Source organism: Lampetra planeri, chromosome 12 (genome assembly GCF_965212315.1).
Source record: "Lampetra planeri chromosome 12, kcLamPlan1.2.h2, whole genome shotgun sequence".
NCBI lineage: Eukaryota > Metazoa > Chordata > Hyperoartia > Petromyzontiformes > Petromyzontidae > Lampetra > Lampetra planeri.
The window spans coordinates 6942232-7074904 of record NC_136118.1 but is presented as its reverse complement, the minus strand read 5'-3'; the positions used below and the strand labels follow the sequence as shown (position 1 = coordinate 7074904).

The 132673-nt window shown below is 40.7% G+C and overlaps 4 protein-coding genes across 14 annotated transcripts; 3 read left to right on the top strand and 1 right to left on the bottom strand.

Annotated features, from left to right (window-relative positions):
* Window positions 1-39049: 39049 nt before the first annotated feature.
* DCTN1 (dynactin subunit 1) lies at window positions 39050-63028 on the top strand. 7 transcript variants are annotated; one of them, XM_078599369.1, is made up of 31 exons: window positions 40661-40951; window positions 41618-41857; window positions 42505-42586; window positions 42902-42933; window positions 44242-44262; window positions 46229-46258; window positions 47221-47241; window positions 51406-51612; window positions 51910-52107; window positions 52754-52958; window positions 53773-53851; window positions 54328-54487; window positions 54594-54698; window positions 54940-55131; window positions 55659-55778; window positions 56202-56354; window positions 56472-56632; window positions 56754-56922; window positions 57123-57191; window positions 57359-57421; window positions 57539-57688; window positions 58098-58259; window positions 58378-58509; window positions 58604-58732; window positions 58903-59045; window positions 59219-59385; window positions 60138-60271; window positions 60462-60660; window positions 61041-61138; window positions 61373-61462; window positions 61992-63028. In XM_078599369.1, the coding sequence occupies exons 1-31, from the start codon at window positions 40901-40903 to the stop codon at window positions 62127-62129; spliced, it is 3900 nt and encodes a 1299-aa protein (XP_078455495.1). In that variant the 5' UTR covers window positions 40661-40900; the 3' UTR covers window positions 62130-63028. The 7 variants fall into 7 exon arrangements, with proteins under 7 accessions (XP_078455490.1, XP_078455493.1, XP_078455491.1 ...); XM_078599364.1 differs by lacking the exons at window positions 40661-40951; window positions 44242-44262; window positions 46229-46258 and adding an exon at window positions 39050-39152 and having other exon boundaries at window positions 47224-47241; XM_078599365.1 differs by lacking the exons at window positions 40661-40951; window positions 44242-44262; window positions 46229-46258 and adding an exon at window positions 39087-39405 and having other exon boundaries at window positions 47224-47241.
* Window positions 63029-64250: 1222 nt separating this feature from the next.
* On the top strand, window positions 64251-80719 carry HELQ (helicase, POLQ like). Of its 4 annotated transcripts, none has more exons than XR_013585931.1 (19): window positions 64251-64502; window positions 66372-66600; window positions 66932-67901; window positions 68352-68530; window positions 69095-69295; window positions 69586-69661; window positions 69781-69878; window positions 70446-70553; window positions 71029-71174; window positions 73526-73759; window positions 74226-74367; window positions 74533-74637; window positions 75455-75683; window positions 77295-77452; window positions 77794-77892; window positions 78405-78578; window positions 78690-78803; window positions 78898-79027; window positions 80042-80719. XR_013585931.1 is itself a non-coding variant. In XM_078599370.1 (19 exons), exons 1-19 carry the CDS (start codon window positions 64438-64440, stop codon window positions 80126-80128), a joined length of 3549 nt encoding a protein of 1182 aa, XP_078455496.1. In that variant the 5' UTR covers window positions 64252-64437; the 3' UTR covers window positions 80129-80719. The 4 variants fall into 4 exon arrangements, 3 of the variants coding, with proteins under 3 accessions (XP_078455496.1, XP_078455497.1, XP_078455498.1); XM_078599370.1 differs by having other exon boundaries at window positions 64252-64502; window positions 78893-79027; XM_078599371.1 differs by having other exon boundaries at window positions 64253-64502; window positions 66298-66600; window positions 78893-79027.
* Window positions 80720-82118: 1399 nt separating this feature from the next.
* SHOC2 (SHOC2 leucine rich repeat scaffold protein) lies at window positions 82119-94860 on the bottom strand. The gene is made up of 11 exons (XM_078599361.1): window positions 94708-94860; window positions 92457-92928; window positions 91704-91961; window positions 91325-91409; window positions 90205-90342; window positions 87444-87574; window positions 87135-87323; window positions 86898-87020; window positions 86619-86756; window positions 84753-84870; window positions 82119-84216 (listed from the first exon to the last, which is right to left on the bottom strand). Exons 2-11 carry the CDS (start codon window positions 92688-92690, stop codon window positions 84008-84010), a joined length of 1623 nt encoding a protein of 540 aa, XP_078455487.1. The 5' UTR covers window positions 92691-92928; window positions 94708-94860; the 3' UTR covers window positions 82119-84007.
* Window positions 94861-98531: 3671 nt separating this feature from the next.
* CCDC186 (coiled-coil domain containing 186) lies at window positions 98532-129462 on the top strand. 2 transcript variants are annotated; one of them, XM_078599360.1, is made up of 16 exons: window positions 98532-98675; window positions 101870-102615; window positions 103445-103571; window positions 104170-104298; window positions 104935-105147; window positions 105800-105919; window positions 107595-107699; window positions 109256-109354; window positions 110418-110504; window positions 113061-113203; window positions 116503-116758; window positions 118031-118220; window positions 120177-120257; window positions 121019-121238; window positions 122796-123015; window positions 128498-129462. In XM_078599360.1, exons 1-16 carry the CDS (start codon window positions 98667-98669, stop codon window positions 128576-128578), a joined length of 2826 nt encoding a protein of 941 aa, XP_078455486.1. In that variant the 5' UTR covers window positions 98532-98666; the 3' UTR covers window positions 128579-129462. The 2 variants fall into 2 exon arrangements, with proteins under 2 accessions (XP_078455486.1, XP_078455485.1); XM_078599359.1 differs by having other exon boundaries at window positions 120989-121238.
* The last annotated feature ends 3211 nt before the right edge of the window (window positions 129463-132673 follow it).

Genomic DNA, 132673 nt, shown 5'->3' with positions numbered 1-132673 from the left:
GGTTTCACATTTTTTTGTTTCATATAAGTTTCAGGTAAGACATTTCTTAGATGAATTGTGTAGAGCCTCGAGCTATAATACCCAAAAAACGCAGGTAACATTTCGCCGCGGTGGCGAGGTGTTATTTCAAATACTGCAAGCACGAACTATCTCTCCTGATATACAGCGGGTCGTGGGTTCGATCCCGACCCTGACGCCTGTATATTTAGAGTTTGCAAGCTCTCTCCATGACTGCGTGGATTTATTTCCACGATATTGTTCCACGCGACCTGCGTTTAGAAAATGTAGCTTCTGTGAATTTCCACGTGATAAGCCACTTCATTGGATTGTCATTTACGGCCAAATCGCTTCTGGAAAAAAAGAGCTATCGATATAGCTCAGTGGGCTTTCCCTGGAGAAAAAAAATAGTTTATTCATGTAACAGACTGTGAACATTGCGTACCACCCGTCTCTGAATATTACCCAAGCGACAGTTGCTGAGTAAACAAGGCACGCGTGTTTGTCTTGCGGCGCCTGGGAGTCTTCGGGACGACTTATGATGTTGGCACTGACACCGCGCCGCGTGCGGGTGCCTCACACGTGCTGTCACTTTTGGATCTTCAGGGTCGGCGAATCAAAGACTGGAAGGAGGACTGGCCGGCTGGGTGGGTGGGTTAGAGGTCGCAAACGGGTTTTGATTCCTTACCCGTACCCGGCCGCACCAGGGTCGCAAACGGCTACCCGTACCCAGCCGGGTACGGGTAGCCGGGTATCGGGTAGGGTACGGGTATCTGGTACCCGGTTGCGACTTCTGGGGTGGGTGCATGGAGGGTGAGTGTGGGGTGAAGGACACGCGTTGTTAATTTGTCGTTAATAAAGTAACATTGACGGCTCCGCCGTGTTGTTCGCACATTCACAATCACACATATCGTGTCGGTAATGGGGATTGTTTGACCATACTTCACTGCACTGGTCAGTGCAAGTTGGTGAAGTTGGAAGGCCCATATCCGGATCAGACATCACTCACCACTGATGTTAACCGTTGATTGGAATCGAACTCTTTTGCCGGGGTTCATGCATTGCGCATGTGACTCAATGCATGCGTTCTGAGCTTAAGAATCTAAGTTAATCGTTGAATCGATATATTTATTCCTTGGTTCTTTCGGTGAAGTCCCGTAGAAAGAAAAAATAAAGTAAATAATAGATCACGACGTTTCGATTGCAACACAAGCAACCGTCATCGGGTGAGTATGTAAAAGCAAGCTCAGAGAGAGAGACAAACACAGACACGGAGAGAGACATACACAGAGAGAGACACAGAGAGAGAGAGAGAGACACACACACATAAAGAAAGACACGCAGAGAGAAAGACATACACAGACACGGAGGGAGACACATATACAGAGAGAGAGAGACAAACACAGACACAGAGAGAGACATACACAGAGAGAGAGACACACAGAGAGAGACAAACAACACAGAGAGAGACACACAGAAAGGAGAGACAAACCACACACAGAGAGAGAGAGACACACATAGAGAGACACACACGCAGAGAGACACACACGCAGAGAGAGAGAGACACACACAGCGACACACAGAGAAACAACGCCTCTGTGACGAGGTATTATATAGATCCCAGAGGGGGAGGGAGGGGGAGAAGGGGCTGCAGTCACAGGAGAGATGGGCGGTGTGGGGGAGAGAGGGGGGAGGGGAACTGTTGGTTCAAGATGCACTCCTGTTTATATGTCACTCAGATTTGTGTCTGTGGCCAAATCACGCGGAATACGCCCGATCCAGTCCAGACCTCGCATAATAAGCACGGTTGAGCCTTGATAGTGTTTGGGTTGGGCGACCACCATGCAAGCAACAGGTGCTATAGGCTGCTGTGGGCAGTAGAGGGCAGCGCAGCAAAAACACGTTCCTTCGGAGTGGGCAGGTAGGAACTTGGTTGGACAGCGCAATTCGTGCACGACAGAAAGCTCGCGGTCACGTGACGCACTTCAACCAATCCGAGAGCGTACATGTTTGGGAGGGTATATGCACGATAGACAAATAATCCCTGGTGGGCAGTGTGGAACTGTTGTTCCTACCTGTATAAATTGTGTACTCCCCCCACCTTCACTAACCCACACTGACCAGCGTGGCGAAGTATGGCCAAATAACCATCATGACCCCCATGGTGAGGGGCAAGCCCTGATCCAGCAGCGGTGGTTGACAATCACACTCGCTGCCTTGTAGGCTCAGAAGCCTACAAAGGCAAATCAGCCGGCAACAGCGAGCAGTCGTCATCATCAGGCAGGATCTATCCACTGCTGTCTCTCACGGTCCTGATACGATGCAATACTGAGGTCAATCAAGCACAAGAGCTGATTTCATCGTTTGATCTCCATGGTGGATAACATCCTTTCGGGAACGTTTCATCCTTTGGGTGCCACATCATCACATTGTTGTTGTTAGCCTGTAACTTTCCAATGATGGGTAAAGGCCTTCACCCTAATTTTCTTCCATTTCTTCTGTTATTTTATTTGCTCCTGCCCAGTAGTGGTCTCCCAACTCCTGAGCTCATCTCGCTGCTGCCATTTCTTCCGCTGTCTTCCTCTGCTTCTCTTCACCTTCTCTCGGTCTCCACACGAGCAGCTAAGTATTGTGCAAGAGTTTACATATACAGTGTGTGTATATATATAGGGCTTAATTTATCATTCGACATTTTCTGGAACTGCTGCAATTCTGGCAATTGCCTGATGAATCTGGTTCTAATCACCAGGGAAACGTTGTACTCAATTATAAAAGTTGTGGGTTTACTCTCCAACACACCGATGTGCTAAAGTAGTAACTAATTGGCACGTTTTGTTCACGTGACAACCCTTACTAATTGGTTGTGTCGGGTGGTGGTGGGTTAACGACACATTTATATTTACATCAAATTGGGCCTTATGAAACAATTTGTCAGAGCTGTAGATAAGGAGTCAGCAGCCTTCAAGTACCTTCAAGACTTCTTCCCTAAGCTGTCTGAGGCAAAGGTCAAAGCCGGTATCTTCGTAAGACCACAGATAAAGAAGAACCTGGAGTGCAATGAGTTCCCCAAGAAGCTCATTAGTAAGGAGAAAGCGGCTTGGAACAGCTTTGTTGCAGTGGTTTGTGGCTTCCTGGGCAATCACAAGGTAGAAACTATGTGGAGCTGGTTGAGACTCTGGTGAAGAACTACGGCACAATGCGCTGTAGGATGTCCCTCAAAGTCCATATCCTTGATGCTCATCTTGATAAATTCAAGGAGAACATGGGAGCGTACTCGGAGGAGCAAGGCGAGCGCTTACACCAGTATATGATGGACTTTGAACGCCGCTACCAAGGACAGTATAACGAAAACATGATGGGAGACTACATGTGGGGGCTGATTCGGGAAGATGATTTACAGTATAATCGTAAATCTCGACAAACGACTCACTTCTAAATCTTTTGTAGTAATTTTTTATTACTTCAGTATAAATACATGCTAATTTTGATTAATATGTTGTTTTTTCTGACTTCATGTGAACAAATTAGTCCGTTTTCTGATTGAAAATAGGTACATTTCAAAATATCACTGTCCTGGTCACAAAAGCAACGTTTGTGGGGAATAATAGCTATTTTATATTCTTTTTAGGCATAAGCTATTACGAAATAACACTTACTATCCAGGAACAAAAAAAATTTACATAGTGTTATCTAGATATAGAAAAGAGAAATTTGTGAATATGTGTGTCTGTTCAAATTGTTTTGCATACTTTCCGACATGCAACAAACTTGAAATTTGCCATGTGGGTACTTTCCAGACTGTATAGCATGCAACATTTTTAAAAATAGAGTTTTGTATTTTGGGGGGGCGGGGGCGCAATTATGCATATATTTTGCATGGCAAGTGAGCTGTGACGTCACATCTGTCATGTGACTCGTATGCGGAAGTGTAACGGAGTGTGCCTGCTCATGTCACGCACTCCGCGCCCAACCCTCCGTGGGTAAAGTGCCATACAAATGTGTTGCAGGTCTAAGGCGTTCTTCGCGCAGCATTTGTTTATTATTTCAGTCGTTTACTGCTGTACGTACCCTGAAAGTTGTATGTGTCTGCTGCAAGCGCGTGTATATGTACCTATGGACGCGCGTGCGTGTGTGTGGGGGGAGCGGTAGTGTCGTGGTTAGCGCGCTACGAACCCGGCGACCCAAGTTCGAATCCCGCTCACGGCCACTACCGGTGACGATTATTTGAACTGGTCCTGGGCCTCCCCTAGGTCGACTCAGCCACAAACGAGTAACTGGTGTGTGAACATCGCCACTGGGGAGACAAATGCGGCCGGGCGTGGTGAATCCAAGTCCCGGGCGAAGCCGGGTAGTAAAGCTAGCATAACATATAGACAAATATATTCCACATACAGTGAGGGAAAAAAGTATTTGATCCCCTGCTGATTTTGTACGTTTGCCCACTGACAAAGAAATGATCAGTCTATAATTTTAATGGTAGGTTTATTTGAACAGTGAGAGACAGAATAACAACAACAAAATCCAGAAAAACGCATGTCAAAAATGTTATACATTTATTTGCATTTTAATGAGGGAAATAAGTATTTGACCCCTCTGCAAAACATGACTTAGTACTTGGTGGCAAAACCCTTGTTGGCAATCACAGAGGTCAGACGTTTCTTGTAGTTGGCCACCAGGTTTGCACACATCTCAGGAGGGATTTTGTCCCACTCCTCTTTGCAGATCTTCTCCAAGTCATTAAGGTTTCGAGGCTGACGTTTGGCAACTCGAACCTTCAGCTCCCTCCACAGATTTTCTATGGGATTAAGGTCTGGAGACAGGCTAGGCCACTCCAGGACCTTAATGTGCTTCTTCTTGAGCCACTCCTTTGTATTATCCGTTCTTTTTCCATTAAAAACGACAGCCCTATATAAGTGTTAACATTTTTTTTAACACCTTGTATATAACAACAAATATCACTGGTATAGCCTTAACAGACTGTTGGGGCAAGTATACCACACATACATGCACACACACACGATATACATTATATAACATTAAACTGTGACACTGAATGCAGTGTGGGTCATTGAGAGCAAACTGGACGTGTAATTGCGAGTCAGACTGAGCTCAAGCAGATGTGCCTTGCAAGCATCAGCTTTGCTCACTGCGTGTGCACATGCTTCGCATTAGCGCCTTCATTAGAGGTACACACGTTCCCAGGTGACGGCAGTTTTGTGGCAGGATGAGGTTATTTATCAATTATCTCTTGTAGCTTGTTTTTGTAATTAAAATGTAAATGTAGCAAATTGTTGTGGAGGATCATGGAAGCTTTGTTCAGTCATTTCATCCCATGTTTCCCTTGCAACTCCAGGGCAGTTCCACAGTTTCGCACATGCACATCAGATGCATATTTTACGTGTGTAACCATTAGTATAATCATCAAGTGGCTTTTTTACTTGGGCGCAGTGTTTCAACCAATTAGGGCTGTAATTCAAATAGGAATAATTTGTTCATCTTTCTTATTAAGGAAGAAATGCTCATAAAAATGTCAGTGTCGGACGCACTCATTTATGTCAGAGCAGTGACGTATTCCTTATATAAGCCATATGCTTTTTACTCTTTACCATTACCATCACAATGACACCCCGTAGGTATTATTTCTATGTTTATTTTTTAATTATGAGGTTGTCCAATTTGTGGAAATGCCCTCCAGTCTTCCTTGAAATAGAAATGCATTGCCTCAATCTATTCTCACCTTGTATGATGAAGGTTGCAGGCTGACATGTAATGTACAGAACCTCAAGTCTAATTGGGTCATTGGTGGTACTAGCCAAAGCAGCAGTTTCACAATGTTGATGCCCAGCACTCTACAGCATACTACCACGTGTGCCGTGATGTTGGCGTGATGTCCGACGTTTTACTCCATGTGCTGAGAGCTTTTTAAGTTCCTGAACACAGTACAACCCGATAACGCATTGGAAAGCTACAATACAGCGTGTTCCCTCGACGATAAATTGGTGGCTAGAGAAAGGACATGATTGAGATTACGTGTAGGTAGTTGTGAGACACCCAAGAGGCAGTGATTCTATGAGAAGCAACTGCATAGCACTGTCAATGGCTATAAATAGTGCTTTTGAAATGTGTGGAATGTGGCAAAAGACAGACAAGATGTTCATGTCATGGATAATATGGGTCGATATTAAACCATGATTTATTGAGGTCAAGATAATTAATTTTAAAAAATGTTGCAACAAGATTTTTTTTAAATTAGTTTTAAATATACAACAAACCCCTATTTTTATTGTTGAGGATGCAAATTGACTAATCTTTGCAAGTGAGAGAAGACTGGCCCTTTTCTTTGTCCGCAAGGTAAGGTCTTCATTTCACGTCACGGATCCACACCTTCATCCTAACTCTCTCCTGCAACGCCCCGAACTCCGCCTCCTGCTCCCTCTTTTAAACTCTTCCTGGCTCCGCTCCACGTCGCACTCCGTCTCCACCAATCATCCTCTCTTACCCTCACCTGGTCTAACAGTCCCACCTGACGCTCACCCAACCCTCCAGCTCTATTCCCTCTTGAATGATCTGGCCAATCCTCTTGCTCCCCATGCCCTAACCAATCAGAGCGTGGAGTGTTTGCTCCAGCCTTCTTGATTGCTCTGTCCCAGGGATCGTGTGGGACAATTACTACACTAGTATGAGACAGTTCTGGACTTTGGAACACACTGCATGTAATCATCAACAACTCCATGTGTGATGTTACCTTCGTGATAAATCGTCATACAAAACTCACCATATTATCCTCATTGTATTTCCAGAAGGATGTATATTCAACAATCGTGTTGTTGTTTCATTGCTTTACACGTTTCTGTTCACATCATTACATTGCAGCGTGTTTGTATCTCAATAATTGACCTTAATAATTCAAACGTGGAGCACAAGGTGAAGAATAAATTGATGCTATTACTTCCATTTCAAACCCGAATTGAGGTTAAGATTTTCCTACGTTTGCTCAAGGCTTTCAATGGGCCTGTTGCAGCCGTACATTCCAGGAGGTGATTCAGTCACGCACTCCTCCACTGGCATCCACCGATCATGGCCCGACTCGTCATAACCGCAAACGGGTTTTGATTCCTTACCCGTAGCCGTACCCGGCCGCGCCAGGGTCGCAAACGGGTACCCGTACCCGGCCGAGTACAGGTACCCGTACGCTATCTGTACCCGTACCCTACCCGAAATCAGTGACAAACGGTTACTCACCGGTGACTCACAGCCTACCCGTACCCGTACCCGGCCGCACCAGGGTCGCAAACGGGTACCCGTATCCGGCCGGGTACGGGTACCCGTACGCTACCTGTACCCGTACCCTACCCGAAATGAGTGACAAACGGTTACTCACCGGTGACTCACGGCCTACCCGTACCCGTACCCGGCCGCACCAGGGTCGCAAACGGGTACCCGTACCCATACCCGGCCGGGTACTGGTAGCCGGGTATCGGGTAGGGTATGGGTATCGGGTACCCGGTTGCGACCTCTGACCTGGGGTGCCCACGGGGCTGTTGTCTGCACAGCGCCCCATGCTCTGGAGGTCCCTGTCACTTGGTGGTGAGGAACTCGCAGTCGACAGAAACTCGTCCTGGTTGAAGACCCCACCAGCCTATCTTGATTTGAAGCTTTCGTCACTGAAGGAATCCATACTCTTTGGTTCTTTCGGTAAAGTCACGTGGGTATAAAATAAAATATATCGCGACGTTTCGGGCGCAACACAAGCGTCCGCTGCTTCTCTCTAGTTCCCTATCTTGTCTCTTTAGTCTTCACACTCATTATCCTCCTTTATATGCACGATGCTCTGAAATCCATTGTTTAAGAGCAGCATATACATCTACATCGTTCGTAATCATTTGTGGATACGATTAAAAGAAGGTAGCATAGAGGGACCGCAGTGATGCATTTGGGTGTAAGATATTACCTGTTAGATTTGTGCAAACGTGGAGAACATTCCAATATCATCTTGAACATCTCACACATTTACTCTCAGAGTTTAACTATGTGTAGCTGTCAAACCAATTCGTTTTAACAAAAGCGCAAAGTGTAGGATAATACACAGGGTGATTGTAAATTCCCTGTCTGCTTTTAAAATAATGCATCTTCGCAAGAATTCTGGAGATTTTAAATACTCGTCTGTAGGGCTTAATTTCCCATGGAAAATGTTTCTATCATTCCCCAACCATCCAACCTCAAGCCTCTCAGAACGTAGCCCCAGACAGCTTGTATCCCAGCCCTGATTGTATCCCATAAAACGTAGGAAATTTTAACACATTTGTAACTTTCATGCATTGCCGCATCCACACGCCAATCCCACATCCTTTGTTTGCTTCGCATTTTTGTCATGTTTTCTTGGAAATGTTGCTAAACAATTGATAACATTTCTATAGTCAATTTTTCAGCTGTGGCCCTTATAATTGTCTGTGTTGCTGCATACGTTTTTACTTAAGTTGGGACTTGGTTGAACGCCAGTTCAACACTGTCAATGTCACCTAACAACGTTGAATACCGACCAGTGTGCTTCGCACCATGAGCACGACTTGTTTCTTTAAACGTGGTCGCGCCTGTAATGTCTTCTTAGATCGTACCTCACTTTACAATAGTAAAAAAAAAATAACGGAAGTTACGGAATGTTTTGAACATTTGCAACGATACAACAGGGTGGAAAGGTGGAGGTGGTGCAGAGATTTTCGGACCGCGCTGTGATTGCCGATCTTGGCCTAACACCAGTGGCGAGTGATATCCGAAGAAGTCTCGGGCCTCCACCATCATCACTGAGCCGCACTGATCGACGTAGTGAAGTATGGCCAAACAAACCCCTATGACCGAAAGACATTGGGTGGAGGCCTGGTCCAGCTTGCTCCCCAAGGAATATCAACTATTTGCAAGTTACCAAACATTTGAATAAGCAGTGCTTACATTGCTTACAATGCTTATTGTAATGTCTTCGCTCACTGTACTACTATTACATAACTGTAGCTACTATTAGGTAACTATTCATATCCCTATTTCAAAACTAGGTAATCAGAAAACATTTTAAAACATGCAATTATCCTCAGGCCCCATGGGTATTAAGAGCTATAAAAAAAAGGGCCATTATCCAACACATCACGTTTTTTTTTTCTTTTAAGCCAATGCTATTGACCATAGTGTTGAAATATGTTTTGTTAATTTTGCTTGTACATCATTGCCAACGCAGCATCACCGCTTTACATAGCATTGTGTAATTTCTCATCTTATCCACTTCTACATGGTTTTACATAGTTACGTGTACTTGTATCTTCTGTTCGACATCATCAAAGGTTTTAATTTCTCTCCTTTAAACACGTTTTCACGGCTTCAGAAAACGTGTTTGCTTTTGTATTTCTATATGTTGAACTTCTTTGGCACCGTACATAGCCAGCCGCGCTAACCGTTCGTGACAATGTGCATTATTTAATTAGTTAGCGTTGCGACATTCGTTTCAACATTTAGATTTTCAAAGGATTTGAATTTGTTGCTCAGATAATACAGGGTGTTTTAAAAGATGGACCAGATTTGAAATCGCTATATCTCTGCAACCACGAATCGCCCATGAATGAAACTCTTACCACTTGAAATGGCGGGGCATAGAGTTTCAAATGGTTACAGCTCGATGCCTCTCGAAGCGCACAAACAGCCCCTTGCCTCAGTCATTCGCAAGATGGTGACCCCGTAACCCAAGGCGTTTTGCGTTCTGCAGTTCAGCAAGACTGAATCCGTAATTGCGGTGCAGCGTGCGTTTCATTACACCCTGCGACTTTTTCTTGTGGGGATACGTCAAAGACCGTTTTTTGTGCCATCATTAGTGACTAATCTGGAAGACCTCAAAAACACAATCACGGCAGCGATGACTTCAGTGGAAGAAGACACTTTGAGAGGCGTTTGGGACGAATTCAACTATCGTCTCGATGTTGTCCGTACAGCAGGTGTAGGGCACATAGCGCATTTATAAAATGGTTAGTAAAACTTAATAACTCATTAAACCGTTTGAAACTTTTTGTGTAATTGTAACATGTTGCCATCGTGAAATATACTGCTTTGAAATTGGGTTCGTTTATTTGGAACACCATGTAATTCCTCCTACCCCCTTGAACCAGACTTTAGATATCAGACGTCTTGGTTTTTTTTTCCTTGCACTGTAATTATCTTTGTCATCTCCTGGGCAACGTTGAATCTCGCCAGCCTGCGATCACAACCTGCTGAGCACAAACAAATATCTCTGACAATCTACGCTTTTGTCCCACAGATTGCAAATGATCATTGCGACGATAACTATCTGTTGCAACAACGTCGCGGCCATTTACGGGTGATATAAATTCAATGGATGCGGTGGATTGCTCGCTAGTTAAATCACTCCTTTGCTGAAAAGTGGCAAATATCGGGGGATTCACCGTAACACTTTGCTGCGGAGGAAAAGCAAAAGAACTTTATAATGTGCACAGTGGACACTGCAGACCCCATGTAATGGAGCAACCCCTTTCTCACCTGTCTTTACCCTTTGCCTATCCCATCTCCTGGCCACGGATGCCCCACCATGAGTGAATTACCCACTGTGGCACACACGCAACGCAGTAGAATTGCTTTGTTATCGGCAGGGTCAACGTCGCTTTTCTTTTTTTATTCGTGATAATGTGGCAGCAATCGTCTAAGGGGTTGAGATTGGTATTATTGCAGCACTTACTCAATTTGGCAGCTAATGGTTTGAACGACAACAAAAACATCTGCGAAGGAATTTGTCTAACACTTGCATTCCTAATAACTGCCATACCAAAACCGGTGCCATTAAAATACCAAGGAAACACACTGAAACAGGCATACCCATAAACAGAGCACTCGCCGTCCCACCCCCACTACCCATATGCTTACTGCATAGCAATTACGCTGTTAGGGACATTGGGGGAAGTTTCCAATAAGGGTGATGTACTATTCTACCTGGTCTTTACTACAATCATTCTGTAGAAGCACTGAAGAGAAACACAATATTTATTTAGATGCTAATGTATATTTACTACCACCAGCTGCCATGAAATAATAAACTGTTGAAAAATCCCGAATGTATATTGTTGTTGGCATTCACCGATTTTGGGGGATTTTTCTCAGCGAGTAAACGTTTCACACCCCATTGCATAATGCGAGAAAATGTTCATTGTACTTCGACACATTTGATAATTTGCAAATGCACTGGGGATAACAGCCGTAAAATGTGGTCTATCAGACCTTGACTCTGTGTGATTCTGTGACTGCTACAGAAATTAAAAAAAGTGGGCCACGTGCATCTAGAGGAATGGCTTCTTGACTTTGCTTTCGCTGAAATGGATTCAAACTCTGTTTGGCTCCCCCACCCACCCCCTCCTTTGACCTCCCACCCACTACTCATGCCAGCCACCTAATCCCAGGCACGTCTGTCTCCCTGCCAGAACCTGGCAACACCACGCAATGTGTCTAGCAGGCACACTGGCCACCACTGTTGAACACCGTCGTGGTATTGCCAGGGGCGTTGCCAGGCTGTCACATCAAGGTCCTGCCTGGTTTTCGCTCAATTTTTCATTATAACCCCAATTTAGGTTTGGGGTGAGGGGGGGACACCATGGGCGTGAAGGCATGGGGAGGAAAGGAGAGGTGTTGGTCCTAGACAGACATGGCCATAATACTCCGGATGAAAGTGACCCCTTCCCAGACACCTTCACACTTGCCACATACTCGCTTTGCAAAGCTCCCAGATGCACGCAAGCGTACGGGCGTTTGCCAGTGAGAACTATACGATGTGCAGGTTCTCCAGCAGAGTGAACGACAGCACGTCCCACAACGGGTCAAGTCAAGCTGCCTGTGCCGGACGTGAAATAATTTTCCGAGCACTTTAAAATATTGCGCGCTCGCGTGCGTTAGGGACAATTAAATAAATCCGGGGAAATCGCTGAAATGTCTTTGCCTCCTATTTAGCCGCACATTGAAATGCGGTCGTGCTCATCCGGGGCGCAAATGCCTGAATGCACTGCTATGATATGGCGATGGTATGTCGCACACCACGCCACGCATCGCAAGGATGACCACAAACCACTCTCCTGTCGCGCCCCTCCGCCGCCTCGGCGGCTTTCTCTCCCCTCTCTCTCTCCATCTTTTCCGCGGCTCGGCACGCATGAGTCATGACCAACAGCTCGCTAATACACTACTTCAGAACGCATTACCTCACCCCTTTGCATAACCTTGCAGCTTCAATCACTCGATCCTCCATCTTTCTGAATGCCACCGACTCTGCCTGCTGTAGTATTAGGTACAGTGCGTGCTCACGACGAGGTCAATGATGGCCCACGTACAACAGGAAAGTGCAAGCAAGCCACGTTTAGTTCATGCCCAGTCGCACGTTTTTATACACCGACATCGATAAATGAACTCTCTTTGAGCTGTCTTAGGACTGCGTGAAATACTTTTTTTTGCAAACGGAAACATTTTAGTTTTTTTTCTCTCTCTCCAAAAACCACACTGCGCACGTTTCGTTGTTTTCGTGGAAATGTTCGAGACAGGAATGTTTCTATGAATTGAAAGATTTGTGGATTTAGATTTACTTTTTTTTCGTGCCGCTACATGGGGTCACGCCGTTTCAGTTTTGTATTGTTTGATATTTATATTGTTAAAAAAGAAAGTGCAAAAAAAATTGTTGTGTATGACCACGCTCGCTGCGTTTGTGACAGCGGTGCTTAATGGATGCATTGCTGGTATTATCATCGACAATGCAACAGCCGGTTATATATCGAGTGTGCTTATCATCATACGAACAGCGATCCGTTAAGCTGACCATTTGTTCATGGTCGTTTTAATGATCCATTTCCTGCTGCAAAACCCCCATCCGTGAAGTGCATTGTTCCCACGGGGCTCCTGACACTTCATTTTATCAATGAAAAACATGCAACGAGAGACAATATGCGTTTAGCCTAAATCTTCTAAATATTTCTCCATATTTTGAAAGAGGTAACAGCATTTCATCGATTCGTTATGTTTTCTCGAATAAACATTTGTTGGAATAAGTGCTGTATATTTACATTTTAAATGTATTTAAAGTGAATTCAAAACATGTTTAATCTTTAACATCTATAAACATCGCAGTTCGACACGACATTCAATTATACGCTATCTTGCCCTGCAGAAGGTTTAACGCGTTACACTTGAAGCAGGAAACACGTCACCACAGTGACAGCATGTTGCTCTTCACAGCGGTACATTCTGGCGAGAATTTGTGTGCAGTCATGGTAAGAGTGAGTACACATGTGCAATGCATATTTAGCCCACCGTGTAGAAAGTGCCCCAATAGTACTGCCAGGATTTTTTTCCCTGCCCTTTGACCTCTCAAATAAATCTCTGCAAGTTCAGTATATACCACACCCAGTGCCCGAAGTCGATACTGATGCCAACGGTGTTGTGCCACCTGCTAATGTCTACGGGCAACTGAGGCGAGACAATTTAACTCACAGCACATGGGATTCGGCAGCAACTAGGAACAAATGTGTTTCAATCGGGAATCACTTTGAACTCGGGGCCCCCGAGATGCCAAGCACATCTTCTCCAATATGGGAGTAAATCCTACTGAGCCACCCTAAAGCTTTTCAAAATTGCATTTTGGTATAATTTACTAAATCCATAAGTTTAACACAGGGATTGTGAAATAGTTTCCACGAATTTGGCTTGTAATAATGACATTTGTATGCTACTGGGAAACAATTTCATGCAGCTGCTCGATGTTAAGAATCGCAAACTATTTTAGCAAAAAAATATTTCGTGTTTTGAGCAACTTCTCATTAATTTCTGCATTGCGACAAATGCAAGTGGAAACACACACTTGGCAAGGGTGCATTTCTTTTAGTAAAATAAATTCCTGATTTCAAAACTGACCACACTGGCATACAGACGGAATTCATGCCAACGTTTTTATTTCCAGGTTTCTTCAGGCATTCTGCACTGTAAATACCCTTGATATAGAAGCTCTATACTCTTTGGTTCTTTCGGTAAAGTCACGTAGGTATAAAATAAAATGAATCACGACGTTTCGGGCGCAACACAAGCGTCCGTCATCAAGTGAGAATGCATAATCTGCTGCTGAGGCAGACTGTTTTAAAGGTTTAAAATGGGTGTAGCCCAAGGGTCATAAAGAAGTGGGCGGGGCTAGTGATGTTAATGTGAGAAATTAGCATGTAAATGTAAGATCGGAGAGCGGCCTCCTCGACGAGGGCACGGAAGTGGCTATGATAATGTGAGAGATTAACATATTAATGTAAGATCGAAGAATGGCCTCCACGAGGCAAGAGTGTCAACGCAAGAGAACCACTGCAACAGTGGCCATGCCAGTGAGACACACAGCCCATAACACAGTAAGAACCAACGATATATCGAGGCTAAGGAAGCAGAAGTGGCCATGTTAGTGAGACCCCAGCCCGTTAATGCAAAGGCGTCCCACATACGTGACTTTACCGAAAGAACCAAAGAGTATGGATTCCTGCAGTCACGAAAGCTTCAAATGAAGATAAAAGCTCTGGTATGCATATTGGTGTTTGAGAAAAATCCACATCTGCTTTCAGAAACAAGTAAATCACAATCAACTGCAAATTCATCGTCGTCATTTTTACACGTGACAGCCCTGCAATTGCTTGCTCATGCCATTACTGGCCGAAGGGTATCCACTAGAGGAGGCTCTAGAAAACCCCTCTAATTTGGTGCACCAAAGTATATTCAGCATTACTATTCGATTTTCTTACATAAAGTAAGCTGATTTTCTTAAACAGAACTCCAGCCTTTGCACATTAAGAAAAATATGTTTTAGACCGTCAATGTATTGGCATTCCAATCCAATATTACAAAGCAGCATTTGTTTACGCAAGCAAACTCAATATCAGTTGCGATCCTCTTGGGATCATCAGCAGAGTAATTTTTCAAACGCTGTTCTCATGTATAGTGTGTTTATAATTACGAGAATTCGTTTCTTGTAATTACAAGTGGTCAGCAAAATGAAGCATACGGCGGATGCTAAAATGACCATAGGGATGAGGGCTCTGGAAATGCAGGCCATGAGCTGAAGAGGATTTTTTTTTATCGCGCACTTCACAATTGTGATTTATTGCCAATGGTAAGTGCATCATCTTCTACTAATATCCAGACTTACACATGCAGTTGTCTATTATACCTACACCAACATGGATTTTCTGCTGCAAATACCCCAGGTAGGGCACGACAGGCGATATTTATTACATCCCGTCACAAATTGTGCTGAAAAAGAGCAAGTTATTTGCTTTTTCCAGCTGTCAGTTAAAGCTTTATGAATTTACTGGCGACAAAGCCCAAGGGATCTTCTCAGGGCAGTTGCTAAAACTTGCGATTGTACAGTAGAAGAGACCCCTATAGTTACATATATATTAAAACAACTACAGCCTCGACAATCAATCCAACGATATTGTCCAATATGTATTTTAATGCACCTGATTAATAAATTTGTTTATTTTGGGTTAGATTGTGCACAATGTGTAATCTCGCAACATTTAAATGTACTGCGTGTTGCATAATACGCAGTACAACCGGAATACTCATTGGAGAAATATGTTTTTATAATTTAATGATGTACATGAAGTTGCACACTTTATTTTTGCCATTATTGTGGTGGATATGGTACTGTTCTTCTTAAACAGCACGGTTGACTACGTACGGTGCAACAGAAGTTCAACATACATACGAGCAAACGGCATAGCTTTTCGTTTAAAATAAACAGTCGCACTCTGTTTTGTATCAAGTCGAGCAGTTGTTGAATTTACCAACTGCCCTTGTGTACAGACACGGAGCCTTTCTAAGCCCTGACATGTCTGTAAATGTGAAGCCATGAACGCATGTGGTGTTCAGCAAAGAAATGTTATCGGAAAATTTAGGTTTCAGAAAAGGCCAACGGCAACTTTATCCTGGGCAGTAAATAGTAAAGCTCCCCATAAAACGTAACTGATCCACAGGCCTGAAATGGCAAGCCACAACAGCTCGGGAACGTGGGAAGAACAGATATGAGAATATCGTTTTGGTAAGGTTACAGAATCGGAATCTTAGTCATACCGAAGGAATCCGATGAGCTATGAATCTATTTTTCACATGTCCAGGAGGGGCGGATCAGCAAGTTACAACAATATACAGAGCAGTTATTGTTCGTCAACTAAGAAGAGTCATATTCTTAGGTTTTTTCGGTAAAGTCACGTAGGTAAAACATTAAAATTAATAAAAGTAAAATAAAATAAAAATCACGACGTTTCGGAGGCACCGAAACGTCGTGAGGCACCGAAACGTCGTGATTTTTATTTTATTTTACTTTTATTAATTTTAATGTTTTACCTACGTGACTTTACCGAAAAAACCTAAGAATATGAATCCTTGCAGTCACGAAAGCTTCAAGTCTAGAATTAACAAGAGTCATTTTTAAAAAGCCTCACTGATGTAAAAAAATATATAATAGGAATGTAATTTTAATTTCAAGGGGTTTGAAGGCCTTCCTCGTCATGTTTAAAAATTTACTGTAACCTCTATGCTGTCGAGAGTGAAGAGTGATAGATAACAAAGTTCCACCGCTCACTAAAATGTAAAACACCTTACATAGCGACATCTTACCACTTACACTCTGGTAAATGATATATTTCACTGCATACTGATGATATATTTCACTTCATTTTCGTAATAATAATACTTTCATTTTATATAGAGTCATTCATGCTAATAGCATCCCATAACGCTGTACATTAATTATATAAGCATCAAATTCCATATAGAGCCACTACCAAGCAAATGAAGACCCTACTACCAAGCAAAATAAAAAATGAATAAACAAATTCACAAGTGGCACCAATACAAAGATCAAAAACAACAACAAAAAGTTACCTGGGGCCTGTACCAGGCCAGGTGCACTTTGAGGCCACATGAAGTGTCCAAAGTTCTTTGACAGGAGGTCATGGGATAAACCCAGGTTCCATGGGTTGACTGACTGAGATGATGTACAGATGCACCAGCTGTGCCCCCTACTGTGCCAACTTGATGTATTTCAGGCGGCCGGCATTCTGCTCATTGTTGTGAGTGTCACTCCTCTGCCGATTTTGACACCGCTGGTACCAGTCTTTGGCAAGTCCACTCAGCTCCACATCCTCCTATACCCCATCAATCCAACTTTTCTCCAGCCCGTGTCGTGCCCGGTTAGCCTCCTCTATGCGGTCAAACAGAAGCTGCTTGGGTATGCGGTGACTGGGCATGTGGGCTACATGACCCAGCCATCGCAGCCTTACCTACAGTGGTCATCGCACTGTGCTATAAACCTGGCCAACTGGATTTGAATCCTGGCCACGGTAAACATAAGGAGAGTAACATGGCGAACCGGTCCTAAGCAGCTTTGCCAACACACACTGACCGGCATGGTGAAGTCTGGTTAAGCGAGCCTTATGATCGATGCAGCAGGATGAGGCCTTCAATCCTGGCTGTAAATTATTGCATAATTGTATCCATGTCTGGTAGGTTTCTGGAATTACTCAAATTATGTTTTATAACTTCATCAATTTAACACTTAGGCTTTCGCGACCGATAGTATCCATAATGGAGTTTTATTTTGGTTAGATCGAGTTAATATAAATGTGTCGTTAATCCCGCTATCACCCGACACAGCCAATTAGTAAGGGTTGTCACGTCAACAAAACATGCCTATTCGTTACTCGTAAATCCACAACATTTACAATTCGAGTAATTCCAACCAGCCTCATCAGGCGACAGACAGATTTGTTAGACTGCGCTCATACATTTATAAATTAAATCTTAGTTTTTTCTGGCCCATCCAAATAAAACGTACTTTCTGTTTCGCAAAGGAGACCAGACCAAGTGGCCCATAGGTGGCATCAGACAGATTGCTTTTCAAGGTCTCGCTATCTGAAATTATTTCCAATCATGTTGTCTTCTGCACGTGCTAAATAATAGCATGGCAGACATTCTTCAAATATTTTAGAACAACATAACATATATATCCTACAATGGTATGGTATGCAGGTATATGCGCAATCCAATTGGCAATCACCTGCTGAAATATGGAATCCCTATGCAGCGTGGTATGATGGGGGTTATTGACCATACTTCACCACACTGGTCAGTGCGGGGCGGAGGACAGGCATCGTACTACAATGATAATAACCTTGAAAGATTCATTGAGGGCTTAATCACTTGCATTGATTTAAATAGAAAAAGTCTGAAAAAAATGTTTGTGTATGCAATGCAATGTACAACTGCACAGGCAAGATAACAACCAGAAAACGTTGCCTTTGTAAATGCAAAGAGCTTCAATATATGACTACACTTTTGGCCATTAACCTTTGCGAGTCCACAATTCAGCAGATTACAAGCAGCAGCTAAGGGAAGGTAATATATATCTTACGAATGTAGAGTAGAGTTGTTCCAAAACTGTTGAGATGCTGCCTTCACATGTGGCAATAATTACTATTTTATTACCCAGTGGAATGCCTAATATACCAGAACATTTATGGTTACAGCATAATGATTCTACTTAAGAAGAAAAGGGCAGTGCTGGGGCTGCGGATTAGAATGGAATGTGCTGGTGTAATGTCTAACAGGACATAAATCTCACCAATGCAGGATTTTACATGTTTCATTTCTCCATAATCATTCTAAAAAACAAATTCGCAGATAAAGTATCAATGAGAAAATGAATGTTTTAAGGCTCGTTAACAAATGTGGTTTAAGTACAGCCTAAATGGTAAGGATTTATCTTTGTTGGGATTTTTGAAATACACAACTGGAGTTTATTAGTGGGCTAATCTTGCCAACTGCACAATTTACAAAAACTTTTATAGTGCGACTGGAGAAGCAGTAACCGAGTGGTGGGGGCAATGTGTTATGAACTCAGAAACCTGAATTCAATTTCCAGCTGCGGCTACCATCAGTGGCAATGGATATCTGAACTGGTCATGTTGACAACCATTCCCCAACCCGCACTCACCAGCATGGGAAAGTGTGGCCAAATTACTACCAAGACCGATAGGCCATAAAAATGCCTTCATCCAGCAGTGGAATAAACAAAGAATGTGGATATAAAAAATGTGCACGGTATATTTACTGCAACATTTAAAATTGTAAAAAAAGGTAAGTAAGCTTAGGTGGGATTTATGGGTCAAGAATAATGATGGAGTGTTAGCGAAGGAATGGAACTAATCCGCGAGAACATTCACCGGGGAGATGGAGTGATGAAATCAGCTCGTGTGCAGGTGCTCAGTGAATTATTATATTGCAGGATCACGAGAGTTGGCGACGGATTGTCGAGGCCTTCTCCCAGCATTGGGTTGACCATAGCTGACGATGGCGATAACGACCACGAAACATGGCTGTCGCCATGTTTTCAAGCTGTGCTCTTGAGGTCTGCATGCAGCTGCCGCTGCTGCTGATATGAAACGTGTAGCTACAAAGCTAAAGCCCTACAAGCGAAAGCATGGTTACAGCGGAGTGAACAACAAAGCCGCTTGTTAACCATGTAAGGAAATGTACTGTGCAGCTGTGTCGAGAGAAACAGAACGTTTATTGTTGTACAGTTGTCACTACGACCACTTCCGAAGCGACTAAACGCGGGCTGTCAACAAAGGGTCACTGTGCAATGGCGCTCTCCATCTGCAGGGATGTGAAAATAATCACTGCTTTATAAAAACCCCACAGGGATGTGAAGTCCAAATGTTACTGTAATGGAATGTTGCTATGCCAGCTGCAGATTTGCTGCAAAGAAACCAAACAAATAAAGTATTTCCCATCCTTATCAGCAACTTGTTTTTCACGTAAGGAATGTTTTACTGGCGTAAATATTAAACGAAGCACTTACGGTATTGTGCATGCTCGGAATGACCTTTTACATTGAGAGGCAGAAAGAGGAGCATATAGGTTAGAAAACAAACGCAGGTTAATGGCATAATTCCGTGAAGAAAAAAAAGTGGGTTTGGGCAGAAAACAATGCTATAAGGGCAGTTTAACACGTAGGCTTTCGCGACCAATATTATTCATAATCAACGTTTTTGGGTTAGATCGCGTTATTTATAAATGTGTCGTAACCCTCCACCACCCGACACGGCCAATCAGCAAAAAAGTGTCACGTTGACAAATGACTAATAGATCACTACTGCTAGAAGGGCACAATAGTAGAGACGAGTGATGGAGTTGCAGCCATAGGATTGAACACACCTGAAATTACATCGGTCACAGGGTTGGAGCAATGAAACATAAGTGCGTGTGCAGGAGCTATATGGACAGTTGCTTCGCAAGACAATGAGAGAGGGCGACAGCTTCAGGAAGCCTTCATCCAACAGCGGATTGATCACGGATGATGAAGATGATGACATTGTATTGGATAAAAAATAATAATGTGTTACCTAAGCGAAACATTGTTCTAACAGTTGTAAAATTCATCACTATTCGTGTAGCAAATGGAAGGTGTTATGTTACCATCATATTGATTTTCAGATTGATGTGGACTCTGTGCAGCATGCTCACAGATCAGAGGGCCATACTTCAAGCTTGGGTGTTGGAAAGGTCATACATTAGCCTTACATCAGCCACAAGGAATTGACTGTCTTGCTGAATAACATAGACGTAGTTACGAAGCCAAGTGGACGACAAGATATGCATTGAATTTCTCACAACAGGCATTTGCTTTGAATAGTGAAACATTTTTCTATTATTTACCACTAATTCTCATTAAAAAATGAAACGCACGATGAAACACGTAATTAATGTGTATGATAATAAGAATGCAAATTATTTTCCCAGGAGAGCTGCACTACGTCTTACCATTAGCATTTGGCAAGTGGGAGGAAAAGGAACACCTGGAGAAAACCCACATATACGAGGGGGTGACATTGAGCACTGCAACCTTTTGGCCACCTCACAGCGAAATGTCTACAACCCCTGGCAAGCTCGGGTGGTCACTCATCCAAGTGTCTAATCAGGTTCACATTTTATTAGGTTCCAAGATCCGAGAGATGTGGGTGCAATTCGAGTGATTTGGTCCCCAGCATCATGAATGAATAATTGGGACATTCTAAATAATATTTAAAAGTACTGTATAGCAATACGTAAATATGTATTAGGTTTTAGTCATCATCAATAGTTTTTTGTTAAATGCACCTAGAATCTGTACATTACATCATGATTTTTTCCCTACACACCTTTACTACAAACGTGTATTACATACGTATGTTTTTGTTGTATATTTTTTCTGTACTGGGCAAAGTCATCTATTTTCTTCCTTCCTCTCGTTTGTTGCTCCTATCCAGGAGTGGCCTCCAAATGTTTCCAGTTTTTCTCGCTGCTGTCATCTCTTCTTCCATCTTGCTTTGCTACTTTTGCCTTCTCTCGGTATCCGCTTATTAGTTTATTTTGGCGCCGTGGTGGCGAGATGTGTACTCCCTTGCCTGGTATACAGGAGGGCATGGGTTCGATCCCGACCCTGATGGATGTAAATTTGGGGTTTCCATGTTCTCCCCGTGGTCACCTGGATTTTTCTCTGGGTCCTCTGGTTTTTCCCGCCACGTTTAGAAACATGCGCTTCATAGTATTTGGCTGCTATAAATTCCCACGTGATAAGCCACTTCATTAGGCTATCATTTGTGGCTATGTCGCTTCTGGAAAAGAGCTACGCAACTGGTCAAATAAAAAGTTATCCTTCCCTTGTCTGTTGTTCTCATAGCGTGTCCTGCCCATTTGCAATTTATATTTTATTGTGTATGTGTCGTCATGCTGCTCCAGTTACCTATTACAATAAACACTCAAATGCTCCATATTCTCAGGTTTTTTCGGTAAAGTCACGTAGGTAAAACATTAAAAGTAATGAAAGTAAAATAAAACAAAACAAAAATAAAAAAATAAAAGTAAAATTCACGACGTTTCGGAGGCAACACAAGTCTCCGTCATCAGGTGGGACCGTCACAGCCAGATTTTTTTTTACTTTCATTACTTTTAATGTTTTACCTACGTGACTTTACCGAAAAAACCTGAGAATATGAATCATTGCAGTCACGAAAGCTTCAAATCTAGACTCAAATGCTCCTGAAATTTTGTTTTGAAACTTGGCAAATAAATGCTGAGATTTGCTACCCACTTTGTTGTATCGTCACAGGGCACAGACATGTTACGCATTTCTAGCACATATCATCGTGACAGGTGAAGAATTCACAGAGTAATCCTGTGCCCTTTCAGCTAAGAGTTACAAGTTCAATCCCAGGTCAAGAAGTTCCCAGCCCCTACAGTAGGGATGTGTCGAGTTGCACCATATATATGAAAACGGCAACATTGTGCCATCGCTGGAAGGTATTCGGTGTATTCAGTGTGCCTGAGAAAGAATCTGAAAGGAATGCTGAACAGCTACACTTAAAAGTATACCTAATTCCTATTTCTTGTTTGTAAGTGCTTAATTCTCATACACACACACATGTAATATTTTACTAAAATAATACACGGTTGGCTACGTACAGTGCGAAAGAATGTCACATATAAATTATCTAATTTTAGTAGTGAATAATATGAAATACATTTAGGCAATTTTCACTCCACCAATGGACGAGGGCCTTACCAGGTCATATGTCAGCTATGAGGGGTTGTGACCTTACTTCACCATGCTGGGATATCACTCGTCACAGATGTTAGCCGTGGCCAGGAATCGAACTCGGGTAAGCAAGTTCATAGCACAGCACATTCACCTGTAAGTAATGCTACACTATATCATTATTACAATTTAAAATGATATCTTTTTCTATGCTGTCGACAGGCTGTAAGTTGTATTTATTACTGTATAATGGCCAAGTTTTTCACTTAACATACTAAACTCATTAAATTACATCTGCCGTTGAGAAGTAAAGCCTAGCCATTGCGCTGACAAAAAGAAAGTAAGAAAACAAATATTAAATCAAACGATCCGCAAAAACGTTACAGCTCGAAAGACACTCAACAATGTGACAAGCCGCGCGTCACCCCATCAAAGTGAGGAGTAAAATTATTAAAATGCATTTTTATTTCAATTCCTTTGTCCTCTTTCAATCGGCAATGAAGCCCCCCCCCTCCCCCCTCAACTTCCCCTTGTCCACGCACCATTTGAGTTGTTTTCGCGCAGCTAGAATCTCATGGGATGTTGAATAGTTGAGAAAAAAAGCTGCACTTTTGCAACAACAAAGAAAAGCACAATCTCAGTGACATCACAAACAGGGCCCTCTGTGAGCCAACAGCCATACATACTGATTTTGTTCCTTCAAACCATTGAGTAGGGGGCACAATGGTTAGCGTGCTGCATTGGGAATCAAGCGACACCAGTTCGATTCCTGGTCATGCCTAACATCAGTGGCAAGGGGTATCAGAACCGATCCTTCATAATCAACGTTTTTGGGTTTAGATCGCGTTATTTATAAATGTGTCGTAACCCTCCACCACCCGACACGGCCAATCAGTAAAAAAGTGTCACGTTGACGAAAGACAAATAGTTCACTGCTTTAGCCCACCGGTGTGTTGAAGCGTGAAACCACAACATTTACAATTTGAGTACGACGTTTTGCTGGTAATTCCATCCAGCATCATCGGGCAATTCGCCAGAATGGTGAGGCTCTGCTCTGTCTCCCGTTCTTATATATAAAGAACGTTCTTATATATAAAGAATGTTCTTATATAGAATTACCAGCGAAACGTCGTACTCTAATTGTAAATGTTGTGGTTTCACGCTTCAACACACCGGTGGGCTAAAGCAGTGAATTATTTGTCTTTTGTCAACGTGACACTTTTTTACTGATTGGCCGTGTCGGGTGGTGGAGGGTTACGACACATTTATAAATAACGCGATCTAAACCCAAAAACGTTGATTATGAATAATATTAGTCGCGAAAGCCTACGTGTTAAACAGAACCGATCCTGCCCTCCCTTACACTTCACTAACATGCACTCACCAGCGTGGTGAAGTCTGATAAAAAATAAACCCTCCCATGACTGACATGGCGTGGGGAGGCCTTAATCCATTCGTGGATTGAGAATAGCTGGAATTTCATTTATTTTTCATAAACATAAGTGGGCATCATAAAATCTGGAACCAAATAGACAAACGGTAATCGTATACTATAATGCAAGCATTGTGAATATGAAAGATCACCATTAATTCGTTTATGTTTGTGAAATGTAATAAGATAAACATTCTTCGGTAATTTGTCTGTACGTTTTCTTAAATATGTTTATCTTTGTAAAAAACCTGTTTTTTTCGAAACTGTCAGGACTGAGTCGAATTCACAAAACATCTCTCCATTTTACACCGCTGCCTGTTTGTTGTATCCAGAAACATGTCCTGTTGGAATGCTACCAGTTGGCTTAATGCTTTTAAATGTCAAACCTGCTTAGCGTCATGTATATTTTAAGCCTCAGTGGAATTGTATTCGAACCGCTGTGCTTTATTTATCGTCCCATTGTCTTTTTTGTACTCTAATTCTGTTGATGTTGATATTTGTGGCACTATGTGTATGCCACAAAATGAGATTGATTCATACTTTTAACAATTCTGTAATTCATTTTAAAATGCTTTTCAAAGCCCCCCCCCAACCCATTCCCGACTGACTTCTCCCCTGCCCCCTAGGATATTTATTCCTTGCCTGTGCATGTGCTGGCTTACCGAACAGAAATTGGCTGGTATACCAATCTACCCTGGATCTACTCATCCATGAATTATATCTCTCAAAGCATGTCTCTTTTTACCGGCTCAGCAAAAAAAATCAGATTTCATAGCACTGCCAAGATAGGCTGCCTTTCCTGCTATTTCACAATATACCCCCAAGCATGTTCCATGCCACTGAAAGGCAATGTGCATTTCAGTCAAAGTACATTAGTTTACACACCGCCAATAAGACGTTTTCAGATGTAACAAAATGTATAATATTGTGATGTTTATTTATACAAGACATTCAAAATAGCAATATTAATATAATGGCGATGATGATTGTGATTAATAATGTTATGTTAACAATGATGGATTACATTGAACTTACCACAACAAAATAAATATATTTTACCTAAGTATCTGACAATGGTTAACATAACCATTGTTGATATTATTATTTAAGGAATGTCAGTATATTTTTCCCCCTTTGAAACATTTTATTGCATTTATCCACATTGTGTATTATGCATAGAATCTTGTCATGTGCAGGAGCCAGATGGATTGTTCCATCGTGAGACCACGATGGCTGGTGATGGCTTGGAGGGAAAGCCTTCCTCCAGCAGTGGAGAGATCATGGCTTTTACTGATGATGTGTATTATTAAAGTAGCATTGTAAATTTTCAACGAACTGCTTTTTAGGTTGAGGTTGTTGTCCTTCCCCGCACCTCCGATTAGCATGGGTGGCTACATACGGTGCTTAAGAAGTTAAACATACTGTACATATATGCATATGTACACAGGTGTGATGCAGAAACACGCTTTAATGAAGCAACCTTGACATATATCCTCGTCTCTTTACATATTGGCACTATAGTCACCCAATATCTGTTTCATGTTTCTGTAACTACATTTTGTAATTGTGCTACGATCAGTAAAAAAAAGTAATATGCTTGAGCCGATTTGCACTGCAGGGATTTTTTAATTCTACTTTTGTTTTACATTGATTTGTGTTCATAGAAAAAAATTACGCGATGCAATTTTTATATTTAGTTTTTGTTCTGCTTTCTATTTGCTTCATTGTTGCACTTTATTAAATTTTGTTTTGTCATTTTGGTGACCCATGTCCCTCTTGCAAACGAGACTCTTATCCTGGTATCTCGTGAATTCTCATGAGGTTAAACTAAATAAACTGAACCCTGAGTATTAAAAGGGAATGATTGATTTTTGGATTTTTTAGAATTTGAAAAAATACCCAAATGTAGCTTTTGCGCTGCAGCTCAAATAACACATATACCATCAAAGACTAATGTGTCAGGCTGTGAACAGTGACAAACATGGTGAGTGATGAGTTTACAGGATACTGCAACCTGGATACGTTTCAGTTGATCCTCTCTGCAATATCTCACTGTTTGCTAAGAACTAAGTAAGGCAGCATGCTTTAAAAAAAAAAGACATAAAATGCTTTCTTGGAACTTGCTGCTTTGCTCAAAAATGAATTCCTCTCATTCCTATTATAATTATATATGGCCGCAACATTTTTCCAAGACATGAGTAAATTCCCATCACTTTTCCAAAAGTACTTTTTTTACGTTCAATTTGTCAAGCGAATATTTTTACACAATATGAACACGAAAATTGGCATGTGCCTTTGTGTGTTCAATATTGTATGAAACGATGTTTATTTACTATTTTCTGCACAAAGCGACGTAGAAAGGGGTTTAGGCGATGTGCCCAACCAGTACAGTATAGAAACGTCAGGTTGCATTTTCTACTCAATTCATCAGTTTCTGGGCCAATTAAGTCACTGCTGAACCGTACATTTATTGGGCCATGGAGCTGCCACGATTGTGTATATTTAAGCTCAGTGAGCAAGACCAAACCTGAATCTCCACGTGAGCCACAGCGTGGTCGTTATATAAAGCGGCTCAAGCACAGGACAAATGGTCTTGCAATGGCCATCTCCTAAAGCAGACAATTCATTTCACTTCGATTTTTATCAGTGCGATCATACACAGTAGAATAATTCAGCTGGAAAGAGGAAAATTACAGCATTAGAAAACTATTTCGCCAGTGGGAGGCGGTGACATTAATTTGACCTTTTCAGCTGGATCACACACAGAATGTGCATGCGTATGCATGCGTGCATGTGTATAATGCAGAAAATAGATAATTAAACACATCAGAAAATCAAGGGTTACCATTCATTCCACATATAACAATAAAACAATGAACGTACAAATAATATGCTCTTAAAATGTAAATAAGTGTTCATTTGAATTAATGACATACAATTTGCAATCACTTATTGTAGCTTCAACGGCGAGCATCTTAAATCCACCCAACTCTTTTCAGGTTGTAATTATATAAATGGACACACCACAGTTGATTGACAGGTCACGTGTGGTGGGGTAAAGTGTGGGCATTCCCATCTTATCCAAGACCTCTGGCCAATGTCTCAGAGTAGGCCAAAGTAACTTCTAGAAGGAGCTCTTCAAGGAGCTCTATAGAGATCCTTCTCGTGGAGGCCATTCTACCAGCATTGGCAGGGTTGGCTATGTACGGGGCGAAAGAAGTTCAACATATATACCAGAGGTGTGGACTCGAGTCATGTGACTTGGACTCGAGTCAGACTCGAGTCATGAATTTGATGACTTGCGACTCGACTTGGACTTGCATAACAATGACTTTGTCCCACCTATGAGATGTGGACTCGAGTCATGTGACTTGGACTCGAGTCAGACTCGAGTCATGAATTTGATGACTTGCGACTCGACTTGGACTTGCATAACAATGACTTTGTCCCACCTCTGATATATACATACAGGAAATAACTGTAAGGCTGCACGTTTACCTTTATCATCAATCGTCATTATCACGTGTCATCCCCAATCTGGGGGTTAACAGACTATGATCTGTTTCTTCCAGTCCCTTGTTTCTTGTAACATGCTGCACTTCGTTTGTCCCTGTGAACCAGATATACTTCGTTGTAGAATGTATTAACGGTTCTATATTTAACCCTGCAATACATGAATCATGACTGACACTTTGTGTGCAGCGTTTGTTAGCCCAGGACTTTCAAAAAATGCCTGGCTTAACTGATAAGAACTGACGGACATAATCCTCGCGTTAAGCACGCCACTCTAATGCAGACACATTTCTACAATAAGCTAATTTAACTGTTATCATTTACACCACATTTGTAAGTCCCATGAACTGTAATAATGAGGGTCTTTAAAAAGCAGGATAAGCATTTACAAACATTCACTTTACATCGTTTTAAGTTAGATTAGAACGAAAAAATATCCTCCATCAGCGGAACATTTGCATTCAATCTCATAGGATTTTGTACGATGAAAATAATTATCACCCATAACTGATGAGATATAATGAAATTAGAATGAATTGCTTTTCAACGTGTTGCCGTGGTGTCATGGTTAAGCACAATCGACTTGCAATGTAGACATTGCCAGTTCGTTTCCATCTGTCAGAGGGGCCAATGAAATAACGTGCAAGCTCCTTAAATCCACTCCCTTCTACCAACTCCGTACCTTGGACCACCCAGCAGTTTAAATAGTTAACTACAGTTTGTCGATCAGGAGGTCATGTATGGTATGGTGAGCACCTCGAGACATCTGTCCAGCCCAATATCCTCTCGTTTCTCTCTAAAGCTTCCTCTGGTGGAAGCCCTTCCGTCAACAGTGTTTCTGTAACTTGCTGACCGATGAGGAAGAGCTTCATCGCTCATCAGATAAAGTTTATGTACAAATTGAGTTTATGATTCTGGCATATGAAAGCAATTGCAGGGCTGCACATTTGCCTTAACATGTATAATATGTGATACGTGAATAAAACATAAAAAAATACACGTGCTATGTATACCTTTGTGTACATGTGACATTACATACTACAGTGCTGCAAATTCAAATACGAGGTATTTCTGTACCAAAGTCTGTACAAGTGTTAATGCCAAATGTCTTTTACCATCAACATTTCCTGTTTCTAAAATTGCCCCTAGTCCTGCATGTATGTTATTCTGGGCCATTGCTCTTATTTGTATTATAATTATGCAACCACATTAGTGTTTTATCCATTCAGTTATTGACGCATTCCCGTTGTTTTGATTAACATTTCTAGTTTGCCACTATGAACAGTAAGGGGTGCAACAATGCATCAATTCACAAATTAACGTCCATTCATAAGCTAATTCTATCAGCCAAACCTCCACAGTACATCTCCATCTCTCAATGTATTATGATGCAACAGTCCGTGCAAACGACGAAAAAATATCATCGGCTATTTTCTTTGTAGTCGATTACTTCTGGGCGCGTTAACGTGGTGGCCACACCCGCAAACCAAGCAGAGCGCGAAAGGCCGCGGCCGATACCCAAGTGGGAACAAAGGTGAGACTAACTCCGATTCGTCGAGTTATCGATTACTAGAATAGATGGATAGCCCAACTTTGAGCGAGTAACATAACAGACACGTGTAAATTTAATTTTTAACAATATTGCTCTCGAAAAATAGGCAAATAACTTAACATACAGCAGCAGCTCATGAGTTTTAATAGGCAAATAATTATTAAACAAAATTAAAATGGACAACAAAGCATTACAAACCACTACTATAAACACTGAGTAAACATGTGTGCAATTATTGGCCTCAATTGAACCTTTATTTCTGCACTAATACATAAATTATACACTGTGCAACATTTTTTTTGTTCCTGTGTAGTAAGTGTTATTTCCTAATTGCTTATGCCTCAAAAGTACAAAAAATGGCTATTATTCCCCACAAACTTTGCTTTTGTGACCAGGACAGTGATATTTAGAAATGTACCTATTTTCCAGAACATTCCAGGTAGATTCAGTACTGAGTAAACTTGGAGTAACTTCTAGAACATTCTAGAACTTTCCAGTAATATAAATAGTTGTATAAATACTTAAGCCCACCAGTCCAGTTTAGTTCCAGCTGCCTAAGTGGATACATATCTGCATTTTTCTGAGATGGCATCAAGAGGCTGCAATCATCCGGCAGACGCATTTTGCTATGTCTGCGGCCAATTTATCAAGACAAGAGCGAAAAAGTACTCTGTGGAAGCATCTGCTAAGATGTGTGAGGCCTACAAGGCATATTTCGGCATGCCTGTCGAGGATCAAGACAAACCCTGGGCACCTCATTTCACCTGCGAGCAATGCAAAACAACTCTGGAAGATAAGATGGACAATAATTTAACGTTGTAAAATTTGTTCAAAATTTGTTTATACTAAAAGTTTTTAATTCTAAAATGTTTTACAATTTTCAATGTTATTTATTTCACCCATTAGTTATGGGTGAAATAAATGTATTTTTGTAGGATGGTACAGAGGGGAAAATAGAGCCATTAATTTCGCTGTCCCAATAATTTGGCGGGAAGCCACTGACCACTCAAGCAACTGCTACTTTTGCATGGTGGACCCTTCCAAACGTCGGACTGGCAAGAATGCACCTGCTATAACGTATCTGGACCTTTCTTCATCGATCGCCCCGGTACCACACTGCCATGAGCTCCCCGTACCCACTCCTCCGGAGATAGAGCAGCCGTCTTTAGAAGAGAGCAGCAAGTCAAAGAGCGAGAAATACGTTGTAGATCCAGATGACAATTACAATATATATGGTTATATATATTGTAACAGCTCTCTCGCTGGTTCAGCAGTTCCACTGCTGGATTATTTTTTCTGCCTGAGGACGACCGCTTGTGTTGCGATCGAAACGTCGTGATATATTATTTTTATTTTATTTTTCTACCTACGTGACTTTACCGAAAGAACAAAAGAGTATGGATTCCTGCAGTCACGAAAGCCTAAAATCAAGATTTTCTCTGCTAAATTTGCCTTTGGGACAGCAGGGACACCAAGGCGCACTACCACAGGCAGGACTGGCCACAGCGGAACGAGTTCTCTGTAGGGAGGAACAACGTAAGTGGGAGCCACTGGTGGACTACCAGACGGTGCTGATGCCACCACTACACATCAAATTGGGCCTTATGAAACAATTTGTCAGAGCTGTCGAAAAGGAGTCGGCAGCCTTCAAGTACCTTCAAGACTTCTTCCCTAAGCTGTCTGAGGCAAAGGTCAAAGCCGGTGCCTTCGTCGGACTACAGATAAAGAAGATCCTGGAGTGCAATGAATTCCCCAAGAAGCTCACTAGTAAGGAGAAAGCGGCTTGGAACAGCTTTGTCGCAGTGGTTCACGGCTTCCTGGGTAATCACAAGGTCGAAAACTATGTGGAGCTGGTTGAGACTGGTGAAGAACTACAGCAATGGACTGTAGGATGTCCCTCAAAGTCGATATCCTTGATGCTCATCTTGATAAATTCAAGGAGAACATGGGAGCGTACTCGGAGGAGCTAGGCGAGCGCTTCCACCAGGCTATACTGGACTTTGAACGCCTCTACCAAGGACAGTATAACGAGAACATGATGGGAGACTACATTTGGGGGCTGATTCGTGAAAGTGTTTTACAGTATAATCGTAAATATCGAAAAACTACTCACTTCTAAATCTTTTGTAGTAATTTTTGTATTACTTTAGTTTCAATACAAGTAAATTTGGATTCATAGGTTGTTTTTTTCTGACTTTATGTGAACGAAAAGACACAAATTAGTCCGTTTTCTGATTGAAAATAGGTACATTTTAAAATATCACTGTCCTGGTCACAAAAGCAAAGTTTGTGGGGAATAATATACATTTTCTATACTTTTTAGGCATAAGCAATTACGAAATAACACTTACTACCCAGGAACATAATTGTGTTACATAGCGTAATCAACCGCCTCAAACATACCTATAAAGTTAAATGTTCAATGTTTCTTGGACCAAAGAGGATAGTTTTACGGAAGCCTTTCGTTTTTTTACGATTTAATTAAAAGTGATATTACAGTAAATTTGAAAAATAATTGAAAAGTGAAAATAACAATTTAAACTTAATGAGGCAAGGGGATGTGACAGTCTCCAAGCAAACGGCTCTATAAATGTATAATGAATTTGTACATTCTCAGAAGCTTAAATATGCATTATAAAAATATGATAGCCCTGCACTTTTATCAAGGAGCCAGAATTGTATGATTACATTTCTATCGTCAATATTTACGTGTATGGTTTATGTAAACTTAATTTAACCAGATGAGTATCTGCCGAGATATGTACACACGTGTGTGAACATACCTTCGTCAATCCACTGGTGGATGAAAGCACCCCCACGTCGTGTCGTTAGTGGATTGGCTTGACCATATTTCACCATACACGTTGATAAAATATTGGGAAAAACAATGATCATCGCACAATGTATGTCTGTATCTCATCCTTGTTACTTCTCCTTATCCTGTCGGTCATATTATTATTTCTCTCCGTAATACAGTATCAACATTTAAATGTCAACATTAAATAATATACAGTTCACTTTATGTAATTAATAAACCATTACAACACACATTCTTGGTTCTTTCGGTAAAGTCATGTAGAAGGGAAACAATAAAATAATAAAAATATATTTTTTATAATTGATAAAATTATATATTTTTTTAATAAAATTCTTTTCTTAATAATAATACAATATTTTTATTATAAATAAAAATATAATTTTATAAAAAAAAAATATATCATTTTATAAATTATAACAATTATTATATTATTTTATTGTTTCCCTTCTATGTGACTTTACCGAAAGAACCAAGAATATGAATCCCTACAGTCACGAAAGCTTCAAATCAAAACCATTACAACACAGTCCACATAGTAAATATTCAATCCACTGCTGTATGAGGGTCTCCCAATGCTGTGTGGGTCAGGAGGGTTGTCACCATACCTTACAACACTGCTCAGTGTGAACTAGTGAAGCGGGGTATCCAGAACCAATTCAGCTATGATCACCCTGCACAGTTTCAGAGAACTGACAAGATCAGGTGCATTCTGGGTGATTAGGTTATAGACAATAACAGTACATATTGTGTGGACATACATTGAAAGCAATCATACCCTGAATTATGACACATCGGCAGTTCTGTAAATGTTACTTTATAATATAGTTGCTGATTGCATTACCTTTGAAGCATGCTTGGCTTGAGATGTACTGTATGCCCTTCATGTGCAATCCAATTTATATACTCAGGGCTTTTCACCCATCCATGAGCTCAGGACATATGGACCACAGGAGGGCCCAGATGGACATCAAAGGTGGCATGTGCCGCTGTATTACCAAATAAAATTTCTATCACCATACCTTAGGAGCAGACTGCTTTTGCAGAAAAGCTCCCCTTAAAGATGAATGTTTTGGCCTGGGTGTTCTCCGTAAGATAAGCAAAAATAAAATGCTAATATTTGATTGTAAAATTCACAATCATGCACCAAGGTATAAGTGAAAGGGCTGGTTTTGCTTCAGCGTAGGTCTTAAAAGCATTTGCAAAAAAATATGTATTTCTAATGAATTTCATTATGTTATCATGTTATTTCCTGAGGAGTCAGCCATTTACTTGTAAAAGGTCCTGTACATTTCGTGTATTGCAGTCTACATTTTAGGTATAAATTATTTCTAATTGAAAGTCAAGGATTGAAAATACATTTGGTGTTTAATTTAAATTACAGTTTCTTAATTTTCCAGGAATATTCACGTGGGCCAGCTGTCAGCATTCCGGCAGCAGGTTCTCTATTGTGGTTTCCTGCCGCATGTTGTGTGGGTGACTGATGCCGCCACACGGGTTCCCATGACTAATAGGAAGTAAAAAAGATAAAAGTCACAAAATCAATGCCATATGTTGCACAGGATTTTTCCATTAATTTAAGGTACACATTTTCAAAACAAAATCACGATTTATTAAACAGTTGGAGAGGTGACATAATGGTTAATGCACCGCACTATGAAACCAGCAATCACAGATACCTGCCCAGGGCTAACATCAGTGACGAGTTATATCTGAACTGGTCCTATGCATACCCATTCACCAACCCATACTGACCACTATGGTGAATTATAGTCAATCAACTCCCATGACTGACATGGTGTGGGGAGGCCTTCATCCAAAAATGCATTGACAAAGGTCTGTATGTACTTTGTTTTATCTATCAACTTTACTAAACTATATTATCATCATTCCAAATATATGGGTTTTAAAGTAAAATTTACAATAAGTAACAATTTAGATGTGTTCATTATTACGTGTACTGTAAGTGTATTTTTGGCTACTTTTATAAATGTTTTTTTGTCTTGGTACCAAGTAACACCAAATCGTAATTGAGATCAAACTAGAAAATACCCATTAGATATGTAAAGTCTTAACTGTTTATCCATTTTAATTATCAGAAAAAAACCATGTTGACATAACCTGTAATCAGTAAAAAAAAGGCTTTCAGTCATTTATTTTAATTGACACATGCCTTCAATTGTTGAGGGTATGGACACACCACATGGCTTCTATTAGAATTTAAAAAGGAGAGCTTCAGGTACCTCCTGTCTGGCAAAGTAGACGTATGTGACTTCATTTATGCTTGAACAAAACGGGCCCTATACCAATACATACTTACCAAACCTACCAATGTATGTGGTAGACTGACGATGTATAAACCCCTTACCGCATACTGATTTTAAAAGCTAAAATTGCATGAATGTTTTCAACGTTTTTTAGCTTGGAAATGTTATATGCCGTACACCAATTTAAGCCGATGGCTTAAATCGGTAGGGTTAGCAAATACGCCGATATCGAAATCAAGCTCTTGGAGCGACGTTTCTCTTTTGCAAAAATGGGTTTAGCGCAAGTTATCTGGCACCTCCGGCAATGTTTTACCCTCCCTGGTTGATTATATACTGCCCTCTAATGGACGTACTTTTATTAAACTCCCATAGTGTCGTTTTAAACATGGACTAGTGTGTGTGTGTCCTTTGAATGATTATAAACAAATACGTAATTTAGCGATGTATATTAGGATACATATTTTATGGATTATTCACATTTACTGAAAAGTAAATATTGTCAGTTATAAACAATAAGTTTAAGAATCCTCATGTTTTGTTTATATCTTGCTCGTGTCCCAATCTCACGCGAATGTAGTTAACTGGCGAAAATGTGGTTAATGAAAATGGTATACATCTTGGAAGCCAGTTCCTAACATCTTGTTGTAACTCAATGTGAGACCCACAAATGCTGGTTAAAGGCCGTATGAGTAAATGTGATAAACAGGCATGGCCAGCAAAATAGGCCATGGTGAGTTTAAAGGATTCTGAAGGAGAGGTTTCTTATTCAAGAATGAATCGGTACAGTCATGATTAATGTGAACCAGATGGAGAGCAGAGGTGAATGGCACAAATTTAAACATAAAAAGAGAGGTTTGAGCTATATAAATGATTTCAGGGCAGGCTGTTAAAAAAAAGTAAACGGGTTTTTTTAGTCTTGGAAGTCATTGTTTCATGGAATTTGCCGAGGCTTGAGGCTATATGATTATCCACACATTTTGGCCACGTGCATGTCTTTGCCAAGGGATCCTAGCAGATGCATTTTTCACAATGTGGGACACATCACACTGTGCCAGAGACAATCTGTGTGGGAGATAACACAGTGTGTGGGAAACTGGGAGATGAGCTCGCTGTATTTGACAAATCACGTGGCTGGAGATGATCCACGTGGGAGACCATCTCGATGTGTGGGAGACGAATGGCCTACTGTGGTTGGCACGAGTCCTTCTTAGCCCATGGGCCCTTCTGGCTCATGGATGCATTTGCACCACCTGCACACAAGATATCTATTCCACTGTGGCAGGCTTATTGTGCAGTTCCACAGCCACTGGGAGGAAAGCTGCTTTGGTTTGTGACCTGGGCAACTTGGGCTCTGATCAGATTCCCATGGCAGCTTTGCGGGATTGACCCGACTCAGGTTTGGGGCCAGCTTGCGCACACTCCGAAGGCACTCCCTCTCATGCTTACATCCATGCTGCTTGCTCTTGGCTGACCCCGTAATGTCACGAGGTCAGCACAGAGTGGTGTCGTTCACTAACATCAATTCAATGGGTTGTGTACGTATTTTTCGAATTCATTTAATTTTTTTGCTGTCAATTACCCAAAAAAATACAAAAAATAATGTGAACTTAAAGTAGTCCGAATCTCGTCAAGACTGCATTAAACATTAAAAAAAACATTTACAATCACTTATATTTGGCCATGAATGATAGTGAGGTATGTATACTTTATTTTCATTAAAGTGAATAAATAAAAAATAAATCAATATTATTCTTTTTTTCTTTGTTCTATCTACGTGACTTTACCGAAAGACCCAAAGAATATGTGTATATATATGTCTTTATGCTTTCCAAATGAGGTTGAAAGTTGCAGTTGTCGCTCGCTTTACGGCAACTCACTCTCCGGAATTTCGCTGCAATGTAAACTTATACATTGTGGGTAACGAATTCGATGAACGTTACGTTAAATCATCATTTACGGTGAATGCGTGTGTCTCTAAGAATGCACGGTCTGTCGTCGTTTGTGCGAGCGCACATTCTGCATACCTTATTACAGACTAATTCAGACCTTATTGGTCACCCCGTGGACCTTACAAATCTCAACGTTCATCCTCCAAAGTCCCATCACAAGGGGGAAACACAAACAATTAGACAATCACCACTAGGACACTCACCTCTAAAAAAACCTGTCAACCCCTTATCAGTGCCCTACCTTATTACAGACCAATTCAGACCTTATCGGTCACCCCGTGGACCATATACATCTCAACGTTCAGCCTACAAAGTCCCATCGCGAGGGAGAAACACAAACAAATAGACAAAACATTTTTTTTCATGATAAAGGTTTTTGGGTTAGATCGTGTAAGTATAAATGCGTCGTAACCCTCCACCACCCGGCACAGCCAACCAGTTCGGGATTTGTCACGTAAACAAAACGCGTCAATTACTACTTCAGCTCACAGGTGCGTTGGAGAGTAAATACACAACACTGACAATTTGAGTAGTACGACGTTTCGCTGGTAATTACATCCAGCATCATCGGGCGATTTGCCAAAATAGTGAAGCAATCCACCCGCTTCCAGTCTTAAATAGAGTAAGACGACTTCATCACTGAACCCACAAGGTGCAGAAATTAGAAGGGGGGGGGGGGGTATTGTAATTATATAAAAGATTAGTAATTCTTGAATTAGTATGTGTTTCCTCTATGAAGGTATTGTAATTGTAAGATCCCTTCTTCTTCCACGCGTTTGCCCCACTCATGTAGGATCCGCTGTGCTCGCCTTCTTCTGCCTTTCTATTGATCTCCTCATCTTACAATTACTTCATAATAACGTTTCCAGGCCGCACTCAGCCTGTAGCTGTCAGAGCGGTTAAAATTATTTGTACTTCTCTCAAAATAGATTAGTAATCATTCAGTTAGTATTGAAACGGATGTACGCCGTATGGACCTGAAAACTCAATTTCCCTATACAAGAACACGGAGGAAACCGTGTGGGTTGACAGCTGTGATGGTTCTGTGTGCTGCTCCACGTGCTTTGCGCGACGCTCTTCGTGTCGGTCCTGTGCAAGATGTTTCAAGGTTCATATTCTTAGGTTTTTTCGGTAAAGTCACGTAGGTAAAACATTAAAATTAATAAAAGTAAAATAAAATAAAAATCACGACGTTTCGGAGGCAACACAAGCTTCCGTCTTCAGGTGGAACCGTCACAGCCACGACAGCTGTATCAAGTAAATTACTTGCTGTCGTGGCTGTGACGGTTCCACCTGAAGATGGAAGCTTGTGTTGCCTCCGAAACGTCGTGATTTTTATTTTATTTTACATTTATTAATTTTAATGTTTTACCTACGTGACTTTACCGAAAAAAACTAAGAATATGAATCCTTGCAGTCACGAAAGCTTCAAATCTAGAATGTTTCAAGGTTACTTGGAAGAAGAAGAGTTCTTCATACTCTTTGGTTCTTTCGGTAAAGTCACGTAGGTATACAATAAAATAAATTATACCTACGTGACTTTACCGAAAGAACCAAAGAGTATGGATCCCTGCAGTCACGAAAACTTCAAATCTAAAGAGTTCTTCAGTTAAAGTCAAGGTGTCTGGAAAGAGGCATGTCAAGTGCAAGTGATAGCAGAAGTGCCAAAAAAAGGGGAAAAAGAGATCTGCACAGGTTGGTCCAGATGTATCGTGACCCTCCAATGAATTGACCTCTAACCTTTTTTTACCTTTGCATATTCTTTTCGCTTATAAATACACCTTAGTTTAAAATATGACGTTTTATAAGATTTAATGGGGGTTCCAAGTTCATCTGGACCACCCTGCAGAGTTTTTTTCGCGACATGTTTTAAAATGTCCAATATACAAATGATCGATTTTCGATTACATGTGCTTTAAGGTTTGCTGCATTGATTTTACTAAGTATTGGGGCTGAATAGTTGTTTTTCCTCCCATAGGAACGCACCTCCAATAATTTTTAAATAGGCTTTCGATAAACGGAATTTCGCTTAACGGACAACGTATCTGTCCCTATATCGAGTGGCGCCCGTATTTGAAAATCCGATATGGCCCTCAGTAAGGAAAACTTTCCCATCCGTGATATAACGCACGTATTGAAATGTTATATCAATCGCGCAGTCAATCTCGTTGTTACCAAGATAACGAATATAAACAAGTAAATTACCAGTTTACAGATCACTGGAATATAATCGACACAATTACACAGCAATCAGCTGATAATGTATTTAACAAAACTAACACAACCCAAATGAACAAATTTGCTAGACTAACAAACAACTCCCAACTAAAAATGAACATTTAATTAACACCCCCCCCCCCCCTCTTTGCGCAAGAGCGCAGAAGTATAGTCATCACATCCACGCCTCTATATGAGAAACGAAACAGGAGGACTTCTCCACAAATCTGGCTGTCGCCTGATGAAGCTGGTTGTAATTACTGGCGAAACGTCGTACACAGATTGTAAATGTTGTGGCTTGGCTCTCCAACACACCGGTGTTGCTGTACTAGTGACGAATTGGCCACGTTCTGTTTACGTGACAACCCTTACTAGTTGGCTGTGTCGGTTGGTGGCGGATTTAACGACACATTCATATATTTACGCGATCTAACCCCAAAAAACTCTATTATGAAAGTAAATTATCCTCCCCACTCAACACATCATCATGTTACCCAATAGGTCTGCTGAGCCCATTTATACCGTGGCGAGGGGACCAATCCATCCACAGCACTACCAACCGTTAACTTCACGCAAAATAGTACCAATTTTATCCACCTCGAACGATGACCGTGGCTTTAAGTTGACCTCTGACGAGGATACGAAAAACATCGCCCCCACCTCCCCACCCTCCATTGCCCCCCCGTGGCCAAACGGCGCCGGTGAGAGAGCCGCTCCAACAGCGGCCTGTAGACGCGCGCCGCACGAATTCACTTGCTCACGTCGCGCCGTCTACGCGAGGTGAGTTTCGCGCGTTTATGTTTAATGCGCTTAAAGTCGAAAAGCGTCGAGGCTCTTTGAGACACGCGAGAGAACGCGGCGACCGCAATCGCCGCCGACGGTGTTTACGTTGCCGGCTTGGTGTTGGCCGAGGCGGTCTGTGGGCGTCGACCGTCCTTGCCTAGAATCTCTACCCGGTGAACGACGCCGGTAGCCGCGGGGTTTCTATCCCCAGCGCGCCGTTACTGACGCGGCCTTCGTGTAACGTGAGAGGGTGAGTGTGTTTGCGCATTAATTAAAGGTAGCGTTTTAAATGTGTATTTCTGTTATATTTGTTGCGTTGTCATGCTCGGGATTGTGCCGTGTTGTACATTTTCTTCTCCACACTTGGCTAAGTGTAAGAGATGAGTGATTGGAATGGCAGGGCCTCAAATGCCTCAGCTGACATATCTTAGGCAGTTACTCGCCTATACGGAACCGTTGATTTTATATACATTTAATGAGCTGTATTACTCTTTTTGTTTCTTTAAATTGTTATTTGTAACCACTGTTCATAATCGCATATTGTGGCCCCACTCATCGTGCTGTGTGGCTGCTATGAGACGTGCAATTCCGGTGGTATTATTTATAGCAGTGGCAATGCTCCTTACAGTGCAGTATTTAGCATTCTTGTTAGACCACATTGCAGTTGTTGTTATTTAAACGCCAATTCAACAATACAATGCATGCAGTATTCCATCACAGGTACTATATTCTTAACGTGTGTATATTCTAAATACGCTTTGAGGTTTGTTTATATCTACATTTAATGTCGCATTGATCAGAAGTGTTTTCAACCCTAAAACCAAAGTATAATTACTGTACAACTAATGCAATGTAAACTTAACGTTTTACTTTCTTTATTCCACGTGCGTTTAAGGATTTAATTGCATATAATGTGTGATTCTACATTAATCTACATAATTATGCCAGTCCGTGCAAGTATGAGATTCCGTCATATCACGTGTGCAAACTCTTTCTTAAATTTATTAATTCGGTATACTATGGTCGATATATACATTAACATTCTCTCTCTGTGGTTGTATGAAAAAAACTTGAGTATTTGTTTGCATCTTAATCCATTGTGGGTAAGGTGTATTATGCATGCATCCAGTGTGCATTAAACATAGGTAGGTTCGGCACATTTGTTCCATTCATCATCCATGATAAATCCACTGCTGGATAAAGGCCTGCAATCCTGCGATGCATACGTCTACCTAGCACTTGCACACCAGCTGATTTCATTGCTCTGTCGATGTAGATGTGCCTTCAGTTACATTCTGGATTGTAGATTATACGTAGAATCAAGACAGGAACCGTCTGCGTAATCCACCTACGTGACGTGGAGTGGGGTACGCCGTGCCATAGGTGCATTTTTTGCGCACACGTCACCCCCATTGCCTCCCGCCACCACTAGGCGGCAACACTGACCTTTCAGACCATGAAAATCAGGAACCTAATAATCACTTCTATGTAATATATTAGTGTCGGTTTCCAGCGTCTGTACAGAGACACCCCCCTGCCTCAAGCGCTAAATAGCAATGCTAGCTTTAGCCACAAGCTTCTTTCTGCTGAGACTGCAGTACTACACAGCACCATCCATTTGACAGTTCGCGAGATTGGGAATAGCCTCATAGTTTTGGACTTGTAAGGAAAGCGTCCAAGGTTACTACTGTTCGCTAGCATTTTGTGCCACTTATTTATCCGATCAATCAGTCGTAGAATAAGCAATGTCTCGGGTCAGTACTTCATCCAGTGATAGGAAGCACGTGTACTCCAAGGTAAGTGCTTAAAACATGTTCTTGTGGAGGTTTGTAAGTGTTAAGTTGTTGCTGTGTTTTAAACTATGGATACATTTATACTGTGTAATAAAGGCACAGTACTTTCAGCTGTGCTCGCACCTGTATTTAAATATAGTCCTGTAGGGTAATGGCGTTACATTTGTGATGATGCTTGCAAATGGTACGTTATACAAACGGTGAATATCATACATATGTAATCATCCAAAAGGCAATTTAGAATAAAATGGTTTTACGTGTTTAAATCACGAAGAAATGTCCATTTCACTGCAGCTTTGTAAATGCTTTGTAATCTGAAGCCTAAGTAGTAGATGATTTTGTTTATTTTCTTAAATCCATTTGTAGAAACTGACATTTAAAAATGTGTATTTTAACGTGGCATACTGCTCATATGAATTCATCTACAAATCATATTCAATGAACACAGCATACAGTAGTTCATTTCATCTTCATCATCAGTCATTGTCTATCCACTGCTGGATAAAGACCTCCCCATGCCATCACCATCCCTCACGGTCCAGTGCCGTTACCATCCAACTAATTCCTGCACATGAACTAAATAACCATCATCAGTTAAATAACCATCATCAGTTAATTTAATTTTAGCATTTGAAAACACGGTGTCTAATTGCAGTGTTTTGTATGCAGTCTACCCCTATTAGCAAGATGACATCAGAAGGGAAGCCACTGAAGGTGGGCTCGCGTGTGGAAGTAATCGGAAAGGGCCAGATCGGGACCGTGGCATATGTGGGGGCCACCATGTTTGCCACGGGCAAATGGGTTGGTGTCATCCTGGACGAGGCTAAAGGCAAGAATGACGGCACGGTTCAGGGCAAGCGTTACTTCACCTGCGAGGACAACCACGGCATCTTCGTGCGACAGTCGCAGGTTAAGTTTCCTTCGTTTTCACCGTACTAAAATGTTTAGATGCTGGTGTAGTTCAGGCATTTTTGCAACAGGGGAGATGGTTTGAGTTGCCTTATGAAGGCTTCTGTGTTGCCTGTCACACACTTTTCACGTGATGAGCAAAATTTCACAATGGACTGCTTTGTTATTTATTTTATGAATTCAATTTTTTATTTATATATAATAAATGAGTACTATGTCTAATGTGGAGCGTGAAGGTTATGTTGTATGCTTTCTATTGGTATTACAAAGCTTAATGCAATGCACATTTTATGGAATATTTGTACTTTACAGTCGCATTGATGCAGGGTGCAGAACTGTGGGTTTGTGGTTAAGTTGTCCAATGTGCAGTGTATTCGAGATAAGTAGCAAACAAAAAGCAAACTCTTTCCCAACTTTGATTGCTCCACAGTGAGTGTACAATTTATAACACCTGCACTGCATGTAGTGTTCGACAAGTCAACGATTAGCTCTTAAGCTTGGAAATTGTTATATTGTTCATTAATCATTGTACAAATATGGCTTTTAAAGTCCCCAAATATAAGTATGCAATCATAGTAGTATGTTTACATGTGGTGGTCGATGGAAATATTTTTGTGGATTGACAAACATTCTGTATTTTCTTCAAGATTCAACTGGTTGAGGATGGAGGAGACACTTCTTCCCCAGAAACCCCTGAACCAGTTGCTCCTGCTAAAATCCCAAAGAAAGGTAAGGGAACTGCAGAATATGGTTGTTTGCAGATGTGTAAGATGTGGATGATCGTGACTAGATCATCCTTGTGGTTTTAAAAAAAGTTATTTTATTTGCATGAAACAAACCACCTGCTTTTCAGGATAATTGGTTTGGGGATTTTTTTTATTGAGCATGAAAAAATTACACGTATAATTTTGCCTTTAAACAAATAAAAACGGGTTTATTTAAATTTATAAGTAGATCCAGAAAGTTTTAAAAGTTACAGTTTACCAAAAGATGTCAGCTTATAATGCAGTGTTTTAGTTGAGTGTTGTGTATATTGTTTTGCAGAAGTCTCTGAAACACCAAAATCAAGTAAATTGGTGAGTGACTTTTAATATTCGAATTAACACATCTATCATCCATTTCTAATGAGATGTTTTTGATTGTTTTTCTTTATTTTAATAGTACACTGCTGTTACTTTCGAAGTGTCAAATACTCAACACGTTTGTGTTTTTCATTTCCTTTTTCACCAATCTAATAAAGGGATTTATTGCACTTCATTATTTTATTGATTCCTGAGCACTTTATGCATTTTACTAATAACCGATGAACGTTTAACAAGACAACTTTCAAAAACATATTACTCTTATTCACATGTATCAGGCCATTGTCCATGACCGACCAGCTGGTTTAGTAAACACTCACGAAACCAAACTCTTTTGCTATGTATGTGTCCACTGTACACCCTGGACACATTTGCAAACGAGATGTTTCATCTCAACGTATTATCCAGGTGAATATTCAAATACAATACAATGCACGCATGCATGTTAAGTGAACATTCTTCCAATTCGTTTTGGAGAAAGGTTGGATTGTTGCTTTTCTTTTACAGGTAGGTTCAACAAACTTTGTGTAAACAATACAGCTGTTTTGTCACTGGAGGGATTTGCGCGCATTGGGAACTTCTTATTTTCTGATCCTTTTTCACCATTCATAAGGCTGGAGTACTATTAGTAAATAATTTGGTGATCCTGCGTTGGCAGTGATGCGCAAGCACAGATAACAAACAACACATTCGTTAATAACACTGCCTTCAACAGAAAAATGTATAGCAGGTAACGTTTTTGGCAATTGCCCTTCTTCATAGCACATGGAGACACCAGCGGGGGGTAGTGCATACTAGTTGTAGACTGCACGAGACACCATGGGCCTTGATTATATTTTTAAAATTCTCATCAGTTCCTATGGGGTATAGTGCAGTCTCCAACTATTATTCACTAAATTTTGGCCTCTCTATGTGCGATGATGAAGAGCCATCATTGCCTAAATCGCCACCTGTATTATATGTTTCTTTTAAGACCGCGCTCTTGACGAATGTTACGTTTTTTGCAGTACCATTAGTGTTCGCTTGGTGGTGCACGTGTGCAACTGCTGTATCTCTCAGCATATCTTAAATGAAAGGGGATGCTTGCCTTTGGAAAACGGAATATTTTGTATGTATTTCAGTAGAATTAATTGGGAAGTTTTACTTCATATAATTAAACGAAAGTGAGTAGTGAAGTGGATGTATTCAATATTTAAAATAGCATGTGTACATTAACTGTAACATTTTTTGCCAGGGATCTTTTATTCAAATTTGTCAATAATTTTTCTAACCCTTTGCTTTCATATACTATTTGACTTCAAGAGGGCAGCAAAACCCAAAAAGGTGGTTTTCCTAAATCGTTGTAATGCACTTATATATCTCGTGCTGCACTTTTATTTACTCCTGACAAATGTTTGTTTTTTAAGAGATTCATTGCCAAATCATTTTATTTACACCACTACCTCTGCTGACAGGCTGTTACTACCACCACTGCTTCTGTTCCCACCTTCGTTCAAGTGTATCCCTTGTATCTAATTTTTGATTAGATGTGGATTGCATTAAATATTTCAATTTGTTTTACATCAAATGTAAGGAGTCAGACCAATGATGAGATTTTCAAGTTATGCTTAGCAACTGAAATTCACTTTCTTTACCACGTTTCTCACAGAATAAAAGGTCAGTTTGAATTGTGCAACAGTAGTAGTGTGTATGTGCTGTTGGAGTGAAAAATATTGATGAATTACGTAAGAACACTTTTACTTGTCAATGCTGTGTAAGCAGTTTTAAATCTTTTAAAAATCTCTCTTCTAAAAATCTCAGTTTTAAATCGTCACATAAATGTATATTTCTCCTTCCTTGCTGGACAACTACGCAACAAAATTGTGTTTTTCAAAAGCACTGATTATTGGAAAGTTGTAGCTGCAAACAAAATATGTTGAAACACGAAAAATGTTTGCGGCCATTTGTTTTTGCCACTTTGCAAATAATGGTTAAATGTTACATCATAATTAATCATAACGGAAATTTTAATTTGGGATTTAAAAAAAGTAAAATTGCTATAAAGAATAAATAAAAATACCAAATTTACCAAATTTAATTATGCATAAAATTCATAGACTTTTCAAAAAAATCTTTAATTTTTTTTAAATCAGCAAGTACCATACATGCGGTAATGGCATGTCAGCAGAGATAGGTTTATTGTGCACAGGCTACGCTTTGACTCATCCTTAAAACTGCTTAGTTTGCCTCAATATAATTGCCACATTTCCACCTCCCTGCATTTCTCTTCATCGTACAGTACTTGCCTTTTCTGTATTATCGTTACAGCACCCTGCAACAATGCTTTGTAATGTGCATTGAATGGGCTTTTATTGTCTTCGTGATATATTTTTTTCCAAACCATAGCATGTGCGCTGCTCAGCGTGGTCCTAATTGTGTTGTTGTCTCTTAAGCGCGCAGCTGTTGAGCTTGTGCAGCGTGATATTGGTCGTAACACCGCTCATAAAAATCTAATGATTGCAAAATAGTGTAAACCTATTCTGAAAATCTGTTTAGATTTGGAACATTACTGCCATTGGCAAATGCTGTAAATTGCTTCGGGTGGTTTAAGAGGAACCTCAAATGGATTATGATGATCGTTCTCATGGAAACCTGGCTAGGCAGTGGGATGGAATTAAAATGGCAGCGCAGTGACTACGAATCTGGGATAGACTGTATGCTGCACAAGAACGGGCACGTCTGTAGAAAGGGAGATTTTAGCACAGTGCAACGTTTTCTTTGTCGAAATCAAATACTGCCACCGATTTGTTGGCTATTATGAGCTGATGGGCAATGCGTTATCAAAGTCGTGTGTCAAGTGTAGCTTTAACAACAAAAAAAGCCTTTTCTGACGACGTTTTCTGATAGGCGTTTTAAAAAATACTGACGTCATGTGAAGCCAACCCAATGTCAGCGGACTAATGCTTTTTAGCATAATGTTGTTCTCTGCCTATTGTATAACGTCTCGGGAGCAGCGAGTGAGTGCTAAGTGTTCCTCGGTCTTAGCTGTAGCCGGACCCCCTCAGGGGGCCTTATTCAGAGAGCGTATGTGGTGACCCTTTGCAGCAGCAGCAGCAGCATAAATAGACGGACCGTTGTTTCTCCAGGCACACAACAGCTTCTAGCTGATTTTTAGAGCTGGGCCAAGAAAGTGAGCGACAGATCGAAATTAAAAAAAAATATTGTCTCTGGAGCAAGTCTGTGCTAGGGAGAGCTTTCTGTTTATTTTTAAAAAATATCTTTCTTAACCATTCTGTCTCCTTCACAAAAGACAATGAAGCAGGCTGCTACAGGGAGAAAGGTATTGATGGGTTCTATTCACTGTTTGCATCGTGCATGAAAGCCTTTCCTCTCATGAGTGTTTTTGTTGTCGTGCTTATCTGATTATTTTAAAACCCTGCAGCACATAATTACAGTGTAATTGCAAATTAAGGCATTTTAGTGTTTACAAGAGCAAATGTGCTTTCCATTAGTTTTGTTGCTATGTTCTATATATGACATTTCTAAGACCTAAAAAGCATTTGTAAAACGAAATTGCTAAAGTATTCGGTTTTTCATAGCTGGGGTATAGCATTTCAGAGATTGTGTTGTTAGTCGTCAAAATAGTAGAAGATTTTTATTTACTAAATACTTTGTTCATAAAACACTGCCTTACATGTCTGTGTCTCTGTGGATTAAATTGGCGTGGTTCACATCTAAATTAGGTGTTGGCAAATAGGTTTCCATAGCTATTGCGAAAACCTCGATAATTATAATTAGAGGCCATTAACCTCTGCTGTGCTTAATTTAAAAAAAGAAAGTCATTAGCACATTTACATACACTTGTATGTGTTTGCAAGTGTTATAGTTTATTGTAAGTAATGCAATGCATCTGCCTGCAAGTATTGTATAATGTATAATAGCATTCATTTCCTACATGGTATGTACCTGTAATGCGCCTATTCTTCGAGTTTGTGAAACGCAGCAAGAGAAATTGTACGGTATAAAAATGAACCAGAAGTTTCAAAGTTTATACTAGGAGAGTTTTTTGAGATGGTAGCACATTTGAAGTTCTTGATGAATATATAATTAGTATTTTTTTATAGGCAGTTTGATGTCGAACAGCTGATTGGTAATCATGAATGTATGCCTTGTCTTACACGTGTACGTTATCTGTGAGTACTTATAGTTTTTTATTTTATGATCAGCGGTGTCTCTACAACTGATATTCTTGTTTGTTATAACGTTTCTGATGATGTCTTTACATGCTGCGTGCCTGCTAAGCAGGTCACAAGGCGGCCCAAGGTGAGCGTATGATTACTTGTACCAACAATATCCCTTTGGCATTGTAAAATAATTACTGGTGCCGCCACAGAAATGCCACGGATGTCAGGCCATACTTTTGGTTATATTGGTTTTGTTTTGAGCAAGCATTTCCCCTTCACATATGATGAGCAGTAACTGTAGAAGAAAACGTATTGCTTATAGATTTCAGATTTTCCTTTAATTGATTTTGGACATGTGTCTGTATATTTCTTACAATTAATGATTTGCACTGGCTATTGCCCATTGCGTCTCTCAGAGATTCACTGTCATCGTATACGATTCATTATCTCTTGTAACATAAGCCATACTTCTGATGCACCATATGCCAAGTGATAATGTGTTACCTCATGTGTTCAATGACGTTTAAGGTCCGAGGGCTCATCCCCATACTTTCTGACTTTACTTTCTCCTCTTTGTTCACTTTTCACGTCCGTTTTACATGCATGCGTGCATTTTAATTCACAACACGTTTTGATACGGTACGAATGTGAACCTGTATTCTAAACACATCATTGTTCAAGGATTATGAAGAAAGTGGTCTTCAAAAGGCAATAGGGGTATTGTGCCAATTCACTATGAATACTACTGAGCAGATATACACATTTTTGTTTGTTTAAATGGATATAATTGAAAGGGATTTGCATATAATATGCGTATATTCGATAAACAAAGTTTTGGTAAAACTAAGTTTGCATTTATTAGAATTACTTTAAACAGCAACAAAATTAGTTAAATAATAAATGAATGCACTAAAATGAATACATTTAACAATCTACGTTACTATATAAATAACAATACGTAATAAGATATGGATGATTGAGTGTTGTGCATCGCAATGTTTCTTTGATGTATGTCCGTTTCTTTTTATTTTAATGCTGTACACTATAAAATATATTAAGTTGTCTTTGTTTATAATACGAATGATAAGTTATTAAGTGTTCATAGTATGAAATGGTAAGTTACGAAGGCTGGGAACGCATTCTCATAGTACTAATGTTATAAGTTATTGAATATACGAACAAAGCTTCAGGAACTCATCGAGTTCAAATATCGATATATGACTATACGTCAGAGGTGTGGACTCGAGTCATGTGATTTGGACTCGAGTCAGACTCGAGTCATGAATTTGATGACTTGCGACTCGACTTGCACTTGCATAACAATGACTTTGTCCCACCTATGAGATGTGGACTCGAGTCATGTGACTTGGACTCGAGTCAGACTCGAGTCATGAATTTGATGACTTGCGACTCGACTTGGACTTGCATAACAATGACTTTGTCCCACCTATGCTATACGTGACAGTTTTTTTTATGATGCTTGTGTACTGAACATTGTGGGGTTTTTTTTTGCATTTAGTTTGTTCTTCACTCATGTCATATACCTTATGTTCTTCACACAATGCATGTACATATTTTATGTTTCTTTGCAATTTCTTCCTTCTTTAAAAGATGTAACATTCTGTATAATCCTGAGTAATCGGTGGGATGGAATGGCGGCACAATGGTTAACACGCTGCGCTATGAAACTGGAAAACTAAGTTTGATTTCCATCCGCTGCAAACATCGGTGGCGAGTGACATCAGAACCGATCCTGGTTGCCCTCTTTACCAACCTGCAGTGAACCGTGTGGTGCAGTATGGTCAAACAGTCAAACAGTACCATTGACCAACACGGTGTGGGAAGGTCTTCATCCAGCAGAGGATTGACAAAGGCCTGTAAAATAAATGCTACTTAAAAGGTTTCCTAATTATTCATAACAAATTTAATAAAGTATTAAGTCTATGAAAGACATGACATATATAATCATTTCAATTAAGCTAAAAGTATGATTGCTCATACTAGGGAGTAACCATTGTCACATTTCCGCTGGCTGCTCTTGATTGTAATAAATTATTCACTTACCTTATGCGTTGTGGTAACATAAGCTTTCACGCTTATTATTGATCTATCGTTTCAGAGAAAAAAAAATCGAGTTTTTTAGAACAATAAATCTGTTATACCACTTAGTATTGTGCTGTTTCTCACAAAGGTTCATGATATAATAGTTGTTATTTTGTTTTTAAAGCAACATAAACCAAACAATGTTCTACATGCAATATTAGTACAACTGATATTTAGTGATAATTCGATGTCTCTTGTCGAGTATTTACATATTTGACTGATTTGGTTTTTCAAATAATTGATTTGAATAGCCAACCTGCACATGGCAAACACTGGCAATGTATATCGGGTGTTACAGTGCAGATCACTTGTCTCCACCGTGCTCTTCTCATTCCACTGCTCGTTGCCATAATTTATTGGTGACCATTACTCATCAACATCAGCCACTTTGAGATGAAGGCTTGCCCAAGTAATCGCTATCTTTCACGGTATCCTGATGTATTCATCAAGCCAACTAGCTCCTGCACACAAGCTGCTTTTATTGTTCCACCTCTGTGATGGTCATACTCTCGCGCGTGTACCCTCCCTTTGTCTGCTAACTCATCGTCGATCTTGACGATCAGCGATGTGTTTTGCCCAAGCCCACTTTTCTTAACAGTTCATATGATGTCTATAATTTGTGTTTGTTTTTTCTCTTATCCATGTGTTCCTCCTTTGTCTCGGTGTAATTCCATGCACCGACCTTTCCATGATCAATTGTGTACTTTGCAGCCACCGTTCTATTTTCTTTGTCGGTGTCCATGTTTCTGATTCAATGTCACAGCGGGTACAATAGGCTGATAAATACTGATGTGATGAAAGTAGGCAAAGGCCTCATTTTGTATAACATATACGTTTAAAATATTGAAACATTAAATATCTAATTTTGGAACAATATTGACACCTTCGTTCAATGGGGTATATTACATTACAGTGTTTGCATTTATTCAAAATTGAATAATAATTGTAACTTTATTATCTTTTGTGCACATACACTTAATTGCAAATTATAAACGGCTCCAAATTAATATATTCGTTTTTATTTTGGCATAATGTTGTCTACAATGTCTTTACTGCACATTAACACGAGTATTAGTAATGTACTGGCATACTGGGAGAAGTTCACTGATTTGCTGTATTTCATACTGAGTTGTGCATCTTTTCGCGACCTATGTTTTCTCTTTTCTTTATGGCTCTTTGCCGCTTCAGGCAGATGCGGTAAGTTCTGAACCACTGCTTCCCTTCATGTTTGAATTCAGCTTGGTTTCTCCATGCATTACATTATATCCACTTGTTCTAACTCAAGGCCATTATTTATATTTGAGTGCGTGACACTGACACATGCATTATTGATTGTCTATATAGTTATTAACTTTGTTAAGTATTACCTACCATAATAATCATCTACACTCATTTCCTTATTTCCATGACATGTAAGGATGACGAGGAAATGTACACATTTGTAAAATTCTCAAAGGCATTATTATGTGTGTGTACCCAGTGAAGCCTCACCGAGTCTCATGATTATTTTTCAATAGGGCTCAATGATTGTGGTATATATTACTATTGAGTAAGTTGCAGGTCATTTATCAACTTTGGACCATGACGCCGGCACACAATGGCCTACCCTTGCAAATGATGTCACAAGAAGCGGACACCACGTATTTTAATGGTTAATATACCTGCAGTAATAACCATGGCTGCAGTAATAAACATCAACAAGCGGCAAAAGCACTCCTGCTAGGCCAGCAATTATCAATATTTTATTAACACAATACTCATGCTGAATACATTGTACAGACACGTATTTCACTGCATTGTGTTACTGACTCCAATTGACAATGCATTCCTATATATTAACAAAAATTATGGCTTTGAGAGTCACATGATCATTGCCCTTTCCTGATTTGAATTCAGCTATTGCAGAAACACTATCACATACGTAAATTTTTCTAACGTATTAATCTATATTACAGGAACCCTATACATCTGGTCATATTCACGATTGTGCCACCTCTTAGTAACCTTCAGGAGAATTACCCATAATTACTAAACCACGAAATCTGCCTCTTATCAAATATTGTCTCACAGTAGATGTAATGGTTACTTTGCTTGGGGACTTAATCCACAATGCAAACATTTTCAAGTCTGTATTGAATAAGAGGAAGAGACTGCTGTGAGCTTAGATTAATGTCAAGCTTTTATGCTCCCTCAACTGCAGCCGAGCCGTATCTCGGGAATGTCAGCCTCCTCGGCAAGTGGAGCAGCCTCAGCAACGCCTTCGGCGTCCGCCTCGGCATCAGGTGGAGAGATGAGCAGCAGTGAGCCCGGCACCCCGGCACAGACTCCACTTGCTGCCCCCGTCGTACCTGTGCCAACCACGCCACTCAACATGCCGGTCACCTCCCACGTCCTGTCCCCTAGCAAGGTACTGAAGGATTAATACTTGTCATGCAAAATAGATTTTCTCGGTGCATCATACACGTTTGTCATTCTCCTTATGCCAGAAGAAAATACTGTTTTTCCTATAAATGTAGACCCAACTTTATTTGTTCTTTTGTTGTGATCTAAATCAACATTGAGTTTGACAGAAAGAAGTATGGTAAACTTAACATATTAAAAAATTATTTTAATACAGGTCTGTATGTGATAGTGATCGACGGATGATGTTAAAATAGTATGCATACATGAAACGGAATGTATATTACCGTCATATATTATTTAGGAGGAGGAGAGTCTGCGGCTACAGGTGAAGGACCTGGATGAGAAGCTTGAGACGCTGAAGGTAAAGCGCAATGAGGACAAGGCAAAGCTCAAGGAGCTGGAGAAATATAAAATTCAGATGGAACAGCTGCAAGAGTGGAAGAGCAGAATGCAAGACCAGCAGGCCGATCTACAGAAGCAGCTTAAGGAAGCAAAGCGGGTGAGCAAGAGGCATTAATGTTGTGTTCATTTCCATCACAAATCGTGGGTTGTTTAAATATGGTACAAAATGTTCTTGATACTTTACCCACATCCATATTGGAGGATAAAGATCGTTCCGGTGTTTTATTTATTTATAGCCTGTGTCATATTTACTATAGAAGCATATATAAATGTCTATGTTCGTATTGACTTGTTTAAAACAAAAATACAGTGTTGGAAATGTTAGGTTTAAACACAAATAAATGTTAAGTGTGTAATTGAAAACTAATATTGTTTTTAGGTAAGTAAATAACTGTCTATGACCATACAAACGAGAATGTGTCCAATCTCATCAAATCTGGGTTGCTAAGTAGAGTTGAAATTGGATCATGCACAGACGTTTTAATACCATCGGCTGTCATCGGCAGCTGTGAGGCTGTGCTACAGATGTGGGCAGCAGATGGCACTGCAACAATATCCTTTGTTGTGATGTGCTTTTATGCTCCAAAAATTCACCAATCCCCACTGACCCAACAACCATGGTGAGGGAGATTAAAATAACCCCCACGATCACCACAGTGTGGCGATGCCCTCATCTAGCAGTGGGTTGAGAAGAGGAGTGCGCATTTGCAAATTAACTGCATCTGGTATTTGTATGCGAGTAGGAGGCCAAGGAGGTGATTGAAGCAAAGGAGCGGTACATGGAGGAGATGGCCGATGTGTCGGACGCAATAGAAATGGCCACGCTCGACAAGGAGATGGCCGAAGAGAAGTCTGAATCCCTACAGCAGGAAGTGGAGAACCTCAAGGAGAAGGTTGAGGAGCTCAGCATGGACCTGGAGATCCTCAAGCACGAGATTGAGGAGAAAGGTTCCGTGGTCTTTCTGTACAACACTCTAAGGGAGACTGTAAACACTCTACTCCTGTGTTTATCAGTCTCATACAGGCCCCGAAGACAGTGATTATAGCCCTACAATGTGTATAGCACTACAATTGTTGAGCAATATTCAGAGCTTGGCCCTTTGGCCCATTATAGTTGGTGAAGACATGAGTATATTTTCACAAATAGTAATAATTAACAAGATTTGCCAAAATAAATCTGGCCTTAGGTGCACCAATTCACATGTTTGTATTATTTTAATATGAAACTAATATGTAAATAATTATGTTTAATATTTAATTTTGTCAGCAGTTAATGAAATATTTGTTAAAATACCAATGAAAACTGCTTATACCATTACAAAAAATTTTTATTGGAACGTGTATAGTTCTAAAAAAGCACTAACCCTGCGGCTCGTGCTTTAAAAATAGAGAAATATTTGAGACCTTTTTTAAGTGCTTTTATTTTGTTTAGCTTGTCGCTGTTATTGTGTCATTGTTTTACGAGCATACTTCTTTAGCGTTGACATGCCTAGTCATAGCTCATCTTCCTAGAACTGTTTGTGCATTAACGTAATCCTATATCATGCTTTTATGTTCGTTTATTTTACACTTAATGTGTGCAAACGAGATTATAAAAATCTATTATTCTTTAAAGATTTAATCAAATCTACTTTTAAGTGTTTTTTTTGTTCAGTGTTAAATATCCATTGTGTATTTCATATGTAAACAAAAAATTGGAGATATAGCATATAACCTAGCTTCATAACTCAATCATGTCTTTCTATGTGCTATTTATGTTCAGGAAGTGATGGGGCAGCTTCAAGTTATCATGTTAAACAACTGGAAGAGCAAAATGCCAGGCTTAAAGAGGCCCTGGTCAGGTAATTGAGCTTTAGATATATGCCGTGTGTAAAACAAAATTAAATTTCAGTAAAATTTCATCTGTAACATTTTTTATTGCAAATTGTGTGTCATGTATGTGTTTATTGGTATGTTTGTTTTTGGATTAGTTGTATGAAAAAGTGAGTTGACTACGTGCGGTGCGAAATAAGTTCAACATACATCCGTATTGCAAAGCCATGGTTAATTTTTATATTGATATTCAATATTTAATGATATGCATTTGTTCATGCATTCTGTTTGATCTTGTATGCATTTATCATGTGCGGCATATATTGATTGAAATATTTTCGAGGTCAAATTTGTATTCACTTGCCTTAGAAATTATGCTGTTTATGAACTATACTTTAACACTTAAATGTTCGTCATAGCTTCAGTAGCTCACGAAGGCACGCTAGCTTGTGGAACATTTTCAGAGCTTCATGTGCACATAACCAACTGCTTCTGTGCTTGGCAGGATGCGTGACCTCTCTACATCAGAGAAGCAGGAGTACCTTAAACAGCAGAAGCATATGGAGAAGAAGAACTCGGAGCTGGACACTCTGCGCGCACAAAAAGAGAAGCTGCAGGCTGAGCTGCAGCAGGCAGAGGGCATCATTGATGAGCTGAAGGAGCAGGTGGCTGCACTCTCTACATATCCGCAAATCCTCTCGGGATTATGCTGGTAATTGTGGCGCATGCATGGACCCACATGAATGTAAAATGTTTGGCTTTTGTGTTTAGGTTGATGCAGCTCTCGGGGCTGAAGACATGGTGGAAACCCTGACGGAGCGAAACCTGAATCTGGAGGAGAAAGTCCGAGAGCTGATGGAAAATGTTAACGATTTGGTTCGTCAAGCACTTTGTGTTAAAACGCTGATAAATGGAAAAGATTAAATGCTTCATGATTTCATTTTTATGTTGTGCTCATTAGAGGGTTTCAATCGGTCTTGCATCAGCACAAATGGATACACACAAATGCCCTTAAGTATGTAAGCAAGTACATTATATTTGCTGTGGTGCTGTGCCTTTTGTGCACTGTGCTAAATTCTCTTTGCTTTCCATGCCTTTGTAAAATGCATCTCTGCAGGAGGCCATCAACGACATGAACGACGAGCTGCAGGAAAATTGCCGGGAAACAGAACTGGAACTGCGGGAGCAGCTCGATATGGCAAATGCTCGTGTGCGGGAGGCAGAGAAGCGTGTGGATGCAGCGCAAGAGATGGTGGCAGACTATCAGCAAACCATGCAGAAGTACAGGCAGCTTACCGCGCACTTGGAGGTACAGCCCAGCCAAAGTCTTCTCTGTCGTAGCTGTAGTCATTCAAACCAAGTTAATAGCTATTCTATATGCAAGACATTTACAAACATTGGAAACAGCTTCTGAGTCAAAAGGCCTAATATTGTATGGGGTCAGCTGCTCAGAATTTGTTTTCTCATTGCTTCAATCTTGCGCCTCTTCTCTCGTCACATCCACTGTCCTCATCTCAAGGCACTGCATCCTTCCATCTCACCCTCTGTCTCTTGCCCTGCACCGAATTGCATCTTCATTATCTCTTATCAGCACATGCCAACCTACATATAAGCCTCCTTTACTACCTTATGAATATTATTTACCCTGCTAAGGCTTTAACATACGTATATAATTTTTTCTCATTTGAATAAAAAACATTTGTTTCACAAAGTTGTCCTTTTCTTTCTGCAATACTCTGTATACTGTCTGAATAATATTTGTCTATGAACTTAACCCTTTCTCAAATATCAAATGGATGCTTTTCTCCATGAGCAGATGTGTTTCTGTGTCTCTAGGACGTGAACCGCGAGTTGATGAGTCAACAGGAAGCATCTGCGGAGAGAGAGCAGACGGCTCCCCCTCCAGAGATGTTTGATTTCAAAATCAAGTTTGCAGAGACCAAAGCTCATGCTAAGGTAAATTTTTATACGTATAAATGTAAACTGTATGCTGATGTATTTATTAATTAGCACTTATTTTATCCACGAATAAATTACCTAGGTATAAAAGTGCCACACTAGGCAACTTGATTGCTCAAATCCAACCTTAACGTTTCTAAACATTGTCAAATAATGCCACAAAAATGTGTGGAGATTATGTAACTGATAATGTATTCGATGATTATAGGCTATTCCATCATAGTCTTATTTCCAAAGTTATGGCCACCTTTGGAAGGTAATCTAGTCAAAACATTACCATCTTCTGCCATGGTACTATTTATCATAAAACAGATCCCTCTGTGTCCAATCTGCAGAAAGACAATACTTGACATACGGATTGTGATTTTACAAAACATATCTATACACACAACTCATACTTGCTCTCAATTGCTTTATCAGGCCATCGACATGGACCTGAGAAAGATGGAGGTGCAGCAGGCCAACCGGCACGTGTCCCTCATGACGTCATTCATGCCAGACTCCTTCCTGCGTCGTGGCGGGGACCACGACTGCCTGCTCGTGCTGCTACTTGTTCCCAGGCTCATCTGCAAAGTAACAACATTTGTACAGACACCGGGATGCTACATGTTGTTTATGGATATGAATATATGCATAGAAAACTACCAATTGTCTTGTGAAACGTCTCTGACGTATCTGTCATGCGTGCAGGCCGAGTTGATCAGTAAGCAAGCGCAAGAGAAGTACGAGCTGAATGAAGAGGCGATGAAGTCTGCAAATCTGCGTGGGGCACAGGGCGAGCAGCTGAGCTTTACGGGTGGTCTCGTCTACTCGCTCAGCCTTCTGCAGACCATCCTGCACAAATACGAAACGTACTTGTTTTAACTGTCGTTGGCTGTCTACCTCAACTTTACACTGCACACAGCAGCAACATGAGCAGCGTTAACAGTCCTCAGTTTCACATGATTGTGTTCGCTATTTCCTCTATGACAGGGCATTGAGCCAGTGCAGCGTGGAGACGTACGTGAAGGTCGGAAGCCTCTACCCGGAGATGAGTGTGCACGAGCGCTCGCTTGACTTCCTCATTGAGCTGCTGCGTAATGATCGTCTGGATGAAACTGTTAATGTGGAGCCTCTCACCAAGGCGATCAAATACTACCAAGTAAGCATTAACTTTGGTGCCGTAAACAAGGCTCTTGTCTTTATGACTTTCATTTGTATTTAGAAACTGATTGGATTGGATTCTTTGTCGTTTTATTTGTCATTTAATCTTTATTCCTTTTGGATAATATTTTGAATATGTTTATTTGGCTGTGAATGTATATTATTTAATATGCTTAATGACGTGTTTTTTTGTATTAGCATCTGTACAGCATTCATCTTTCTGAGAAAGCAGAGGATTGTACGATTCAGCTTGCCGACCACATTAGGGTAAATATTAACCGGCTTATTTTTTTATATTCTTAAATTTTTAAGGGGGAAAAAAAGTTGTATTGAATGTAAATGACCTGCATTATAAAATGTTAATTCACAGACGTTTTCAAATTTTTTGTTTTTAAGAAACTGGATTCGAGACTTATTCTGTATTTTGTGCTCAGGTGTCACAGAGTGCCCTGGACTGCATGGCAGTGGAGGTGGGCAGGCTAAGGTCATTCTTGCAGGTGGGCATGACAGCATTTTTCCATAAAGGACTTTTCTACTTGTTTAACATGTTTCATAGTATTGGTCATAATGCACTGAGTTAAGAACCTATTGACACTTGTTCATTACACCAACAGACTGGCCAAGAAGGAAGTAATTTTGCATTGCTTCTGAAAGACCTGGAGACCTCCACCAGTGATGTGCGGCAATTCTGTAAGAAGGTCCGCCGCCGCATGCCAGGGACAGATGCCCCAGGAATCCCGACTGCACTCTCTTATGGACCACAGGTACGTTCCTCGATCGCGCTACTGAATTCTTTGCAAACAATTAATGTCGTGCATATGCATAGATTCTCTAATGCTTTCCAAACATGTGTTTATCCTTGTAAGTATTGTATCTCACAAATTGTTCATCCCATTGTATTTGACATGTGATGTCGCAAAATAACATAACATTAACTTAATGGAGAGTTGAGCGTGCCCATGATATGATGTCATTGTCTTGGCTGATTTTTTTTTTTTGCCGGCAAGTTTTGTGTCATTTGCAAATTTGTTACAGTATAAGTTTCTAATAGCATCACAAATTTTAATGCAAATACTAATTTTAACTAAAATGTGTATTTGCATTGGATCATCTTCATGATAGATATTGTGACCCCATGTTGCACAAGTTTGAATTTGAGTTTTATCATCTCAGGTCGCTGAGGGATTGCTGGATTGTCGTAAGCACCTGAGCTGGGTGGTGGCTTCGCTACAGGAGATTGCAGCTGTTTCTGCACAGATGATTGCTCCACTCACAGAGAATGAGGGCTTAAATTCAGCCAGGCTGGAAGAGCTGGCCTTCAAGGCTTCAGAGCAGGTTTGCCCACAGCCCTCTTCACAGAAAGCAAGAACACCATAAAGAGTAGCATGGTGAATACTGAATATTTTTTATATCTTAAAATAACGTATTATTTAATCAATTACATCTGTTGCAGATATATGCAGGGCAGAACTTGAGTCCATATGAGTGCATACGTCAGTCCTGTAACGTGGTGATTGTCACCATGAACAAGCTGGCCACAGCCATGCAGGAGGGAGAGTACGATGCTGAAAAACATCAGAACAAGGTAGAGAACTTGCATTTCATTTAATTAATAGCATAGCTTTTTTAGTTTTTTTTGTATAATCTAACCTTTGTTTGCATATTCCTCCATTGCTCAGCCTGCAAATCCTGTGGAACTCAGAGCTGTTGCCCTCAAGGCAGAGATAATGGATGCCGAAGGCCTGGGCCTTAAACTTGAGGACAGGGAAACTGTCATCAAAGAGCTGAAGAAATCCCTAAAGATCAAGGTAATATGAGGTTGATTTGTAAATGTGATTATAATGTAACATGTTTAAGAGCCCAAACATTAGCAAGGTTGGCTACGTATAGTGTAAAAGAAGTTCTACATACGTACAAATGCAAATTGCTTAAGGAAGCGTGACTGTGATTTAACACAAGTGTGCCTACCTACCAACAGGGAGAGGAACTGAGTGAAGCTAATGTGCGCCTGAGTCTTTTGGAAAAGAAGCTGGACAGTGCGTCGAAGGATGCTGATGAGAGGGTCGAGAAGATCCAGACCAAACTGGACGATATCACTGCTCTCCTTAAGAAAAAAGAAAAGTATGGCTATAGATCTATCATAATCTCTGATTCACTTTGTTTGCAGTTGTGCAATCTAGTAATATGGTGTTTTGATGTTAATACACAATAATATATGCAGATGGTACATTTCTAAGATGCAGTCAAAAGCAATGTTGCTGTGAGATGGATTTTTTTCTTACATTTTTGTTCAGGGAGTTTGAGGAAACAATGGATGCCCTGCAAGCTGACATTGACCAGCTGGAATCCGAAAAGGTGGAGCTGAAACAGAGGCTCGCCAACATGCCTCGGCGCTCCGTGGAGGGACTGCGTGGTGCTCAGACATCAGGGATCGCCTCTATTGTTACTGGCATAGCCACAGGTATATAACGGTGCTTGTGTCTCCCTCGGTGTCGTATGTTCTCACCATTGTTTGGGCAATAGGAAAGTGAATTGTTGGAGGCTAATTGGGAAAAAATACAGGAGAAATATTGAGAAATATAATATCTCGTGAATTACAAAGTTGAAAGATAATTTTGATGATTGAAAAAAATCTGACTCACTAATTTGACCTGATTTTATTGCGCTAACAGCTTCAACAATTTTTTTTCAACTTTTGAGCCCAGCATTTCCACTAATTTATACCATGGATTTCAGTGACATTTTGCTTTACCAATTTTTTTGTGTGCTGTCAAATGTCTCCATTATAATCACATTCATTTTACATCTGCCTTTCCCGTCACCTTTATTTGCCCCTCAGATGATGAGGATGAAGGTAGAGTATATAGACTATCCTTACTTGCGAATGGTCAAGGCAATCATTTTTAGAATGTATTTTTTATTTGGTTCTTGTTATTCCTGTCATATTCAGGTTTAATTCGCCTATTGATTTTTTCTCTCAATGACTGCAGCTATGTGTGCTGTGTAATCATTTGCACAATTATGCCTGTCAAAATATTGTGCAAATTGCATTGCAAAGTATGAGTCCTGATTTTTTTTGTAAGGCCATAAAAATCATGCATGATACTCCTGCATTATACATATACTATAAACTCAAAGCTCTACAGAAGAAAAACAAGAGGGAAATATTTTTTACAAACTACTAACTTATTTGCTTATGTCGATTGTGTGTAGGTGCTTCCCCAACACAAGGTATGGGAGGTGGTTCAGGGCCTGTGCAAGTCAAAGATTCTCCTCTCCTTCTGCATCAAATCGAGGCCCTTAAAATGGCCCTCAAACACCTAAAGAATGAAAACAATCGCCTTAAGGTACAATGCAATGTACTTTTTATCCAAGATCCACAAATGGAATTGCACACTTTTCATGGAAATATTTTTTTTATTTTATCGCACCATAGCCAATGTGTATGGGATAGACTAAAATTTTTTAACATGCATTCTAAGAATATAATGAGAATGATACCTGTTAACTTCTGTGCATTTGAATTGTTGTCCTAAGGCTGAGAAGATGAAATCGGACCTGGCATCACTGCCTCCCTTGCGCATCCCGAAGATAACAGTTCCCTCCCAGGCTGGGGAGGAAGGTATGGTCGCTGACCCGACACTGGCCCTCAACAGGAAGACAAACCAGCTGCTCGAGTCACTGCAGCACATGTGTGTCACTGCTCGTGTGGTGGACATTTCACACCGAAAGCCAGGTGTGCCTTTTAATACCATCACTCATTCAGATGTGCATTATTTAACAATAACAATTTACAGTTCATTGTCAATCCACTAATGGTTGACGATCTCTCCATGCTGTTCGGTCATGGGGTTTGACCATGGTTTACTGCCCTCTTCAGCCCAGCTTGGTAATTGGGGCATAGATTTGGGAGCAGACTGGTTGAAACATCACTCAAAACTGATGCTATTGATGTTAGCCATGGGCTTTAATGCATAGTGCACGAACCACTGCTGCACTACCTCTTTCTTACCACAACATTGGAATGTAAAAAAATTCACTTGTTTAAAAAAGTTATTTTTATATAGCAGTTACATTCAAATGGCTTGTCATATGTTGTGTTCTTATGCTGAGAAGGTATCATCCCACCGGTGGATAAAGCAAGTCCAGCTAATCAGTTGCTAGAGCAGACAGCCCGGCTGAAGCAGATGAGTGACAATGTGGAAAGACTGAAGGTATGTACATCTTGGTTACTATTTTAATAGAACTCAAGTTTGGTTGCTGAATTGATTGATATAGTAGATTTTGTTCTGGTCACCATTCATAACATTTTATTTCACAATGTATGTTATTATTAACCTTAACATATAGATGCATGTAAAGTAACACTTTGTATGTGGCTTAAGGCTATTTAATTAATTACCATTTCACTTAAAATGTTGACTACTTTTTTCCCCGATTGCATGCAGGATGAGGTACGGCGGATGGTCATTTCCCAGCACCCTGGTGCACAGATTAAATCTGACCTCACCACTTTCCCCTCTCCAGCCTTCTCCAAGGTAAGGCTTAAATATGTATAAACTGTTTACCACCTATGAATGATTTAAGTTTGAGACGTAATATTGACTGCTCAGAAAATTTGGATTGGGCAGGGCCACACCATTAGATGGGAAGACTCTGTGGTTGAAGCTAATGATGGAGTGGCAGCCAAAAGAAAGAACATTGTCGGGAGGTTGGCTACCACGAAGATGGAGGAGGAGGTAGATGGATTGCTGCATCGTTAGATCGAGGCAAGGTGACAGCTTTGGGAGGCTTTCATCCAGTCGTCGATCAATCAAAAGATGTTGATGCATGATTTGCTGGGTTACCTGTATTTTTTGTTAAGATTTCAATTTAGCTTTAGATACACGTATGCTACATATCTTTTGATGGTGAGGCAAGACATAACCTGATTCACATTTATTATACCATTTTATTGTATATTGTGAAAATATTCTATTGGTTGATGCGTACATTTAATTGCCTACTTTATTATTTCATTATTTCGTCTAATTAAAGTGAGCATGTATACTGTATCCCTGTTTACAGGCAAATGCGGAGATGCAGGGAGATGCAGTATACCTTGGCAAGGTGACCATCCCATGCCCTCCTGGTCAGGGCAGAATTCACAAGCTGACCCTGCTTCCCAGCCAACTGCAACAGCTCCACACACGCCTCATCTCCTAGAGCTTCCACATACCACAAGATCGTTCTACACTCACATTTCAAATGTGTAACTGGTTATTGTTGATAAGTTACTATATAGCACTAATGTTTTGCTCAAAATGTGAGCAATCTGAAAAAAATGTTTTTGTCTGTCACCCTGTATAAGATTGACTTTTGCAACAGTGCACAAACTATAGAGGGAAATTAAATATGCATAATGGTTTGTCTTGTGTATTCTTGGCTTGCTGTTTGGTGGCTAATGGTGGTCATATTGATTTCAATGCGAAGTAGATACGTTGGTTATGTCTCCATTAAAGTAAGCAATAAGCATTTGGAGTGCATCCGTTGCACTTGCATGTATTATTAAACATTGGTAATGCGTACGAAAATGTTGCTTATGAAAATATAAAGTTATTAATATCAACAGAAACAGGATTTTGTGGACAAATTAGAATGCAACTTGTGTGCAAGCCTGGACAACTTTGAAGCAGGCAGTTTTTCTAAACAATTTTGGGAGAAAATCTGAAGCTTTACATTGCCTTCAAACTGGTAGTTGTAAAGAGTATAAAGCTGCATAAAACAAGACCATCACTTAATTTAATATCTTCATTTGGCAGTGCCCATTGTTACATGTTCCACAAATTGGAGTTGCATTAGTGGGCGTTTGATTTGTATAGATTTAATTTAAAACCTTGTGGATTGTGTAAATCGATAAGCTAAATAACATTTTTATGGAGACGTAGCCATTGCCAAATTAATGCATACAATGCTGCATATCACCACATCTCACGTCATTTGGAGTAGCCGTTTGCAATATTATTTTCAACGCGGACTTGATAAATGTCTCGCAATACGTTTCACCGCTTTGTGTAAACGTGTATTGATGCATATTCCTGCAAATAAACGAATACGTAATCGGATTTGCATGTTGTAATTTTTTTGTACTGTATTGCTCGTGGTGCATGTCTACTATTTGTGAATTTATCCAGTTGCACCTTTTTCAGCGTGCCCAAAGCTGCTGCTGTTTTAAATTTCAATCGCCTCTTGCCATGACTGGAATACGGATTAAAGTGACTTCTTACGCCCTGCCTGTTTTGTCAGTTTAGTTTAAACAGTCTAAAAAGGTAATTTAATGTATGTAACTAACAAATCATTTAAATGCCATCGCACATTAACATCCACACAAATGACCGACAGCTGAACTGAGCTTTGAATTCTGACAGGTGACTAAATGAACACCGTTGTTGGCTCTTGCCTGTAGGCTGTAGCGCCCATAATTGATCAATTTAAGACCTACATTTTCATGAAATAAAACATCAAGATGTTAAAATGTTTTGTAAAAATATGTTGCAGTAACAAGGTCGGCCGGTTCTGAGGTGGACCGTGTACCACCACATGTCCTGATAAGACCCCTACCCAAGTTCACTCTCGTTCGTGAATCACTGTTATCGTGGCCCTGCACACAACAGCAGTATTGCTCCCACTTCCCATCTGTAAAGAGCTGGAGCAAAGCCTGGTACGGTATGTGAATATTTCCAGTTTCTACCCCTTTAAGAACGAAACAGGATTTCTCCACAAATCTGTCTGTCGCCTGATGATGCTAGTTGTAATCACTGATGAAAGGTACTCAAGTTGCATGTTCTGTTTGTGACAAACCTGACTTATTAACTCGGGTGGTGGCGGGTTTAACAACATTTATATTTACACGATCTATTCCCAAAAAATTCTTATGAATCCTAGTTTCGTTTACACTGCTTATGTTTTCAGTCGGCGAGATGGCCAGGATACCAGCGATGCAGCGATGAATTATTAAATATCTGTGAAGCTTATGAGTGCTCAATCATGTATAGGTTTTTTTCACTTTCTATTCCGGCCTTCGAGTTGCTGCCACACCACCACCACCAACCGTTCATAATTTGACAAGCAACTCAATTGTAAGCGACCGAGGGCTTTTTGTTGTTGCGAATACGCGTTCCATCATTGTCGTTTGTTGTAGTTAGAACCTCGCACGTTGTGCGCACGATTCCTGGGCGCCCATTGGCTGCCAACTTCGTCCAATCACCGAGCTCCTTTTCCGTTTGTTGTAGTTAGAACCTCGCACGTTGTGCGCACGATTCCTGGGCGCCCATTGGCTGCCAACTTCGTCCAATCACCGAGCTCCTTTTCAAACGCCTTCACATAACTCATCGACGCACGGACAATTGTTGTGCAATTTAAGGCTCGTCAGCTCGAAGGCGAAATTTGTCGCCATCCTTCGCCTAGTTATTTAAACGCGCCGCAATGACGCCCGCGCACACACACAACGAATAATAACCGCATTGAAAGGCGAATGTTGTCACGAGCGCTGCCGCATTCGACTACTCGACGACGGCGTGCCGCCCCCCCCTCCCCCCGGTGAGCGGGCGGCGCGCGGCCGCCTTGGGTGGCGTCTCCCTCGGTAGGGGCTTCCAGGCGAGCCGGGGGGGTGCGGGGTAGGGGCTTCGGCCTCCGAGAAGCAGGGGCAACTCGTAACCATAACGCATGAATGTTTTGTATCTTGTGGGTGTGCGTTTAGGTTGTGTTTGCAGCTTTGTCTGACGCGTGCTTGGTCTTAATGGTGGCGGTATTTTGTTTTGTTTAACCTGGAGATAACTAAAGAGATCGGGATACAACAGTAGTCACATTTGTAAACAGTGACACGGGTCATCAAATTAAATGTATATTTTAAAAGCCTCAATATATGGGCACCATGCAGTAGTACCGCTGTAACGACGGGCTTTACTGTTATTAACGTGTTCATATTCTTAGTTTATAACGAAGCTTGCAATTTTAGACGCACGGCACAGGATACAAAGTACTGTACAGTTGTAGAATAAGAGCTGCATGATGATTATTTTTTGGATTGCGTCCTTAATATTATTTGGTTCTTTCGGTAAAGTCGCGTAGATAGGTTCAAAGAAAATAACAAACACTACGACGTTTCGATCGCAATACCAGCGGTCGTCTTCATACTTGAACGATGTTAGGTTGTTGATGGCAATTGTGTCGTATCGCTATCGTAAGATCGAAATATCGTAAGTCGGGACCATCGTAACTCGGGGACTACCTGCAGATTAACTGCTGCTCGTGTTCAACTTGCAGTCTAGGGGCGTTCGTGGAAATTCCACGAGAACCAGTTGGAGATTATATAAACCAGCGTTGAGTTGTATTTGTATTGACATTCTCTCTGCAACGGTTACTGCACTTAGCTGTGAACACAGCAGCGACCTCTTTTGGGGACTGGTTTCGATTTGTATAAAAACAACAATTTATTGTTTGTCCTGTTTGCAATACGTTTTGGCAGGTTTCGTGCGAATAATGTTTGTTTACTGGACATCTGTGAAAAAAGATAGCTATATAGCTCATCCTATTCCGATTATATGTTTACATATAAATCTTGACTTAAAGCTTTCGTGACTTTACCGAAAGACCCAAAGAATATGTTTACGCTTTAATTTATTTTGTACCTACGTGACTTTACCGAAAGAACTAAAGAGTATGGATTCCTGCAGTCACGAAAACTTCAAATCTTAACTTCAAATCTAGAATGTTTACGCTTGTTTGCGCATTCCCTGCTGCAATGTCCTGTTATCCGCCACCATGCCTGCTCGTCCTGTGAAATCGCTGCTTAGCTCAATGAGCCTTATATCAGGTGAAATAAAGTCTTGAGTCTGACCTGAGTTTTATACCCAAGCACCGTTAAACACGAGTGGCGAGTGAGATCTGAACAGGTCTGTCGCAAACCCCCATTGACCAGCGTGGTGAAGTGTGATCACCAATGACCATCACCGTGTGGGGAGGGGGTTCATCCAACACTGGATTGACAAATGGCAACATTAATTTAATGTGTGTATATTGGATTAATTTAAATGGTGTACTCCACGGAAAAAAACTTTAAGTGCTTTCTGCAGCCAATCAATGGGCAACCGCTGTTTAAATCTCAACACTAGCGGTGATAGCTAATTCATACCCTGTATTTCTCGCCAGGAGCTTGAATCTATTCATATTCAAATAATAGTTGACTGGCAGTTAAAGCTGTAGCATGAAATTTAGATCAATGGAAAATCCATGGTTGTGTGTCAGTAAAACATTGCTGGAACTGTAAAACACTTTTTACAACAGCAGTTTATTTCCTATTTGTAATTAACAATGTGGTGTGCCCCTTTGTCAGTGTTGGTAATGTTTGAGTTGCAGAGACGTGAGAATGCTGATTTGGAAAGTGTCTCATTCTGTGAAACGCGGCAGAGAGAAATGGGGTCTCACACCTAGCAAAGACAAAGTCGTGGTGCACTGTGTGGATAAAAGCCAAAGTGGGCGTGCAGACATCCGAGTGAGGCAACGGATTCCCATTCGTGTGGACTTGAAATTCATGGTTCCTCCTGATGATCGCGAAGAGCTCCCGTCGCAAGTCTTTATCGCAGATGTCATGGCGAAAGAGCTCGGCTCATCAGGCAACACCTGCGAGAGGCCAGAGGTAAAAGACGACACTTTTTTTTCACAGTCGAGTACAGGATGATCCACTTATAGATATCGCACTGAAACCATAAAGAATAAGTGGAGAAATGTCGAGAAAACATTTCTATTTCAAAGCCTCTGCATGTCCATCACCTATAACAATCCACTCTTTACATATTTAACTTTCTGTATTGCTTTGCCAACATTCAGTCACCTGTGGAGAGGAAGTAATAGGGTCATGAAAAATCAGGGCACCTTACATAGCCGCACCCCACACACTCACACTTATTTGGATTCGAAGTTGACCATGATAGTCATTACTGATGTGAATGTTTTTTTTCCCTTTGAAGTGCGATGGTGAGGAGAGCAGCGATGACATGTTTGGGGAATATGACAGTATTGCAGGAGACATCTCATTCATGGATGCACTTGAAAAACAGCACAACCAAGACAATTGTTCACAGACGTTCAATCTTACTCAGAAAGACCCAGAACCACCAAACTGTCTTCCCAAGAAGCTTGTGCAACACTCTGCTTTGTCTAGTGGGACTTCATTGGGCAGCGACAATATTGGTCAAATGAAAACACACAATGTAGAACAATTGCTGCCTAATGACTGGAAAGAGAAGACCATCAAGAGAACAGAATTTAATGACAGCGTGGGTTCTGTACACTTCGTACAAAATGTACAGACTGAGCTGCATCACGGTTTTAACACAAATAATGTAGAAACCGACATTCAGAGCTGGCCGAGAGGCAGTTCTCAAAATACAAAACTTCCAAAGCTTGATGAAACCATTCACACACTAACGTCTAATTCTAAAGCTGATGCACAAACGCGTTTTTTTAATTCGGAGGATGAAATAAAATTGTCTGATATCTTAAAGGATGATTTAGAATGTACGATTACCACCAGCAAACCGCCAAAACGCACTTGTACTTCTGCACTTTCGGAAGAGGAAGCAAATAAAACAAATGCTGCCTTTAGTGAAACGGCTGACCACATCGCTTGCGGAAGAGCTGACAGTTCTTCAACAAATGTGCTTGGACCGGAAAAAATAAAAGAACCCACAGATGTAGCCAATAAGGGCATGAGCATAAGAGATCGCATCAAGAATACGCTCGTGGGAAACGCGAGGGCAGCCACTCCTGTGGTGTCGCGCACCAGGCACCTGCAGGAGTCTGCGCTGTCGCACGAGAGGCAGATCGCCATGGAGACTTGTGCCAATGACAGCCAGTTTGAGATTGGGCCTTTCTATGGTCTTCCCACAAAGGTGCACAGCCTTCTGCAACAACAGCGTGGCATTAAAGAGCTGTACGGTAATATGTGGGGTTTTTTTTTCCACTAAGATATTTACACCAAATTGTCTCGGTTTTATAATGCCAGCATATTTTTTTTCTAGTGGGAGAAATGGTAATAGTACGTGGTGGTATTTTGATGCATGTATTTTACCAAATCAGATGGTGTCATTTAGTTTTTTTTATAACAGCATATCACAGATTTTTTTTATTCGTACTGTAAAAGTTTACACATTATCACCAGTGTAGTGATGTTAACTGTCAAGTCTAATCCAATTTCTCATAAATTAGGTAATGGTTGAAACATTTTTGTAGTCTTGCACACTGAAATTAATCATTTTAATGAACGTTTTTGTTCTCGTAATCTGTAACAAGCCACCCGTTTGAAAATTATAATTGACACATTCACTTTTTTTCAGATTCTCTGGTGTGTTTAATAAAAAAAAAATTGTGTTTACATATTATCCACAGCCTGGCAGCACGACTGCTTGTCCTTGAACTCCGTGAGACAAGGGAAGAATCTGATTTACTCTTTACCGACAAGTGGCGGCAAGACGCTCGTAGCAGAGATCCTCATGCTGAGGGAGCTGTTGTGCAAGAGAAGGGATGCTCTGCTCATTCTTCCCTACGTTGCCATTGTCCAGGAGAAGGTAACGAGCTTTTTGTACACGCACATATCCACACCGCCACAGCAGTATACATGTGGTCATATGCATTGTTCATTAATCGTGAAATATCTTTTGTGTACATTTTAACGTTAAGCAAGAGATTATTGTTTTCTTTAAAGATATGCATTAGTTACAGCTCTGTTAATCCCACGCTATACCATTCATAGGGGTTATTTGGACCGTACTACACCATGCCAGTCACTGCAAATAGTTGAAGGATGGGCCCAGAAGCGATGCAGACATAGCGCAGTGCACTACTCAATGTGATTTTGATCCTCCTTGAGTGATTAGTAGATGAACAATTATAATCAAGTGGGCATTAATATAAAACAAATTAATTGGTGATACTGTGTTGGCATTACTGTAAGGTCCTCCAAGATAAGTCAACTGAGGCAGCCGGGAATTTGGAGGTCTCGTTTAATATTTCTGTCTTCATTTATACCTTGGTTTAGGAACAGATACTTGGTTGTAGAGTACAATCTCGTGTTCATCAATTATTCCCACACGTCACACAATTGTGATATGTCGCTGCTGCTGCTCTAACAGGTGCGGAGCCTGTCCGTGTTTGGTGTGGAGCTTGAAATCTTCATAGAGGAATACGCGGGAAGCAAGGGGCGCATGCCACCGCGAAAAAAACTAAAGAAGAATTCTCTCTATATCGCCACCATTGAAAAAGCCCACAGTCTAGTCAACTCCCTTCTAGAGGAGAGACGTATGCAGGAGATTGGCCTGATCGTTGTGGATGAGGTATGCAGCTTCCATTATTTAATTACAGCGAATATTGGTATCCTGTAAACGTCATTCCAAATGTTATGTATTAATGTTCGTATAAACATACATCTTATTTGCTCATGTTCATCATCGTCATAATCAGCCATCATAAATCCACTTCTCGATGAGGTCATCCCCAAGCCACCGCCATTTTCCACAGTCCCACGATGCAACAGTCCACCCAGCAGCTGCACACGAGCTATAACGTCAGTGCAATGTCATTTTGAGTCTCATTACGTACTAATGGTTTGTTGCGTGGTATTTAGCTGCACATGTTGGGTGAAGGTGGTAGCCGTGGGGCCACCCTGGAGCAGACGCTGGCCAAAGTTCAGTATACATCAAGTACGTTTGTTCTCATCCTGCAGTTATCATACATTATTGCTTTTTTCCAGTCATCATTTTTGTGCTTAAGTTTCATCTGTGCTTCAGTGTCTTGTTGCATTTGCTTTATTTCATTGCAGAAACAACTCAGATCATTGGTATGAGTGCCACTCTGAGCAACATAAATGACTTGCAAAAATTCCTGAATGCGGAGCTGTACACAAACGATTTTCGGCCGGTAAGAATCACATTATTGGAACCTCATTTGCCAGTAAAAATATCACAATTGATTTTTTACCCTTCTATCTGGCAACAAAACTGACACCTTTTTTTTTACATGGAGTCATGTTTACATAGACCACAATACCTGCAGTCATAATGCAAACAAAAAAACACAACTCTGATAATGTACACTGTCCTTGAAGTTGATTGGTCCACACCCGAGACAGCTTTCCTTAGAGCCTAGTCTCACATTTTGGTGTCATCTTGTCCAACCCATGTGAGACTAGGCTCTAAGGAAAGCTGTCTCGGGTGTGGACCAATCAACTTCAAGGACAGTGTACATTATCAGAGTTGTGTTTTTTTGTTTGCATTATGACTGCAGGTATTGTGGTCTATGTAAACATGACTCCATGTAAAAAAAGGTGTCAGTTTTGTTGCCAGATAGAAGGGTAAAAAATCAATTATCAAGAATCACATTATTATTTAAAGTTTCATTTTCATAAAAATGTTGTACAATTGATGTGTGAAAGGTACACGTTTTCAACCTCTTACAAGGTCTCCATGGTTGCCATGATCCTAACAGGTCGAGCTAAGAGAGTATATTAAGCTTGGAGACTCTATCTACGAGGTAAACAACAAGGCTTTGTGTCCAGAAGAACGCTTCGATTTTATCCGACTGCTCAGCTACAAGGTGAGTGCACAGACATGAAGGAAAATAAAATAAGCACATAAGCTTTTTAACAGCTTTACAGTTTGAATAACCTGTGAAATATATATCTGGAGAGATGGCTAGAGAAAGGAGACACTGCTTATTAATTTTGTTATTTATATGTCTATTGACATTTCATGATGGGCTACATGTAATTGTTGTGTAACCTTGTTCAAGAACGAATCACTTTGCGATTCGCCTAGATCCCTGTGGGCCATCACGGTAGCCAAGTGGTTTTCCGAGCGTTGGCATTCCCTGGTTCTCACTGGCCAGTTATCACCACGCCGCACTCCATATGTGGGCCAAGGCGCCGCAGGTTGCATGCCCCTGCACTACGTCGTGGCCAAGAGACAAAAAGGTTGAGGGCCCACAGACCCAAGTGTACAGGGATGAATGTGACCAGAGCAGCATTTGAGGGTAGTGGTCTCACACGTGGCTGTGTGCGCTGCGACAACAGTACTCAACCGGAATGCTGAAGATGGACCCAGACCACATCGTGGCTCTGGTGACGGAAGTCATCCCTGCTCACTCCTGTCTCGTCTTCTGCCCCACGAAGAAGAACTGTGAGAATGTGGCGGAGATGATCTGCAAGTACCTGGCAAAGTACGTGTACCTCTGTATTGCAGTCTCACACCTTGCAGAGTTATACCATAATGTCACATTAGAAGGCAGTTCAATGTATTTACGTAGGTGTATAAAACATCTCGAACATGCACACTTGAGTTTGAGAGAGTGCTTGAATACAATCTATATTTTAAATACCTAATGCAAAAATGCATCGTGTTGTTTAAACTGAAAATTTCTGAAGGCTATTGTGCATTTTTTTTTTTTACACATCCATCTGTACAGAATTGTTTTGGTTATTATCCTCAAGGGAAAGTTAACTTGTACGGGGCAGTCCTCGGGTTACGAACCCAATTCGTTCCTGGGACCCGTTTGTAAGTCTAACGATTCATAAGAACAGAACACAATAATGTGCTGTATTTAAATGCCCATCAGGTCAGTGTTGTGAAAGGTGTTGAGTTCAACAATAAGGAAAGCATTGTTAAATTCATAATGAATAATAAATACTGTACATTTGCATGTGATACTGTAAAAAATACTGTATTGTAAATAAAACAAAAAATTAAGTAACATGAATAGAAAAAACACTTTTTTATTTTCATATACCTTGAATCCTAGGTTGTAGTTGGAAGGGGGGCAGTGAGTCACCACAATTGAACCTTATGGCGGGACCCCGGGGTCCCGAATAAACGGAAGTAAAAATCGTAATTTATTTATTTTTGGCGACTGTCCCACCGCACACATCAACGCAATGACCCACCAGAAATCAATCCTCGTTCTTCACCATGCACCCATCGTTGCCAAAATTGCCATAGTCATAAATAAAACTTTGAAATTTTGATTAGCGCATTGTGTAGAGCTCGTCGAGAGGACTAGATTGCCGTATCGTTCGCCTTCAACAGACATAAAATGACGTCGCAACGCAGTTTATGCGAGAGCTGAGGGCTTATGGGACCTTGGAGTCCCGCCATAAGGTTCAATTGCGCGCACACACACTGCACGTGCATACATACAGACATACACACGGTGGCACAAAGACACCCCAACGACAACGATCCCCCGTATAGCCTTAATAGGCTGTTGGAGCAAGTGCTGTTAGCGAGCAGAGCCTATGAAGGCCAGCACACAGCGCCACGCTTGGCTACCTTTGTCTCCCTCGTGACGATGTTTACACACCACCAGGTACTCATTTGAGGCTGAGGCGATCTAGGGAAGGCCCAGGTCCCATTCAGCTAATCGTCACTGGTGTTGGTCATGAGTGGGAGTATAACTTTGATCGGCAGGTTGGTAGCACGGCGAGCTAACCTGTTGCACCACTGCTCCCCTCGCACACACGTGCACACAAAGATAACAATCCCCCATATAGCCTTAACAGACTGTAGGAGCAAGTACTGTTAGCGAGTAGCACTTATTTAGACCGGTATGGCACATGAGGGGGTGGGTGGCCAAGACTACGTCCGACCGCCTTTGTCTCCCCAGTGGTGATGTTTGCACACCAAGTACTGGTGTTGGCTGTGAGCAAGAATCGAACTCAGGTCGCCGCTTTCGTATTGCAGCACGCTAACCGCTGCACTACCGCTCCCCACACTCACACTTTCACACACACATGCAAACACTCACTCCCAGCGCGAGATCGACTCATCGTAACGTCTCGGGGGGGGGGGGGGGGGGTGGGATCGATTCTCTGAACAAAATAGTTTTGCAGTTGAGTTTGCAACTGCGAGTTCACGTTTTAAGTCAATGTTAAAAGATGATTTAATGGAAACGGGTTTGTAAGTACGGGCGGTGGAGGACTGCCTGTAGCATTGTTCAGTGTCTTTGAGCTGCGTTAACATCGAACAATTACCAACACCAGTCAATATTGCATCTTTCAGAGTTGAAGTTCTTATCACAAATACCTTAACTCTAGATTATTTGACGTTGTGCTAATGCTCCAAAAACAGTTTTTTTGCCACTATGCACTATTACATTTGTGCTGTGTGCAATGCCAATAAACAAATCACTCAGAATGCACCTAATTTTGTCATCTCAAGCTAAGGAGAACTGAAACTAGATAATGCTTGGATGGGTGAACACCACGCAAATACAGGTTGGCATATGGCTTCATGGGGCTACGTGGTGGGCAGTGCAGAAAAATACACAGGAGCTGCACTGCTGTGCTTCCCCATCTATGCTTTAAATCGATTCACACGAACAAGCGTGAAGTATGGTCAAATAATCCTTATGACACACACAGGTGTGGGGAGGCCCCCATCCAGCAGTAGATTAACAAACGGACTTCGCAGGCACTGACAGCAATTATCGATGACACCGTCTGGAGAGGAGAAACCGCTTGCAGGTGGCAACATCAGCCGAACCGTCCTTTTTCGGCACGTTCTCACATTCCGCAGGACGTTCCTGCAGCACCGCGAGCAGGAGAAGCGCGCGTTGCTGGCCGAGCTGCAGGCCGACGGGGAGCTATGTCCCGTGCTGCGGCGCACCGTCCCCTACGGCCTGGCCTACCACCACAGCGGCCTCACGGGCGAGGAGCGCCGCCTCATCGAGGAGGCCTACTCGGCCGGCACGCTCTGCCTGCTCGCATGCACCTCCACACTGGCGGCTGGCGTCAATCTACCGGCACGCAGGTGGCCACCTCATAGCCGCATCTCCGATTAGCACGGTTGGCTTCGTACGGCGCGAAAGAAGTTCAACATGTATACATAACCACCGTGAAGTTAGCCGTCAATCATTGACACACCAAAGATGTTTAAAATGTGCAAATTAAAAGATGTGCGCCTCCAATCTAGATACTCATTCGCCATGAAGATGCCATTGGCGGAGCGCAATAAAAAGTATGCAGTCACCTTGCACAAAGTCTAGCTCTCCGATGATTTTTAAGGTTGGACCGCGTGTTTGGCATGATGTTCTCAAAGAAGCTGTCAACACGTAGGGCGACATACGTCGGACGTCATGCCTAACAACAAGCGGTACAACCCAAAAGCACATCGGAGTGCTATGCGGCACAACTGTGCTCGAATGTTTTTCTTGTTCATTGATAATTTGTGGATTGTCTCCTCTGCCTCCTGCCCCAATGCACACACCCGCCTTCAGGGTGATCCTCCGGTCCCCTTACATCGGCAATTCCTTCCTAAGCCGAAGCCAGTACAAGCAGATGGTGGGCCGTGCCGGGCGGGCAGGGATAGACTCGTCCGGAGAGAGCATCACCATCGTCAACAGCAGGGACAAGGCCAAGGTGTAACGGTTGTGCTGCTGTCATGCTTCCAATTTTATATTTAGCTGAAGGACATCCCATTTTAAAATTGAGCTTCTTGTTAAAATTACCACACCGACCTACCTACCTTGTTCTTGTGTAGCGGAAGTGTGCTCTTTGTAACCGATTTTTCTGTTTTACTTTTAGGCGGTGACACTTGTGGGTGGGCCATTTGAAGTTTGCCAGAGTAGCCTGACATACGAGGATGGGAAAGGAGTTCAAAGCCTACTCTTGTCACTCATTGGCTTGAAGGTCAGTTCTGACATGCTTATAAGGTTAATTGCACACGTAATGAACTGCAATGACATTTTCATGGAAATGTTACGCAGCAACCATCAGCTTTAATTAAAATTGTCAGGAGACAAATCTGTTTAATAATATTTGGCACCTGTGTGTGTGTGTTTTTTTGGAGCCAATGTTTAACGTTTACAAACTGTTGGGGCAACAAATTCATGAATTTGACATGATACATTTTATATTAAACGGTTTGTGGTAGTTAAATATTCATAATTTAAACAAATCATGCTTGATTGTGTGAAGTCACAGGTCTGATTAATGTTGGTAATTCGCATGGTACAATGCACACGTCCCTAAGCAATTTGCTGTTCACACTCGTAGCACCTTCCATCGCATTCGTGAAATGTACACTAGGAGTATCAAAGTTGGGTTTACCATATAGCCTAAGGACATTGGTTTAGTAAAAATAAATGGTGCATATATATGTATAGACATGTAATGCTTCAACCCCTTGCGATTTGGTACATTCTCACGATTTGGAGCAGTGATTCAACAATATATATTTTTTAACAACGTGGTGAGTGTAATGCCAATAGAGGCTGCAGGGTTCACGCAAACCAATGACATAGAGCACAAATAAATATAAAATGTATTCTTACATGCATGATTAAATGTGTATGATGAACGCGATGATTAATTTTAATTAATGAATCTGAACCGCTCCTCGCATAATAATTTGCGTTACTTGTTGGCGATCATACAATGTCTCGGCAACAAATATTATTAATTTACAAACCGCAATTACAACTCTCCGTTACTTTTTTGGTAACAGATCACAACGGACATCGACGCTATACATCGTTTTTTGGAGACCACCCTGTTTGGGGTGCAGCAGCAGCAGGAGGGCGGTGGGATGAAGGAACTCTGGGAGCTGGGCCGACACTGCCTGCAGCAGCTGCTGCAGTCGGGCCTGGTGAGGCTCTGCAGCAGGTCCGAGGGGGCCGCTGCACCCTCTGAGCAGCTGCTGGAGATCACCAAGCTTGGTCAAGCCACATTCAAGGGTAATCTTCTTCTTCTCAGCTTCTATGCCAACGTTCCCATTATACTGGGAGGAACCTCTTGGTTACACCAGCCCACGGGATTGTTGTGTCCGTCCGTCGTGCATCCAAAAATGGGAGGGGTGGGGCTGGGTGGAGAGGGGAGGGTTGGAGGGGTGGGGCTGGGTGGGGAGGGGCTGGTCACCCCGTGGTGCCCACAGGGTAACCTACTCACGCCGGCTTGTGCCCGCCCTCACAGTTGGCCATATTTGCGGAATACACCACGCCGCCATTGACCCTGGCCATTGACCGAGCAACCCAACGTTCCTACCAGCTCCCTCCGCAGGAATGTGTTTGACTAGGGTGGGGCTGCGTGGATTTTTTTCTCTCTCCACATGCTTATCTGTGACTTTCTTATAGTCACAGGCACTACCCTCATATCTTGTTTCACCACATCCTTCCATCTCACCCTCGGTCTATTCCATCTCACCCTCAGTCTATTCCTTCTGCCCTGCATTTGCATTGCAACAATACTTGTGATTCACAGTGAACAAATATGAATGCAACGATAATACAAATAAATGTATTACCGATAATAATTGTTTTTTTACCCTTTTATCTGGCAACAAAACTGACACGTTTTTTTTACAAGGAGTCATGTTTGCATTGACCATAATACCTGCGTTCGAAATGCAAACAAAAAACACAACTCTGATAATGTATGCACTTTCCTTGAAATTGATTGGTCCACACCCGAGACAGCTTTTATTAGAGCCTAGTCTCACATGGTGTTGGACCAGATGACGCCAAAAGGCACACTTTTGGCGTCATCTGGTCGCCAAAAGGCGCACATGGTGTTGGACCAGATGACGCCAAAAGGCACACTTTTGGCGTCATCTGGTCCAACACCATGTGAGACTAGGCTCTAAGAAAAGCTGTCTCGAGTGTGGACCAATCAATTTCAAGGACAGTGCATACATTATCAGAGTTGTGTTTTTTTTTGCATTCTGACCGCAGGTATTGTGGTTAATGCAAACATGACTCCTTGTAAAAAAAAGTGTCAGTTTTGTTGCCAGATAAAAGGGTAAAAAAAACAATTATCATATTTTGCTACTGGAAAAGGAGGTTCCAATGGTGTATATGTATTACCATCGGTCATTGTTTATCCACTGCTGGATGAATGCCTCCCAATGATCCAGTATCCCTCACAGTACCTCACAGACCCTCGCATAACTGATCTCATCGCTCCATCTCCACAGTAGGCATCCTCTTGAACGAGTTGAATAAATATACACCCCCCAAAAAAAGTCTAGTTTGCTTGTGGATATGGACATAGGCCATATGCCCTGGGCTGTCCCAAAACAAACTTGAAATCTTAATTTTTGAGACAATAACACTTTAAATTGGGGATGAAGTGTGTCATAATGATTTTGATTGAGCACCTGGCCACTGATAAAGCTTCACGCTTGTGTTCCACAGCCTCAGCATGGCACTACAAGTTAGATGTTTTTTGCTCGGGTAAATCTCACTTTTAAGGCAAGCCTGACATTTAATTAAAAAGTTATGTTGAAGTAGGCTTCATGCATAAACACGCATGCATGCACGCAGTGTTTTAATGTCACGTTTGTTTCGCAGGATCCGTTGATTTGGCTTTTTGTACCGTGCTGTACCAAGATCTAAAAGTGGGCATTGAAGGCTTGGTGCTGAACAACTACCTACACCTCATCTACCTGGCGACACCGTATGACATGGTCTCTCAGTGCAGACCAGACTGGAACACGTACATGAGACAGGTGTGGACACATTGGATCACGATATGAACATCATGTATGTAACTAGATATATATATAACTATTTTATTTAAATGTTGATTGTTAGATACCCCACTGATTTATGACCGTCGTTCTTCCCAACAGGTGATTGATTGTTGTGAAAGCGATAGCTTAAGATTTTATGAGGGTATTGAGATTGGTGGGCGGCAACATGTAGAAGCTTTAAAATTCTCTAATTTATCACTATTATTTGAAATTGATTATTCTTTATTTGAAAATGTTACATTCACTGTATTGTAGGATATCCTTAATGAATGCTAAGTTGTTACAAAAATTGCACAAGACATGTTTTTGTTTTGTAGTTTAATCAGCTGGATGTGACGGAACAGAAAGTGGCCACTTCCGTTGGCGTTTCGGAGAGCTTCATAGCCAGGAAAGTAGCTGGACAAAGCACAAGACAGGTACCAACTTTGTTGAGCCAAAGATTTAAATGGTTTAGATTTTCGTATTGTCTGTACCTACTTTACAATATTCTTGGTTCTTTCGGTAAAGTCACGTAGAAGGGAAATAATAAAAATATATAAATATATTATTAATAAAAACACATTTTTCTTTTATTATTACCCTTCTACGCGACTTTACCGAAAGAAGGGAAATAATAAAATAAAATAAATATATTATAAATAATATAAATGTATTATTTCCCTTCTACGTGACTTTACCGAAAGAACCAAGAATATGAATCCCTGCAGTCATGAAAGCTTTAAATTAAAAAAATCTACTTTACAATGTCTGATGTAATGATATCTGCCATAAAGCTATTGTACGGTGCCGCGTATTGTTTACAGTAGAGCATGAACACGTTAGATAACCTGTTTTAAAAGTATAAGAAAAGCATACAATTAAAAATCATGTCATGGTTTTGAAATGAATATGAAACGTTGTATTTTTGTTCTGCATTTGGGTATTACAGAAAACGGACGAGCGAGTAGTGAACAGATTTTACCTGGCTTTGGTCCTCTACGCTTTATATAAACAAACATCAGTGTGGGAAGTTGCCTCCAAGTTTGGCCAAAATCGTGGCTTCATTCAAAACCTGGTGGGGTCTGCAGCAGCCTTTGCCTCCTGCATCGTGCATTTTTGCCAGGTAATGTCCGAAATCACTAGACACAGCATCTTAGAGCCCATGTATATTAATCGTGTTCATCTGGTTATGATTGTGAACTGACTTTCTGAAGTCTTTGTCTTTACACTGAAGGAACTAGACGAATTCTGGGCATACCAACTACTGTTTGCTGATCTCACACAAAAACTCTCTTACTGTGTGAAGTCAGAATTGATTCCACTCATGGAGGTGGCTGGTGTGAAGGAGGTAAGGACATGCTGCCACCACATCAATTATACAGCAACATGTTCATACAGTGACAATATTCTGATTTTGAAATGTAATTTGTCTTGAAGGCCAGAGCCCGGCAGCTGTATAAAGCTGGCTTTAAGTCCCTGGCAATGCTGGCCAATGCTGACCCCAAGGATCTGGTGCAACAGATTGAGTTCCTGCCACACAGGCAGGCCAAGCAGATTGTTTTCTCTGCCAAGGTAAGCATGGCATTGCTCTTTTTTGTTTAAACGCTTTCCATCTCGGGTTGAAAGCATTCATGTATTGGTGTGGTCCATCTGTAGAGGCACATCATAACTCTTATGAAGATGATCCAATAAAGATTTTTTTTTAAATAATGTAATTATGTTGTTCTTAAACAACTTAACCTAGAGAAAATCAGTATAAATTATCAAAGGGTTGCCCAAAACTTGGAGAAAAAACTAGGGTTAACAATGATTATTCTTGTAGGCCAAGGAAGTTATGCGACTTTGTGCACTATAATCTTGTGATGTTTCACGGCATGCACTGTGACGTCAGCTCGTTCAACTTGGAATGTTTTCACCAATACTTTCAAGGACAATGCGTGTTGGACAGTGTTACAGAATCCATGCATATACATACATTTGCATACATAACATTGACTTAATTATAAATGTTTGTATTTCATAAATTGCTATCAGTGAGAAAAATTCATGTCATGTTTATTTTTCACGATGCTGTAAGATTGAAGGTATGGCCAGCATCAATATCCTGGATCCAGGCACTGGAACCCATTCAGACAGTATATACCGCTGTACTTTTAACAGAAGGGTGCCCTCTACTGGATTATTAAATCTACTTATTTATACCTTACCCAAGTAGTCAAATCGATTGTATGAATGTAAATTTTATGGAACATTAGGCAGAAACCTAGTCCAAAATATCGAAGGCAATATACAGGGCAATGATGAATGTTAAGCCGTGCCTGCATTCACCGATAACCTTTATGTTGATCACCTCTACAATCGATATCCAGGCTTGACGAGACTGGGCGCATTCCAGGCGGTTCGGTCATAGGCATTGCTGAAGTATCTGCATAATCCCTCAAGGTTGACGGTGCACAGTAATGCACACTGCGGTATCAACGAGCTCAATGTTTACCCCAAGCAATGTGAAATGAGAAATAGCTCATCGGATTCCTCAGTATAAATATTCTGATTCTAAGCCTCATCTGCGTTTGTTTTTTTTTCCAGCTCTTGCTGACAGAAAAAGCTGAAGCGTTGCGGGAAGAAGCTGATGAGCTACTGGCCCTTCCTGAACTCCCTCTTCTACTCACGTGATGACATTGTTTACTGTAGCAGGTTTTTTTAAAACAGTTAATTTTAACAGTGTATATAATAAATGTCATTTTTCTGTAAATTTGTGAATAGTTTTCAATCCTGGGTTTAGTTTGGAGATGCTCACCCAGCTGTTAATGTATACATCTATTTATACTGTATATATTTTTGTGTGTGAGTAGTACAGTGATTAGCTTACTGTGGTATGAACCCGGCGGCCAGGTTGATTCTCGGCCATGGCTAACATCAGTGGCATCTGAACCAGTCCTGGATCATCCCCCCACCTACCTTCACTGACCAGCGTGACTAAGTATGGTCAAACAACCTCCGTGACCCAACGGGGTGGGGAGGTGTTAAGCAGTGGATTGGCAAAGGGTTGTAATTTATTACTTATATTAGAGGTTCTGCTTACTCTACGATGCACTGTACATTAACACTAATCACAAATTAGAATGTTACAAACAATACTCCATTGAAATAGAATATATATACTGTTGCAGTAAATTCCCGGTCAAGCAGTTTATAACTACAACTGGATTGTTCTCAAATGTTTCACACGTCATGTGCGACTAATAAAACTTGCTTCCATCTGCATTCTTTGACCAAGGCGCTGAACAAGGAATTAGCTATTTGTACAGAAGTGATGCGTGAAAAACGATGATAAAAGTGACGATGAGTGATCAATGATGAGCGAGTGTAATGAATGGTGAGGGAAGTTGAGAAGAGGAATGACGGTGTTAATTATGGGGAGTTTGGGTAAGCAAGAGAACACATTCCTGCGGAGGGAGCTGGTAGGAACGTTGGGTTGCTCAATGGCCAGGGTCAACGGCGGCGTGGTGTATTCCACAAATATGCCCGACTGTGGGCGAGCACAAGCCGGCGTAAGGGCACCACGGGGTGACCAGCCCCTCCACACCCCTCCCCACCCCTCCCAGCCCCACCCCTCCCCACCCAGCCCTTCTCCACCCAGCCCCTCCCCACGCAGCCCCTCCCCTCCCATTTTTGGATGCACGACGGACACAATCCCCTGTGGGCTGGTGTAACCAGGAGGTTCCTACCAGTAAAATAAGTGAGTTAAGAGAAGAACGAAATATGGACAGTGAATCGGATTGTCGGGACAGCTTGTTCCAGTGTAAGGGGGTGAGAAGAGAACGGACTCGTAATTGGGCAGGAGGGGGACCAGGCAGCTCGGATTGTGAACACAGAGGGGGTGAGGAGTGCAGAACGAAAGGAAAGAAGCGAGATACGTTGAGGCCAGACCATGGAGAGATTTGTAAACTAGGACGAGGAATTTGAAAAGGCAACAATCCTCAAATTTTACTCGGATATTTGCATCTCTTCTAGGAATGGATAAAATTCCTAGAAACTACAAGTCCTCGGATGATATACGGCAAATTCCTCCAAAAATGTGCTCGTCGCACTTACAATAAAATTCCCATCGTGGTGCCTGCGACAGACGCGTGTTTATGCTTGGACTTCTTTCGCACCGTATGTATCCAACCACGCTAATCGGAGGTGCGGTGAAACAACCAAGTGTATTTGAAATGTTTCAAACACGTGTCTGATATCTCAAGAAACATGTAGAGACAAATGGAGAGGAAAAAATGGTTGATTTGCACAGACCAGCTTTGCTATTATCTTCTAGGTACTGGAGTGTATTTTTCTACGATTGAATATTTACCAATGCTAAATTCTACAATTTAGACCCATATGGCAGACAAGACTACCGCATTTGGTTTTTGGGAAAAAAATGGCAAATCTCATCCGCTGTTATTTTCACTGATTATTGGAGTGGTTTATCCTGATATTCATATTTTGTTGTGGATTAATGTAGCTGGGTGGCTAAAATCTGCAATGTATCATTGATGGGAATTTTCAGTGCCGCATTTACAGGTGAGGTCCCACCCCACATCACTGCAAAGTATTGGAGTTCTGCTGCACCTACTGAAGTGGCAGCCAGGTTCACTTAAATGCAATAAAATATAAAAACACGAAGTTTTACATTTTTTAATGTTACTTGTACGACTGAAAATTACAAAATGCACAAAACTTGTTTTTACTAAGTGTGCTTAGCAATTTGTTCAGATGCTTAAGCTTTTATGGCATCACCACTTGTAGCAGGTCATTTGTAATTCAAGAAAAATCCGTTAAACATTTTTTTTACAAATGGCATACATTTACGAAGCACAAACCTCATGGCGAAGACGAGCAGCTGCATTATCTACTTAGAGTGATTACAATGTTTAAAAAGTCCCAATTATTTCCAATACTACATGATCCAAATTGCAATGTAAAACCTTTGGTGCCACTGCAAAACATGCCATACCACAAAATTTTGGCATTTTAAGAATGAACACTTGTCTCAAATTCTGAACACGTTTAAATTAACTGCATTTGATTATTTTGAAAACCCTATATTACATGCATACAGTACATACAGTAGAACACCTTCATAATTAAAATTAAGGGTATTCAATTTGTAAAACTCCAATGGTATAATGGAAAATGCAAAAAAGTTGCTTCTGTGTACATACAGTATATGTTTTTTTTGCAACAGAAGACCAATATAAGAATTAGCTAGAAGAGGCAGAAAATAAATCTTTGGAAAATTGTTTACAAAAGGCAAATGAACACCAATGTCTAAATGAAAAAGTAGGTGTTTAGACCTAACCAACAAACAGATCAACACAAAACAAGCAGAACCAAATGTAATAATGTACTGTACAGATTTACACTTTTTTGAGCTGTCAAATGATTACAGATTTAAATTCCTAAAAACCCTCAACAAGATCAAAAACCATACAACCAAATACGTAATAACGATGCAGAAAAACCTTATCCAAGTGTAACTGGGGCAGGAATTACACAAACATGCTGTATCGCAAACACCAGCACCTATAATGCGTTATTGTATTTTTTTATGCTAAAATTTAAACTTGCACAACGGCCCATTGGTGCTACTGTGGTTTAAATCATGAATACAAAGTTTCGGTTTCAGCTCCATTTAGCCAATATCTGCCAGTGAAATACGTACACGCTATGTTACAGACACCCCACAGTTAGCAGTTTGAATTTAAAAGCAAAATACAGTACTAACCACTCCGCCTCTACATTACCATAATGGCTATTATTAGTCTAGCAAACTATAAGCTACATAAAAAATATTTATATACTACTTCAGATTAAAGAGTCATGCATTTATTACAGTAGACGCAGAAGATATGTCACATATTTACACTGGTGCAAACAATTCTAGAACCTTTGATGCATTTAGTACAGTACTGCCAAAATGATAGTTTTTCCAAAGATAAATGATATGAAGTGCTTAAGTAAAAACCGTGTAAATGATCAATAGCTATTACTGTGTTTTAACAAGACAGTATGGCCAAGAGCAGAAACAATTTTGAAAAAAATGTAGTTGTAATTATAATAGAAACAAAATACACCAATAATTTGACAACCTCTAACCAGAAGGCCAGAAATATGGAGAAAATTATGGAAATTCACAGGTCAAGCAAGAACTGATAAATGAGAGGTTGAAAATCAGTCAAGATGCTGATATTGTGGTGCATCTGGAAGCACTTGCTGTCAAGTTATGCATTTACACGTGCAAAACGTTACTGACTTATTTTAGCAACTGACTTCGGATATTAAATTACTGTATATACCTTAAGATGACTCATAAAACATAGTAGTGTAATAAAAAGCAGTATTATAGATTGATGTAAAATTCATGTCTTAAAAGTAAGCTGCATATAATTGTCAGGCCACATCCAAAAACAAGTAAACGGGTTATAATTTTTATCACAGCGGATCTTATACTTGCATATTTTAGTCCCCTGTAAATCGTTCTAGAATCACTGCAGTCTTGCTGGGATAAACTCAGACCATAGCACGGTAAGGGCCCTGCATCTTCAGATATTGTATTATGAAGGAAGGTCCACTGCTCACAATGGGGCCAGGCAGCTGACTCAGAGGGCAGTTCTCAATACTCATTATGAGCAGCTTTGAACAAAGGGCCAACTCAAAGGGTAAGTTGTGCAGGTTGGGGTTGTCATTCAGGTACAGCTCCTCCAGGTTCTCCAGTGTTCCTGCAAGCCAGAGAAAGCCAGATGAATACACAACTGAGCCAACCACTCGTTTTGTAATCGCCTGAAAAATAGCCCGATATTTGGTGAGGTTTTCTGGGTTTATATCAAGCACATCATTTTTTTTCCCCCGAATGGATTTGTCACACATCACAATCCAAGGTCCTCTTGAATTTATTGGCTCAGGTCAGCCTTTCCTGGATAAATATAGGGCATTATTACCAGTGCAGTAGAAGCTAGATATAAGCACACCCCTTGGGAGCAATTCTAGCTGTGCTTATATCCAAAGTGTGCTTATATCTGAAGTTGCCCTTTGCCTTCCCCCCATCAGTGTAATGTAAGAATGTATTGGTTATATCCAGCTTGTACTGCATTACAATCAAGCTTACCGAGCTGTACATTAGTTTCCATCAGTGTTAGCACTGCACTTCCACGTGTGTAGGTTTGTTCTTGGCAACACATGAGTTATGGGTAAATATGCTTACATTTTCAATGCTGATGCTTTATTAACATATTGCCATGATAAAAAATGGACTTACCTATTTCTTCTGGGACATGGGTGAGCTGGTTTTCCCCAACCATGAGGTGTGTTAGGCTGCAGAGGTGACCGATTCCTCTTGGCAGAGAAGTCAGCTGGTTGTTTGTCAGAACTAATTTCTGTTCCAGAGTAAATATATGCAGCAGAAAGCAGCCATTGTATAAATGCAAAACTATAGTAAAGGACTGTATCACACAAGACATTGTAGGTTTTTTTTGTTCTAGCCTGGTAGGCATCGCAAAGGGAACGATATAATTACCAGCACATTTTGGACTTCTGGAATACCAACTGATTTTCCAGAACAAATACAATGCAGTACACACCAAGTCCTCCACTTACGCTGCTCCTATACAAGCCGTTTCACTATAACGTTCCCAAACGAATTGGGGGACGTAATTCGATTTAAAATGCATTTGATTTATAACGTTGTTTTGAACATTTAAAGTAAAGAACGCAATCGTTTGGGACAGCGCACGTGACGACACAACGCCACGGCTCCCCCTAGTGGCCGCTAAAGCCACAGTTTACAACATCGCCACTCTATACTGAATGCAATCTCCGCTGCCATCTCTGGTGAGGACTCTGTATGAACTCATTATTTATAGAAACTTGTTATAAACTATTTCGTGGGTATCTTGTTAGATTTTTTTGATACTTCTATGTTTTCTGCAAATTGATGAAAAAAATAACCCCCAGGAACGTATGCTACATTTATATCATTAAGTCAATAGTAAACTAGGTTTAGATTGACATTGTTTCGCCTAACATCGCGTTTTTCAGGGACATATCCCCAAAGCAGTGGCCTTACCATATATCTACATAAACTCATGTAAGGTATAAACAAACTATAAACTTTTTATGTTATCAGGTAAGGCCCACTGAGCTATACAGATTTTTTTCAAAAGCAACCTGGCCAGAAATGATAGCTCAACGAAGTAGCATATCACGTGGAAAGGCATAGCAGCCAAACTCTAAAGGCATATTTATAACAGACGAGGTACGCCAGCAAAGTTATCCACCCGAGTAATCGAGATGGGAGCTTGGCAAGTGGATACGTTGCAAAGTGTTTTGTTATTATTTTCTCCAAAGCTTCAGTTCAGTGTGATGCCAAATGCCAGCTCAGCAGCAGTTTAAGATTGTTTGGGTGAATTACGGATTTGAATACATTGCAGCACAAATCAGTGATTGAAGTCCTCATTAATGTAGGAATGGATCCATGAGACAATGTTGGATATTAATGTAGACGACGCACCTACAGTGTACCAAGTCAGGTTGTGGTGAAAAAAAGAAGTGTAGATGGAATAGAAATTATATTTCAGAAGACCCTCAACTTAACACATCCAGTGGAAGCAACGACCGCAGAAATGTGAAAAAGAGGAGGATATAGTTGTAATATCCAAAAAAGTATGACAAGTTTTGCTGGGTATATCAGAGCCAAGTGATCTAATCCCGCTTGAAAACCTGGGCATGTCAGTTTGGTCTGGGTCCCCAAAATGCAGACACCAATTAAATAGCAAAAGTGAAATTTTTTTCAACAGATTTTTGAAGCCATTTGAGTAAAAAGAAATTATCACAAAATGTAGCTAGAGATAAAACCTGGATTCATTACTGGAACAGAGGCAAAACAGGAAGCTATCCCATGGAAACACATTCAACACTTCAAAACATTAATGTAATCATCAACTAGAAGACCATGGCGACATTTGATAAAATGCCACAGAAAGCCAGAATTGGTGGGCAATGGAATGCTGCCAACAATTGTAATACATTAACAATAAACCAGGGTAATTATCAATTTGTGATCAGCTTAACATTTTCTATGAGGATATTTTACATAAATAGGGTCTCATGGAGAGCCACTACGAACCTGCAAGTCTTTGAGGTAAGCGATTTCATTTGGCAGAGACTCCAACTTGTTCTCTTCGAGGTCTAATTCCCTCAGCTTTCGCAGATTGCCCAAACCATGAGGCAGTTTCCGCAAAAGGTTGTTAGACAGCACCAGTATCTGAAAAAAAATGTGCACAAGTAAAAATTTTAACGACTTATACAACCTAACAACCTGAAAAAGTGTCATCTTATATTTATGCACAGTGAGCGTTATTACATGCAAAAGGTTTCGTGTTTAATTGCAGCGAATTAGACCGACCTCTAGAGATGTCAGCTCTGAGATGTCATCTGGAATTTTGGTGAGCTGGTTTGTGGCCAAGTTCAGTTCCACCATGCTCTTCCAGGTGCCAATGTCCAGAGGCAAGGAAGTTAGCTGATTATCCTAAGAAGCAACACAACAGCCAGTTAATTAACTTCGGTGCACAATTCCATTGACAGGAATATACTTTATCTTAAATGTGAAAAGTGGCTCACACAACACCCTCGTCGTAATTACCTTCATGTTCAGTTTACTGAGGGCTTTTGCACGGGAGAAGATGCCGAAGGGAATTTTGCCGATGTGGTTGTGCTCCATGTTGAGGGAATAGACCGTAGTGAACTGGGAGGGGCCACCCACGGGATAGGCCTGGAAGCAGTTTCTGGCTAGGGTCAAACTGCTGAGGTTCACCAGGCTTGAAAGAAGACCCTGGAGGTGGATTACACATTTCAGTGTTACGTTACAGTGCAAAAACAGCCACACCCAGAAAGCGATTATACAATATTGAATAAAAAAAGTGTAAGTAATGGGTTTAGGTATCACACGCACCTCTGGTAGAGTGGAGATGTTATTGTTTTCCAAGTTTAAGTCTTCCAACTCGGTGCAGTTTGCCAGGGTCGTGGGCACTGCAGAGAGTCGGTTGTATCGCAGACCGAGTCTGTTCAGGCTTGCCAAGTTACCTGTTGAGGCAAGAACATTTGTAATTAGTTTTGCACCTTACACATTTGCATACACATTTTCAAATGTAACTCGTGTTCCCAATGTATAGAGGTGTGTGTACTTTTTGGTCATTCAACTTTAATGGCTTATCTAAAATAACCAAGGATAACAAACCGATTTAATATTATATTTATTCATTTCCCTTACCATCACATATAGGATGTAAAATACAACCAAAATATAATAAAACTGTCCATTCAGAAATGCAAGACACTTGAATGCCATAATAACATGGAAAGACGATTGAGTGGTGTATTCCCAGCATAAGAAACTTATATAATCGCCTATAAGCACCATTTAATTTGAGATGTTATACAAATATGCTTAATATGGAGGGAAAAAGCATGAGGACACTGCATTATGAACACCGCAAACCAAGTTTGATTCCCAGAGATGGCTAACATCAGTGGCAAGTGATATCTGAACTGTTACTAACCAGCATTTATTATATTATTTTATTTTACTTACATTTTTAGTTTTTGTTTCCCATTTACGTGACCTTACTGAAAGAACCAAGAATAAGCTTGAAGTATGGTCAAACAATCCCCATGACTGCCACAGTGGGGAGGCTTTCATCCAGCAGTAGATTGGCAAAGAACTGTAATTATTATAAATATACTTGTTTGTGCCAAAGTACTTTGCCAAGTATTTTTAAAAGCTACAGTATCATCATTATCATTCTATGAATATGCAATACATTTTTATACAACAGCTGCAATTGTGCATGGATATCACTTTATGGCATAAAATACATGATGGCATGAGATACAGTTTTCAAAGTTGACTTCTCTGTGGTTCTCTACATTAAATGTTTTGATTGCATTTTTACAGCCCAAGAAAACACGACCAAATTAAAGAAACCTTTATATTCACTGATGATTTACAGACATACAGCAGGAAAACATTGCGTGCGGTGCCATCCCATGGGGGTTAGAACAGTATTTGGTTTCAATACCGTTTCACTAATCAGCACACTGTGCTAAAAACACCAGTGTTTTGTGCGTATAAAAAAAAAGTTGGCAGTGGTCCTACCGTGCCGTCTAAAAGTTCTCCGAAACTTAAATGCAAAATGCTGAACTGCCAAAACTTATTGACACCATCCTCCATAATGTGCAACTAACAGTCTCAGAAACTTGGCAAAGAATCAGAGCAACACTATAATTGTTTCACTGTTGAAAATTAATTCTGAACAGAAACCTATTTAGTGTGACGACATCACTTCTCATGAAAAAACTGGTTTGTACTGACTTGATGTGGTAGTGTATTTTTGTAGCTACAAATGTACCTTAAGGATCAACCCACAATGCTAAATTTAAAACAAAAATAGTAACTTGAGTTAAAATGTCAGACAATCAACAAGGATAACATTTTGCCATGGCAGGATGTGTACATAAACTATTTCACATGCCTCTCAGACCTATATCCCTGGCTTTCGCTTCTTACATTTAATGAACAAAAACTGTTGCAATAATAGGTTAAGCATGGGACTTTATCATGGTTATCTTTGTTTTTACTATCCTTCACAGATAAAGAGATGGTGGAACAACACAAAGTACATGCTTAATACATATAAAGCTCTACAGCATTCTCAATTTTCTTATGCAAGCCACAATTATATTTGATGCGAGGTGCAAAACAACCATTGTCCTGCTATAACAGAGCATAATTGGATACTTACAACTTAAAATGATCACAGATAGAGTTATATTGCAATCAACTGTGTTTGAAGACCAATCTCTTTGGTCTAACACAATTCCCTGTGGGGTGATTTGTCTGACGGCTTGACATCAGTCGTTGATGATCGGTTTGTGCATGGAATTAGCTTTCTCGCTCAAGAGTGGGTTAATAAATCCAGGTTTGTGGGTTTCTAGTCTGCGTGTGTGGTCTCGTGGTCTCGGTTTACTGGGTTGCCAATTTAGGTTTGTGGGTTCGTAGTCCAAGTTTATGGGTGCATAGCCCTGGTTTGTGGGATCGTATTCCGAGTATCAGGAAGCTCAATCCAGTTCCTTGCGCGTAGGGTGTTCGTGGTGCGCCGTGCTCATCGATGTTGTGCTCAAACAGAGTGCACCATGGACACCATCTGATAAGGAAGGTGTAGCGGTTTTTTAAATTATGATAAATGTATTTTATAATCTCTTATATATTTGAACTTTGTATACTCTATACTATGTTGTGTACAGTATTCCCTTTGTTATTCAAGAACTTGCTATCCATGATTTTGTTCATCCGCGAATCGCATCTGGAACTCTACACGACTGCACTGAGAGAGACAGAAAGCGATCAGATAAAGTGATGAGAGAGAATGTGATGCGAGAAAGTGATGAGATCAAGTGATGAGATCAAGTGATGAGATCAAGTGATGAGATCAAGTGATGAGATCAAGTGATGAGATCAAGTGATGAGATAAAAGTGATGAGATCAAGTGATGAGATCAAGGATAGGTTTTCATAAGCCAATATCGCGAACGAGAGAATACTGAATCTCAAATTTTAATCATGTAATGTTATGTTTACATGTGAAGTGCTCTGTGTGACAATTTTATCGTGAAGGGCCGCTCTGTTAAAGTTTGAGTGACCGATTTAAATCTTACCTATACTGTCGGGAAGGTCAAGGAGCTCATTGTGTTGAAGGTCAAGGTTGGTGACTTGTACACAGTTCCCAATCTCCTCTGGCAAGTGCTCCAGTTGATTGTGTGCCACATCTAGTGTCAATAAACTCCTCAGCTCTCCTGGAAAACAAAAGAATGCAAAATGTTTTAGTGCTTACGGTGTAAATATCGAAAACAAGAAATACTAGAATTGCTGAGCAAGTCAAAATTACTTTGCCAATCATTCTAGGCACCCAACATTATTATCTTACCACATGCTTAAAACTGTTGTAGACTGTTTAAAAACTATTGGATGACTTTCATGCCTCACCTGGAAATGACATTCCCTCCCTATATATTTTAAGTGGTTTATAGCATGGACGTTTGTATACTTCATCCTTATTCAACTATCTTGAGTCAGTGAGGCATGACATCATGGTTACACATCTCATTTGTGGCCACATAGGTGTCAAGGTAAGCTTATGTTATCCTTACAATACCTCTTTCTGAAAATTAATAGGGACTGTTAAGTTGTGGTGTAAAAGGCCATCTCTTTTCTAGGTTTTTTTTCAAATACAATATTTTTAAAAGCCTTTTGAAAATTAACAGCTCAATACAATTAACGAATAGAACTGCAGAGAATAAACTTAATTACTATACTAACAACTAGCAATATATTATACATGCTGCATTAAAAACAAAGAACAGTTCAACTTTATAACCTCAAACTGTACAGTCCAAAGTTTAGAGTTATACATTAAAGGTTACTTCATACACCCACACACCTACTTTAAAGAATTCCTTTGTGCTATTTTAGTTAAACATTTTTCAGACACAAATGTGTGGGTTTGGTTTGAACAATGTGACAAGAGAAATGCATTACTCATCTGCAGTCCCTCTGTACTGCACTAATGTAATTGCATTACTTAATTTCTGTAAATGTTTTAATTGTAATAGGCAAAATATATACTTTAAATAAATCTGAAATCTTAATACAGAATTTTTGACGAATACAATGTTACTGTGGTGGTGTGACAATGTAGGATTAATATATTTTTGACTTGTTTGTATTCAACCAATTATCTTGTTGCTTTGATTGTTATAACTTCAGGTCACCCCTTACCTATCTCAGCTGGGAGCAGCTTGATCTTATTTTCTCGAACACTCAGCATGGTGAGTTTACTTAAGTTTCCAATGTCCTTTTCCACCTGCAGTGAAAACAGTGTAACAAAAATGCTTCAACACTCCAGAAATACTCCTTTCATTGTTGAAAAACGTAGAATTTTGCAATTAATTACAAAACTATTGTAAATATTTCAGTGTGTGATATGAAGCTGAATTGGTCCATGTGCTTGAGAATAGTAAACATTTGCAAAAAAATATACATACAACGTATACATCACTTTGTGATCCATCAATGAAGAGCACTTTCCAAGTCCAATTCATTATTACCGTACTTTACATTTCAGCCAGCATGTTTAAACGACAACAAGTCTTATCACCTGAGTGATGCGATTGAAGCGCAGGTACAGCACAGTGAGCGAAGTAAGACGGTAGACCACAGGTGGAATAGATCTCAGTTTGTTGTGGCGCAAATCCAACATGCGCAGGCTGGTGAGGCCTGTCAGCGTGTCAGGGAGGCCGGTCAGTGAGTTTTCATTGAGCGCAAGAGTCACCAGGTTCACCAAACAGCCAATCTCTGTCGGTAGGCAAGGAAGACGGTTTCCATAAAGGTACAGCTCTGTCAGCTGTGTCAGCTCCTGAAAAACAACACATCATCAGTTAGCGGGTGAATCTTTTAAAAACCAAAAGTAGTGAAAGCCAAAACGAATACAACGTATTTATTTGCTCCTATAATAATGTTGGGCACTGTATATAAAAAAATACGACTCATCCAATTTTTTACAAGCTCTGCACATTTAAATTAAGATTTAGTATCCCTCGACTGCTGTAATATGTCCAAGAGGCTAACAGCTGACCACACTGTCCAAACAGCTGCATGAACCATAAGTTCTATGTGCATGCACCACACATTCATTGTAAAGTCCGTGCTCTGCACAAACATAGCTACTCTCTCCCAAACATATTGAGCTGCAATGTGATATCCAACAAATCACCAACACAACTTTCTCAACAGAAAATTTACTTAAACTAAAAACTATATTTGTGCTAGGATGTATAACAAGATTATCACATTTTGCACAACGAGCAGGTGTGATTTAAAATGTTAGATTTTCTTAACACACTTCGGATACCTTTATGTTTGGAGGCAAACTTGCGATGGAACGCTTTGCCAAGTCCAGTCGGGTCGCATTCTGCTCCTTGCACTTGTTAAGTTCTTTCACCACTTCCATGTTGGAAGACTTCTTCCGTGGGATTTGCGAGTTGGGACGTTTGATAGTATTGTCTACAACAAACGCCACCTGCCCTTGGCCACCACCCGAGTCCTTTTTGGGTTCTTTCTTCAAAGAGCTGTTGCTGGCACTCATTTTGGTGCTTATGTAGTGTCCTTGCTAGGTGCTAAATTTTGGAGACCTAATGGATGTTTTTCAAACGATTACGGGTGATCACAAGTATCGAACAGTTCCGTATACTTCGGAGTTGTACGTTTACATGTATAAAACTATGCGGTCCACAATTCTGTGTTAAGTGAGATCATTGAAGTTGGCTATGGTATCCATTGATCACAAGCAAATCCAGACTGATGTTCTTCAAAATCTAATAGACCTAGGAGTGAGGAAAGAACGTAAAACAATCAAGGTTTTTTGCAGCATGTCTCTCTTCTGTAATGCAATACCTTTTTACTGTTAATCAGTTAAGTACCAGCACTCAAACCAATGTCTGCATATGTGTGAAATATAGCAAGTACACTGAAACACATACGCTGGATTGTTAGCTTTACAAGTAAAATTCAACCTCTGGGAATATCAAAGCACATGCACTTAACAGCAATAGATCAATTGTGACATGGAGACAGCAAACCCAAAGACTGCTTTCATCATCAATACAAAGCTTTCAATGTGAGAAGTGAAACATCCCTTATAACCAATTAGAATGGATCATTGGCACCAACAGAGAACACTAAAACACGTCAGAGCGATCAGCACAATAACTCATACATCATCCCATCGCCAATCTCCAGAGGCCGACCACTTAAACATTTAGGATTTCATATTTGTTGGCTGCTGTTCAAAGAAAAAAATCCCTGCAACCAGACTTGGCAGCAGTCACGAGATGGAAACTACTGTACTCGCATAACTTCGCACAAAGGTAAACATTAAATGTTAAATCAAAGTTTTAATTTAGTTTAAAATACAATGGAATAATTTCCAATTCACTACCAGCTGCATTACAAATTTCAAGCTTGCCGTGTTAAGCATTGTCACAGTTTCTCCGCATCCCACGGATGCCAGGAATGTAACACGCAGCGTCAGCGCTGGCACGTAATACCCGCACGCATACAAGGGCCATTGTACAATTAAAGCAGTGGTCGAGACAGGATCCGACGGCTAACTATGAGGAATCCCTGGCATTTGCACTGCTGTTGTGCGAGTCGTGAACGTTTCAACAGTTCACCTCATTAAAATGAAACCAGCAGCGAACGTGTATTCCTGTATAGTCTTGTGAAATAGAACAACACAATTACGAAGCACTGCACCCAGCTCTCCCCTGTAACGCAACGGCAGCGCGACAAACATACACACCAAGACGTTGGTAGCGCTATAAACATCAGAAACACGCGGCCAAAAACTGAAAATGCCTTACGTTGCAATGCGGAGTTGTAATGGAAATAGTTTAGGGGCGGAACGCACTCACCTACCGAATGCTAACCCTACCCCGAACCAACTTACCCGCGATAGTAAAGCCCTTTCACTAACCCCAACACTACCCCTAAACCACACACCTTCCACGATGTGGTTTGCGCACTTTTAGTGTTCGTGGTCTCAGCGCAAATCTACTGCAACGCTTTTGGATACACCAAAAAGTGGAAGGGAAAATGATCGGAGTGATAGAACATCATTAAAGTCTTGACACATCATGGAGATGTCATGAGTACATTAGATTGATTTGAATTGTTTGCCCTCGTATGCACCACACGCAAAACACCAATCAAAAAGCAATTAGTCAAACACCACAGAGCAAGATACTCCTCAAAATCTTGGGAACACCGTAAGATTTCCTGAAAACATGACATAATTATTATATTAATTCGCCTTCCCCGACGACTCTTGAGACACACTCAGTGACGGCACAAACAAAAACAATCAACATTCAACCGATTTACACTGAAATCCGACGACGATACTACCCGCTCACCCCGAAGAGACTCCCCCTCCCCGACCCCCAACCCGTCCACACCGTCCCGCGGGGCCTAGTGCGACCTCGCGCGGCGGGGAATCCAGACAAGAACGTGGCTTCAGGCGGGCCTACACCGCAGCTGCGTACAAACAGTCGATGCGCGTCGCCGACGAAACGAGCACGCGTTGCACGAGACGCTCCTCGTACCTCGAGGAAGGGCGATCGCCGACGCAACAGACGGTGGTTGGGCGGTCGAGAGCGAAGTGAGACGCGCAAGAGACGGACGCCGAGGAGAGAACGGGCTGGCGGAACGCTTCACATTTCCCAGCCCGCTTACGCTGCTGCCCCTCTCTCTCTCCCGCCGCGCACGCGCCCATTGGTCCGTCGCGCCCACGTGACGGCGCCTCTGTCCAATCGCGCGCGGAGACGCGAGGGTGGTGTCGATTATCCGCGCTGTGGATTGTAACTTGGGTCTGACGTCATCGCGAGCGTTCAACTTGAAGGGGGGGGGGAATACACGGGCGGTGCAGACAGAAGGGTGGCCGTGTACCACAGCATTTGTGCGGCGCCGTGTACAACAGCATTTGTACTCAGCACAGCTCAGACAGAAGCGTGGGCGGTGTACCACAGCGTTTGTGTGGTGTACAACAACAAACAGAAGTATGGCCGTGTACCACGACATTTGTACTCAGTATAGCTCAAACAGAAGCGTGGCGGTGTACCATAGCATTTGTGCAGCGCCGTGTACAACAGCATTTGTACTCAGCACAGCTCAGACAGAAGCGTGGGCGGTGTACCTCAGCATTTGTGCGGCGCACAGCCACAAACACAAGCATGGCCCTGCACAACAGAATTTGTACTCAGCATAGCTCAGACAGAAGCGTGGCGGTGTACCATAGCATTTGTGCGGTGGACAACAACAAACAGAAGTATGGCCGTATACCACGGCATTTGTACTCAGCATAGCTCAGACAGAAGCGTGGCGGTGTACCACAGCATTTGTCCGGTGTACAACAACAAACAGTATGGCCGTGTACCACGGCATTTGTACGCAGGCTAACCGTGACAGAAGCGTGGCCGTATGCCACAGCATTTATACAAGGGAGCAGACAGAATGTAACCGTGGGCTGCATACACAGGTTGCTGTGCGGCACCCAGCGCAGACAGAAACGTGGCCGTGTGCCACAGCATTTGCTCGCGGCACAGTCTTACAGAACGTGGCCGTGTGCTGCACACAACTGTTGTGGGGCTCCCGGCGCAGACAGAAGCGTGGCCGTGTGCCACAGCATTTGCTTGCTGCACAGCCAAACAGAATGTGGCCGTGTGCTGCACAACAGTGCTGTAGGGCTCCCCAGCGCAGACAGAAGCGTGGCCGTGTGCCACAGCATTTATACAAGGGGGCAGACAGAATGTGGCCATGGGCTGCATACACAGGTCGCTGTGGTCGCTCCCCGGCGCAGACAGAAACGTGGCCGTGTTGGGCAGCGCTTTTGTTTTTGTTTATGAAAGCGAGTCCACACGGGTCGTCTTGGCAAGGGAGCTCCATTGTTCCAAGAACATTTGCCGCACCTCCGATTCATCACGGTTGACTACGTACGGTGCAAAATAAGTTCAACATACAAGACAAAGAACCCCCCCCCCGTATAGCCTTAACAGACTGTTGGGGAAAGTGCTGTTTAGGTGTCACCAACATACATAGTACTGTAACACACACTCGGAGGTAGCTCTTCATCAGCTACTTTCTTACTATCCCCACGGCCCCGAGCTCTTGTCAAACACCCCTTATATATCCTCCCGACTTTCTGGAATCTTGCTACAAGTTATTCTCAGACCCTTCTTGTTTCCATGTGAATACTGTACAATATCTTTGGGTTTCATCCAATCCCCTATCTAATCTTTCGCGCCTTCCACCAACCCCGAGAAGAAGGCCTCCTTTCGGCTTTGCACTTCTATGCTTCCCCTACCAACAGCACACATCCCATCGACTTATCCCCTCCTTCCTAACACCCCAACGCGGGTGTAGAATAATAGAATATGTGGTGGGGGGGGGGGCAGCTTTTTGCCCCCCCAAAAAAGTTGAGTAATCCTGGTCGCTGAATGGGAATTCCAAGTTTGCTTCCTTTAAATTCTGCTGAATATGGATGGAAATGCGCGCAGTGGAGTTCCGTGGTGGCTTTCAATAAGCAGAGCGCACCAAGCAAGGACGTTTCTTCCTCTCCCCACAGTATTAAACGACCTCGCTAGCACAAAGAACATCAATTTAGATTCCCTCTAGTGATCACCACCCCCCCTCCTCTCTATCTCTTCTCCCTGGCTCCTGCCCCCCCCCCTCGCTTACCTAGACAGCCTTTTGTCACAGTCACAAAAGCCCTCTTGACCTCTTCACCAAATTGTTTCTTGCTTTGGTTGTCCCACACGATGACGGACGCTGGTGTAGCGCCCGAAACGTCGTCATTTAATTTACTTTATTTCATACCTACGTGACTTTACCTAAAGAACCAAAGGGTAGAAGAAAGCGCATCGTTGCAGACCGAGCGTGGAGTGTCAAGATCCAGCCAACAAGAGGCACCATGAGACCTCTTTTCTGACCTCTCGGTGTGAGCTAAATTCCACAATCACTACGGTAAAACTCTTTCTTTATTGACTTAACGCACCCCTGAATGTTGTATAGTCATATTACATGGGGGGGTGGTTAAACGTGTCGGGTGATCCTCCACCCACCCGACACAGCCAAGTAATGTTTGTCACGTCAACACAACGTGGTGCCAATTAGTTACCACTTCAGGCCACCGGTGTGTTGGGAGAGTACATCCACAACATTGACGATTTGAGTAGTCCGACGTTTCGCTGGTAATTACATCAACCAGCATCATCGGGCGATTTGCCAGTATAGAGAGGCAATCATCCACATGCTTCCAAGGTGTTCTGTGAATATCGGTCGCGAAAGCCTTCGTGTTAAACTGATTACAAATACTCTTAGGTTTTTTCGGTAAAGTCACGTAGGTAAAAAATTAATAATACAAATTATAGCAATAATAATAGAAATAAAATAATAAATCACGACTTTTTTTAAGAGCTTGTCTCTTGGATTGTTCCTCACTTGATACAGTACATTTAGCTGTGACGGTCCCAAACGTCGTGATTTATTATTTTATTTCTATTATTATTTCTATAATTTTTATTATTTATTTTTTACCTACGTGACTTTACCGGAAAAACATAAGAGTATGAATCCTTGCAGTCACGAAAGCTTCAAATCTAGAATTGATTACATATAAACATATGCTTTGTCCATGTAACAGCCCTCTTCCAATACGTCTGAATAGCGTGGAAGAGTAGGCCAAACACACCCATTGGTTCTTTCGGTTAAGTCACGTATAAAGAGAAAATAATAAATTAAATACTTGCATACGACGTTTAGATTGCAACACAATCGAGAACAAAGCAATTGCAGGTCCGCGCCTTTGCCCCCGCTCAGCACCCCCCCCCCGCCCTTGAGTCTAATTCCGTGACGTCACTCCCCTTCGTGTCTCGCGGTGACGTCACGTAACAACAACAGCTGACCGGGGGGGGGGTCAGCATCGGCACGCGCCTCCCCTCTGCATTTCATACAACTGGTTAGCGGCCCCGCTCGCCCTGCCTCGCCATTGGTGGAGCCGGAGTGCCCGATTATCGCCCCCACCCCACCCATCACACCGCTTGCCCCACAGACCAATCGCGAGGCGGGGATTTACGCGCACCTCGTGCCAATCGCGATCCTCCACCGGCGACTTGCGCCAAATGCGACTCGCCGATTGGTCGAGGGCGCAGGGGGCGCGAGCCTAGGCGACCAATCGCGCGCTGCTCTCCCGGGGGGAGGGGGGGAGGGGTGTGGTCTATTTAACCCAATCACGAGCCGTGCTGCGGCAGCAACGCGGAGGGCGGCTCGCGATTGGTTAAAGAGCGCGTCTCGACCAATCGCGAGGCGCCGTGGAGCCGGGGTTGCGCTTATGCGCTCTGCGAAATCCAAAGTCGCCCCCCCCTCCCCCCCCAGCTTACTTCCGCGCAGTGGAGCGGAGTGAACGTCTCGGTGTCGTCTTCGCGGTGAGTCGCTCGTTCTTTCTTCATCCACGGTGACCTCCGCGTTGCGCTCGAGGCGTCTTTCAACAGCGACGAGGGAAGGAACGATGGTGAATGTATGTGGGGGGGGATTTTGTTCCGACGAGCGCGTGTGGTGGGATAGGCCGCAGGTCACGTCACCGCACTCGCCTAAGTGGGCTACCGGGCTTACAAGGGGGTGAGGCCGCCGGGCCTCGCACGATTACCGCTCCCCCCCCAATTCGTGGTAGCTGACTCTGCTGTCACCTAGTTTCCCTCTTTATCGTGTTGCGTGCGAGTCCTCATTCCATACTGTCCATTAATATGTATTTTAAAATCCTATTCATATTCCCATCAAAGAGCGTATCCAACCAAATTGTACAGTGTCCTATGGGGGATCGTTTATGGCCGCATCACAAATTACATTATTGACGTGGCTTTGAGTCGAGGCTGGTGACAACGTTGTCCTCGTCTTTCCAAACCTCGAGTGACTCGTACAAGATGGGTTTATTGATAGTTGGAATGTGGTGACGTGTGACGAGCGTATCCGTGCTGGTAGAATCGCAGGTACTGCATGTCTAATAGAAATAGGACTGTGGAAATAACCACTTTATGCTTTTGGTCAACAGGTTTTTTTCCTCCAGTAATTAATTAAATAAAATACGACTCCACATACATACACAAATATTGTTTTTAGTTCATAGCCTATGTATCAGGCAGCGCTTTCACCAACTCGTTACTGACCAGCGTGGTTTAAGTAAGGTCAGGACGTGGGGAGTGGACCTCATGCAGCAGTGGATTAACAAAGGGGATGTACTGTACACGCTATCCAGCAGCATTTAATTAGGTAATCTGTGGAGTTGCTATGACCTTCTGTCTCTCAGCAGTGGCAGGTTGTTTAAACAAACACTGCTGGGTTGCCACATGTTTTTTGGCAAACACTGTGTGAAAGCTGAGATGCGTTCAATGCAGAAACTAATATGTAAAATAAGCTCCCCGTACAGTACGCTGCCGTGGAAAATTGTGGGTAACAATAGTGAGATTTACACAGGCTTAAACTTGCTCAATGAAGTGCCTTCATTTGCACTTATATACAGTATTGTCACCAAAACTCCTCCCCCTCTGGCATGAAACATTAAACCTCACATTCCCTGCTCAGCATCATCCTCGTTAGATGCGCATATTCTCCTATTTGTCAAATTGCCCCGTGAAGGCGTTCACTTATAGACTCTTAATCAATCCATATTTTTATTGTATTTCGTTTTTGGCCGGCGTGTGCTACCTGTCGTCACATTGTTAAGGAAAATGGTTGTGAACAAAAATGTAGCAAAAACTGAAACGTGCACATTTAAAAGGCAGAAAGAAGAACACACCGATGAGGGAACATTTTAATGACTTAATTCAAACTGTTAGCAAAAGTAATTAAGCATCGTCAAGAAATGTTGCTAGAATAGATAATGGTCGATGGTCAAGGATAATGACGGAGTGGCAACCAAGGAACAATGGATCCGAGGAGTTGGAATGATGCAATTGGCTCGTGAGGAATTATATTATAGAATCGTGAGTGATGGTGGCAGCTTAGGGAAGCCTTCATTCAACAGTGGATTGACGAAAGCCAATGATGTTCTGGATAATCTGAGAACTGGATCTTAACGCAGAGCTTAAAGCCAGCCCTGGCCATGTCTTTTCTAACAGCAGTGTGATATGGATTTTTATTTTGGTTCACAGCATGCACTGGGATTGAACTTAGAATTGTTAACATCTTCTGGATGAAGACATTTCGAAGCTATCGCAATCTTTATCCTGCTATTTAATCAACCTCGCACTGACACACGTTCTGATCTCATTGCTCCATTGCCCCATTCGGCGTTCTCTCGGACAAGTTCCACATCCCTTGACTGTCGCGCCATCGTTTTTATTGACCATCGGCCATCATCTCTATTAGTGTTGCATCCTGCACAAGCTACTTACTTTTATTAAGAATTATGTCTTTAACCTTGGGTAAGTTATCTAATCCTTGCTCCTTTTTGTCTCAATTTGATTCCAAGCACACATCTTCATGCTATATTGCACACTTTAGAGTCTGTTTGTGCATTTAGACGTTTTTATTCCGTTCTATTAATTAATATTCATGTTATGTGACAGCAGATAATATGCTTTGATTAAAACATTGTACTTTAGGCACATAGGTACGTTGTTTTCATCTTCAAGTTCAACTTTCAAAACGTACTTCAACCTGCACTTGTCCGTTTCTATATTTAACCATTTTGATTCTGGTCCACATTCAATAGCTGTCCTCGGTATATTCTGCTCCGTTTTCCAGTTGTATCTCAAGGACAGATATTTCCAGTTATTTAACGACGTTATCGTACATGACCTTTGTATTGTTTCTTACATATTTTATCCTTCGCCCAATTAAGCAGCTTTCTTCATCAATGTCGGATAACATTCCCAGTAGTTAATTCCTTCTGAATTGGATCTGCATAAAATGATTCTACTTGTTTTCAGGTTCCATCACTGTCATGAGTTACTATTCCATCCTTGGCCATAATTTCTACAAATTATCAGTTGCCAATCAACATCATTTTGACTGCTTTCATTCTCCCTTTGCTTGCTATTACATCATCCGTAATTTCCTGACCTACAAAAGTTAAGAAAACTATATGCATGTCCTTCACTGAATCCAAAATGCACGTATAACAATGTAAACGCGTGTATATTTCCTTGGTTAAAAGTAAGCCCAGCAATTGTTTGTTTTGTATTTTTAAGTCGAGCTACAGATGAATTTCACCTTACAAATGTAAAGTGTTATTTTAAGTGAACGTCATCAAGGAAAAGTTCCACTGAAATGTAGGTTGGTTACTTTAAAATTGCAGTTGTTTTATTGATGTGTTGTGCAATGTCTAAATAAAGCAGAACTTGTACATGGTCATAAAGTATTCGTTAGGGCCAGCTAAAGTAGCTATGTGTTGTCATATTTAAATGCCGGTTGCTATTGATTCGATTGGTATATTGCGTGACATTACTAAACACATAGCACACTGTGTTATGTAAACTAATGTAAAATGGGAACTGAGGTACATTCTGCAGATGTAGCTGCAAAGGTTATTTTGCTTTGTGTCACTATTAAGTAAAATATACATTTACATGATATCTAGCTAATGATGGAAACTGCAGTATTTTGGGATTTTGCGTAATGGATTAGAAATGCCCTTTACATTTCCTTGTGAGGTAATTCAAAGTTTATTGCATGAGACTAATTCGTTGTATGCACATGTGATTGTTTTTGTAGGAATGCAATTTCACGTGGAAGTTGCCACAGGCAGTGGAGAATAATTGTGACTCGATCATGGCTACAGCTTCTTGTGAAGTGCGACCAGAGGGCCAACTTGACATTTCAAGTGTTGTTGATGAGGAAAAGACAAATTTGCTTCAGCACCCAGACCACACTGGAGGATCAATACCTAATGAGGCATTATGTCTGCCCAACGAATCGCAAGCCGTGGGTGTTGGTGCATTGGCAGAACATGTAAATGTTCAAAAAGAGGATTCAACAACAACAGAATTGCAGCCAGAAGAGAGCCTCGGCGAAGGAAAACTTGCGGCAGTGCGATTGAACTCTGAACTTTGTACCAAATCGCGCCACGTAGCAGAAGAAGCTAAAGGTGAACAGAGCGAAGCAATTGTAAAGAGCAGTACTGACGCAAATGTGGTCGAGATGAATAGTGACTCTTCACATGCAGCAGCTTGCAATGCGGACATTTTGGATTCAAAAGCTGACACAAACAGTCATGAAAATATCACTGCACAAGCATCCAGTTCAGACTCGGAGAAGCCAGCACCTGAGTCGTCGCCTGAATTGGTTCCTGCTGAAGAAGCATTGTTAACTGATATCGAGATGGAGCTCATAGAGCTTGAGTTACCTCCAACCATAAAAGTTCTTAATGGAATTAAAAAAGAAGCTAGCCTCGCCGCTGCTTTGCGTGAGCTGGAAACTCTAAGACTGCGTTGTTCTCTGCAAGAGGAAACCATCAATAAGTAAGCAATTTGCACGGCACTGAATTGTACTTTGAATTCCTTATCTGTTGGTAAAACCCTTGGCCTTGCTTTTGTGAAGGTTGTTAATTGTCCTCGCGGATTTGTAGGGAGATGTCAGTTCTTTTTTTACAAAAAAGAAGCCGTTATTAAGATTATTTTATGATTGTACAGTTCCAGGATTGCATCATACGTTCTTCAACAAAACTTATTTTAATTTGACATTTGGCTCCAGTGGATTTTATAAACATAATTTTTATTTTAGAAATGCTGTTTTATGTCCAGTACATAATGTTTTTCAGATTAATTTGTATGCTTATTATAAAATAATGTTTTAGCTATGTCTTTGTTGATGTTTAATATACGGGATTTTAAGCTGCCTAGCATTTAACAGCAAACTGCTGTAATATGCTGCAATGGATGTACAGGGTTTCATATTTCATCATAGATAGCCTTGTGACATGTTTCTGGTGATACACAGATTAAGGTATAAACCACATGTTAACTGTAAGGTTCAGTGTATCATTACAAGGCATGTAACATGTTCAATTTATTGCTTCTATAAATAATTTATTCCAAGACTAGGACATTAATTTAAACATCTGGCGACAGGTACTTTTCCACCTACATTCGGTACTTTTTAACTTTATATATTTAACGGTGCAGGTTTGTGTTTACAATTCCACAATAAATGTACTTTTACATTTTTGGAGCTCCCAAGTGCAGCGAACTTTCCCATAAGTGTGTAATGTTGTAAGGGTAGAAACGGTATGCTTATGTATTCAAAGTGTACCAGCTTCATTGTTTGTGCTGCTAATCTCATCCTTCCCAGGTTGGCAGTGGTTGATCAGAAGCATCAAAAAGAGCTTTGTGGGCTACAAGCAGAGAACAAGAACCAGAAAGAAGCTTTAGAAAAACACATTGCAACAGAGTTGCTCAATGACTCCTCTATTAAACAGGTATTAGCATTTTTTTACAAAGTATCTGCAACCTTGCAGGTAGCAATGAATTATACTGCATTTCTATTTCTGCTGCCTTTTACAGTTAAAGTATGGGATTGTTCATTATGACATGATTGAAATGTGCAGGTGTGCATTATATTTAATAATACGGACTGTGAAACTGCAGCTATCAATATTTAATCTAATGACATTACAATGTAATTTGTTCTAATTATTAAAATAAAAAATCTTTATTGGTATTGTTCTTAATCTTAGAAGATGACCACCATGCACAACAGGTTGTCGTTATATGCTGTGGGCTTAGATGGGGGACAGCAAAGGGCAATGCAGCAAACGCCATTGTTGTACTCTATGCTTACATGTATGTGCTACCTGCGGTCACCAACCCACACTGATCAAGTGTGGTGAGATATAGTCACGCCGGCTGGGTTGTCACACCAATCGGATGGCATTCGGAGGCAAAAGCTGCTGAACAATCTACGCTGGTTATAGGTTTGCAATGCAAGAGACTAGGGCAATGCTCTTGTATTATATTTTTCAAATATATCTGGACGGTGGTATTCAGGTTAAGTATTGTCTCTTGTATTCTTTTTAGCTGGAAGAAAAGCTGCAGGGATACCAGCAGGAGGTGACTGCGAGCAAGGAGCGGCTCGCTGCACAAGAACAGGCATCCAGGAGCGCGATGGCCCAGATCCAGAAGGACTTGACCCTTCGCTTGGAGCAGGTGGGGCTGCATCTCAAGTGCCAAGCGTCTGTTTAGAGTGCAGCCTCTTGCACACAAATCACTCGGCCAGATCCTGTTTTCAGTAAAAACTTAGCATAGGGCTTAAGCTCATGCCATGAAAGAGCCACGCGAATATATCATTTTTAGCATGTGTTTCTGTACACATGTTGATATTAAACATGTTTATCATTTTTAAGCTCGGAGGAGATTTCATTTTGTGTAAATATTCTCACGAGTACAATTTGTTATAGTTGGGTCATAGCACTGTGTGAAATATTTTGTCCACAACAGCTTTTTGTTTTTAGTAGTTTTATCAGCTGTGCTGCTATACCATCTAACCATTATTTGCGGCGTTTGAATTACATTTAAAAAAATTATATCCTTTAAATGTTGTTGAGTTCATGGAGTTTACTCTGCATGCACCATTCACTATGCACTCAAAATTCACATTGGCAGTTTCACATGCATGCATTGCAACTCGTAATTTGTAATACTAAACACATTTAATTTTGCCTTCAATTGTATTGTGATTTACTTGATTTAAGTGAACATTAATATAAAGGGAAGGGGATACGTTTTTTTCCCATCGATCAAAATTAACACTTACACTTGTTTTGCTTTTGCTGTGCTATAAAGGCCAATAAGCGATGCGATGAAGATCGTAAGGAGAAAGAGGCCATGGTCATGAAGTACGTGCGTGGGGAGAAGGAAGCGCTGGACCTGCGCAAGGACAAGGAGGGACTGGAGAAGAAGCTGCGTGAGAGTATAAAGGAAATTGAGAAGTTCACAGCCAGGGTGAAGCTGCTTACCCAGGAGAAAGGGCGTTTGGGCACTCTCTATGAAGCCAGAGTAAGTGGGCATGAATAATCATTTGGTATGTCTCATCCGTTCACTGCAAGATGTTACTGGTAGACTCGTGCTCATTTGCAAACCGGTGCTGTATGCACCTGTTCTGTACAGGGACAGTTGCCACTGGGAGTCACCTTGCCTCGACCTAATCAGGTTATTGGAAAGATTTGAGATGAGATGAAATGTGCGGTGCTTTTGAGTTGCATTGACATTAAGCATGTGCCCTATAAATACAAATCCTTAATTATTATCAGCGTGCTGTACCCATTTCATTTTTCTTTTGCCAAGTTTGCAGTTACATTCTAAGTAAAATGAATGGAATTAAATGTTTTAATGCGATGGTCATATCAGTTTTAGAGAATGCACCATTTCCTCGACCTATATGTTGAACTTCTTTCACACATTACGTAGCGAATCATGCTAATCAGGTGCAGGGTTGGGGGGGGGGGCTTGCCTTCCAATTTCCAGATGTGCTGCATGGTTAGGTAGAGTGGACTAAAGGCTATGTAAAGATACAAAACGATCATCACTAGTGCTATCGATCCAGGCCCTATGCTACCGCATGGGGTGTGAATGTTTCAGTAATATAAATAGTTTATACATGGTACGATTCGTATGACTATTGATTGCTGCATATATCATCTAATTTCAGGATGGAGATGTTCACAAACTGAACAAGGAAATCGAGAAACAAAAAGAAGAAATCAACTCTCGTGCCTCCAAAATAAAATGGGCCCAAAACAAGCTCAAAAGTGAGCTGGACTCTCACAAGGTAATCTCATCTTTAGTGTATTTTGTTTTGTACCCTGTACGAGTGTATACATGTATACCTAGAGCCATTTGTCAGTCCACTGCTGGATAAGGGCCTTCCCTTGCCATTTGTGTCATGTGGGTTTGGCCGTAATTCACCATTCTGGTCAGTGCTGGTTGGTGAAGGCAGGATAAATGTGGGAGCATGAAAGTACAGTACAATAATGGATTTGCTGCATTGCCCTTTGCTGCCCAAAATGTATCCCGCAGCATACAATACCTGTTTCGTTAAGTTGTTTGCACTTGCAAACGATATGCAGGCTCAACGCTGCTTAGTCTCGGGGTGATTTGGTTAGTGTACAGTGTATCGGTACAATTTATGGTTTACAAAATGTCCTCATGCGCTGCTATGTATTTGAAAGGGCATGTCTTACTCATTTTACTCGCTGAACACATTTTATTTATTTTTGTTTGAGTGCGCAACGTCACGTTATATAGAGTCATTCATAGAATGTGACCTTCGTATGAATACTGTACCTGTCTCAAATATTGTGGTAGGTACTTTCTATAATTGTTTCGTCTAAACTGTTATTAATGTTATGGACCTGCATATGTGCATAGCGTGGTGCCACTAGTAATGTAGTGCGCCAAACTCCAAATATTGCAAACGCAGCACGTTTAAAACATGATCAATTATTCATAATTCAATTTGGACGGGGTACTCGTTTATGGATTGCTCAGATAGAGGATTCAGATGCCATAAAATTAATAACGTATAATAAACAGCCCTTTATCATTACACTGCTGGATGAAGGCCTCCCCATTCCAAGTCGGTCTTCAAGGTTGTCCGATCATATTTCATCACAGTGGTGGAGGGAGGTGCTCTGACGTTCGCCCTGGGCCAGAAATTAGATGTGCCAAGTGTTTGCATGCGTAATAATTTTAAATAGGACAATGATGACTGGGATTGCAGATACAGTAGCACTACTTGTCTAATTCGCTGTTATCCACACTTTGTATTATCTGCACACCCTATGCAATCCGCATGTCTTTCTATTATCTGTGCACTATATTCTTCCTATTATTCAAGCAATCGTGTGGATAAAAAATAATTTATCTGTAAGTGTCAGGAAATAATTCCTTTTTATCCAGAACATTGTGCAGATGATAAGAACATTACCCGAATACAATGGCAAATCCTTCCTATTATTCGCGACTAATCCGCAACTCAGGAATATTAATGGATGATAATGATATTGATTATAATGACGACGATTCTGATAGTTATGGTGAATGTTATGATAATTATGATGCTGGTAAATTAATGGATATACATTTCCTGGAAGTCATTGCCACTGGACACTAGCACACATTGCACAGATTAGAGAACGTTTGTACCAAAGTAATCTTATTATTTCCCTTTCCGCAGACTTGACCAGGCACAAAATTATTCCGAAATGGACTTTTGGAAGCATTGTATTTCTTCTTATCCAAGCTTTTGCTCAGATAAGAGGAGTTATCTGGAAGTGGCAGGAAATTCATCCTATTACCCAATCTTTTCATGTTATAATATGATCCATGCCTATAAATCCCTACATTAAGCTTATGACTATTCCACTGTAATGTATTTGTAATTGTTTGGGCTGTTTAATTTATATTGCACGACTGAATATTGTTGTTTGTGGTTCTTTTTTAAGGAAACCAAAGAGAAGCTACGGGAAACAACTGCCAAACTCTCAGAAGCAAGAGAAGAGACGGAACAAATCCGAATGAACTGTCAGGAGATGATCAAGACCTATCAGGTAATGACATTTAAAGGCTTAAAAACTACATTGCATTTCTTTTTCACCACATGCTTTAAATGTAAAAAAATGATGTCTTGAACTTTAGCATAGCTATGGGGATAAAAGCCATATTTATTTGTTGCTCATGCTTCACAGAATATTTGCTTGTGCATGTATTCTCACGATTGGCTTAGTTATTGTTCGTAAAAGTCAATTTTGCTGGGTGCAGCCAAAGAGCTTGTTTAACCTTTACTCGCACATACTTTAATTCCAAAAGTAGTTGTATGTTTGTTTTATTTAAATGTTAGAGAATGGCTAGAATTCAATGGTGCATTAAAAATCATGCCTTGATAATCTTTTGAACGTTCTTCTTCTGCCACTAGATGGCAGACGGCATACACATTTCACAACGGCTGTATACTTTTGAACAAATATTGATAGGTTTATCAACTTATCTACCACTGCATTGTTTTTATGATTATTCCAGTAATACTACATATACGTCTTATCTTACAGGAGAGTCTGGTGGCACAATAGTGCCACCAGACTCTCCCCCCCCCATACACTAACCAAGACAGCATATGCAAAACACTCAGTCACCCACTCAAACAAACAACACTCTATAAAACACTAATCCAGACTCGTGAGATAAATTGCATTGTATTGTAAATATGGAATATGACAGAGGAAAAGCTTAAGCAGCTGCCACTTCACTCCCTGCTAACCATGAACTGTAGTATAAGGGTTGACAAAATATATTTCGTAGCACTTAATGGGGTTTGCAGTGAAATATATTTTTTACTAAATTATACTACTTGTACATGTTCAGCCTTTTGTCAATCAACTGGATGACAGCCTCCCCCATGCTGTGCAGGTCATGGGGTTATTTGACCACAGTTTACCACGGTGGTCAGTGCAGGATGGTAAAGGCAGGAAACATAGACTTGGGAGCGTAATATATAGCACGACGTTGAATTTTGCTGCACTGCTCTCTGCTGACAACGTAGCTCCATATCCTCCAACACATTTCTTTGCATGGTGATCACCAGTCCAAGCACTATGCAGGCTCAATTCTACTTAGATATTGAGATGATGAAATCTGGTTTATTCAGGGCAATTTCTAGGCTTGGATTGATGCTTTTGCCAGAAAATATAAAGAATAAAACGCAATGGTAGCAGCCTACTGAATTGGCCTTTGAGAACCTTTGCAGTTAAGCCATTTAGTCAATAATACAATGTGAGCTTTACTCAATTGATACCATGCAATTTCTCTTGATTGACATATATTTTATATTTTGGCCCCTGAAGATTGTCTTCAAGCTGCACAGATAATACAGTTTCTCTTTAAACACAATAAATACAATCTCACATTTCCTTCTATAAGACATTCTATTATCGAGGTACAAATTGTGATGACTTTGCATCGTTGAAATTTACTTTTTTGCATTTAGGAATGTGGTACCTGAAGCTTTTTACATTATCTTTCACTGACATGCTTTTAGAACTTTTTTTTTTATAAAACGACATCAAGCATATAACCACCCTGAGTATTTGTCCATGGCTCACTTTGGCAGGAGTCGGAGGAGATCAAGTCCAACGAGCTGGACGTGCGTCTGCGTGTGACGGAGGGCGAGCTGCGGAAGAGGAGAGAGGAGCAGAACGACTACATGGAGGTGTGTGAACCGGTCCTTCCTCTACCACTGAACCGAACAATTTAACCCATTCTGATGACGTAACGAGGCCCCCACAAAGCCAACGTGAAAGGGTGTGTGGCACAGTTTGGTGCCAGCTATCATAAGAGTGCGGTCGTGTCTCTACAGTTCTTGGTGGCGAGTCCAATGTTTTTAAAAATAAGGGTGCTTTTCCTCTCTAAATTAACGCTAACCACCTGCGCTTTCTGAGATTTGCTGGTGAACGGGACCCACCCTGCAACTTGCAGACATCCCGCAACGCGAAACGGTTAACTCGGCATGATCTATGGACAGATTTTCAGGGTTGTGGATTAACAAATCTTGAGGCAAAAACATAAATATATTTGTGCGCTGCTTCTCACTCGTTGACAGTCAGTGAGGCAGCACACACGTGACGTCAAACGCATGGCAGGTAAACCTGTTTAAGAAACAATGAAAATAGATGACACGTTCTCCGTCTTCACGCCCATTCTACACAGGGAAGCAATTGCATATGTATTTGTCGCTTAAGTTGCATATGTTTTTCATTATTCGTGTTTTTTATTTGCCCAAACCACCGGGACCCCCCCCCTCCCGCCATTACATGGAATAATCGAGAGTCGACTGTATTCTAGTCCAAGGGGACATTTAACCCTTTCCACCCACCCTTTTAGTTTCCCAACTGCCAACTGCCCATTTGTAATACAATACCTAGGTGGGGCGGGGGGGAGTTTAAGAACAACAGTGGCTGTGATCATTTGCATTGGTGAGTTATTGGTTCACATTCCTTCCACATTTCTTGTAGCACATGGTTGCATAATCTATTGGAATAAAAAACATACCCTGAACTCTTAAGGTGTTTCCCATTTTGGGTGACGATAAATTAGATGCTATACACTTTGCACGAACCATATAAATTGGTGTTCGCATTCCTTAAGCACAGTTGAAAGTTGAAATATCCATCTTATTAGCTCTCCTTTGGAAATTAGAGTTTAAAATAATTGTTTCTATCAATAATTATCGTTGACTGACATTTCTGCATGTGTTCACTCCTGTGAAAATTCAGATCCATGGGGCTAAGATCAAGGAGCTTGAGCACCTCAAAAGGAACTTTAAAGAAGGCATGGATGAGCTGCGAACCCTGAGGACAAAGGTGGGAATATCGGTGTCTTTTGTGGCTTCTTTTGGGTGTCGCTTGGCTTCCCATTTGGGGCTGTGCGGATCAGACAAAAAATATTGTAGAGAAGCCAATGAGTGGGGCATGGGTGAGTTGTTAGGGTGGGGAAATTGTGGAGTCTTATTATAGTGTCATTGCCCACTTTTGACTTGCATCACTGACTCTGTGACTTCGGAAGGGACCGTTGGGGGCTACACCTCAACCCCCATCGCCCTATTTGGTGTTTTTTGTCTTTTCTTGTTAAGGGAATTTTGCAGTGACACCTGCTGATGAGAAACATTTTAATACAGCTGTAAGTTTCATATTTATAGACTGAATTTCATTTTCAGAGAACATGACTGCAATTAATTTGTGCTTGGTTATCAATGCCACAGCCAAGACATTCAAGTACACTGTTACCAAAGCATATGATAATTGTTACAAAATGTATCATGGCTCATGCACCTGTAAGCCCTTTATAGTTGCACATTTGCTTATTTTCAGGCATCATGTGCAATGATGAAACATTTTAACTCCGACTTATAAATGTGTAAGAAATCTTCTTAAAATACTGCAGAATATTTTCGTATAAGGTGTTAAGTATTGTATAATAAAGGACTAACATATGTAAATTATTGTTGGCAGCAAATGAAGATTAAATGTTGATATATATGAAAGGAATCAAGTCGGGTATGGTACTCTATTGATTATAAATGGCCTCCATCTTATATTAGTATTGATTTATGTGTGAAAAGAGTACTCAAGTTGACTGTGTCTCTTACACATGGAAACATTCTCTCAAATATACCTTTATTTGCTTTGGTTGAATAATATAAAGCGAGTCCTTTATAGCCAAAGGTAAAGGCTACATGTTGTAATTCGAAACAGCTTGCCATATCACGACTAAGAGTAATGACCCGTGGAAGGCCAGGAAATATATCGGCAGTGTAACCCAAAAACTAGGTCATCATCAGTGTTTCACGCTTTCTTGGGCAAATGGGCTTGGAGTTGCTGATCTGTAAATGGCAGTGATGGGAGTAGGGAAGCAGGAAAGATATTAAATCAGCTGTGCTGGGTGCAATGGTCATGGTACAGTACTTGATTGAGCACATTGTTCGTAGCGACACAAGTTTGTATTGCTGCTGTTCTTTAGTTTGAAAAGATATCGCATTTGGGGTTCCTTTGACAACTTTTACAATTCATTGTTCAAATATGATTGGCTTCAATATTGCACATTCTATTGTACTGAATTTGATCGCAGCTGTAAATTTATGCTGTCGTATATAGATATATTTGGCTCCTAACAACAGTGATGATTCTAATAACGTGATAAAAACATGTATAATGCGTATTAATTTTGTTTAAATTCTGTTTGCCAGTACATTTCATTCTTGTGTTTTTTATTTGAAATTCTCATATTATAGAAACACAAACGTCTTTTCTGTCAGTTCCATGCAGCAGTAAAAAAAAATGGCTCTGCTGTGTAGAATTGGAACATGTTTGTTTTAAAAGTAAAATACGAAATTAATGAGTTGTTTACCAGCATAGTTGATAAGTTTTGATAGTTAATATTTTTGAATGTAAATACCTATTCCTGGTTACTTATTCACCCAATTTATCTTCATTGGTTTACTTTAAAAGTAGAGAATAAATACAGCCTAGAGGTAGAGCTTGTGATGGTTATCCTAAAATTATTGGCTTCATCAAAATGGATTGGGCATTAAAACATTGCTCTGATCTTTAGTTGATTAAGAATTGCACCTCCAAATGTAACTGATCATTCAGTGAAATACATTTTTTTTACCTTATGGCCTTTGGTAGTGCTTTAGAAAGAGTTAAGTAACTCCTGAAATTATTTCATCTGTCGTTTGTATAAAATCTAAAGAATGTTGATTATATTTAAACGGTTAGCAGAAGAAATTTGACACTGACCCTGGGTTTGAATCTGGGTAGCCACCCTTGATTCCAGCCCAATTCTTGATTATGGTAAGTTGATGGTCTCACTGACTGCTGTGAATATTTTTTTTTATTTTGTGTTTCACTTACCTTTTCAAAATGTTACCTCTGAGAATGTAAAATGTCTGTTTGACTGCCATGTGGCAAACATTTGTCTGTGCAAGACGTGTGGAAAATTACAGTGCCATCTCTTGCGGATTAAAGATGTCACTTGAAGAGCGCTTAGAAGTAGTTTTATGACGTTTCCTACTGCAGGCTGTTTTAAAATATGGAGTGCTGCACTATTCTGAAAGAGTGCTAAATGGATAATTCATCTCAATACATGACACCAGTAGCACATTTGGAATACTATTGGTATACATTTTTTTATTGTGAGCACTAAATGCACAGGGCCTAATGTCAACCGGTCCTGTCTGGGTCGGAAAGCCGAAAAATATTTTCTGCACACCACACTTGGTATATCTCTTTCTGTGGCCATAGCTACTGGTCATGTGCATACATACCCAATCCAGTCTACCAGTGACCCCAAAAATATTTTGTGAGAAATCAAGCCCTGCCGCTGCTTCATTGCACACGACTGTGCTGTGCGCTGTACAGGTGAAGTGTCTTGAGGAGGAGAGGATACGCACCGAGGAGGAGTTGGCCAAGTACCGGGAGATCATCAACCGGCAGAAGGCAGAGATCCTGGAGCTGCAGGAGGGTGTGCGCGCAGCTGACCGCCTCCAAGAGCAGATAGAAAGGTATAGGTGGTGTTCTCATGTGATGATTGACTTACTGGCACGCACATGCACAAAGGCTGCTTAGCTCGGGTTCATCTCATGAACACATTAATGCTCGAATATCCTTTTAGTACACTTCAATCGAAATGGCCTTGATTAAGCAGTACGAGTGGACCGCTTCAGGTGTAGGGTTTGCAAAATATTGCATTTTGGCTATACAATAAAACCTTTGATTGCGAGCATAATTCGGTCCGGAAACGTGTTTGTAATCCAAAGCACTCGTATATCAAAGCACTTGTATATCGGTTGTGATCACGTGACACTCGGCAGACAAAGCTTTATACGTACTACTCGTATTGCAAGACCTCGCTCGTTTATCAAATTAATATTTATTTAAAAATTTTGCTCGTCTTGCAAAACACTCGCAGACCAAGTTAGTCGCAATCCGAGGTTATGCTGAATATCATTACATTATGGTTATAAACCTTGCATTATGGTTGAAGGTTTTTTTTGCATTGCAAAGAATAATAGTTTATGTATTTTCATAATCATGTACTTTCAGTAATTCACAATGTCTTGTGCAATTCCAATTAATCTAATTATAAAATTTAGTTCTCAGATAAAGTGACCAATTAATGATCCGTTTTCAAAAGTGTACAACTCAACAAATATTTAAAAAAATATTGATACAGAATACCATGATTTGTATTCCATCATAGTTGGCTGCATGTCTTTTTTTAGATTTGTAAATGTGTACCAGAAAATGTCATAAAAATCCTGCCCCATTGCAACATGAGCAATTGCTCATATTGCAGAACGCGATCGGTTTATTTTGCTAAGGAATGGATTACTTTGAGGCTTTGTTGACTTAACACCTGAGCTTTCGGGCAACAGATGTGAAGTGTGTCTTATTGCACCTTGTGTAATCCCATCTGGGTGGCTCGTACGATCATCCATGCTTACGGCAATACTTGGGAGTAAATATACAACCTGCTTCAAATGTTGTGATAGCCAGCATTCTGAGATACATCATCACTCTTTGTTGGGTTACTTTAACAAAGGAAAGGGGCACTATTACTGGGCCGTTTTGGGAACATTTATATAATTGACCATATTAAGGATAATTTTGCAGAGTTATTTTTTTAAATGCGCTTTTTTATCAATACTGTAGATATGAAGCAATTATTGACTGTCAATACATCAGTGTAGGAGCACATAATATACTGTAATAATGCATACATTTTGACTTCAAGAGGAAAAAAGGTGTTCTTTGATACATTTTTGTTAACTCTTTAGAGCTTGACAAATCCTCCAAAAAACGCTATATTGTTAATTAATCAGAATATGACACCAATTACATCGATTTCTCATTGGCTGTAATATAAGTGGAAGATGTAAGGTGTAATAAACCCATTTCTGGTCGTTTATAAGTGCCTTCATTGTGATAGTTAGACTGTCTAATGATTCCTGATATAATTGCTCATTAGAGGCTTATTCACAGAGAAGGGTAATTCAGAGTAGTTAGTCCATTTCAAAACATTTCTCTTAATTCGTTTTCCTAATTATTGGGATGTAAAGTTTTGTTTTTACCATTTCCCTAAATCAGGCAGCAGAGAACACACATGTGGCTTTCATTAAATGGAGTTTATGCTTTATAGGCCGATTTAAGCAAGAGCAGGAATCGTTGCGCTGAGTAAGGTATTTTGGCCATTTGAAATACGTAAAATATCTATGCAACATATTCAACTGGAGCTAAATAATCAGTGTGTCCAAGTTTTATAATGTTATTGCAGATTATAATATGTGTATATATTTTTGTTCAAGAAAATTAAGATTGTTTGTGGTAAATATTTCATAGGGAGGGAACCTACATTATATACATGCTTCTGCTGTACAGTGCATTGTATTAAGTTGTAAGGTAGATTTAATTAACCTGTATACATGAAGTAAATACGTATTTCTTGCTTCCAATAAGATTCTGGAAAGTTTGGCTGTATCGGTTGAATATTCAAACCATTGTGCCTGTCCTCACTTCTTATATCGTTTGTGTGGAATATTGACCTCTTTTGAAAGCACTTTCTTTAAAATCCCCTTCGCTTGCATACATGGCTTCCAAAGATCAGCCGGCAGTCCAGCCAGAATGCTTATTTAAATGTAAAATTACTGCTTAAAGGATTGTAAACTTTCCAATTGTGGGAACAATATGAATAATCCTCAATTTATTCAAGTGGGATTAAAGGCTGTCACAGTACCTGACTTGGCATGCAGGTTGGGATTTTGCCTCATCGCTTACGAACCTTCCCTTAATAAAAGCCATGCTTATGCACCCAAGTAACCCGGTTCTGGCTCGATGCCTGGCTTAATATAGTCAAGGCTCCTTTATATTCATGACTGTTATTAAGCATACAATAATTGTATGAAGAGCCTTGTTTTCTAAGCTAATACCATTATCATTATCCTGCACTCAGTGGAGACAAGATTTTGGGTGCATTTATTGTATTAAATGTATTCCTTGTGTGCTATATTCCATTGACTTTGCTATGTAATTTGTCTTTGCACTTTGGGATATTACATGTGATTTCACTTGAAATTCCTTGTGATAAATACTGCTTGTATTAATTTTGGTGCTGCTTTGCTTGAGAAATAAGACTTAATACTGTCACATTCATGGTATGTGTTAATGTCAGCTTTAGGCTTTCTCGTATTTTTTTAGTTTTTTTATAAATACCCAAAGATGGAATTTTTGCAGTGATTTCGATTTTTATACACTTTGTAGTGTCATGTTAGTTTAATATTTTTCTTATACTTTTACATTTTAATACCAGCTAACAAAATTTCCATTTTCTGATTATATAGGTCTCCAGCTTGCTCTGTTCATGGTACAATCTAATTTTTGGACATTGTCTTGGTAAATTAATGTTAAACATACATTTGTAACCAATTACTATAAATCAATTTTCCAACATGAATTGGTTAACCCGTTCTGTAGTTTTTTCAATGCTGAGTTGATGAACACCTATATATTGTTTAAATAATGGTGCTGGTGGGGGAGGAGGGGTGTTTTATCAGTGTTCATCAGTTAATCCCAAAATCCTGGAGCCCTATGTACATGCGATACATATCACATCATTCAGTATCGTTCTGTAGTTTAATAAAGCGTGACATTGTTTTATTCTCAAAGCTTTATTATTCAAGTGTTTCCAAAATACCCCTTCGTTGAACAGTCACGTTCTTAAGCCCAGAAATCCACACTATGTGCCGACAACAGCAGCGCTTATAACAATGAAACCGGCATTCCTGGCATTATCTTTGCGTTGCAGCGATGAACAGGAGCAGGCAGTTCTTCGCGAGGAGTTGGCGGGCCTGAACTGCCTTGTGGCCGACCTGCGGGTGGACATCGCCGGTAGCCGTGAGCGCGAGGCCGAGCTGCTGGCCTTTGCCGAGCGACTCGCCAGCAAAAACGCACAGCTACAGTCCGACAGCAACGGCCTGCAAGCAAGTGTGGATCGACTGGAGGCCTGCGAGCGCAAGCTGATGCAGGAACTGCAAACGCAGGGCCAGGCCAAGGAAGCACTGGTGGGTGAACCGTACAATGCAAAGTGAATGTTGGGATCTAAAATAAAATAAAGTTTACATTGAGGTGTTGGGTGAATTGTTGCATCCTGCCACCATGAAGCACAGCAGCGACTTGGGGAGGCCTCTATCCTCATGGCTGCTGATGATAACCATGGCTCTCGACTCTCAATTATCTGGGAAAATGGGCATGGGTGGCCCCAGTAAAATACAAACAACGCAAAGCATATGTGAATCGAGCTATTAAAAAACTGTATTGTTTACTTGCGTAGAATGGGGGTGAAGATGTCCATTTGCATTGCTTTTTGTGGCAAACTTTTTATTTTTTTACATTTTATGGTCATGTGGGCTGTGAAAATATATTTTATTTCTTTTCTGCCAGCACAATTAATCTGCAACCTGGGTAATTTGCCTATGTATAATCAAAAGTTAACTGGATATATATAGTGTTCTTTGCATTGGATTAGTGTACAACTAATTGCAGAAAACTATCTTTTTTATAAAATAAATTTAAAAGGTATGCATTGTATATTTAATTAAATTCCACGTCGGTGTCTTTTTGAAAGAGGGTTTATTAATATTTGAGTTGAGTTCTTTCCATGAAATTGGTTTGTAGCAGATTTGACAGTAATGACATGGCTGCAATATATAATTCAACCAATTCACTGAATATAATCAGAACAGGTTGCTCATTTGTGAGAATGATGTACACTTAACAGCAATTGTTGAATTTTATGCTTGTAGCCTAAATGTAAAAGGAAACTTTAAAACTGTGGACAATGTTTCATTCATAAAACATGAATGAAACATTGTCTAAAACATCAATCATTCTTTCCCAATTTTAAATTTTATTCAAAAAAATGAATATAAAGTTAAAACATTCAAAGCTTATGGTTTTGTCAGAGTTTGTATGCCACAAATCGCACATGTTAATAAAAATGAAATTTGAGTGAATGAACAAAAAACAAAGGGGAAGAACCTTGACACACTCATTATCGTTAATTAATGATGACCATAGTGGGTAGAGCAGTGGCACAATGGAAAGCATACTGCTCGATTAAACTTGACCTTGGTACGATCACCTGCCATGACTAACATCAGCGGTGATATCTGAAGCTCTCGCCTCCTTCCCTTCACCAACCAGTACTGACCAGCATGGTGCAGTATGGACAAAACAACCCCTTATGACCGATATGGCATGGGGGGGGGAGGCCTTTGTCCAGCAGTGGATTGACAAACGGATGATAATTCGCAAGTGGTGTTGTCGGCTTCTAGGCTGAAGAGTTGGGGGTGGTGAAGAAGCAGCTGGAGGAGGAACAGCGCCGCCTGGGTGCAGAGCTCACAGAGGCGACCCGTCAGCTAGCACTGCTCCGTACACAGGCGGATGAGCTGAGGGATGAGCTGGCCACCCAGAAGCGAAAGCACGCTGCCAACACCAAGGATATGAGCAAGCAGCTGATGCACGGTGAGGGAGCCCAGATGCTTCCAACTCGCAATGATGAGCAAAATACCTTCCAATTACTGCCGTATAGTAATGTTTATACACGTTACCAATTATCCACGTCTACTCTCATTTAGGTACAAATTACCAATTACGTTGATGTGTGTAATTTGGATACAAACTACAAATGTAAAAAATGGCATACATTACGTGTCATTTACATACTGGCCGTTACTACCAAAAACTAAAACCATGAAAGCATTACTTTAATTTCTTTATTTTGCCACCATTTGTCATTTGGTATGTCATTCATTTTCCTGAATGTACATAACAACCTTGGTGGTTTCTTAAAGATTTAAGGCAACTGATATGATCTTTAATACGTAGGCATTCATGACTAATATTATTCATAATAAAGGTTTTTGGGTTAGATCACATTATTTATAAATGTGTCGCAACTCTCCACCACCCCCATGGTTAATCAGTAAAAAATGTGTCACGTTAACAAAAGACAAATAGTTCACTACTTTAGCCCACCGATGTGTTGCAGAGTGGATCCACAACATTTACAATTTGAGTAACCGTGACGATTCGTTGGACATTACATCCAGCATCTTCGGGCGATTTGCCAGAATAGTGAAGCCATCCACCTGCTTCCGGTCTTAAATAGTGCAGGATGACGTCATCATTGTTGAACCCCATCACGTTTCTAGATCACAGGCGGAGATGGGGGCGTATGCAATTATGTAATAGATCGGTAATCAGCCACTTATCATGTGACTCACCTGTAAAAAAATGTGTTGTCTATTACTTAATAATACGCTTCCAGGCTTCGCTGAGTATAGCTATCACAGCGATTGAAATTATTTGAATTCTTCTCAACTTCAATTGATTCTCAACTAATCCTGGCCAATAATAAATAGTTCTGCATAACACTTCAACGTTATCAAAATCAATTGAATGTCCTTGTTAGCAAGCATGCTTTGCCACTGCTGACAGCTCTGTTTGGGAGAATTTAATGTTCCTTTGATGTTCTTTTGGTCTTGCGCAAATGTTACGTCCCGTCTGTCCAATATAACACTTGCCGCATAAGCAATTGATCCGATATACACCTCCGCCTCTGATCTCGAATCCTGAAGGGGTTCAACAATGATGACGTCATCCTGCACTATTTAAGACCGGAAGCAGGTGGATGGCTTCACTATTCCGGCAAATCGCCCGAAGATGCTGGATGTATATTCCAGCGAAACGTCGTACTACTCAAATTGTAAATGTTGTGTATCCACTCTTCAACACACCCTGGTGGGCTAAAGTAGTCAACTATTTATCTTTTGTCAACGTGACACATTTTTTTCTGTTTGGCCGTGTCGGGTGGTGGAGGGTTGCGACACATTTATAAATAACGCGATCTAACCCAAAAACCTTTATTATGATCGGATCTTGGTTTGTGCATATATGGCCCTCAGTATAATTATTTTTTCCTCTGTCCGATTGAATCCATTATACTACAGTAGGTGAAGAGACCTTCATGTATGGTTTGTAATGCATGATTTTGGCTATGCATTATAACATGACGGGAGCGTGATTGATATTGTCCATTGTGAAACAAAGGTTCTATTAATTAAAGTTCATGGTCTGTTTGAGTAAGTTACGAGGCAAATAAAACCTCTTATTACGGCTTCTTGAAAGCTTTAATGTAACTGGAACAAATTCTTATTTTTCCTACCTTGGCATTGATGACATGTGATATGACATTGAAATATGATAAAGCATGTTCGGGCATCTTTATATATTTCAGCTGTAAAACTGCAGTAATAACAAAGGTAAATAATGGTTTACAATAAGCTTTGAACTTTAAAGAGATCATGCTGCAATTTTTTTTGAACTGGAATATAAACTTGCAGACAGTTTTCTTAACGGAAGCACAGCGCAATAACAAAAATTACTTGGTCTTTAATTTACACATGCTGTGTTTTTCAGCTCGTAGAAAACTGGAGCAGCTCGAAACTACTCAAGAAGGCAGGGAATCTGGAGGCATGGGAAGCCGCTCTAGCTCTTCTGGTGAGTTATATCACTCGGTTGTGAATGTGTGTGTCCCTCAAGTTCCCAACCGGGACATGCATGGCTGTAGAGTTTGTGTTACAACATGACTGACTGAATTATTTTAACAAGGTTATGTTGTGATTTCCTTGGACCATATCACCCAGAATGTGCCCGATCTCGGAAGCAAAGCAGGACTTTTGAGCCCTGGACTGGACAGTGCTGTTATGGGCTACCACCATGTATAAAACAGGTGTTGCAGGCTTTGTGGCTATGCTGTGGACAGCATTGGGCGGTGAAGAAAAATCCATTCGTACTGGTATTATGCTCGACCATTTATGCTACCAGCCTTAACCAACCTGCACTCAGCAGTGTGGTGAAGTATGGTAAAACAACCCCCACAATCCATGCATCACAGTTTGCGACTGCTGGATCTTTGCAAGGATCTCTTCATTTCGATGGCATGATGTTAACTCCCTTGCCAGATATGCAGGAGGTCCGGGGTTCGATCCCGACCGTGATACCTGTATATTTGGAGTTTGCATGTCTACCTACCCGTGGTCATGTGGATTTTTCTCCACGTCCTCCGGTTTTTCCCTCAACATTTTGAATCCGCATGCATTTATAGTATTTGGCTGCTATAAATTTCCACATTTGTAAGCTACTATAATTTGTGGCCAGGTCGCTTCTCAAAAGGAGCTATATAGCTCCGTGGGACTTACCTGGTAAAAATAAAAATAATTTAGTTTCAGTTTATCTCCCTCATCTCGTCTCCCCGTCAGGCTCGCTGAACGTGCGCGCAGGTGGCAGTCGCGACGAGGGCTTTTCGGAGGCGGCGGGCTCCAGCCCCGGCACAGCCGACAGCTTTCCAGAGGTGGACAAGAGCGTGCTCATAGAGCGCATCGTACGCCTGCAGAAGACTTTAGCCAAGAAGAACGAGAAAGTGGAATTCCTGGAAGATCACAATCAACAACTCCTCGAAGAGCTGCGCAGGAAGACCAAGTGAGTGGCTTGATTTCGGTGCAAAAATGTAACTAATCGAAGCCAATTGTGATGTTTAAAGATAGAGGTTTGTGTGGACGTTGTATTTCATAAGTGTCCACCTTGATAATTGTTTTTTTACCCTTTTATCTGGCAACAAAACTGACAACTTTTTTACAAGGAGTCATGTTTGCATTAACCACAATACCTGCGGTCGGAATGCAAAAAAAAACACAACTCTGATCATGTATGCACTGTCCTTGAAATTGATTGGTCCACACCCAAGACAGCTTTTCTTAGAGCCTCGTCTCACATGGTGTTGGACCAGATGACGCCAAAGGGCGTCACCATGTGAGACGAGGCTCTAAGAAAAGCTGTCTTGGGTGTGGACCAATCAATTTCAAGGACAGTGCATACATTATCAGAGTTGGGTTTTTTGTTTGCATTCCGACCGCAGGTATTGTGGTTAATGCAAACATGACTCCTTGTAAAAAAAAGTGTCAGTTTTGTTGCCAGATAAAAGGGTAAAAAAACATTTCGATTTAAAGCTTTCGTGACTGCAGGGATTCATCTTCTTGGTTCTTTCGGTAAAGTCACGTAGAAGGGAAGTAGTAGACAGACTCTGTCTACTTGACGGACCTGTTCTCCACCTGAGGACGGCTGCTTGCGTTGTGGCCCAAACATCGTCAGAATTATTTTATTATGTTTTATTTTTATTATTTTATTACTTCCCTCTACGTGACTTTACCGAAAGAACCAAGAAGATAAAAAAACAATTATCATATTTTGCTACTGGCAAAGGAGGTTCCAATGGTGTCCACCTTGAGTTTAATCTGTTTGGTTTTATCGTTTCCAAGCATTTGTGAGTCGCAAGTAAAAACATTGCATTTAACATGTGATGTGCTATGCTCCCTGCCTTTATCAAACCGCACTCACCAGCATGGTGAAATATAGTTCCTTACCAGTGTGGTGAAGTGATATAAACTAATTCCATGTATTTCTTTACATTGACCAGATTACAAATTTGTTGGATATTTTGATAATTTTATGTAATTTGCCTTAAACATGTAAAAACTATACTTTTTATGAATGCCCTTATCATTCTAATAACTTTTCACTTCCTTTCAAATGTCAGTTTTATTACTTTGTAATAAATGCAGCATTCACAAGGCTAGTTTGAAGTAATAGTTTAAAATATCTTTTGAAAAGTGAATTCGATTTCCAGCACCTGAATTTATTTTGTGTCTGTAGTCAATGGAGTTTGTGTTTTTTTTTATCTTTCACAGTATATTATTACAAATTTTAATAGTGTATGTAAAGTATGATTTTTTGTGCTCACAATATAAGAACGAAATGCTATTAAATTTCTCCCTGCCTATATTATTCAAAGAACAAACACCCACATTGCGATAAATTTTGCTTGACCTTTCAGTCGATTACAAAGCATTTTATGCGAGCCAACCACCAAACTTTCCATATCAAGGTTACTTGAAATATAATCACTTTGTTCGATTAACTCCATTACATTATTAGAGGTGTATGTGCTTAGCACACAGTTGATGTTGTTCTCCGTTTCAGGATCATACACAGTTACATAATGCGCGAGGAGTCGGGGGCCCTGTCCTCTGAAGCTTCGGACATGAGCAAAGCACAGCTTTCGCGCAAGGGGGGCATCATGGCGTCAGTGTTTTCGTCACAGCCGGCCGACAGCACCATGACACTGGAGCTGTCTCTGCAGATCAACCACAAGCTGCAAGCAGTGCTCGAGGACACAGTCCTCAAGAACATCACCCTCAAGGTATCTGGCATAGACATCCTCAAGCCATGGCCTTTATAAAAAAAAAATCGGTTCCCTTGCATAGTGAAGGTTTTTTGCAGCATTTTGAACCTGTGACTTACAAAGTGAAGAGTGTGTTATTTGAGAGCTATTTTGGGGATCTATATTTGAGCTTTTATCGTGTAACATGAAACACATTTCATCAGAAGCATTCTCCCATGCAGGTCATGGTACTATTTTAAAATATGCTTCAAGTGGAGGGAGCAGTAGTGCAATCATGGTATAGTAATTTGTGCACTGCACCATGATCCCAGCTAATCGGCTGAGTTGTTTTTCTAACTACGGCTAACATCAGAGACTAGTGATGTCTAAACTAGTCCTGGGCCCCTCCCCACCAGCGTGGTGAAGTATGGTCAAACAGACCCAAATGACTGGCAGGACATGAAGAGACATCCAAAAGTGGATTGACAAGGGATCCAAATTATTTTCATTATTTCATCATCTTATAAAAGGCATTTTCTGTCTGTCTGTCTGTCTATCTGTGTGTGTGTGTGGACACAACTTGCGACGGTTTTAACTCGCAAACCATGGGGTTTATGTTTCAAAAAAGTACCCAGATACCACGCGACAAGCCCCGTGGTGAGCCTGCGCTATTCGTGTTTCACATCCGTCAACTTTACAGTAGTTAAATTAACAATTTAGTACTATTTATTATATTACTACGTTGAGCACGCACCAAAGCACGCATCTGCGCATGCGCGATAAAGCTGACCGGTGGTTGCCCTAGAAACGCACACACGCAATCAGTGGGGGGTGGGGGGGGGAGGGAATTCTTATTCGCGTTAGAAATGCTAAAATAATACACACAACGATGAGGTAAATTCTTCACGTGTCATGTCCTCTTCTCCCCCCCCCCACCCCAATGTGTGCAGTTACTATTACTACTATAAAGTTGGTAGATTCTACTACTATAGTCCGTAGATAACTACTGTAGAGCGGGCGGGGGGGGATGGTGGGGGGGGGTAGCGTCCTAGTCCCAGCCTGCCAAGGTACCACCTCGGCCGGCTGGGCAATCGAGGCAAGGCCGGGGGGCTCTGCACGGGACTAGGCCTCACCACTACACTTTGTGAAGTTAGTACTGTTATAGAGTCGATATATACGACTATAGAGTAGGTAGATACTACTGTAGAGTTTCTAGTTACTGCTACTGTACTGCAGGTGGTGGGGGGGGGCGGTATAACAGCCCAGCCCCAGCCTGCCAAGGTGCCACCTCGGTCGACTGGGAAATCTTGGCGAGGCCGGGGGCTCTGCACGGGACTAGGCCTCACCACGGCACTCTGTTAAGTTTGTAGTTTACTGCTATAGAGTCGGAAGATACTACTACAAAATCTGTAGATACTACTGTAGAGTCGGTAGATACTACTGCAGAATCGGTAGATACTAGCAGCGCTCCCGCCATGTATTTTTTCCTGCTTCAGCAGTTCTCACCTGATGACGATTGCTTGTGTTGCGATCGACAAGTCGTGATATTGTGATTCTTTGTTTTATTTTATTATTATTTTTCTATCTACGTGGCTTTACCGAAAGACCCAAAGAATATCTATTCACCCCCCACTTTCTATAACTTGTTGGACTTCTGCAAGCCTCTTATAATTTTGTTGACAGACAAATGGACAGACAAACAGAACACCAGGCTTTCACAATAGCTAAGTATTTGTGTATGTATGTTATGTTTTAAGATAAGTTTTGAAATCTATTTTTCCCCCTGATAACGCCGAGTACTTCCCGCAAGTTTATATAACTGATGAGACTTAAGTAGGTATTTGAAAAATAAAGATATTTTTTGCATTAAATGTGAACTTTAGTTATATTAATATAATATACTAATTATATTTTGAGGTACCGCATTTTTTATCAAAAATAGCATGTAACAATGTCAAATCATTTCTTAATATGTTACTATATTTTACAGATACATTTTTATAGTTTTAAATTAAAACATAATACATCATAACTTTCCCAAGAAAATAATTCAGAGATCTATTACGTAACTACATGCACATTTTGTCCAGCAAAGTTGGAGCAGCAGAGAATTTTAATAGCATTTAACCAAAACTCATTTTATGACATGAAAGGACAAGCCCGTAAAGGACCTCTTGGGCCATTGTGACGCTAGAATGTGCCACCATAGCGACGCGTCATTGGCCGTCGCTCTTGCGTAGCAGGTGCTAGCGGGGCAGTGTACCTAGTTGCTCATGCGTACACCACCAACGTCATCGTGGGTCCACGAATCCCTGCAGCGGAGACGCAGGAGGCCCAGGGAGAGCTGCATTTCACATCACGGAGTTTCACATCACAGAGAATCGGACGAGCGAAATGCAGGCGGCCAGAGGATGGAATTGAAGGCAGAGTAGCAGACGAGCAGGGTGGTACACACACTGAAACTAACATTGTAAGTTCTCACGCAAAAACAGTGCATTATTCATTGAAAGCTGTTTCAATAAAGATTATCAACTAAGCAACTCGGTGAGTAGTAATTATGTGTGTAATTAATTAACATGATTTATTTGTAGTGCTAGCATTTAGGAATGTAATGGTGTTCGATTTTTTATTTTAAAAAAAACAAGGTTTTTGTTTCAGTGTGGTTCAAAGTCAAAGGGACATTCCCAAGACACAGGCACGAAAGCTGATCATTATCGATGGTTGCACTATACCTATTTTCATAATGCTTCATTCGTACCAAAAGGCAGTGTTATCCCTCCATCGCCAATTTTCTTTTTACAGCATTTGTGATTTAGTTTTTTCTTCTTTAGCCACAGTTCTTTCAAAACAAAAGGTGTTAGATTCCAAAGAACACAGGATGAGATGTTACTATCCTTTGTGGGGTAAGATTTGAATGGGTAATTGTAGGTTGTCATGTGCAAAACATTTTAATTGACTTCACTACCTTGAGTGGAGGGCAAATATATTGTGATGCCACAATTATTGTCCATTTTGCACATGTTAGAAGTTTAACAGTGCATGCTTTGTGTTAAATTTATCATGAAATTTTACTCCGTATTGCGAGTATTTGTGCAGATTACTAGTGTGCCGACAGCATGATCTTTAAAGAGATTGCTCTGATGGTGAGTGGAAACTGCCTGTCCTCACAGTAACCAAGGCGTCTCTCGTTGACAAAAGAGTAAACAGCATAAAAGCTGCTGACGTCAAAAAAAGCACACAAGTCATTTGCCGAGAAGTCATTTTGCTGCGTGCTGCAATAATTCACGTTTCTTGTGTGACTCTTAATTGGTGGGGAATAAACCCACAGTCACCCCCATGATTATAAAACTCAAATCGGGCGCCTGCACAAGGATACAGGGGACCTTTTGATGACTTTGCTACTTTAGCACACACTTTGGCACACACTTTGGCAATGTTCCCAAGCAAATTGTCTGGTGGTTATGGTGTCTGGTAGGTGCCTCTGCCAGTGAATAAATTTAACCGGCAGGAAACGCGTAACAAGATGCATGCATGACATTCTCTTCTGTAAATGACTTCCTTTTTCAATTAAATATAGCCAGCCTCTGCTCAGCTCCTAAAAATGAGCATCTGCACCTGTCAGATAATTTATATAAATTGTTGCATTCATTCTTTTTTTATGGATAGCAGAATGAAACATGGTGTGTTAAAAAGTAAGCATGGATTTAAATTAGAATTTTTTTTGCATACTTCATTGTACAATTTTTTAATTTACATATCTGCCATAAATTAGCATTTTGCTTTAAATGCATAGCAAGTGCTGGTGCAAATGAATTTCACAATTTTTGCATCACACTGGTTTTGTAGATACTGTTTTTGCATCGCACATTGGTTTTGCAGATACTGTTTTTGCATCTACTATATTGATATACACATTATAGGTGTGTCGCGGTGCATCGATTTATTAATTACAATAGATTCTTACCCCCATGATACAGTCACTGTTATCGTACGTGTAAGAGTGGATTCGTTAAAATGAACAGAGGTATGCAATACATTTGCTTGACCCCTCCAGCCAAAATGCACAACAGTGTAAAACAGTTATTAATTCTGTACATATATCGCAACCTTAAATGGCAAAAATTCATTGAATCATGAGGGGGACATTAATATAGCCCTATTCTATGATTCTTTCGATAAAGTCACGTATGTATGAAAAAAAATTGACGATTGCTTGTGTTGCGATTGAAACGTTGTGATATTTGTATTATTTATTCACTTTATTTTCATTGTTTTTCCTATCTACGTGACTTTACCGAAAGAACCCTAGAATATGAATTCCTGCAGTCACGAAAGTTTTAAGTAAAAAATTAATATAACCTTACTACTCTTTGTAAAATCACAATACTAGCCTGGCATGCCTATAATTACGTACTAAAAAATACAGAAGTGATTGCACATCAATGGCAATGTTATTTTTATAATGTAACATTTAAAAACATAAAAGAGCCACAGTTGACCCCACTGATATCCTGAACCCATGAAAAAATTTTGCTTTGGATTACTGTGAGGTTTCAATTTTAGCCTTTGCAATATGCAAGCAATTCATACTGGACCTTCGAGGACATGAGTCATTGGTCTTTTCCTTGCATATCCGTACTGTTGTGTAGCTGTTCCCTTGAACTTTGTGCAGCACAGGTTACCAGACTCTCAGAGATATTATTCACAAACATGATATTCTAATAATGCCATTAAATACGATACATTGTGTACCCTCCAGGTCAGCCTGCCCGGATATGTGTGGTTTGCAGTGCTATGGAAGGGACAAAAGAGCAAATTATGTTGTTGGCTATGTTGAGAAATGTCCATCAATTTTTTGAAATCTGAAATGATGTTAAATCTGAATTGTTTTTTTTTTCATTTGGATGAGTCGACATTGTTTGGTGATGATGGTCTGCCACATTTCATTCAGATTTTCACACTGCAGGCCTGGCTATTAAGGCTTTGGATGTTGGCTGAAAGTGTTTAAGCTTAATGGCTTTTGCCAAATGTATCCATGCGTGGAATGTAAAAGTCTCCAATAACTGCCGTACTGTCATTGCGAGAAGTCTCCATATTGTTGAATTTTTTTTATGACCCTATTCATCCCATTAAAAAATTGTCTTACAAACGGCAAAGAAACCATTGTCAAAGTACAGCGTTGGTAGTAGAGAAAAGAGTGTATCGTTCGTGAAGGTGCTCTGACATATGTATCATATTAAGTTTGTTTAAGTCTTCAAAAGTGAGATTTAAAATGTTTTTTTTCATTATTTACTACAACGTACGTTAATAAGTAACTTAATAAATGTCAATATATGTTCTTCCTATACTGTCTAAAATCAGCTTCAACAGTGCATGATAGGTATTCCTATTGGTTCCAGAATTTTACTAGTGTGCACTTCCTTGTGTCTTTGTCGATATATTTGTGGCCGTATAACGATCCATCACAAGCTGATTACTGGTAAACACTGAATGACTCATTATCTTTGTTGTTTATTTTCAGGAAAACATGCAGACCCTTGGTAAAGAGATTGAAAGACTCACAAAGCTTATAGAAGAACATCAGACAAAGAATCAACCCTAAATCAGCATTGCTTGTGCATAGGCTGGTAAATGTCTTACGTGCAAGTACTTTGATCTCTGAGCTCGGTACAACGACTTCAGTTGAACACAAATGATCATGACGTGTATTTCAGTTTTATAAGCACATTGCTCTAAATCGTGTTTGCTATAATTGCATGGCTGGAATTCTAAGTTAAATTCATTCTAACTCTAATGTGAAAGATGTATGCGTGTGATAATTGAATTATATATATTACAACAAAAAACATTTTGCGTTTTAAGGTTATTTTCCATTGCAATGTGGTATGTTAAATTATATTATTTACTGCCAAAGATGCACTGTATAAATTAAGGTGATGAAATGCAGAGCATTCGGTGCATATTTGACTTTCTCAATTATTTCTGTCGTAAAAATGATTCGTTATTATCTATTAGAGGTTTTCCACATCACATGTACATATCATGCCACTGGCTGCACAATATTTTCGCATCAATTGGTGTGGATTCGCTGCGCCAGTTTGCTACACAAATCCAGTGTCTGCTGCTGCTGTACACTAATGTTGTCGGAGCTAATCACATGATGTCTTTACTGCAACATTATCTTGTTTGTGGGCACTGGCCTGTAACGTGACACTCCCAAGAATGCAGTTCACCTACCCTCACTGGCTAACTTGCAGATCCAGTGATGCAAATCATTCCATGAGTTCCCACCATGTCATGCCAGAACATAGTGTCGTGATCTCCTCACATGGATAAACTGTAGAGTGACTTACTGATCTCTTGTGTACTTTCTAATCTCTTTCAAGTGTAATAGTGCATTCATAATACCATAAAACATATGAAGCCAGTCACCCATGTGAACTGCATCAACATACCATCAACCAAATGTGTGTATTTTTAATGAGATATATGTATAATATGTATATATAATTGAGATGCTGGTTATAGTTGAGTAGAACATTATGAACTGTAATATTTACTTTTTGTTGGGAAGAAAATATGCTTTGCGTACTTTGTGGCAGACATGTGGACATTGCCTTGAACGGGCAACGGCTCCAATCGTTCTCAACCAAAGTTACTTCCCTTTTCATTCTGTTGCCAGTGTAAGATGATAAGAACCATTTATATAACGAATTCTAAATATAACAGTAGGGGACGGCATGAATTTAATGTGACCATCTGAAGAATCTTAGTGCCAACTGCAAAACCCAAATTATAATGCCTTGGCCATCATATGGATAGCAGGTTTTTTTCCCAAGCATATTGTGCTCTTGCCCCAATTGCTAGACAGTTTTCCAAATAGTTAAGTCATATTTTTTATCATATAAGCATATTGTCCAAGTAATGGTATGTGCCAAGTATCTGTTGTATAAAAGTGACCATAGCTCCTATTAATGCGGTATTGTCTACATAAAATAGTAAATTGATGACCTGTTTAAATTATCCCCAACATTGTTAACAATGCATGCAGGTAGGTGTGATATGTGTTCATGTACACTTACGGTTTATTTTAAATGTTCTTTGTGTTGTGCAAAATGTATGTGTGCGCGTCTGGTTCTTTATGTAAAATTTATGAACATAACCATTTTTGATTCAGTTTTAATTGTACCTTATCTGTATTTTAGTATGTTGAAGTTCGCTGTCTTTCATGCCCTGCAAATATCTATTGGTTTTACAATAATTATGAAATGTTAACATGAAAGCATTTTTGTCATTAAGTCACATCGTAGAGAAATAAAACATACTGTATATATGTATATGTGTGTATAAATATATACAGTATATACATTTACACATGTGTAATGTACATTGTTTCTTAACGTGTTCATTCTTGTATGTATATATGGAAATATCGTTTAATAAAGGTTTTCATAACTTCATTGTGCAATTGTTTTTATTCATGCGCTTAATGTAATTATTTGAATGTATTGCGATGTCATCATTACGATGTGTATTTATCATCAATGTGCATTTATCCTGTCAAACACAACCGGTTTTGCAGTCACCCTGGACACTCACTGTTTGAGCTGTTGCCATCAGGCAGACGATTCAGATCAGTCAAAACAAGGACAAACAGATTCAAACAGAGCTTTTATCCTACAGCGATCACCACACTCAATAATGCTAATTAATTATTAAGTAATAGTATTTTCAATTGACTGTGAAATAGAGATGTGCAATGACAAAATGTAACCTTATGTGGGTATGTGGGTATACTTGGGCTGTTTTTATATATAGTATAAATTGATTATCTTTCATTTAATTTTATCTTTATTTTCTTGTTTTATTTAATTTAAATTTATGAATGAGGCCCTGACTGGTGAGCATTTTAAATTTCGTTGTACTGGTGACAATGACAATAAACGATCTATCTATCTAATGTGTTCATATGCCCTGTCATCGGACTACTTTATACAATTTGAAATTGAGTTTAATAAATTGGTGAAAGCAGGGCTGATGGGCCAGAAACTAATAAGGTCAGCCATAAGTTCTAGTTGGTCCCAATCACATCACTCCCATCTATAATAACATTAATTCTAGATTTGAAGCTTTCGTGACTGCAAGGATTCATACTCTTAGGCTTTTTCGGTAAAGTCACGTAGGTAAAAAAATAGAAAATAATAGAAATAAAATAATAAATCACGACGTTTCGGAGGCAACACAAGTCTCCGTCATCAGGTGGGACCGTCACAGCTAAAATTACTCACTTGATGCAGTAATTTTAGCTGTGACGGTTCCACCTGATGACGGAGACTTGTGTTGCCTCCGAAACGTCGTGATTTATTATTTTATTTCTATTATTACTTCTATTATTTTTTACCTACGTGACTTTACCGAAAAAGCCTAAGAGTATAATAACATTAAACTAATAATCCTATCATGGTTCTTTCGGTAAAGTCACGTAGGTAGAGAAAATAAAATAAAACAAAACGACGTTTCGGGCGCAACACAAGCGCCCGTCATCAACCACAGCGAAAACAATTGCTGAAGTATGCCCTAGGCATGACGGACGCTTGTATAGCGCCCGAAACGTCGTTTTGTTTTATTTTATTTTTTCTACCTACGTGACTTTACCGAAAGAACCGAGAGTATGGATCATTGCCGTCACGAAAACTTCAAGTCTAGAATAATCCTATCATGTTTGGTTTATGCACTATGTAACAACCTTACCAAGGTCAGTAGAAAATGTCCCTGTTCAACTGACACTAGTCCATCTTCGCTGTCTATAAACCTAGTGCTTTTCGGGGGGAAATATCTATAACCTACAGTAGCAAATGCAGTGTTTCCTGTTTGTGGTATAAAAATGTGCTTCGAAGGGGAAATGGTGCTGAAATGTTACAGAAACGGCAGTGAAATGCACAATCAGGCTTTGGCATCTCCCTGCTGAAGGGAAAACTGAGTTTATCACCACAGTGTCTTGTACTGGGTCTACTCTTGAGCACTGTACGTTGACAAGAACATACAAGCTACGCCCAGATTCTGGGAGAGGCGCAGTGACCATTAAGCCCACGGCTGGTTTAAGATTTGCTTGTAAGTGTATATGAGGTTTTAGGCGTTTGCCAGACTATGTAAGCTTAAAGGCGAAATTAAAATCACAGTTTTGAGTCGTATAATGAATTTCTTCTTTCCTGTTATGGCTTGTTTGCATTAAAAAAAAATTGCAATGTCCAAATGAGTATATTGATTAATAGCCCATCGCATGCCTTATACGTGATCACGAAAGCGCTGCACTTGCACGTGTACAGCCATGCCAATTCATTGCTGGATGAGGGTCCCCCTGCACAGGTTCTGTGGATTATTTGACCATACTTCACCGTATTGGTTAAATGCACTGTGTACCAGAGGTGTGGACTCGAGTCATGTGACTTGGACTCGAGTCAGACTCGAGTCATGAATTTGATGACTTGCGACTCGACTTGGACTTGCATAACAATGACTTTGTCCCACCTATGAGATGTGGACTCGAGTCATGTGACTTGGACTCGAGTCAGACTCGAGTCATGAATTTGATGACTTGCGACTCGACTTGGACTTGCATAACAATGACTTTGTCCCACCTCTGCTGTGTACAAGTAAAAAAAACATGTAATAGTTTCACGAGCAGCGTGAGCGACTT

Bases quoted from the DNA above. Each gene is read 5' to 3' on its own strand.
- DCTN1 (XM_078599369.1), top strand. From the start codon at position 40,901: ATGTCTCGGGTCAGTACTTCATCCAGTGATAGGAAGCACGTGTACTCC. The intron at 44,263-46,228 runs GTGGTTTTCCTA...CCTTCACAAAAG, and splicing joins GGGCAGCAAAACCCAAAAAG to ACAATGAAGCAGGCTGCTAC. The intron at 56,923-57,122 runs GTAAGCATTAAC...TTTTTGTATTAG, and splicing joins AGGCGATCAAATACTACCAA to CATCTGTACAGCATTCATCT.
- HELQ (XM_078599370.1), top strand. From the start codon at position 64,438: ATGTTGTCACGAGCGCTGCCGCATTCGACTACTCGACGACGGCGTGCC. The intron at 68,531-69,094 runs GTAACGAGCTTT...CTGCTCTAACAG, and splicing joins TTGCCATTGTCCAGGAGAAG to GTGCGGAGCCTGTCCGTGTT. The intron at 70,554-71,028 runs GTGAGTGCACAG...CTGCGACAACAG, and splicing joins TCCGACTGCTCAGCTACAAG to TACTCAACCGGAATGCTGAA.
- SHOC2 (XM_078599361.1), bottom strand. From the start codon at position 92,690: ATGAGTGCCAGCAACAGCTCTTTGAAGAAAGAACCCAAAAAGGACTCG. The intron at 91,410-91,703 runs GTGATAAGACTT...TTTTCACTGCAG, and splicing joins GCTTCAATCGCATCACTCAG to GTGGAAAAGGACATTGGAAA. The intron at 87,575-90,204 runs GTAAGATTTAAA...TTGCCTCAACAG, and splicing joins TGACCTTCCCGACAGTATAG to GTAACTTGGCAAGCCTGAAC.
- CCDC186 (XM_078599359.1), top strand. The intron at 110,505-113,060 runs GTGGGAATATCG...TGCGCTGTACAG, and splicing joins TGCGAACCCTGAGGACAAAG to GTGAAGTGTCTTGAGGAGGA. The intron at 120,258-120,988 runs GTGAGTTATATC...ATTTAGTTTCAG, and splicing joins AAGCCGCTCTAGCTCTTCTG to TTTATCTCCCTCATCTCGTC.